The 144,179-nt window shown below is 48.2% G+C and overlaps 1 protein-coding gene and 1 pseudogene across 1 annotated transcript; one reads left to right on the plus strand and one right to left on the minus strand.

The window, feature by feature from the left end:
• Positions 1-1,519: 1,519 nt before the first annotated feature.
• Positions 1,520-54,854, plus strand: LOC147100474 (ribosomal protein S6 kinase alpha-5 pseudogene; annotated as a pseudogene).
• Positions 54,855-69,464: 14,610 nt separating this feature from the next.
• LOC147100475 (guanylin) lies at positions 69,465-76,663 on the minus strand. The gene is made up of 3 exons (XM_085966754.1): positions 76,526-76,663; positions 73,173-73,359; positions 69,465-71,385 (listed from the first exon to the last, which is right to left on the minus strand). Exons 1-3 carry the CDS (start codon positions 76,595-76,597, stop codon positions 71,321-71,323), a joined length of 324 nt encoding a protein of 107 aa, XP_085822880.1. The 5' UTR covers positions 76,598-76,663; the 3' UTR covers positions 69,465-71,320.
• Positions 76,664-144,179: the final 67,516 nt, after the last annotated feature.

Genomic DNA, 144,179 nt, shown 5'->3' on the forward strand with positions numbered 1-144,179 from the left:
CCCAGCTTCTCCAGTCTATCCACATAACTGAAGTCCCTCATCCCTGGATTCGTTGTCGTAAATCTTTTCTGCACCCTCTCTAAGGCCTTCACATCCTTCCTAAAGTGTGGTGCCCAGAATTGGACACGATACTCCAGTTGAGGCCGAACCGGTGTTTTATACAGGTTCATCGTTGAAGTGGCAACCTGAAGGGCCAGGGGTTGGCTTCAGGGGCTAATAGGATAAGCCGGGGGAGAGAGCTTAAAGGATGTCTCTCTGGGGTAGAAGACCCCTGCAATTTATAAAGAGTTAGGTATCTCCGACGGCCGGGAGGGGGCCGGGGGAGAGAGCTTAAAGTGTCATAGAGTCATAGAGTTATACAGCACAGAAGGAGGCCCTTCGGCCCATCGTATCATAGAGTTATACAGCACCGAAAGAGACCCTTCGGCCCATCATGTCCACGCCGGCCATCAAGCCCTATCTATTCTAATCCCATTTTCCAGCACTTGGTCCGTAGCCTTGTATGCTATGGCATTTCAAGTGCTCATCTAAATGCTTCTCGAATGTTGTGAGGGTTCCTGCCTCTACCACCCTTTCAAGCAGTGAGTTCCAGATTCCAACCACCCTCTGGGTGAAAAAGTTTTTCCTCAAATCCCCTCTAAACCTCCTGCCCCTTACCTTGAAACTATGCCCCCTGGTTATTGACCCCTCTACAAAGGGGAAAAGTTCCTTTCTATCTACCCTATCTATGCCCCTCATAATTTTGTACACCTTAATCAGGTCCTCCCTCGGCCTTCTCTGCTCTAAGGAAAACATCCCCAGCCTGTCCAATCTCTCTTCATAGCTGAAGTGCTCCAGTCCATGTAACATCCTGGTGAATCTCCTCTGCACCTTCTCCAATGCAATCACATCCTTCCTATAGTGTGGCAACCAGAACTGCACACAGTATTCCAGCTGTGGCCTAACTAGCATTTTGTACAGCTCCATCATAACCTCCCTGCTCTTATATTCTATGCCTCGGCTAATGAAGGCAAGTATCCCATATGCCTTTTAAACCACCTTATCTACCTGTCCTGCTGCCTTCAGGGATCTATGTACATGCACACCAAGGTCCCTCTGATCCTCTGTCCTTCCTAGGGTCCTACCATTCATTGTGTATTCCCTTGCCTTGTTAGTCCTCACAAAATGCATCACCTCAGACTTTTCAGGGTTAAATTCCACTTGCCACTGTTCTGCCCATCTGACCAACCTGTAGCCTGAGGCTTCCCTCCTCGCCATGTCTCTCTGGGGGTAGATGACCCCCCGCGATTTATAAAGAGTTCAGTAAGTAAGATGGCCGAGGGAAAGCCGGGTCCTCAGGGATCCATAACGGAGTATTTGTTAAATAAACATGACAAGGTAATAAAAAGAATGGGAAAGGAAGGCTGGGATCCTGAATGGGTTCCCGACTGGCAGAAAGACTGGTGGAGTAAGGAAAGCAAAAATAAGGAGGACAAAGCAATAGTGGTTCTTTGCCATGTCCACCTGAATAATTTGTAAGATGGGAGCCACACAGAAGAAGGAAAAAGAGGAGCTAGTGGAACAGTTAAAAAAGGTAGGTGGCAAGTGTGCTGCTGTAATGAAGATGAGGTCAGTGCAAAGTGGAAGGAATGATAGTGAGGAGGTTGATTGGGATGATTTAGAAAGAGAGGCAGCAGAATGGGAGCGAGATGATGATGTTATCCTCACGCAGGATGATAAAATGTTAGAACAACAAAATCAGATCGAGCTTCTGCAGTGTCAAGTTGCCTCATCTGCTGCGATCATGCAGCAACAGAGTGTAAACGCGGATCAGGCAGGCTCCGCACTACAGAATCTTGAGGGAGCCAGGTGTCAGATAACCACCCTAACAAAAGATCTTATTTGCAGGCTAACCAATCTGAAAACTCAGCAAACAAAAACAAAAACAAAACAGGGATTTGGAAAGCTAGGGAAAGCTGCTGATACGTCAATTTAACAAAAAAAGGAAAAAGGGGAGAAACTTAAAGTTTTACCAACATGGAAGTTATTAACATCTGTGTTGAGACAAATAAAACACAAGATTGCTGAGTGAAAGGAACCTTAAAAATGCTGGAATTTCAGTTTGTGTGAAAGTATGTGTTAAAGTGTGAATGTTTTCCTGACTATGAATGTTTAAGAAGTTACTGTAAAGTCTGTGGGTTGTGCAGTTAATTACGACACAGACTTCAGGAGTAACATACAACAGGACTTTACTATTCGAAGGTCAGGGCGAATCTGCCCTATAAATCATGCCACAGCACTTATATACCGGTGTGGTCACCGTCGGTATTACCGTATACAGAAGCCAAACAAGTAGTGCCACACCTAAAATAGTTCTCTTAAAGGTGAACGGTTACATACAATAGTCTCTTAAAGGTAGACGGTTACATACACTACAATCCTCCCTTTTTAGCTTACAACATACGTATTCCCCATTAAACATAACATATATTCAACTTCATGTAAAACAATTTACAGATATAGTCTCTGCGGAAAACAGTTCACAGGTTCAGTCTCTGTGGGAACAGTTCACAGATTCAGTCTCTGGTCTTGACTCGGTCCGAACAACATCTCTGTGGTGTAGCCGGTTCACATTGCTAGCGTGACTCATCCAATAGTCTTTCCCTTGACGTAACAGCTTGAACTTCCGTCCTGCTGAACCAGCAGTGCTGACTTTTACAAACAGCTGGACTGCCTTCGTAATTTTTCCCTACTTTCCCATTAGAAGTGATAATGATTTAGATGGTTATCATCTTCGGCTTCGTCTTTTCCTTTTTTGCTTCTTGGAGACTCTCGGGGCTCCCTTATCAGCTGCCAGCTGTAGCGCCACCATCCCCCTATGTTCTTTAGACTTTAAGTGCTTCATCCTGATTTCTGCACTTTGGGAGTTTTCATCACAAGCTGGGCAGACCAAGTCCTCGTAATATTCCGTGTCACTCAACAGGTCATGGTAATATTCGGTGTCATCCTGAGCTAGTCTAGCGAGAGGGCCTGCTACTTCTTCCTTACCCAACTGGACGTTAGCCGACTGTTGTTCCCTCTCTAGACACCTTTCCTGAAGAGACTTCTTTATGCGTTCATATTCATCCCACTCTTCCTGGGTTTCCTGCAAATCCTTCACTAATGACTTCAATACTTCCCCTTCCATCGGAGATTGATTGATCGGGCTATTCAATCCTTCTACTGGAGCATCTGTTTCAACAGTCTGTTGTTCCCATTGACGTGATTCAGCGTACTTTTGGCATCCCAGTAAAATCCGTGTTGCACCCTCAGCTATATCCGTAACTTTTGAGAGCTCCGAACTCCTTCCCTCTGAAGATTGAAGCTCGTGTTCAGATTGTTCCCATTGCAGAGTCTTGTCCCTCAACATATGAAGGAGTTGGCTGACCGTTAACTCTTCCACGGGAACACTGTGAATCAGAGTCTTCTCCATTTCATCCACCTTTTCCTCCAATGCTTTCACCTTCTTTTCCTCTTGGACTTTGGCTTTCAGCGCTCGGAGAAGTTGTGCCATGATGCTATCTAGCTCTTGTGCCATGATGCTCTCTAGCTCATGTCTTACAGTCTCTGTGTTTCTTACAGTTTCCTTTTCTTCCGCTGAAAGGATTCCCAGTTGAATCTGTTCTTCAAGTTGTTGAACCTCGGTCATTGCCGCCTCATATTTGTCTTGGGTTTCCTTCAATAATTTTCTGAGTTCTTGGACATCTTGCCTTTCATGTTCTGCCATGTCTTTCACCTCTAATTTCTCATCTATGGATGGAACTTCTACCGATGAGTCTGTCTTGGCCTTGAGCTCATCAAGAATTTCCTGCAGCCTTTGGACTTCTTGCTCATGTTCAACCTTTAGTTGCTCATATGCTTCTACTGAAACTAGCTTTTCGGAGGTTGCCGAGTTAACCCCTCCAGAATTGTAGCCTGGGCCTGTTCATACTGTTCTTTCAACTTCTCACACTCTGCTTGTAAGGAGTCATAGAGAAGAACTGGAATAAAATCCTGGCTTCCTGAAGATTCCTCTTCATTTGCTTCTTTCGCAATTTTCTGTTGGAGTTCAGCCAAGGCTGCTATGCTATCTGCCTCTCGAAGTCTCACTGCCATCAAATCTTCTTTATTCTTGCAGTCTATCTCAGCCATTTTCCCTTTACTTTCATTTAACTGAGTGAGTAGTCCCTTATTCTGGGCTGAGAGATATTGCACCTTCTTCTGTAGACCATTGCACTCCTTCTCTGCTCGACATAGCTGGTTACTGCTGATTTGGTTCTGTGTTTCAAGTTCCAACATCCTTTGCTTAGCTTCTTTCAGTTTCGCCCCTATAAGCTCCTCTTGCAACATGGCCACATTATTCTCATCAGGTAAAGAAGCGTTTCTCTTTTCTATGTCCAAGATTTTTTTCTGCATCTCTTTAAGTGCACACTGCGATTCAGCTTCTCTTACCCTTGCCTGCACTAGCTCCGTCTCCAATTGCAGAACAAAATCCTCAGTGTAGCGTGGTTTGCCTTTATGCTGTATCTCTAGATCATGCAAATATTCTAACTCCTGAACATCATAAGGGAGATGTGATCGGTAATTGGTCACGATGGCTCTATGGTCGCTCTCTGCTTGAGCTAGCTGCTTCTGTTGTCTTTCCGTTTGAGTCCGAGCTCGGTGTTCTTCCGTCATGGATATGTCCGTAACTTGAACAGGCTCAGAATTTTCTGTCAAACTAGGTTGTCGTTGTTCGGTGGAGTTCTGTTCTGAAACTTTGTTCTTCTCTGGAGCATAAGCCTTTATGCATGCCTCCGTTTTTCCAACCTTCGTCGGCAAGTCCATTTCCGCCTTGTCTTTCATATTTGGGTTGGTCTTATCGTCATCCGTTTCAGAATCTGAGCTGCTTGTCTGCACCGAGTCCTCACTCGTTATGGCTTTTAGATAGTGCCATTCCATGTCTATTTTCTTGATCCACTCCCGTCCTAGAAGTGGTGGTCCTCCCTCATGTAGTACGTATAAGTTCATTCTTGGGTGTTCTTTACCCCTATCTCTCACTTTGACTCTTATCTTTCCCATGGGGTATACTTTATGCCCCGTGTATGTCTGCAATACGAACTTGGTATCTCTTAAGGGTATATGTGAGAATAGCCGGTGGTAATCCCTTCGATTTATGACTGATAGAGCTGATCCAGTGTCCAACTCCATTTTCACTTGGATTCCAGCTATTTTTAGCATGACCCAGATAGTTAGTAGGTCAGCTTCCTTACTCACATTGTGAATTCTCAGACTACCCAGCTCCTGGCTGTTTGGGTCTGAGTCTGAATTCTGTTCATCTGAACTCTTCTCAGCCACCTTGTGTACCTTGTTGTACTTTTCCTGTGATGGCTTCCTTTGGTTGTTGGTCCTTTGGTTGTTGGTCTTCTTCCCCGACCGGCATACCTTAGCTATGTGACCCAGTTTGCCACATTTCCTACATTCCTGGTTCTTAAACCAGCATTGGTTCTGGTCGTGTGTTGTCTTCCCACAACGATAGCATTTTGTTGTTGTCGAGGTAATTTGATCCACACTTAGTGCTGCTGTCTTTAGCTGCATTTCCGCAGTTCCCTTCGCTGCGGCTTCGTGCGATGCTGCAATAAGGACAGCCCTGTCAAGTGTAAGGTCGTTCTCTTCGAGTAGTCGCTTTTGCGTTCCTTCCTTTGCCAACCCGCACACGAACTTATCTCGCAATGCCTCTGTCAGATTCCCTCCAAACTGGCAGTATTTCGCTAGTCTACGCAGTTCGACCAAGTATTCTGCGTTGCTTTCGTCTTTCCGTTGCGTTCTCGCATAGAATTTGAATCGTTCAGCCAACATCAACGGTGTAGGGTTCAAGTGGTCCTTCAGTACAGCCACAATATCATCGAAAGTCTGATCCGCCGGTTTAGCTGGTGCTAGTAGATGCTTCAAGAGCCCGTATGTCTTTGCGCCCATTGAGTTCAGCAAGGTTATAGCTTTGTCATCTTCTTCTATTTTATTGGCCTCACAATAGATCTCAATGCGTTCCACGTACGTGGCCCAGTCTTCTACCTCGGAATTAAAATCGTTGATGTTACCACGCTTAGGCATCTTCCTCTCTTTGGGAACAACACAAGTATTTCTTTAAATTATTATTTCTTTTTTTTTTCTAAGATGGCGGTTTTCCCGCGAAAATGGCGGTTTCCCGCTCTTATCTTCTCTCCCCGCCCACTTCAATGGCGGTTTCCCGCTTCTGTCTTCTTCCCCGCCTAATGGCGGCTTCCCGCGTTTCTTCCCTGGCGGGAGGGGTACACTTTCCCCACGGGCGACGGCCGCTGGCTTCCAGGTTCACAGCCTACGCATCGGCTTCAAGGCTTTCCCTTTTTTTTTTTATGGCAGGGCGACCGGCTCTGGGTACCTCGTTGCCGGCGAACAGGTTCAGCCGCTGGGCTGGCTCTCGCACAGTTCCCCTTGCTCGGCTCTGTCTCTCTCCCGCTCGCTCGGCTCTACCGGCGCTGGGTACACCCCGTTGACGGAGGACAGTTCAGCCACTGGACTGGCTCTCGCACAGTTCCCCTTGCTCGGCTCTGCCTCTCTCCCGCTCGCTCGGCTCTACCGGCGCTGGTTACACCCCGTTGACGGAGGACAGTTAAGCCGCTGGACTGGCTCTCGCGCAGTCTCTCTTGGTCGGCTCTGCCTCTCCCGCTCGCTCGGACCCCAATCGCGCCTCCCAGCCCTCTCGCAGTCCGGTGCTTCTCTCCCCGGCTGCGGCTGAGTTTCTCTCTTCCCGCGCCTACGCTCCCGGTCGCAGCGCTTCGTGGCTTCGGTCACCGCCCGGCTTTTCCCGCCGGTCGCGGCCTCTCACAACGCCATTGGACCCGGCTTTTTGTCCGGCTCCTTTTCCCCCTCGACCGTGGTCGAGTGCCCAGCCCTTATCCTCCGGCTATTCTTTTCACTTTCCCTTACTCACAGTCACCGTGGCAGAAGGGACAGTCAGTGCCTGTTGCTGATGGAAGTTTTTGTCGCTAAAGTCTTCCTCCTTTCTACTGCTGCAGCCTTGAGTTTTCTCCCAGCCGAATGACGAGGGCGGTTGCCTCTTTTCGACGCTCTTTCGTTGCTTTGAAATTATTGTTGCCGCAGGGTACGATCGGACTCGTCGCCACTGTAAAGTCTGTGGGTTGTGCAGTTAATTACGACACAGACTTCAGGAGTAACATACAACAGGACTTTACTATTCGAAGGTCAGGGCGAATCTGCCCTATAAATCATGCCACAGCATTTATATACCGGTGTGGTCACCGTCGGTATTACCGTATACAGAAGCCAAACAAGTAGTGCCACACCTAAAATAGTTCTCTTAAAGGTGAACGGTTACATACAATAGTCTCTTAAAGGTAGACGGTTACATACACTACAGTTACAGTATTTCTTTTGTCTGAAAGTCTGTTTTTAAAAAACAGAAATATGTCTGTTGTGCATGTTTTAGCTCCACCCACTTCTCTGTGTTAAAAAGCGTTTAACCCTTTTGTCTTGTCTTGGATTTTGGAAGTTTTAAGAATGTGAGAATAAGGTTGTGCCCCCAGAATTGAAAAAAAATTTGAACTACAATTTAAATTAAGCTGGTGTGGAAAAACTGAGAAAAACAAAAAGTTTGTTTAACAAAAGATGAAGTTCCAGTCTAAAATTTAACCTTGGAGCTGTGGTTGCTATGGTGACATTTTCCAAACGGTTTAACTTGATTTGTTTAAATGTGAAAAACTAATTTTTCTCCAGTTGTAACTGGATTTGTTACATATGAAGCAATTACCATCCGGAAATGCATGGTGACTTTGCATTGAACAACGGGTCTCAGGCATGTTCAGTTACTTGACAACAGCAAGACATGAAATGGTTAATGTGGCTCAGGAGAGTGAGACAACTTTGAAAGCATTGACACACACTCCATCGAGAAACTATCTAATTAATGAAATAATCAGAATAGAGTTAAACACACTGCTACCTGTTAGAGGGATTGAAATTGAAGTTTAAGTGGAGAGTTACATGGAATTTGGATCAGGACAATTGAGGGCTAAGGAGAAATCATGTTTAGTAAGAATTATCCACAAGATGAATATGAGTAAAAGCGATCTAGAGAATCTTTTAAGTCCATGATTTGTTGATTAGATGTTAAACTGTAATGTCGCTTGAAATGATTGTAAGACTGAATTTAACTTGTAACTGTAATAATTGTGATTTGTAGGTAACAGAGTGTGGGAAAAACCAGTACGAATCCAGTATGAGGTGGTTTTGGTGGTACCTCCTGTGTCACTACCACCACAACTACCATGCTTTACAGGTCTAACAGGACCTGTCCCATCACCCAACACGTTTTACTCAATATCAAAACCTATGCTCAAGTGAAACTGACAGTAAATGAGATAATGAGATATGAGCTGCACAATTATGTAGCACAATTCGGATACTACATTCTCCTATTGTCTGAGCGTTTCAGTGAGCTCGAGATGCGGCTGAACTCCTCCCTAAAGCATTTTTATGTTTTGGAGCAAGACAACTTGAGAATAGATATTGAAATTGACAGCATAGGGGACAACACACACAACCAAGTACAGTATAATGAGGAAAAGATGAGGGGGAACTGAAGGCCAGATAATGTGGTTTAAAAAAAAACAGGAAAGCAGACGTAAGGGCCTTGAGACTGGGACAGTTGAGATAACAAGAGATATCTGCCAAAGCCTACTAACTGGTAATTAACGGTTGAGTGATTATCGGTCGTAGATTGATTATGTATCAGTAAACTGCCATGACCATTGTAAATTTGAGAAACTTCGGTGCGCTGAAGGCTCTCCCCTGCATGCTTGTAATAAGTTTCTCACATATTGCAGCCTACCCGTGACTCCGAGTGGTTTCTTTCCACAACAATCATAATTTACACACTATTGTACTCTATACCTCTATTCATGAAGCCCAGGATCCCGTAAGCTTTTGTAACTGCTTTCTCAAACTGCCCTGCCACCTTCAACATAATCCCCCAGGTCTCTCTTATCATGTACCATCTTTAGGATTGTACCCTTTAGTTTATATTTCCTCTCCTCATTCTTTCGACCAGAATGTATCACTTTGCACTTTTCTGCATTGAATTTCATCTATTATGTGTCCGCCCATTCCACCAGCCTGTCTATGTCCTCTTGAAGTCTATCACTATCCTCCTCACTGTTTACTATATTTCCAAGTTTTGTTTCATCTGCAAATTTTGAAATTATGCTCTGCATTCCCATATCCAAGTCATTAATAGAGATCAAGAAAAGCAGTGGTCCTATAACCGACTCCTGGGGAACACCACTGTATACCTTCCTCAAGTCTGAAAATCAACCATTCACCACTACTCTCTGTTTCCTGTCACTTAGCCAATTTCGTATCCATGCAGCCACTGTCCCTCTTATACCATGGGCTTCAACTTTGCTGGCAAGCCTATTATGTGACACTGTGGCAAAGCCACCAAGGGACTCCTGTATGACTATATAACTGCCTTTAACAGAGTGCTACAGCACCTATGTTTGTTTACTGTTTGTAAATAACCCGTTCTCGGTAAGTTCCAGAACCAGCGCAATGACGGCATCACATTGGTCACGTGACGTCCCGAACGGCGGGAAACATGATGACGTGATGACGTCAGGCTGGGAGGTTCCCAGGTCAGACCTGGTGAAGCCAGCCTTAAGGAAAGACCTGTTGATTGTTTCTCCTGCATTCCATTGTTTGTTCTTTAGTTTACATTAAACTTTGTTTAATTATCGGACTGACTCGACCTCAGTATTTCAGCTAGGGATCTGAGGATTCCTACAACACTTTGTCGAACGCCTTTTGGAAATCCATGTACACCACGTCAACCGCATTGCCCTCATCAACCTTCTCTGTTACCTCATCAAAACATCCGATCAAGTTCTTTAAACACGATTTGCCTTTAACAAATCTATGCTGGCTTTCCTTCATTAATCCACACTTGTCCAAGTGACTGCTCATTTTGTCCCTGATTATTGTTTCTAAAACCTTCCCCACAACCAAGGTTAAACTGACTGGCCTGTAGTTGCTGGGTTTATCTTTACACCCTTTTTGAACAAGGGTGTAACATTTGCAATTCTCCAGTCTCTGGCACCACCCCCATTTCTAAGGAGGATTGAAAGATTATGGCCAGTGCCTCCACGATTTCTTCCTTCACTTCCCTCAGAACCCTAGGGTGCATCCCATCTGGTCCTGGTGACTTATCTACTTTAAGTACAGCCAGCCTTTCTAGTACCTCCTCTTTATCAATTTTTATCCCATCCAGTCTCTCCTCTACCTCCTCCTTCACTATGTCTATGGCAGCATCTTCTTCCTCGGTGAAGATAGATGCAAAGTACTCATTTAGCACCTCAGCCGTACCCTCTGCCTCCATGCATAGATCTCCTTTTTGGTCTCTAATCGGCCTCACCACTCCTCTTACTATCCGTTTACTATTTATATGCCTGTAGAAGACTTTTGGATTATCTATTATGTTAGCTGTCATTCTATTCTCATGCCCTCTCTTTGTCCCTCTTATTTTATTTTTCATTTCTCCTCTGAACTTTCTATATTTAACCTGATTCTCAGATGTATTCTTGACCTGACATCTGTCACAGGTGCTCTTTCTCTGCTTCATCTTCTTCTCTCTATCTCTTTTGTCATCCAGGGAGCTCTGACTTTATGCACATGATGAACATTCACTTGCTGCTGACATCAGTCCCCCATATGAGTGACTGCTGTATGCCTTGTGGCTGTATGAGATGTAATTCCATCACCAGGTTGTTGAGATGTCCCCCTCTCTCTGTCTCCCACCACCAGCAGCTCTGCAACTCCTGAGATGTCCAGGGCCACCTCCTCTGCTGGAGTCAACGTGGCCAATGATAGAGAGCCACCTCTGGTTTTCTCCCTCTCCCTCTTATTGTGGGCTCTCTTCTCCTGCAAGGAGGGAAAGAGAAGTTTGAGTGAGAGTGATGGAATGAGTGTAAGGAATGGATGGGTTTGGTTTTTAGAGGGTGACTATGAGGGAGTGGGGGGACAATGCCAAGTGGCCTCTTTGTGTGGTGTTATTTGCTTTGATTGCATTAGGATGCGGCTGAGTGTGAGGGGTGGTTAGTCAGATGGGGATGTGATTATGTAGATAGAGAGAGAGGGATGGCTGGACGTGCAAGGTATGTTGGTGTGAGTAAGGATGTGCAGGAGGAGGGTAGGAAAGGCAGAGTGATGGGGATGTGATGAGAGGCACAGCAGGATGAGGTTGAGTGTGGCTTTGTACTCACCATTCCTGATCTAATGAGATCATTGAAGCGCATGCGGTTCTGCACCCAGGTCCTCCTCACCACATCCTTGCTGTTTACCTCCTCTGCTATCTCAAGCCAGGCTCTTTTGGTCTCCTGAGGAGGTCTCTTGCGCCCATCAGAAGGGAAGAGGATCTCCCTGCGTGCTCTCGCTCCCTCCACAAGCATATGGAGGGAGTCTTCTGAGAACCTGGGTGCAGTCCCCTGCCTCTGTGCAGTCATGTGTGCAAGGCTGAGCAAGACCCAAATGCTCAAATGTAATGCCTGCACACTCCTAGATCAACCTTCATATGCAATGTGGCAAGGCTCCTTTAAGTATCCCGGCTGGAAATGAGTCATTCAATGAACATGTATAAACTGGTTCGGCCTCAACTGGAGTATTGTGTCTAATTCTGGGCACCGCACTTTAGGAAGGATGTGAAGGCCTTAGAGAGGGTGCAGAAAAGATTTACGAGAATGATTCCAGGGATGAGGGACTTCAGTTACGTGGATAGACTGGGGAAGCTGGGGTTGTTCTCCTTAGAACAGAGAAGATTGAGAGGAGATTTGATAGAGGTGTTCAAAATCATGAGGGGTCTGGACACAATAGATAGAGAGAAACTGTTCCCATTGGCGGAAGGTTCGAGAACCAGAGGACACAGATTCAAATTGATTGGCAGAAGAACCAAAGGCGACATGACGAAAAACTTTTTTACGCAGCGAGTGGTTAGGATCTGGAATGCACTGCCTGAAAGGGTGGTGGAGGCAGACTCAAGCACGGCTTTCAAAAGGGAATTGGATAAGTACCTGAAGGAAAGATAGAAGCATAGAAAAATAGGAGCACGAGTAGGCCATTCGGCCCTTCGAGCCTGCTCCGCCATTCATTATCATCATGGCTGATCCTCCACCTCAATACCATATTCCCGCTCTCTCCCCATACCCCTTGATGACATTTGTGTCTAGAAATCTATCTATCTCCTTCTTAAATATATTCAGTGACTTGGCCTCCACAGCCTTCTGTGGTAGAGAATTCCACAGGTCCACCACCCTCTGAATGAAGAAATTTCTCCTCATCTCAGTCCTAAATGTCCTACTCCGTATCCTGAGACTATGACCCCTTGTTCTAGACCCCCTAGCCAGGGGAAACATCCTCCTAGCTTCCAGTCTGTCTAGCCCTGTCAGAATTTTATACGTTTCAATGAGGAAAGGAATTGCAGGGCTACGGGGAAAGGGCGGGGGAGTGGGACTAGCTGAAGTGCTCTTGCAGAGAGCCGGCACGGGCTCGACGGGCCGAATAGCCTTCTTCTATGCTGTAACCATTCTATGATGTCATCAGACCCGCACCATTTAATAGGGCTGGGAAACGCGCAGGCCTGCCTCAATGTGATACAATAATTGGCTGTGTGGTTGATAATGAAGAAGAAAGCTGCAGACTGCAGCAAGATATCAATGAACTGGTCAGATGGGTGGAACAGTGGCAAATGGAATTCAATCTGGAGAAGTGTGAGGTAATGCATTTGGGGAGGGCTAACAAGGCAAGGGAATACACAAACTCCGCTAACTCACTCACCAAACTCGCAGCTTAATACTCTGTTCCGATCTGCACTCCGTGTTCCTTTCTTTTTCCATCTTTGTCAGCTTCCAGGACAGCAGGAGCTAAAAAGCTGCACAAGAGGGGACAGAGAACCAGTGGTGAGTATTTCCACAGTATTTCTACAGTCCAGTCATTAAAGTAAAAGTATGGTCCCTAGTGTATTTAATATTCTTTAATTTAATTTAAAGGGAGTAAATTAAGGGTAGGACATGGCAGGGCAGCTCGGCAGCATGGAATGCTCCTCCTGTGCTATGTTGGAAGTCAGGGACATTTTTGGTGTCCAGGGCGAACACGTGCAGGAAGTGTCTCCAGCTGCAGCTACTCGAAATCCACGTTTCGGAACTGGAGCAGTGGCTGGAGTCACTGTGGAGCATCCACGAAGCTGAGATCTTCGTAGATAGCATGTTTAACAAGGTGGTCACACTGCAGGTAAAGAGTGCACAGGCAGACAGGGAATGGATGACTACCAGACAGAGTAGAAGAACTAGGAAGGTAGTGCAGAAGTCCACTGGGTCCATCTCCCTCTCCGACAGATTTTCCATTTTGGATACTGGGGGAGATGGTTTCTCAGGGGAATGCAGCAAGAGCCAAGTCTGTGGCACTACGAGTGGCTCAGCTGCACAGGAGGGGAGGAAAAAGAGTGGGAGAGCAATAGTGATGGGGGATTCTATCGTAAGGGGAACAGATAGACGTTTCTGTGGCCGCAGACATGACTCCAGGATGGTATGTTGCCTCCCTGGTGCCAGGGTCAAAGATGTCACTGAACAGCTGCAGGGCATTCTGAAGGGGGAGGGCGAACATTCAGAGGTCGTGGTTCACATTGGTACCAACGACATAGGTAGAAAGAGGGATGGGGTCCTGCAACAAGAATTTAGGGAGCTAGGTAGCAGATTAAAAAGCAGGACCTCAAAGGTTGTAATCTCTGGATTACACCCGGTGCCACGTGCTAGTGAGTATAGGAATAGGAGGATAGAGCAGATGAATGCGTGGCTAAAGAGTTGGTGCAGGAGGGAGGGCTTTAGTTTCCTGGATCACTGGGTCTGCTTCTGGGGAAGGTGGGACCTGTACAAGTCGGACGGGTTGCACCTGAACCTGTCCTTGCGGGACAGTTTGCTAGTACTGTTGGGGGGGTTTAAACTAACTTAGCAGGGGGATGGGATATGAAGTGGAGCTATAGTAGGGGGTGATGCACAGCCAAATATAGAGGAAAAAACAAGTCAGCCTGGAAGGCAGAGCAAATATGTAAAGCACAAGGGAGTATGGCAAGGCTGGATGGCATTTATTTTAATGCAAGGAGTCTTGCGAGTAAGGCAGATGAATTGAAGGTGTTGATGAACACGTGGGAGTATAATATTGTTGCTATCACAGAGACATGATTGAGGGAGGGGCAACACTGGCAGCTCAATATTCCAGGGTATAGAATCTTCAGGCAAGACAGAGAGGGTTGTAAAAGAGGAGGGGGGTGTCACAATATTAATCAAGGGATCAATTACTGCTGTAAGGAGGGATGATATCTTAGCAGGTTCCTCTAATGAGGCCATATGGGTAGAACTTAAAAACAAAAAGGGGGCAAGCACTTTGCTGGGCGTGTACTATAGGCCCCCAAACAGTCAGGGGGAGATAGAGGAACAGATATGTAGGCAAATCTCAGAGAAGTGTAGAAATAATAGGGTAATAATAGTAGGGGATTTCAACTTCCCCAATATTAACTGGGATAGTCAGAGTGTGAAAGGCTTAGAGAGTGCGGAATTCTTAAAGTGCATCCAGTAGAGCTTTTTGAGCCAGCATGTAGAAAGTCCTACAAGAGAGGGGGCGGTACTGGACCTAATTCTAGGGAATGTAACCGGGCATGTGGTAGAAGTGTTAGTAGGAGAGCATTTTGGTGACAGTGACCATAATTCGGTGAGATTTAAGGTAGCCATGGAAAAGGACAAAGATGGACCAGAAATAAAGGTTCTAAATTGGGGGAAGGCCGATTTTAATATGATAAGGCAGGATCTAGCCAAAGTGGACTGGGATCAGCTACTTGTAGGAAAATCCACTGCAGAGCAGTGGGAGTCTTTCAGAAAGGAAATAGAGAGAGTACTACGGCAACATGTTCCTGTAAAGGTCAAGGATGGGACCAACAAGCCCAGGGAAACCTGGATGTCAAAGGATATACGAGAATGGATTTTGGCAGATACAAAGGACTAAAAACAGTGGAAGCCCTAGAGGAGTATAGAAAGTGCAGGGGGGTACTTAAAAAAGGAATTAGGAGAGAAAAGAGGGGGCATGAAATAACACTGGCGGGCCAAATAAAGGAAAATCCCAAGGTGTTTTATAAGTATATTAAGGGCAAGAGGTTAACCAGGGAAATAGTAGGGCCCATTAGGGACCAAAGTGGCAATCTGTGTGTAGAGCCAAAAGATGTAGGTGGGGTTTTAAATGAATATTTTGCATCTCTGTTCACTATGGAGAAGGACGATGTAGGCATAGAAATCAGGCAGGGGGGTTGAGATATACTTGAACAAATTAGTATCGAGAGGGAGGAGGTGCTAGCGGTTTTAGCGGGCTTAAAAGTGGATAAATCCCCAGGCCCAGACGAGATGTATCCCAGGCTGCTGTGTGAGGCAAGGGAGGAGATTGCAGGGACTCTGACACAAATTTTCAGAACCTCTCTGGCCACAGGGGAGGTGCCGGAGGACTGGAGAACAGCTATCGTAGTACCATTATTCAAGAAGGGTAGTAGGGATAAACCAGGGAATTACAGGCCAGTGAGCCTAACATCAGTGGTAGGGAAATTATTGGAAAAAATTCTGAAGGACAGAATTAATCTCCACTTGGAGAGGCAAGGATTAATCAAGGATAGTCAGCATGGCTTTGTCAGGGGAGATCATGTCTGACCAATTTGATTGAATTTTTCGAGGGGGTGACTAGGTGTGTGGCTGAGGGTAGTGCAGTTGATGTGGTCTACATGGACTTTAGTAAGGCTTTTGACAAAGTCCCGCATGGGAGACAGGTCAAGAAGGTAAGAGCCCATGGGATCCAGGGCAACTTGGCACATTGGATCCAAAATTGGCTTAGTGGCAAGAAGCAGAGGGTGATGGTCGAAGGCTGTTTTTGTGACTGGAAGCCTGTGTCCAGTGGTGTACCGCAGGGATCGGTGCTGGATCCTTTGCTCTTTGTAGTGTACATTAATGATTTAGATATGAATGTAGGAGGTATGATCAGTAAGTTCGCAGATGACACGTAAATTGGTGGAGTGGTAAATAGCGAGGAGGGAAGCCTCAGGCCACAGGACGATATGGACGGGTTGGTCAGATGGGCAGAACAGTGGCAAATGGAATTTAACCCTGAAAAGTGTGAGGTGATGCATCTTGGGAGGACTATCAAGGCAAGGGAATACACAATGAATGGTAGGACCCTAGGAAGGATAGGATCAGAGGGACTTTGGTGTGCATGTACATAAATCCCTGAAGGCAGCAGGACAGGTAGATAAGGTGGTTAAGAAGGCATATGGGATACTTGCCTTCATTAGCCGAGGCATAGAATGTAAGAGCAGGGAGGTTATGATGGAGCTGTACAAAACGCTAGTTAGGCCACAGCTGGAATATTGTGTTCAGTTCTGGTCGCCACACTATAGGAAGGATGTGATTGCTTTGGAGAGGGTGCAGAGGAGATTCACCAGGATGTTACCTGGGCTGCAGCGCTTCAGCTATGAAGAGAGACTGGACAGGCTGGGGTTGTTTTCCTTAGAGCAGAGAAGGCTGAGGGGGGACCTCATTGAGGTATACATAATTATGAGGGGCATAGATAGGGTAGATAGAAATGAACTTTTCCCCTTAGTAGAGGGGTTAATAACCAGGGGGCATAGTTTCAAGGTAAGGGGCAGGAGATTTAGAGCAGATTTGAGGAAAAACTTTTTCACCCAGAGGGTGGTTGGAATCTGGAACTCACTGCCTGAAAGGGTGGTAGAGGCAGGAACCCTCACAATATTCAAGAAGCATTTAGATGAGCACTTGAAACACCATTGCATACAAGGCTATGGACCAAGTGCTGGAAAATGGGATTAGAATAGACAGGGCTTGATGGCCGGTGCGGACACGATGGGCCGAAGGGCCTCTTTCTGTGCTGTATGACTCTATGACAATGAGAAGTGCAGAAAATCAGTGGGATCTTGGAGTGCACGTCCATAGACCCCTGAAGGTAGCAGGACAGGTAGATAAAGTTGTTAAGAAGGCATACAAGATACTTTCCTTTATTAGCCAACAAGGCATAGAATATAAGAGCAGGGGAATTATGCTTGAACTGTAGAATACTGCGTGCAGTTCTGGTCACCACATTACAGGAAGGATGTGATTTCCCTAGAGAGGGTACAGAGGAGATTTATGAGGATATTGTCTGGGCTGGGCAATTTTAGCTTTGAGGAAAGATTGGATCGGCTGGGGTTGTTTTCTTTGGAACAGAGGAGGCTGAGGGGAGACTTGATTGAGGTGTATAAAATTATGAGGGGCCTAGGTAGAGTGGATAGGAAGGACCTATTTCCCTTAGCAGAAGGGTCTATAACCAGGGGGCATAAATTTAAAGTAATTGATCGGAAGTTTAGAGGGGAGCTGAGGAGAACTTTTTTCACCCAGAGGGTGGTGGGGGTCTGGAGCTCACTGCCTGAAAGGGTGGTAGAGGCAGAAACCTTCATCACATTTAAAAAGTACTTGGATATGCACTTGAAGTAACCTACAGTGCTACGGACCCCAATAATGTACCCCAAGATTCAAATTAAACACCAACTCACAGTCATTATAGAAACATAGAAAAATAGGAGCAGGAGTCGGCCATTCAGCACTTCGAGCCTGCTCCTCCATTCAATATGATCATGGCTAATCCTTTATCTCAATACCATATTCCCTCTCTCTCCCCATACCCCTTGATGCCTTTTGTGTCTAGAAATCTATCTCCTTTTTAAATATATTCAGTGACTTGGCCTCCACAGCCTTCTGTGGCAGAGAATTGCACAGGTTCACCACCCTCTGAGTGAAGAAATTTCCTGAATGGCCTACCCTTTATCTTGAGGCTGTGGCCCCTGGTTCTAGACACCCCAGCCATGGGAAACATTCTCCCAGCATCCACCCTATCAAGCCCTGTAATAATTTTGTATGCTTCAATGAGATCCCACTCATTCTTCTGAATTCAAGAGAATACAGGCCTAGTTTACTCAATCGCTTCTCATACGACAGTCCCACCATCCCAGAAATCAATCTCATGAACCTTCATTGCACTCCCTCTATGGCAAGTATATCCTTCCTTAGGTAAGGAGACCAAAATTGTACACAGTACTTCAGGTGTGGTCTCACCAAGGCCCTATATAATTGGAGTAAGACTTCTTTACTCCTGTACTCAAATCATCTTGTAATGAAGGCCAGCGTACCATTTGCCTTCCTAATGGCTTGCTGCACCTGCACATTCACTTTCAGTGGCTCACATACAAGAGCACCCAGGTCCCTTTGAACATCTGCTTTCCCCAATCTTTCACCATTTAGGAAATACTCTGCCTTTCTGGTTTTTCTACCAAAGTGGATAACTTCACATTTATCCACATTATATTCCATTTGCCATGTTCTCGCCCACTCACTGGGCCTGTCGAGATCCCCTTAAAGCCTTTTCACATCCTCTTCGAAACTGACACTGCCACCTAGCTTTGTATCATCAGCAAATTTGGAAATGTTACATTTAGTCCCCTCATCCAAATCATTGATATAGATTGTGAATAGCTGGGGCCCAAGCATCGATCCTTGCGGTACCCCACTAGTCACAGCCTGCCATCCTGAAAAAGACCCGTTTATCCCTACTCTTTGTTTTCTGTCTGTTAACCAATTCTCAATCCATGCTAGTATATTACCCCCAATTCCATGTGCCCTAATTCTGTTCACCAACCTCTTGTGTGGGACCTTATCGAAGGCCTTCTGAAAATCCAGATACACCACATCTACCTTTGTCTACTCCACTAGTTACATCCTCAAAAAACTCCAATAGGTTTGTCAAACAGGATTTCCCTTTCATAAATCCATGTTGACTCTGCCCAATTAGAACTCTGCCCTATTAGTTTCTAAGTGCCCAGTTATTGCATCCTTTTTAATAGATTCCAGCATTTTCCCAACTACTGATGTGAGGCTAACAGGTCTGTAGTTCCCCGTTTTCTCTCTCCCTCCTTTCTTAAATAGCGGGGTTACATTTGCTTTCCTCCAATCTGCAGGAACTGTTCCAGAATCTATAAATTTTTGGAAGATGACAACCAATGCCTCCAATATTCCAATGGCCACATCCTTCAAAACCCTAGGATGTAGGTCATCCGGTCCTTGGGATTTATCAGCTTTTAGTCCCATTAATTTTGCTAGTACTGCTTTTTACTAATAATAATTTCTTTAAGTTCCTCATTCTCATCACACCCTTGGTTTTCTCATATTTCTGGGAGGGTTTTGCTTTCAGTACAAGGACACCCAGGTCCCTTTGTACATCAGCATTTCCCAATCTATCACCATTTAAATAATACTCTACCTTTCTGTTTTCCTACCGAAGTGGCTAACTTCACATTTATCCACGTTTTACTGCATCTGCCATGTATTTGCCCACTCACTCAACTTGTCTAAATCACCTTGAAGCCTCTTTGCATCCTCCTCACAACTCACAATCCCACCTAGTTTTGTGTCATCAGCAAACTTGGAAATATTACATTTTGTTCCCTCATCCAAATCATTGCTATATATTGTGAATAGCTGAGGCCCAAGCATTGATCCCTGCAGTACCCCACTAGTCACCACCTGCTACCCCGAAAAAGACCCATTTATTGCTGCTCTCTGTTTCCTGTCTGTTAACCCAATTTTCAATCCATGCCAGTATATTACCTCCAATCCCATGTGCTTTAATTTTGCACACTAACCTCTTATGTGGGGCTTTATCAAAGGCCTCCTGAAAATCCAAATACACCACATCCACTGGTTCACCCTTATCTATTCTATGAGTTACATCCTCAAAAACTCCATTAGGTTTGTCAAACATGATTTCCCTTCCATAGATCCATGTTGACTTTGTCTAATCCCATTGATATTTTGTAAGTGTCCTGTTATCACATCCTTTATGCATTTTCCCTACTACTGATGCTAGACTAACCGGTCTGTAGTTCCCAGTTTTCTCTCTCCCTCCTTTTTTAAATAGTGGGGTTACATTTGCAACCCTCCAATCTGCCGGAACTGTTCCATAATCTATAGAATTTTGGAAGATGACAACCAATGCATCCACTATTTCCATGGCTACATCTTTTAGTACTCTGGGATGCAGATTATCAAGCCCTGGGGATTTAACAGCTTTCAGTCCCATTAGTTTCTCCAGCACTATTTTTTTAATAATACTAATTTCCTTTAATTCCTCCTTCTCACTAGACCCTTGATTCTCTCGCATTTCTGGGAAGTTATTTGTGTCCTCTTCCGTGAAGACAGAACCAAAGTATTTGTTTAATTGCTCTGCTATTTGTAAGGGGTTTTCCTCCTGGGATCGCAGAGGTTTCTCTCTCTAGAGGCCTCTCTCTCCCTCTTGCACAGTAAAACCTTGAGTGGCTCGACCCACTCACCCCTTAGGTTCTAGACACTGGACTTAGATGCAGGAACTACAATGCGGAGAATACTCTTATAGACCAAGTTTAATGAAACAAAATGAAATTATTTTGCATAAGGAAAAGCAAATCAAATGCAAGCAAATAAGAGGGTACATGGGAAGGAAAAACAAATCATAACAATACAGTACTAACTAAAATAGATACAGGCATATTATACTTTAGAAAAGTCATCATGAAATGAGGAAACACACGGAACATTGAGGGACAACAACTCATGTTAATTGTACCCAAAATGATGACCCCCTTAAACCTATCTAGATCCGATTATGTAGGGCCAGAAACACGCTCACCAATCCAGCTAGGAATTGCAAGGTTTTGAAACAGGTCTGCGTTTTGATCCTTTCAGGCATCCTGTCTCCTTGTGGTCAGCGCTGCGGGCTGCGAGCTGTGACACGCCTCCTCTCCCTCGAGGTGAAGGTCACGGACAGGCTGGATCTCAGCGGGCCTGGATGTCGATGTGGGGGAAGAGACCATCTGTTTGACCACGGTTGGAAGCCTCTAGCCGGCTTTCATATAGGTTTCTTCTGTAGTTTTGTCTCATCAAAACAGCCCGGGGTTTGTCGACGAGCTCCCGATGGTTACCCCGGGGCGGGACGTCGACTTGAACCATCTTCTTGGTCTCTGGATACCTCTCTGAAGATTCCTTCTATCGTTGTAAAGAAGATTCTGTGAAGCACTCTGAAACTCTCTTTCTCTACCCCGGGCGTCTCCAATTATACTTCTCAAAAGAAGCCTTTATCTCCCGCCAAATCAAGGTTAGTCTTTGTTTAACTTTTGGCAGGCTTGGATCACAACGGGGAGTTATTATATTTTAAACTGCTTTAGGATGGCCGGTGACGGCCATCTCTGGTCTGGAATGACCTGGTAATGTTTTAATGCCTTCTTGATGTCTTAAGCGGGTCCTTGATGCTTTCCTCATGAATATGAAACTGTTCCCTTTTGTCTGGGTAAACATTTAGATGGTCTTTATCTACAGGCCGATCTTGACTGGATCTGCATCCAATCTATATGTATGTGTTTCGTTCTCTCAGAAACGACTTCCAGAACTTATTGTGGGTTGAATCCACAAAGGCTGTCTGGGGGCTGCAGGAACCATTTTAAAGTGTTCAAAAGTCAGTCACGGGGTCTGGCGGCTATTTTATATGCCCCTTTTTCTGGGCTTCTTTTAAAACAGTCTTTAAACCAAGGCCTCTTCTGCCAAAGGACCCTTATAATACATTATTAATTTTGCAAATTCTACACACTTCCTTGTTCCCCATTATAAATTCTCCCGTTTCTGACTGTAACGGATCTACATTTGTCTTCATTAATCTTTTTCTTTTTATGTACTTGTAGAAGCTTTTACAGTCCACTTTTATGTTCATTTCAAGTTTACTCTCATACTCTATTTTTCCCCTCTTAATCAATCTCTTGGTCCTTTTTTGCTGAACTTTAAACTGCTCCCAATCCTCAGGCTTGCTACTTTTTCTGCCAACTTTGTATGACTCCTCTTTGGATCTAATACTATCCTTAATTTCTTTTGTTAGCTATGGTTAGGCCGCTTTTCCTTTTGCGTTTTTGCACCAGAAAGGAATGTATTACTGTTGCAATTCATGCATTCGTTTTTAAATGTTAGCCATTGCCTATCCACCGTCATGCCTTTTAATGAAGCTCCCCAATCTATCATAGCCAACTCACTCCTCACACCATCATAGTTTCCTTTGTTTAGATTTAGGACCCTAGTTTCGGATTGGACTTCTTCACTTTCCATCTTAATGAAGAATTCTATCATGTTATGGTCACTCTTCCCTAAAGGACCCCGCACGACAAGATTATTCATTAACCCCTGCTCATTGCACAATACCCAATCTAGGATAGCCTGTTCCCTAGTTGGCTCCTCAATGTACTGGCCTAAAAAACTATCTCGTACACACTCCAGGAATTCACTTACATTTAAGAAATACTGTCGATTTCAATGTTAAATCCTCTGCAGCGTGAAAGAAGCTTCTGTGGGCGATGATTGTTATGCGGTGCCCGCAAAGCCATGTGGGTGCAGTCAATGGTGCCCTGCATCATGGGGAATCCTGCTATCCTGGCAAAGCCACATGCACACTCCTCCTGCTTCCCTCTGGTGATGGGGAAGGAAATGTAGTCCCTTCTCCTACTGTAGAGAGCCTCTGCGACATCCCGGATGCAGCGATGGATGGCGAACTGCGAGATGTTAGCTATATCTCCTGTTGCAGACTGTAAGGATCCACTGGTGAAGAAACTGAGGGCGATGGTGACCTTGACTGCCACTGAGAGAGTTGTGGTCACCCCGATCTGAGGCTGGAGGTCTGGTTGCAGGAGGTGGCAGCATTCTGTGACCACCTCCTTGGTGAAGCAGAGCCTTCTAATACACTGCTCCTGGCTTAATTGGAGGTAGGTGAAGTGCGCTCTGAATACCCTCGGAGGGAAAGGCCTTCTGTTTAGAGACCTGATGGTCCTCCGCCTCCTCCCTCTGGGCACATGTTCCAGTCTGTCTCACTGCCTCCGCTCCCTCCGCCATAGATCCTGGAGGGCGAGGTCGAATGCCAGTACAGCCCCCATTAATGTAACCAAGTGGAGCAGATTGATTTTTTTAAGAATAAATGTAGCTACTTTTTAGTTGCCACAACACGCCTGATACTAAAAAACATTGAAATTACAGAATGAGACTTGCACTATGTGAAACTGACAAGAAAGTACTGAAACTCCACTAACCTACAGCTGCGATTCATTACTACTGATCCCTTTAAATAATGTCCCTGGAGCTGGCTTCCTACTGCTTCACACCAACTCTCCCAATCACTGTTTTCTCCAGGCGCTAAGGTACGTGGCGACAATCAATTTAGCAGATCGGGCAGTCAGTGAGCGTTGCACACTCACTGATGTCACGATCCACCTGGTATTGCGGCTCCCGGCGATTACTGTTAGCGACGGCGCTGCAGGGGAGGGGGGCAGTGTTTTGGCGTGTGGATTCGCCTCACCCCAGCGATAATGCTCTAGCACCCTGTTAGCGCCATCTGCTGCCGCTAATGGGAGGTGCTAAGGTACCAAATTTCTTCCCCATAATGTCCATTTGTTGCAGTTCTTGCTTCCGGCCAGTAGATGTCCCAGTGAAGTTTACAGACCTGAGAGGGTCCACAACAGGCAATAACACTGCACATTATACTGGACGGTGGAATTGGGAAATAATAGGGATATCGATGAGCTCTAAGTGCTCTCTGTTAGACAAAACACCAATTGTAATATATATCACCACTCAGGAATCTTTATATCACTAGTAAGGTATCTCTATATCGCTAGTGAGGTATCTCTATATCGCTAGTGAGGTATCTCTATATCGCTAGTGAGGTATATCTATATCGCTAGTGAGGTATCTCTATATCGCTAGTGAGGTATCTCTATATCGCTAGTGAGGTATCTCTATATCGCTAGTGAGGTATCTCTATATCGCTAGTGAGGTATCTCTATTTTGCTAGTGAGGTATCTCTATATCGCTAATGGGGTATCTCTATTTCACAAGTGCAGTGTATGTACCTTTAAGAGCCCCTGTGTACTGTAATACCGGTAGTGACCACTCGGGTATATAAGCCTGTATAGCGTCTTGTATCTTTTAGTTCACCTCCAGACTTTGTTCAGTAAACACCTGTTAAACCAACTCCTGCATTCCGTGTCTCCATTAACACACGGATACAACAGTGGCGACGATTTGGAAACGGACTTACCTGCAATTCGGCAGCACCTCAAGGAGATCGATTCCTCAGACGAAGGTCAAAGAAAAAAAAACTGTGGTTTCACCAGCTAGCCGGGCTGGTGGCAGGTACTGCACTAATCCTTCCTGGGCGGCGGGCTGGGGCTCGATCGGGTGGCTCTGCAGCGGGGCCGAGCAGCGAGTCGGAAGGCGGAGGCAAACAGAGATGGAGGGTGGAGCACTCGGGAGACGGCCGGCACTGCAAAGCAGGTCGGCATTCGGACCAAGCAGAGGGAGGGAAAAGTCCCAGAGAGTCCGGCGGGAACGAGTCTCCAACTATTAAAAATATCTGTGTAAATAAAAAAACCGCGGAGAACAGCGTTGTCAGCAGCGGCAGTGGCGGGAAAGCGTGGGAGGTGCCATTTTTTCTCGGCAGGGAAGAAAGGAAAGCACGGGAGGCACCATTTTTGATTTTTAGGATGCCTAAGACTGGCAATATTACTGCTTTCGATAGTGATATAGAGGATTGGACCACATATGTGGAAAGAGTGGAGGTATATTGCACAGCGAATGAAGTAGAGGATGATAAAAAGGCATCGGTACTTCTAAATCTGATGGGCGCAAGGACATACGGGCTGTTACGAAACTTAATCACTCCAGCCAAACCGATGGACAAGAATTTTAAGGAGATTGTTGATACCCTACAGGAGCACTTAAACCCAACACCGCTGCTGATAGCGGAATGATTCAAATTCTTCAGGAGGAATCAGCACAAGAATGAAAGTAACGCTGATTACCTCACCGAATTAAGAAAGCTGTCAAAGCACTGCCAATTCGGGGCAGGACTGGCAGATTCACTACGAGACAAATTCGTCTGTGGTCTCCTAAGTGAAGGAACACAGAAAAGGCTACTTTCTGAGAAAGATTTGACACTGGACAAGGCTTTCAGTGTGGCTGTATCATACGAAGCAGCAGCAAGAGGAGCTGCAGAGATACAGCAAAAGCCACAGGACTTCGGCACCCATGAAATGACACGGGGTTTCGAGAGATGTTATCGCTGCGGCAGATCCACCCATGACCAGAGGGACTGCTGGTTCAAGGACAAAGCATGCAGGCAATGAGGAAAGATGGGACACATTGCACGTGTATGCCGATCTGGAAACAAAAAATCCACTGACAGAAAAAAAATCAATAAGGAAAAGTACAGAAAGGTACAAATGATGACGGATAGTAGCTCCAAAGACCAGAAGAGCGATAGCGACTCCGGAAACAAGAGACTAAGCTGTCTCAAATTACATAATGTAATTGCCAAAGAAGATTACCAGACCATTTGGATTACCCTCACGATAGCGGGGTCCCCAATTAAAATGGAGCTAGATACAGGATCAGCTCTGACTGTCATAAGTCGATGGGATTACGAGCGGCTATTTCCGCATATACCTTTGAAAGACACATCCATTATATTGAAGACATATACGGGGCAGAAAGTATACCCCAGAGGGAAAATAAAGGTGCCTGTTGTATACAACGGCAAGGAAATACAGAAGTTGTATTTATACGTTCTGCAAGATGGTGGTCCACCGTTGTTGGGACGTGAATGGATCAGGAAGATACGTTTAGACTGGCACTCCATTCAGGCACTGGCCAGTAAGAAAAAAAATGATGATGATGTCATACCTGAACGATTAAAAGACACCTTGGCTAACGCCAAAGAAGTGTTTCAACAGGAACTAGGAACCTTGAAAGGCGTCACCGCCTCATTAATTGTGGAAGATGCAGCAATTCCCAAGTTTTTTAAGGCAAGGCCGGTGCCATACGCAATTCGTCCAGCAGTCGAGGCAGAGCTGGAGAATTTGGAAAAAGCAGGCGTGTTATCCAAGGTAGATTGGAACGAATGGGCAACACCCATCATCCTGGTCATGAAGAAAACGTTGAATAATGATAAATCTGAAGAACAGAGAAAAATTCGCATCTGTGGGGACTTCAAGGTGACTGTAAACCCGGTCCTTCACACGATACAGTATCCTCTTCCAAGGATAGAAGATATTTTCGCCTCACTATCCGGAGGGAAACGTTTCACCAAAATTGACTTGGCACAGGCATATCTACAGATGGAGGTTGAGGAGGCCTCTAAAAAGTATCTCACGATAAACACACACAAAGGCCTGTACCAGTACAATCGACTGGTTTTCGGAGTAGCATCAGCTCCAACTATCTGGCAAAGAGCTATGGAGCAAGCCCTCCAAGGGAATCCGGGGACTCAATGCTACCTGGACGACATCCTTGTAACAGGAGAAAATGACAACGAGCACCTTGCCAATTTGGAGCAGGTGCTCACTAGGCTGAGAGAACGGGGCCTGCAAGCAAATCGCCCCAAGTGCGAATTTTTCCAGAAACAAATATCATATTGTGGCCATATAATTAACGAAGAAGGCTTGCATAAGTCACCTGAAAAAATTGAAGCGGTCATAAAAGCCCCAGCACCTGAAAATGTCTCACAATTAAGGTCGTTCCTGGGATTGATAAATTACTATCATAAATTTTTACCGAACTTGTCAACTGTTCTGCACCCTCTTAACGTACTGCTACAAACAGGAGTAATTTGGAAATGGAGCGAAGGCTGTAAACGTGCCTTCCATAAATGCAAAGGCTTGATCGCGTCCAAGGAAGTGTTGGCTCATTACAACCCATCACTGCCAATCAGACTGGCGTGCGATGCATCCCCTTACGGCGTAGGAGCAGTATTATCGCATAGATTCCCTGATGGCTCGGAGCGGCTGATAGCTTTTGCGTCACGCTCATTGAACTCAGCTGAGCGTAACTATGCCCAGATCGACAGGGAAGCACTCAGCCTGGTGTGGGGAGTGTAGAAATTCAACCATTACCTACACGGACAAAAATTTACCTTGTTGACTGACCATCAACCCCTCATCTCCATATTCAACCCTAAAAAGGGCGTTCCCATTATGACAGCGCAAAGGCTACAGAGGTGGTCCCTTTTCCTAGGGGCACACCAATATGACATAGAATACAAAGGATCAAAACAGCATGGGAATGCTGACGGTTTATCGCGCCTACCGATGCCAACGGTAGAAGAGGCACCTACAGTGGACCCAGTAGAGATGTTCCACTCAACCATAGTAGAATGTCTACCAGTAACAAATTCTACCATTGAAAAGGAAACGAGAAATGACCCGACTCTCTCACGAGTCTACGATTTAACGGTGAAAGGATGGCCAGCACATGGCGAACCACTGTTGCCAGCATTCTCGCAAAGAAGAGAACAGCTGTCAGTGTGCCGAGGAACCTTGATGTGTGGATCCAGAGTGGTGATTCCACCCAAACTCCAGGATAAAGTGCTAAAGGAGCTTCACGAGGGGCATCTGGGTGGAGTGAAAATGAAGAACCTAGCCAGAGCATTTGTGTGGTGGCCAGGTATCGATGGAGACATCGAAGAAATTACCAAAAGCTGTCTAGGATGCCAGAAGGTCCAAAACGCCCCACCACAAGCCCCTCTACATCCATGGGAGTGGCCCTCATCTCCATGGCAAAGGGTACATATCGACTTTGCTGGTCCATTTATGGACTCAATGTTCTTAATCGCGGTTGATGCACACTCCAAGTGGCCGGAGGTAATAAAGATGTCCTCCACCACCACGGAAAAAACCATCACACTATTAAGGACCATATTTGCCAGGAATGGGCTGCCTGAACAGATCTGTTCTGATAATGGACTGCAATTTGTGTCCGAAGAATTCAGGAAGTTCTTAAAAACCAATGGGGTTAAGCACTACACATCCGCCCCATACCATCCTGCCACCAATGGATTAGCTGAAAGGTTTGTCCAGACCTTCAAGAAGGCCATAAAGGCCATGGGTAATGAAGACATAAATCTACAACATAAGGTAGATAACTTCTTGTTTGCATACAGGAATGCAACACATGTGGTTACAAACCAAACTCCCGCCATGATGTTTTTCAATAGAAGACTAAGATGCCGGCTGGATTTGATCAAGCCAAACATCAGAAGGGACGTAGAGAACCGGCAATTTCAAGGCATGAATGAAAGGCCAACTAGAACCTTCCAGATAGGTCAACAAGTTTTGGCCTGGGACTACCGTACCGAGAAATGGCAGCCTGGAACTATTTGCACACGACTAGGACCGCTGATGTATACCGTGGACATTGGTGAAAGCAAAATAAGGCGCCATGCTGACCAGACCATAGAGTCATCCGAAAAGGGACAACCTACACCACAACTCTATACGCCTAATGATGAAGCAAAGATACCCATAGTGGAACCAGATGAACCTGACACTGGCATTCAAGCCAAATCGAGCTTGCCAAAAGAACCTACTACACCACTGAAAACTACTACACCACCGAGGCGTTATCCGGACCGAGTCAGGAAGCCTCCAGAGAGACTGACTTATAATTGATTAACTGCAGCAAATGTGTAGATTATTGTTCTTGTAAACATGTTAATTAATGATTACTTAAAATGTTATGTACTAATTATCTAAAAGGGGAGGAATTGTAGTGTATGTACATTTAAGAGCCCCTGTGTACTGTAATACCGGTAGTGACCACTCGGGTATATAAGCCTGTATAGCGTCTTGTATCTTTTAGTTCACCTCCAGACTTTGTTCAGTAAACACCTCTTAAACCAACTCCTGCATTCCGTGTCTCCATTAACACACGGATACAACAACGAGTGGGGTATCTCTATTTCGCTAGTGAGGTATCTCTCTTTCGTTAGTGCGGTATCTCTATATCGCCAGTGAGGTATCTCTATATCGCTGGTGCAGTATCTCTATATTGCTACTGAGTTATAGAAACATAGAAACATAGAAGATAGGAGCAGGAGTAGGCCATTCGGCCCCTCGAGCCTGCTCCGCCATTCAATGAGATCATAGCTGATCATCCAAATTCAGTACACTGTCCCTGCCTTCTCCGCATATCCTTTGATCCCTTTAGCCTTAAGAAATATATCCAACTCCTTCTTGAATATATTTAATGAATTGGCCTCCACTGCCTTCTGTGGTAGAGAATTCCACAGGTTCACCACTCTCTGGGTGAAGAAATTCCTCCTCATCTCTGTCCTAAATGGCTTACCCCTTATCTTTAGACTGTGACCCCTGGTTCTGGACTCCCCGGCCATTGGGAACATTCTTCCTGCATCCAGTCTGTCCAGTCCTGTTAGAATTTTATAAGTTTCAATGAGATCCCCTCTCATTCCTCTAAACTCCAGTGAGTATAAGCCCAATCGACCCAATCTCTCCTCATACGTCATTCCTGCCATCCCAGGTATCAGCCTGGTGAATCTTCGCTGCACTCCCTCCATGGCAAGAACATCCTTCCTCAGATAAGGCGACCAAAACTGCACACAATACTCAAGGTGTGGCCTCACCAAGGCCTTGTACAACTGCAGCAAGACATCCTTGTTCTTGTACTCGAACCCTCTCGCTACGAAGGCCAACTTACCATTTGCCTTCTTAACCGTCTGCTGCACCTGCATGCTTACCTTCAGCAACTGGTGCACAAGGACACCCAGGTCTCGTTGCACTTCCCCTTCTCCCAATTTGTTGCCGTTCAGATAATAATCTGCCTTCCTGTTTTTGCCACCAAAGTGGATAACCTCGCATTTATCCACATTATACTGCATCTGCCATGCTTCTGCACAATCACCCAACCTGTCCAAATCATACTGGAGTTTCTTGGCATCCTCCTCACAGCACACACGCCCACCCAGCTTTGTGTCATCTGCAAACTTGGAGATATTACATCTAGTTCCCTCATCTAGATCATTTATATATATTGTGAATAGCTGGGGTCCTAGGACCAATCCCTGCGGTACCCCACTAGTCACTGCCTGCCACTCGGAAAAAGAACCATTTATTCCAACTCTTTGCTTCCTGTCTGCCAACCACTTCTTTATCCAAGTCAGTACCTTGCCCCCAATCACATGTGCCTTAATTTTACATGCTAATCTCTTATGCGGGACCTTATCGAAAGCCTTCTGAATGTCCAAATACAGCACATCCACTGGTTCTCCCTTATCTATTTTACCAGTTACATCCTCAAAAAATTCCAGTAGATTAGTCAAGCACGATTTACCTTTTGTAAATCCATGTTGACTTTGTCCGATCCTGTCAATGTTTTCCAAGTGCTCTGCTATTACATCTTTTATAACGGATTCTAGCATTTTCCCCACTACTGATGTCAGGCTTACCGGTCTATAATTCCCTGTTTTCTCTCTACCACCTTTTTTGAATAGTGGGGTTGTGGCGGAGACCACATAGGGACAATAACACAATGTATAGCCAATGCTGTTATATATACCTAAACACAATTCACTTTGTATAGCAATGTTGTGATATGTACATGCTGGGTTGGGTTATTGGTGCAGGGTCCCTTTAAGAGCGTCGGGAACGTGATGACGTCATGACGTCGGTTGCGTGATGACATCATAGTCTCTGCACGGGGCTGAGCCTTCAGACCTCGTGGAGATTGATTAAAGTAAGACACGTTTTGTTTTTGCTGAAAGAGAAGTCTCAGCCTGTTGATTTCTGTCAACCCCAACAGGGTAACATTAGCTACCCTCCAATCTATGGGAACTGTTCCAGAGTCTCGAATTTTGGAAGATGACCAGCAATGCATCTACTATTTCTAGGGCCACTTCCTTAAGTACCCTAGGATGTAGATTATCAGGCCCTGGGGATTTATCGGCCTTCAATCCCATCAATTTCCCTAACACCATTTCCCTACAAGTACTGATTTCTTTCAGTTCCTCCCTCTCATTAGACCCTATGTTCCTCGACATCTCTGGGAGGTTATTTGTGTCCTCCTTTGTGAAGACAGAACCAAAGTATGTATTTAATTGGTATGCCATCTCCTTGTTCCCCATTTTGAATTCCGTTGATTCTGACTGCAAGGGACCTACGCTTGACTTCACCAATCTTTTTCTCTTCACATATCTATAAAAGCTTTTACAGTCAGTTGTTATGTTCCCCGCAAGCTTACTCTCATACTCTATTTCCCCCCTCTTAATTAATCCCTTTGTCCTCCTTTGCTGAATCCTAAACTGCTCGCGATTGCGATTTCTCAGGTTTACTGCTTTTTCTGGCCAATTTATATGTCTTCTCCTTGGATCTTAAGCTATCCCTAATTTCCCTTGTTAGCCACGGTTGAGTCAACTTTTTTGCTTTATTTTTATGCCAAACAGGGATGAACAAATTCTGTAGTTCCTCCATGCGATCTTTGAATGTTTGCCATTACCTATCCACTGTCAACCCTTTGAGTAACATTCCCCAATCAATCCTACCCAATTCGCACCTCATACCATCGTAGTTTCCTTTATTGAAATTCAGGACCCTAGTCTCTGAGTCAACTACTTCACTCTCCATCTTAATGAAGAATTCTATCATATTATGATCGCTCCGACCCAAGGGGCCTCGCACAACAAGATTGCTAATTAATCCTTTCTCATTACATAATACCCAGTCTAAGATGGACTGATCTCTAGTTGGTTCCTCGAAACCATCTCGTATACACTCTAGGAATTCCTCCTCCACAGTATTGTTACTAATTTGGTTAGCCCAATCTATATGTAGATTAAAGTCACCCATGATAACTGCTGTGCCCTTATTGCACGCGTCTCTAATTTCCCATTTAATGCCATCCCCAACCTCCGCATTACTGATTGGAGGTCTGTATATCACTCCCACTAATGTTTTCTGCCCCTTGGTATTTCTCAGTTCTACCCAAACAGAGTCCACATCATCAGAGCTAATATCCTTCCTTTCAATTGTGTTAATCCCCTCTTTACCCAGCAATGCTACCCCATCTGCTTTTCCTTTTTGCCTATCTTTCCTGAATATTGAATACCTCTGGATGTTGAGTTCCCAGACTTGGTCACCCTGGAGCCATGTTTCCGTAATCCCAATCATATCATATCCGTTTACCTCTATTTGTGCAGCTAATTCATTCACCTTATTACGAATGCTCCTCGCATTAAGACACAAGGCCTTCAGGCATGTTTTTTTAACACTCTTACACCTTTTAGAATTATTATTTACTGTGGCCATGTTTGATTTAAACCCTTGATTTCTCTGACTGCCACCTTTGTTTTTCTCCTTCCTGTCTTTTGCTTCTATCCTTGTTTCTCTTTCCTCTGTCTCCCTGCTCAGGTTCCCAACCCCCTGCCATTTTAGTTTAAACCCTCCCCCAGAGCACTAGCAACCACTCCCCCTAGGACATCGGTCCCAGTCCTACCCAGGTGCAAACCAACTGGACTGTACTGGTCCCACCTCCCCCAGAACCGGTTCCAATGTCCCAGGAATTTGAATCCCTCCCCCTTGCACCATTCCTCTAGCCACGTATTCATCTGAAATAGCCTTTTATTTCTACTCTGACTAGCACGTGGCACTGGTAGCAATCCTGAGATTACTACCTTTGAGGTCCTATTTTTTAATTTACCTCCTAACTCCCTATATTCAGCTTTTAGGACCTCATCCCGTTTTTTACCTATATCGTTGGTACCTATATGCACCACGACAACTGGCTGTTCACCCTCCCCTTCCAAAATGTTCTGCAGCCGTTCTGAGACATCCTTGACCCTTGCACCAGGGAGGCAACATACCATCCTGGAGTCACATTTGCAGCCGCAGAAACGCCTATCTATTCCCCTTACAATAGAATCCGCTATTACTATAGCTCTCCCAATCTCCCAATTTTTTTTCTCCCGTCCTGTGCAGCAGAACCACCCACAGTGCTAGGAAGTTGGCTGCTGCTGCCTTCCTCTGATAAGCCATCTCGCTCACCAATATCCAAAGCGGTATATCTGTTTGAGAGGGGGACAGCCACAGGGGACCCCTGCACTATCTGTCTGCGCCTACTACTCTGCCTGGTGGTCACCCATTCTCTTCCTGCCTGTGCAGCCTTTACCTGCGGTGTGACCAAATCCCTAAATGTGTTATCCACGACCTCCTCAGCATCGTGAATGCTCCAGTATGTATCCACTCGCAGCTCCAGCGCCGCAATGTGGTCTGTCAGTAGCTGTAGTTGGATACACTTCCCGCACACATGGTCGTCAGGGACACAGGAAGTGTCCCTGATTTCCCACATAGCGCAAGAGGAGCACACCACAGGGCCGAGCTCTCCTGCCATGACTTACCCTTTAATTAATTCAAATTAAATTAAATCAAATCAATCCCACCAATTACACTACAATTAAATGATATACTTAAGGGCCCAGGTTTACCAGCAGTCCCCACTACACCACAGACACCCTATAAACTATAAATCACAAAATTTAAGTTTGGAAAAAAGGAGAAAGAGAGAAATGCTCACCAACCAATCACTTACCAGCTTTCTGGTGATGTCACACTTCGATTACTTTTTACCTCTCTCTCTCCCTCCCTCTGAGCTCGGAGATTGGTAAACCGACCTGCTCCTCGCCTCTTGATATCACCGCCGCCACCTCGCTCCACTCAGGTCTGCCGCCGCTTCCGCTGATCTCTATATCGCTAGTGTGGTATCTCTATATCGCTAGTGAGGTATCTCTATATCGCTAGTGAGGTATCTCTATATCGCGATATCTCTATATCACTTGTGTGGTATCTCTATATCATTACTGAGTTATATCTATACTGTTAGTGAGGTATCTCTATATCATCAGTGAGGTATCTTTATATCGCTAGTGAGGTATCTCTATATCGCTAGTGTGGTATCTCTATATCGCTAGTGAGGTATCTCTATATCGCTAGTGATGAATCTCTATATCACTAGTGATGTATCTCTATATCGCTTAACTCTGTCTCTATCTCATGCTGTTCGTGCCTGGGAGCGTTTCATGGGACAGTGTCGAAGGAGATTAACACTGTCTCTATCTGAAGCTGGCACTGCCCTGGGAGCGTTTGATGGGACAGTGTCGAGGGAGCTTATCTCTGTCTCTAACTGAAGTTGGCCCTGCCCTGGGAGCGTTTGATGGGACAGTGTCGATGGAGCTTAACACGGTCTCTATCTCATGCTTTTCCTGCTGGCAGCGTTTCATGAGACAATATTGAGGGAGCTTAAAACTATCTCTATTTCATGCTGGCCCTGCCCTGGGAGCGTCTGATGGGACAGTGTCGAGGGAGCTTAACTCAGCCTCTGTCACATGCTGGCTCTGCCCTTGGAGCTTTTGATGGGACAGTGTCGAGGGAAAATTACACTGTCTCTATCTCATGCTGGCCCTGCCCTGGGAGCGTTTGATGAGGCAGTGTCGAGGGACCTTAACTCTGTCTCTATCTTGTGCTGATCGTGCCCTGGGAGCATTTGATGGGACAGTGTCGAGGGTGGTTAACTCTGTCACATCTGAAGCTGGCCCTGCCCTGGGAACATTTGATGGGACAGTGTCGAGTGAGCGTAACTCTGTCTCTAGCTCACGCTGTTCGTGCCTGGGAGCGTTTGATGGGAATATGTCGAGGGAGCTTAACGCTGTCTCTATCACATGCTGGCCCTGCCCTGGGAGCATTTGATGGGACAGTGTTGAGGGAGCTGAACACGGTCTCTGTCTCATGCTGGCCCTGCCCTGGGAGCGTTTGATGGGACAGTGTCGAGGGAGCTTGATGCTGTCTCTATCTCATGCTGGCCCTGCCCTGGGTGCGTTTGATGGGACAGTGTCGAGGGAGCTTAACAGTGTCTCTATCACATGCTGGCCCTGCTCTGGGAGCGTTTGATGGGACAGCGTCGAGGGAGATTAACTCTGTCTCTATCTGAAGCTGGCCCTGCCCTAGGAGCGTTTGAAGGGACAGTGTTGAGAGAGCTTAACTCTGTTTCTATTTCACGCTGTTCGTGCCTGGGAGCGTTTGATGGGATAGTGTCGAGCGAGCTTAACACTGTCTCTATCTCATGCTGGCCCTTCCCTGGGAGCTTTTGATGGGACAAAAGGGTGCTTAACTCTGTCTCTATCTCGTGGTATTCGTGCCCTGGGAGCGTTTGATGGGATTTTTTCTAGGGTGCTTAACTCTGTCACATCTGAAGCTGGCCCTGCAATGGGAGCGTTTGATGGAACAGTGGCGAGTGAGCTTATCTCTGTCTCTATCTCATGCTGGCCCTGTCCTGGGAGCGTTGGATGGGACCGTTTCGAGGGAGCATAACATTGCCTCTACCTCATGCTGGCCCTGCCCTGGGGGCTTTTCATGGGACAGTGTCAAGGGAGCTTAACTCTGTCTCTATCTCACGCTGTTGGTGCCTGGGAGCGTTTGATGGGACATTGTCGAGGGAGCTTGACTCTGTCTCTATCCCATGCTGGCTCTGCCCTGGGAGCGTTTGATGGGACAGTGTCGAGGGAGCTTAACTCTGTCTCTATCTCGTGCTGGCCCTGCCCTGGGAACAATTGATGGGACAGTGTCGAGAGAGCTTAACTCTGTCTCTTTCTCACGCTGTTCGTGCCTGGGAGCGATGGATGCGAAAATGTCAAGGGAGCTTAACACTCTCTCTATCACATACTGGTAATGTCCTGGGAGCATTTGATGGGACAGTGTTGAGGGAAATTTACACTGTCTCTATCTCACTCTGGTCCTGCCCTTCGAGCATTTGATGGGACAGTGTTGAGGGAGCTTGACGCTGTCCCTATCTCATGCTGGCCCTGCCCTGGGGGTGGTTGATGGGACAGTGTCAAGGGAGCATAACACTGTCTCTATCTCATGCTGACCCTGCACTGGGAATGTTTGATGGGACAGTGTCGAGGGAGCTTAACTCTGTCTCTATCACATGCTGGCCCTGCCCTGGGAGGAATTCACAGAATCACAGAATCTACAGTGCAGATAGAGGCCATTTCGGCCCATCGAGCCTGCACCGACACATATCCCACCCTATCCCTGTAACCCCACGAATTTAATCCCCTAACACTAAGGGTCAATTTATCATAGCCAAATCAACCTAACCTGCACATCTTTGGACTGTGGGAGGAAACCGGAGCACCCGGAGGAAACCCACGCAGACACAGGGAGAATGTGCAAACTCCACACAGACAGTCGCCCGAGGCCAGATTTGAACCCGGGTCCCTGGTGCTGTGAGGCAACAGGGCTAACCACTATGTTACAATTGATGGGTGTAGGAATTAATAGCGGGGTTGGGGTTATTGTCTCTGGCCAGTCAGAAGCCTCTGAGCTGCTCCAGGGACCCCCGTGCGGTTTCAAAGCGCTCCGCTATTCCTGGTTCTGACCACCGGACTTATTCGGTAGCGATGTAAACAGAAAAACACCGAGACTCGTGGTTGGGTGCAAAACAGACCAGCATTTATTGAAACAAAAAGAAGGAAACAAATTGAAAATGAACGATACAGCACACTTATGCTGAAATACAGCACTTCACTTAACACAGTACTCTTCTTGTCCACTAAAGCACTCGTTTACTTAATAGAACACTGTTGCTTAAATGCAGCACTTTACTTCTTAGTACAACACTGTTACTTAGATACAGCACTTTTTAAATACAGCTACTTAGTGTCCACTGAAGCACCTTTTCAGCTTAGTGCAACACCCTTTTAATAGCACTTTCAATACAGAACTATTAGTGTTCACTACAGCACTTCTCTGCTAGTACAACACTGTTACTTAAATAACACTTTTAATACAGAACTCTTAGTGTTCACTACAGCACTTCTCTGCTAGTGCAACACTGTTACTTAAATAACACTTTTAATACAGAACTCTTAGTGTTCACTACAGCACTTCTCTGCTAGTACAACACTGTTACTTACATAACACTTTTAATACAGAACTCTTAGTGTTCACTACAGCACTTCTCTGCTAGTGCAACACTGTTACTTAGATAACATTTTTAATACAGAACTCTTAGTGTTCGCTACAACACTTCACTGCTTAGTGCAACATCCCTTTAATAGCACTTTCAATACAGAACTCTTAGTGTTCACTACAGCACTTTTCTGCTAGTGCAACACTGTTACTTAAATAGGGGAGGAGCAAAATGGACACAACGAGGGAAAATTTGACTAAAATTACAGTTCTAACAAAATTCCCCTTAATTCCCACCCCTATACCTATTCTAAATTGCCTTGTAATGGGCCAGAAAAGGTATGCTCACCAATGAAAATGCCTGCTCCGTGTCCCCTGCAGTCTATGATCTTCACTGCCCCGAAGTAGAGAACACCCCAGTATTTAAAAGTAAACTGCTGGTATTCCATTCCTTTAGGCAGGCTTCTGAGCTGTTCTTCTGTAGGCAGAGCATGGAGGCGAGGCGGCAGAGAGAGAGATCACTTCCTGAGAAGTTCTCTTATACCCCATTTGGGGCCGAAACCCTCCTGCCAGAATCCAGATGCATCTGGGCTAAACAAAAGGGATCCGATGTCCCCATTAAACTGTGATGGCTTTTGGATGAATTACCCATTTATCATGATGGGTTTGTGAATGTATTCCCATTCATCATACTGGGTTTGAATAGAGCTCTCTTGGTTTGAAAAAAAGCATGTCTATTTCCTTAATTGCTTGAGAAAACAGCCTTGGAGGTTAGTGTAAACAAAAGTCATTGTCCTGTGGTCAAACTGAAACCGCAGTCTCAAGTGGTTAATCCTTTGTGTAAACATTGTAGCAGTTTCTGTAAACAAACATCGATTGTCTCTGCAGGGAGGGAAACTCCCTGAACTACCTTTGATTGGCAGTTTAGTCAGCCATCTTTGATCTTCCCTTTTTATATGCACACAGTCTGTGTCCTGCCACGAGGTCGGGCAGCCATCTTTGATTATCCCTTTTTCACAGACACAACAGGCTACCTTTTCAAGTCCTTTTTGTCTTCTGCCACGAGGTCTGATGGCCATTTTGATCCCTGGATTTTAAAGGTATATTACCCAGGTATTCTTTAATCAAAAATCAATCTTTGGAACTGTAGGAAAATTCTGAAATTATTGCAAAATCCTTACATGGGCCAGTGTCGAGGAACATTAACTCTGTCTCTATCTCTTGCTGTTGGTGCCTGGGAGCGTTTGATGGGACAGTGTCGAAGGAGCTTAACACTGTCTCTATCTCATGCTGGCCCTGCCCTGGGGGCATTTGATGGGAATGTGCTGAGGGTGCTTATCTCTGTCACATCTGAAGCTGGCCCTGCCCTGGGAGCGTCTGACAGGACAGTGTCGAGACTGCTTAACTCTGTCTCTATCTCGTGCTGGCCCTGCCCTGGGAGCGTTTGAATGGACAGTGTCGAGGGAGCTTAACTCAGTCTCTGTCACATGCTGGCTCTGCCCTTGGAGCTTTTGATGGGACAGTGTCGAGGGAAAATTACACTGTCTCTATCTCATGCTGGCCCTGCCCTGGGAGCGTTTGATGAGGCAGTGTTGAGGGACCTTAACTCTGTCTCTATCTTGTGCTGATCGTGCCCTGGGAGCATTTGATGGGACAGTGTCGAGGGTGGTTAACTCTGTCACATCTGAAGCTGGCCCTGCCCTGGGAACATTTGATGGGACAGTGTCGAGTGAGCGTAACTCTGTCTCTAGCTCACGCTGTTCGTGCCTGGGAGCATTTGATGGGACAGTGTCGAGGGAGCTTAACTCTGTCTCTATCTCATGCTGGCCCTGCCCTGGGAGCGTTTGATGGCACAGTGTCAAGGGAGCTTATCTCTGTCTCTATCTCATGCTGGCCCTGCCCTGGGAGCTGTTGATGGGACATTGTCGAGGGAGCTTGACTCTGTCTCTATCCCATGCTGGCTCTGCCCTGGGAGCGTTTGATGGGACAGTGTCGAGGGAGCTTAACTCTGTCTCTATCTCATGCTGGCCCTGCCCTGGGAACAATTGATGGGACAGTGTCGAGAGAGCTTAACTCTGTCTCTATCTCACGCTGTTCGTGCCTGGGAGCGATGGATGGGAAAATGTCAAGGGAGCTTAACACGCTCTCTATCACATACTGGTAATGTCCTGGGAGCATTTGATGGGACAGTGTTGAGGGAAATTTACACTGTCTCTATCTCATGCTGGCCCTGCCCTGGGAGCGGTTGATGGGACGGTGTCAAGGGAGCTTGACGCTGTCCCTATCTCATGTTGGCCCTGCCCTGGGAGCGGTTGATGGGACAGTGTCAAGGGAGCATAACACTGTCTCTATCTCATGCTGACCCTGCACTGGGAATGTTTGATGGGACAGCGTCGAGGGAGCTTAACTCTGTCTCTATCTAATGCTGGCTTTGCCCTGAGAGTGTTTGATGGGACAGAGTCGAGGGACCTTAACTATGTCTCTGTCATAGAGTCATAGAGTCGTAGAGTTATACAGCACAGATAGAGGCCCTTCCGCCAATCGTGTCTGCGCTGACCATCAATCCCTGTCCAGTCTAATCCCATTTTCCAGCATTTGTTCCATAGCCTTGTATGCAATGGCATTTCAAGTGCTCATCCAAATGCTTCTTGAATGTTATGAGGGTTCCTGCCTCTACCACCCTTTCAGGCAGTGAGTTCCAGATTCCAACCACCCTCTGGGTGAAAAAGTTCCTCCTCAAATCCCCTCTAAACCTCCTGCCCCTTACCTTGAATCTATGCCCCCTTGTTATTGACCCCCCTACTAAGGGGAAAAGTTCCTCTTTATCTACCCTATCTATGCCCCTCATCATTTTGTACACCTCAATCAGGTCCCCCCTCAGCCTTCTTTGCTCCAAGGAAAACAACCCCAGCCTGTTTAGTCTTTCTTCATAGCTGAGGCGCTCCATCCCAGGTAACATCCTGGTGAATCTTCTCTGCACCCTCTCCAAAGCAATCACATCCTTCCTATAGTGAGGCGACCAGAACTGCACACAGTACTCCAGCTGTGGCCTCACCAGCATTTTGTACAGCTCCATCATAACCTCCCTGCTCTTATATTCTATGCCTCGGCTAATGAAGGCCCTGCCCTGGGAGGAATTGATGGGTGTAGGAATTAATAGCGGGGTTGGGGTTATTGTCTCTGGCCAGTCAGATGCCTCTGAGCTGCTCCAGGGACCCCTGTGTGGTTTCAAAGTGCTCCCCTATTCCTGGTTCTGACCGCCGGACTTATTCGGTAGCGATGTAGACAGAAAAACACCGAGACTTGTGGTTGGGTGCAAAACAGACCAGCATTTATTGAAACAAAAAGAAGGAAACAAATTGAAAATAAATGATACAGCACACTTATGCTGAAATAAAGCACTTCACTTAACACAGTACACTTCTTGTCCACTAAAGCACTCGTTTACTTAATAGAACACAGTTCCTTAAATGCAGCACTTTACTTCTTAGTACAACACTGTTACTTAGATACAGCACTTTCTAAATACAGCTACTTAGTGTCCACTGAAGCACCTTTTCTGCTTAGTGCAACACCCTTTTAATAACACTTTTAATACAGAACTCTTAGTGTTCACTACAGCACTTCTCTGCTAGTACAACACTGTTACTTAAATAACACTTTTAATACAGAACTCTTAGTGTTCACTACAGCACTTCTCTGCTAGTGCAACACTGTTACTTAAATAACTTTTTTAATACAGAACTCTTAGTGTTCACTACAGCACTTCACTGCTTAGTGCAACACCCCTTTAATAGCACTTTCAGTACAGAACTCTTAGTATTCAGTACAGCAGTTTTCTGCTAGTGCAACACTGTTACTTAAATAGGGGAGGAGAAAAATGGACAGAACGGGGGAAAATTTGACTAAAATTACAGCTCTAACAAAATTCCCCTTAATTCCCACCCCTATACCTATTCTAAGTTGCCTTGTAATGGGCCAGAAAAGGTATGCTCACCAATGAAAACGCCTGCTCCGTGTCCCCTGCAGTCTATGATCTTCACTGCCCCGAAGTAGAGAGCACCCAAGTATTTAAAAGTAAACTGCTGGTATTCCACTCCTTTAGGCAGGCTTCTGAGCTGTTCTTCTGTTGGCAGAGAACGGAGGCGAGGCGGCAGAGAGAGAGATCACTTCCTGAGAAGCTCTCTTATACCCCATTTGGGGCCGAAACCTTCCCGCCCAAATCCAGATGCATCTGGGCTAAACAAAAGGGATCCGATGTCCCCATTAAACTGTGATGGGTTTTGGATGAATTACCCATTTATCGTGATGGGTTTGTGAATGTATTCCCATTCATCATACTGAGTTTGAATAGAGCTGTCTTGGTTTGAAAAAAAGCATGTCTATTTCCTTAATTGCTTGAGTAAACAGCCTTGGAGGTTAGTGTAAACAAAAGTAATTGTCCTGTGGTCAAACTGAAACTGCAGTCTCAAGTGGTTAATCCTTTGTGTAAATATTGTAGCAGTTTCTGTAAACAAACATCAATTGTCTCTGCAGGGAGGGAAACTCCCTGAACTGCCTTTGATTGGCAGTTTAGTCAGCCATCTTTGATCTTCCCTTTTTATATGCACACAGTCTGTGTTCTGCCACGAGGTCGGGCAACCATCTTTGAATACCCCTTTTTCACAGACACATCAGGCCTTTTTGTCTTCTGCCACGAGGTCTGACGGCCATTTTGATCCCTGGATTTTAAAGGTATATTACCCAGGTATTCTTTAATCAAAAATCAATCCTCGGAACTGTAGGAAATTTCAAAATTATTGCAAAATCCTTACAGTCCCCCATCGGATACTAAAACTTGCTTGTAGTATCCTGGCCAAAGGTAAGCAATAATTTCTGTCCCCCCACAAACAACCTTCCCTTATTCTTATCTACATCTATCTTCAATCCCCTGACACCTCCATCTCCCCTGCCCAGAGGGAATCGCAGTACCCAGTAGGCATCTATCGACAGAAAACAAGATTAATTAAATAACCAATGCCCCTGCACCACTCGTATTTACAATAATTCAAGCATGGAGGGGGTCCGACGCCCCTGCACCACTTGTAACATAATTTTAACATGATACAACATCTTTAATGGGATTGTCACCCAGCCAACATATCTGCTAAAATACACATGGAAGACAATGAGCTTCCCCCCTTTTTTTTTTATTACAATGCAATTGCCTGGCACTTTATTAAATGGCACTATTCTTCAGCCATACATGTATTTTAAATTTTCACCATCTGCAAGCACAACAATTCCTAGGCATATGCAATTTGTTCCCTTAACTCCAAACAAGCAGTAAAATAATTAACAAGACATTTTGTAAATTCTTAATCTTAAATTGAATTGCCAGTAACAGTTTAAATGTTGTGAGCATCTGTCTCCTGCAGACCCCTTCCTTCGCGGGCTGGGAGTGCTCCTTCCTCGAGCACTCATCGACACGTTGGTCCTCTGTGCCTTCCGGAACTCTGAAAAAGACAAAAAAAATCTCGCCAGGTCCCCTGGCTTGGGGGGGGGGGGGGGCGGGTATAACCAGGTCCTGTGACCTTGATTCACAATACAATTCCGGAACGGTACCATACTTAAAACTTATACACTAATAATACCACTACTGAATTGCAATACAAAAAATTAAAATTAACACGTTCTACCTTAATCCCTCTATACACATTACTTGGAAGTACGCTACTTAAACTATATACATCAGCCTAATCCCTGGTTGGGCTGCCACAGGCTTCTCCCTGTGGCATGGCTGGAATGATTCCACCTTCTAGTCCCTCGCAGCTTATGGCTGCTCGTTGGGGACTTCCGCCTTTTGGCTTCTCCCTGACTCGGGAGGCCACCCTATTCCACTGGAAAGTGGGTGACCATACTTTCCTGGGCTGGGGTACCCGAAGAGATCTCCTAGGGAGTGCCGCCGGTGGGGCTACCCTGGTGAGCAGACCCTTAGCTCGGGTCACACTCCCTGCTGGCTGGGGACCTACTCCTTCAGGTCCCTCCCTTCCCAAACCTGGGCTGAGGACAGGCAATCCCTTGCCACTGGCTGCCGGTGGCTGAGAGCCTTCCCCTTCAGGTCTAAAACCTGGTTCAGGCTCCCCCCCCGGGGTCCCACAGGAGAGGGGGAATCGCTCAGGCCAAGTGCTGGGGAGCTTCTCCTCTCATACACGCGACTGCGCCTGCGTGAGCAGTCTGTGTGTGCATACGCGCTGCAGGCTGGGGATTTCTAATCTCAGGTACAATCCCAGCTGTCTGCTTCCCTGCCCCTTGCTTAAACAAACTGCATTGTTTGATATAACTGGCTGCCTGCCAGTAATCCTGTTCAAAATCTATTTCTCTTACCAGGGCGGCCTCAAAGGTGGAGTCTGGGGCTTGGACCTGCTTTTGGTCCGGGGCCAAAACTATCCCCTGTGTGCCTTCCTTATCCTGGATTACTGCTACCGGACCTGCTCTACAGGGGTCCCAGAACTCTCCTTCCCTGTTCCCCCGTTTAAACAGCTCGCACTGGTCATGAATGGCTCCTCCCCTAACACAAGCCACAGCACCTGCCTGTGCAGCCTGTGAGCTTGTGCCCGCTGCGGGCTGGGGATTTCTGTCCTCAGGTTCACTCCCAGCTGCCTGTTTCCCTGTGGGTCCCATTAAGTTAAATGGGACCTGGTTAGACCGGGGTGAATTGGTCAGGTCTTCCGAGTGGACCACCATGCACCATCTTCACCCCCATCTCAACATAGGGCCTGCTCCCCTCAGCATTTTCGCGGGGACACAGGTCAATAGGCTGCGCTGGCTCTAGTCATTGCTGGGAGAGGGGTGGGGCAGACGGGGTCAAAGCACCGGTGGTGGCTGCTACTCTCCCCTGACCAGTCAGAAGAGACTGTGGGGACTGTAAAAATGATTTAATTGCTGCGAGAGGGAGGTCTGGCCCTGCCTTTTGGGCTGGGGCTGTGGGATCGTTTCCCTTGTCCTTCCAGGGATTTTTACAGTCTTTTCTCCAGTGACCGTCTTTCCCGTACCCGTAGCAATTTAACCTAGCCTGAGAGGGCCGGTTCCCCTCCTGGTGCCATTCTTTCTTACTCTGGCTTCCAGGTTTAACCTCATGGACTCTTCCCTTGGGTTAGGGAGCCTCGATACCCCTCATGTTCCTGAAGGCTACTGTGAGCCGGCGGATCACCGCTTCTTCGGTGGTCTGGGGGTTTTGGGGGTCAAACCAAGCCACGACCTGTGCTTGGATCTGGGGTAGGCGGTTTGTCATGAGGCACCGGAGCCAGTGAGTCAATTGGACTGGGTCCAGTGCTGCCCACCCTGGCATTCCCGGGCATGCGCTCCGGTAGACTGGCCACAGCCTGTCTGCGAATGCCTGCGGGGACTCCCCTGGGAGCTGCACCGTTCTTTCCACCCGAGCGAACGGGCTACCATCATTGAGTCCCATGGCCTCTAATACCTCATTCTTGAGACCCTCATAATCCCTCTGCCCTCTTTTGCACTCGCCAGATAGGGCCTGGAGGAGATCACCTGCCAGGGAAAACAGCAGCATTTTTGCTTGTTCTGCATCATCGCCGTCATTTACACAAGCTGCTTGCTCTATCTCCCTGAAGTGCAGAGAGGGGTCTCCCTTTTTAGTGAGCTTGGGGATGTGGCTAACCATGTCCCTGAGCTGGCCCCTGGGTCCTCGTCATCAACGGGCAGACCATACCTCCGTTGTCGGAGGGGGTACACTGGTCCTGGTCCCGGCCTATCTAGCGGGGCCTGCTGTGCTTCCTCTACCACCTCATCCTCCATCCCCCTTTGCTGCCAGAGCTCCTGAAAGCTCGGAGCTCTGGGTGGCAGTCATGGGACCTCTGATCCCCTGACTAACCTTTCCCTGGGTGTTGTCTGTGGGATGGTTTTACTTAGGTTGCCAGTAAAATCCAGCTGACCTGCCTTCGGGATGATCAGACATATCATCCCTTTTGCTCTTTTTAAAGCCATATTCAGGCTTTCTATCTCTGCTCTACAGGGGCCATGATCTGCTTCCTCAAACCTTTGCTCACAGGCCAGCTTATATGCTGCCTTTACCTCCCTAACCTTTTCCTCCTGCTCTTTTATTTCTTGCATGAGGCGAGCGTTCTCCTCCCACACCCTCATCTCATTGTTTTTGGCCTCTGCAACTAGGTACTTCAGGTACTCTGACTCGTGCCTCGTGTGGCTTTTGCCCTCACTAAACTGGACCACTAGGCGCTCTACCTTGGCCTGGTATTCTTCAACCTCCCTTTCCCTGTCCCAACTCTCTGCTCTGGCTTCCCTAAGCCTGCGGGTAACCTCCCCAAGCCTACGGGAACCTAACCACAAACAAACCAGTGGGATAAAAAGAAACCCAATAACTGCTGCTCTCTCCAGACTCAAACCACCGTCTGCTACATCGCACACCGTTGCCGACGGTCCTGCCACGGTTGCCATTTTGTAGGAATTAATAGCGGGGTTGGGGTTATTGTCTCTGGCCAGTCAGAAGCCTCTGAGCTGCTCCAGGGACCGCCGTGCGGTTTTGAAGCGCTCCCCTATTCCTGATTCCGACCGCCGGACTTATTCGGTAGCGATGTAGACAGAAAAACACCGAGACTCGTGGTTGGGTGCAAAACAGACCAGCATTTATTGAAACAAAAAGAAGGAAACAAATTGAAAATAAACGATACAGCACACTTATGCTGAAATACAGCACTTCACTTAACACAGTACACTTCTTGCCCACAAAAGCACTCGTTTACTTAATAGAACACTGTTGCTTAAATGCAGCACTTTACTTCTTAGTACAACACTGTTACTTAGATACAGCACTTTCTAAATACAGCTACTTAGTGTCCACTGAAGCACCTTTTCAGCTTAGTGCAACACTCTTTTTAATAGCACTTTCAATACAGAACTATTAGTGTTCACTACAGCACTTCTCTGCTAGTGCAACACTGTTACTTAAATAGCACTTTTAATGCAGAACTCTTAGTGTTCACTACAGCACTTCACTGCTTAGTGCAACACCCCTTTAATAGCACTTTCAATACAGAACTCTTAGGGTTCACTACAGCACTTTTCTGCTAGTGCAACACTGTTACTTAAATAGGGGAGGAGAAAAACAGACACAACGAGGAAAAATTTGACTAAAGTTACAGTTCTAACAAAATTCCCCTTAATTCCCACCCCTATTCTAAGTTGCCTTGTAATGGGCCAGAAAAGGTATGCTCACCAATGAAAACGCCTGCTCCGTGCCCCCTGTGGTCTATGATCTTCACTGCCCCGAAGTAGCGAACACCCCAGTATTTAAAAGTAAACTGCTGGTATTCCACTCCTTTAGGCAGGCTTCTGAGCTGTTCTTCTGTAGGCAGAGCAAGGAGGCGAGGCGGCAGAGAGAGAGATCACTTCCTGAGAAGCTATCTCATACCCCATTTGGGGCCGAAACCTTCCCATCCAAATCCAGATGCATCTGGGCTAAACAAAAGGGATCCGATTTCCCCATTAAACTGTGATGGGTTTTGGATGAATTACCCATTTATCGTGATGGGTTTGTGAATGTATTCCCATTCATCATACTGGGTTTGAATAGAGCTGTCTTTGTTTGAAAAAAGCATGTCTATTTCCTTAATTGCTTGAGTAAACAGCCTTGGAGGTTAGTGTAAACAAAAGTCATTGTCCTGTGGTCAAACTGAAACCGCAGTCTCAAGTGGTTAATCCTTTGTGTAAACTTTGTAGCAGTTTCTGTTTTTGATTGGCAGTTTAGTCAGCCATCTTTGATCTTCCCTTTTTATATGCACACAGTCTGAGTCCTGACACGAGGTCGGGCAGCCATCTTTGATTATCCCTTTTTCACAGACACAACAGGCTGCCTTTTCAGGTCCTTTTTGTCTTCTGCCACAAGGTCTGACGGTCATTTTGATCCCTGGATTTTAAAGGTATATTACCCAGGTATTCTTTAATCAAAAATCAATCTTCGGAACTGTAGGAAAATTCTGAAATTATTGCAAAATCCTTACATGGGCCAGTGTCGAGGAACCTTAACTCTGTCTCTGGCAGGGGGCTAGAAACCTATGTAGTGAAATAGAGGAAAGTGAAAGGCAGACAGAAATAAATGGTAAAAGGGTGAGGAACAAAAAACAAAGGGCCAAACTAATTCATAAAAAATGTGAGCATAAAAAAAGCCTGAGGGTTTTATACCTTAATGCGAGAAGCATCAGGAACAAGGTAGATGAATTAGCTGTGGAAATAGAGGTTAATAATTATGATCTAATTGGGATTACGGAAACATGGTTGCAGGGTGAGCAGGGCTGGGAGCTTAACATACAGGGGTATTCAGTATTTAGGAAGGATCGACAAAAAAGAAAGGGAGGAGGGGTAGCATTGCTAGTAAAAGAGGGGATAAATGCAATTGAAAAGAAGGATATTAACTCAGTTAATACAGAATCTATATGGGTGGAGCTAAGAAATAGCGAGGGGCGAAAAACATTAATAGGAGTGGTATATAGGCCTCCAAATAGTAAAATAGAGGTTAGGGAGGGCATCACGAGGGAAATTAGAGAAGCGTGCAATAAGAGCACAGCTGTCATCATAGGTGACTTTAACTTACATATAGATTGGACTAGCCTAATCAGTAAAAATAATGAGGAGGAGGAATTCCTTGAGTGTTTAAGGGATGGTTATCTGGATCAATATGTCGAGGAACCAACTCGGGAACAGGCTATATTGGACTGGGTACTGTGCAATGAGAAGGGACTAATCAGTAATCTTGTTGTACGGGGACCCTTGGGTCAGAGCGATCATAACATGATCGATTTCTCACTCGAAATGGAGAGCGAAGAAATTGACTCAGAGACTAAGGTCCTGAATTTAAACAAGGGGAATTATGATGCCATGAGACGGGAACTGAGTAGGTCTGATTGGACAACGTTCCTGGGAGGACTGGAGGTAGATAAACAATGGCAAACATTTAAAGATAGAATGACAAAATTGCAAAAATTGTTTATACCAATCTGGCATAAAAGGAAATCTAAAAAGGTGACTCAACCGTGGATAACAGGGGAAATTAGAGACAGCATAAAATCCAAAGATAGGGCGTATAAAATAGCCAAAAAAAGCGCCAGAGCGGAAGATTGGGAACAGTTTAAGATAGAGCAAAGGAGGGCAAAGGGCATGATCAAGAGGGGCAAAATAGCTTACGAAAACAAGCTGGCGGAAAATATAAAAACTAACTCCAAAAGCTTTTATAAATATATCAAAAGGAAAAGACTGGTGAAAACCAAAGTTGGTCCATTGCAGTCAGATACGGGGGAATATATAATGGGAAATAAGGAAATGGCAGATCAACTAAATGCATACTTTGGGTCAGTCTTTACGAAGGAAGACACAAAAAACCTCCCTGGGATATCGGGAAAAATAGGGACATTGGCAAAGGAGGAACTGACGCAAATCAATATCTCTAAGGATATGGTGTTAAGGAAGCTAAAGGGATTGAAGGTGGACAAATCCCCAGGGCCTGATAACATGCATCCTAGGGTACTGAAGGAGGTGGCCCTAGAGATAGCGGATGCACTAAGGATGATTTTTCAGAATTCATTAGACTCGGGAACAGTGCCGATGGATTGGAGGGTAGCTAACGTTACCCCACTATTCAAAAAGGGGGGTAGGGAAAAAGCAGGTAATTACAGACCTGTAAGCCTTACATCAGTTGTGGGCAAAATGCTGGAGTCCATCATTAAGGATGAAATAGCGGAGCACTTAGCAAATGGGGACAGGATAGGACAGAGTCAACATGGATTTACAAAGGGTAAATCGTGCTTGACTAATCTATTGGAATTTTTTGAGGGAGTAACTGGTAGAATAGATGGGGGAGAGCCAGTAGATGTGGTGTACCTGGACTTCCAAAAGGCCTTCGATAAGGTCCCACATAAAAGATTAGCATGGAAAATTGAGGCTCATGGGATAAAGGGGAAAGTTTTGGCGTGGATAGGGAACTGGCTGTCAGATAGAAAACAGAGAGTTGGAATAAACGGCTCATTTTCTGAATGGCAGGCAGTAACAAGTGGGGTACCACAGGGATCTGTCCTGGGCCCCCAGCTGTTCACAATTTACATTAATGACCTGGATCAGGGAGTCGGATGCAGCATTTCCAAATTTGCAGACGACACTAAACTAGGAGGGGGGGTGGGCTCAGAGGAAGAGACCAGGAAGCTCCAGAGCGATTTGGACAGACTGGGCGATTGGGCAGATAAATGGCAGATGCACTATAATGTGGACAAGTGCGAAGTTATCCACCTTGGGTGCAGGAACGGGAGGGCAAATTATTATTTAAATGGCAATAGATTGGGAGAGGGGGAAGTACAGAGAGACCTGGGTGTTCTTGTACACCAGTCACTGAAGGCGAGCATGCAGGTGCAACAGGCGGTCAAGAAGGCAAACGGTATGCTGGCCTTCATAGCAAAAGGGTTAGAATACAGGAACAGGGATACCTTGCTGCAGCTGTACAGGGCACTGGTGAGACCACACCTCGAGTACTGTGTACAGTTTTGGTCGCCTCATCTGAGGAAGGATGTTCTTGCCATGGAGGGGGTGCAGCGGCGATTCACCAGGCTGATACCAGGAATGGCGGGAATGACCTATGAGGAGAGACTATGTAGTTTAGGGATGTACACACTGGAGTTTAGAAGATTGAGAGGGGACCTCATAGAAGTGTATAAAATTCTGACAGGTCTAGACAGACTGGATGCAGAAGGAATGTTTCCCTTGGCGGGTGAGAACAGAACTAGAGGACATAATTTAAGGATAAGGGCTAAACCATTTAGGACAGAGATGAGGGGGAATTTCTTCACTCAGAGAGTGGTGAACCTGTGGAACTCATTGCCACAGAGGGCAGTGTACGCCAGCTCATTAAATATATTTAAGAGGGAATTAGATATATTTCTACGGGCAAAAGGGGTTAAGGGTTACGGAGAGAAGGCGGGGACGGGATACTGAATTAAAGGATCAGCCATGATCTCATCGAATGGCGGAGCAGGCACGAAGGGCCGAATGGCCTACTCCTGCTCCTATCTTCTATGTATCTATGTATCTCTTGCTGTTGGTGCCTGGGAGCGTTTGATGGGACAGTGTCGAAGGAGCTTAACACTGTCTCTATCTCATGCTGGCCCTGCCCTGGGGGCATTTGATGGGACTGTGCTGAGGGTGCTTATCTCTGTCACATCTGAAGCTGGCCGTGCCCTGGGAGCATTTGATGGGACAGTATCGAGTGAGCTTATCTCTGTCTCTATCTCACACTGTTCCTGCCTTTGCAGCATTTCATGAGACAATGTCGAGGGAGCTTACCACTGTCTCTTTCACATTCTGGCCCTGTCCTGAGAGCATTGGATGGGACAGTGTCGAGGGAGCTTAACTCTGTCTCTATCTCATGCTGTTGGTGCCTGGGAGCATTTGATGGGACAGTGTCAAAGGAGATTAACTCTGTTTCAATCTGAAGTTGGCCCTGCCCTGGGAGCGTTTGATGGGACGGTGTCGAGGGAGCGTTACACTGTCTCTATCTCATGCTGGCTCTGCCCTGGAAGCGTTTGATGGGACAGTGTCGAGGGTGCTTAACTCTGTCTCTATCTCATGCTGGCCCTGCCCTGGGAGCTTTTGATGGGACAGTGTCGAGGGAGCTTATCTCTGTCTCTATCTCACGCTGTTCCTGCCTGACGGCGTTTCATGAGACAATGTCGAGGGAGCTTAACACTGTCTCTACCACATTCTGACCATATCCTGGGAGCATTGGATGGGACAGTGTCGAGGGAGCTTTACACTGTCCTTATCTCATGCTGGCCCTGTCCTAGGAGCGGTTGATGGGACAGTGTTGAGGAAGCTTAACATTGCCTCTATCTCATGCTGTTGGTGCCTGGGAGCGTTTGATGGGACAGTATCGAGGGAGCTTGACGCTGTCTCTATCACATGCAGGCCCTGTCCTGAGAGCGTTGGATGGGACCGTTTCGAGGGAGCTTAACACGGTCTCTACCTCATGCTGGCCCTGCCCTGGTGGTATTTGATAGGACAGTGTCAAGGGAGCTTAACTCTGTCTCTATCTCACGCTGTTTGTGCCTGGGAGCGGTTGATGGGACATTTTCGAGAGAGATTACTTCTGTCTCCATCTCGTGCTGGCCCTGCCCTGGGAGCGTTTGATGGGACAGTGTCGAGGGAGCTTTACACTGTCTCTATCACATGCTGGCCCTGTCCTGGGAGCGTTTGATGGGACAGTGCCGAGGGAGCTTAACTCTGTCTCTATCTCACGCTGTTCCTGCCTGGCGGCGTTTCATGAGACAATGTCAAGGGAGCTTAACACTGTCTCTATCACATTCTGGCCATGTCCTGGGAGCATTGGATGGGACATTGTTGAGGGAGCTTTACACTGTCCCTATCTATTGCTGGCCCTGCCCTGGGAGCGTTTGATGGGACAGTGTCGAGGGAGCTTAACTCTGTCTCTATCTCGTGCTGGCCCTGCCCTGAGAGCGTTTGATGGGACAGTGTCGAGGGAGCTTGAAGCTGTCAATATCTCATGCTGGCCCTGCCCTAGGAGCGGTTGATGGGACAGTCTCGAGGGAGCATAACACTGTTTCTATCACATGCTGGCCCTGCCCTGGGAGCGTTGGATGGGACAGTGTCGAGGGAGCCTAACTCTGTCTCTATCTCAGGCTAGTCCTGCCCTGGGAACATTTGATGGGACAGTGTCGAGGGAGCTTAACTCTGTCTCTATCTCATGCTGGCTTTGCCCTGAGAGTGTTTGATGGGACAGAGTCGAGGGACCTTAACTCTGTCTCTGTCACATGCTGGCCCTGCCCTGGGAGGATTTGATGGGATTGTGTCGAGGCAGCTTAACTCTCTCTCTATCTCTTGCTGTTGGTGCCTGGGAGCTTTAGATGGGACAGTGTCAAAGGAGCTTAACACTGTCTCTATCTCATGCTAGCCCTGCCCTGGGAGCGTTTGATGGGACAGGGTCGAGGGTGCTTATCTCTGTCACGTCTGAAGCTGGCCCTGCCCTGGGAGCGTTTGATGGGAGTGTCGAGTGAGCTTATCTCTGTCTCTATCTCACGCTGTTCCTGCCTGGTAGCGTTTCATGAGACAATGTTGAGGGAGCTTAACACTGTCTCTATCACATTTTGGCCATGTCCTGGGAGCATTGGATGGGACAGTGTCGAGGGAGCGTTACACTGTCTCTATCTCTTGCTGGCCCTGCCCATGGAGCATTTGATGGGACAGTATCGAGGGAGCTTAACTCTGTTTCTATCTCATGCTGGCCCTGCCCTGGGAGCGTTTGATGGGAGAGTGTCGAGGGAGCTTAACTCCGCCTCTATCTCATGCTGGACCTGCCCTGGGAGCAGTTGATGGAACAGTGTTGAGGGAGCTCAACACTGTCTCTATTACATGCTGGCCCTGTCCTGAGAGCGTTGGATGGGACTGTTTCGAGGGAGCTTATCACTGTCTCTACGTCATGCTGGCCCTGCCCTAGGAGCGTTTGATGGGACAGTGTCGAGCGAGCTTAACCCTGTCTATCTCAGGTTAGTCGTGCCCTTGGGAGCATTTGATGGGACAGTGTCGAGGCAGCTTAACTCTGTCTCTAGCTCATGCTGTTGGTGCCTGGGAGCATTTGATGGGAGAGTGTCGAAGGAGATTAACTCTGTTTCTATCTGAAATTGGCCCTGACCTGGGAGCTTTTGATGGGACGGTGTCGAGGGAGCTTAACACTGTCTCTATCTCATGCTGGCCCTGCCCTGGGAGCGTTTGATGGGACATTGATCCTGAAATTCGGGTCGGGGCTTCCTGCGGGTGCAAGCCTCCGACCTGCACTTACCTAGCACGCCGGCTGTTGAGCTGTGGGCCCTCGTGGGTTTCCGATCCTGGGCCTCCTCCAACTGCCGGCGCACAGTGCTTGTGTATCCCAGGGGCGCAGTTAGTTCGAAGCGTCCCCTGGATTCACGTGGGCCATGGGGAGCCAATCGGAGCAGGGAATGCTTCATTCATAAGTTTGACAGGAAGACCTGTCAAACCTACAAATACTATAAGCCCCAAAACATCACTAAATCTTCAAATAAATTTTTTAAAAAGTCACATTTTTAAAATATACTATAAATTACATGAAATAACTGTTTTAAACAATAATTTAAATTTTTGAAAACATTTATTACACTTTTTAACGGGGCTAAAAATAAACTTACCTTTCTTTAAAGTATTTAAAAATAATAAACCTGTGGAAAAAATGTTTTAATTTTAATTAATTCACCACTTACATTGTAAAAAGCAGGCCTTGCGACTGCTTTTTACACGTCTAACTTCTGGAGACTTAGCCTCCCGGGAAAACCTGCAAAAAAAACGTAAGTTCCATGCGCACGCGCTGCCTCTCCCGCGTACGCATTCGACTTCTGAACCCTTTCTTTCAGGGGAACGGAAGTGCCGGTTTCCCACGCATGCACAGTGCATGCACGAAACTGGCACTTCCATTGGGCTTACGGGTGAGTACCCCGTGCGTACTCACCCGAATTTCTGGGCCAATATCATGGATTTGAGGTTTGCACGATTGAAACTTCTGGATAATCAGCAGAGGCTGTGCTTTCCGCTACATTCCTGAAGGATGATGGTTCTGGTGAAGCCTGCGATCTGTGGAGTTTGAGTGTCATCCCGTACACCATGTGATCAGGAAATATTCCATTCCAGTGTGAGCAAAACACATTGGCCTAGAAATTGAGTTTTGGCGCAGCCAGGGCTTTAGTGCCGGAAGTTAGTGCCGGCGCTAAGTCCCCCTGCGCGCGCCAAAAATTCAGTAGCACCGCGCCCAAACGGCTGCCGGCGCTACTGGAGGGTTTCAGCGCCTCCCAATGGGCGCTAACTGCCCCATTGCGGCGCTGTTCCGGCGCTGCGGCACCCGATGCGGTGCGGCAGGCTGGGGACGTGCAGGCCTCCTCCTCCCGTTAAGGAGGAGCTGGCTGCACCCGGCCGCGGCCCGCGCAAATCAGCTTAAAAATGAGCCCGGCACCTCGGACAAGTGCCGGGCTTGCATCTGTTCCGGTGGGGGGGGGGGGGGGGAGAAGTCCGGGGAGGGAGCTGCGGGCAGGCGGCCGGCGGGAAAGTGGCCGGCCGCCGCGGGGCCTTTAATGCGCCGGCGCAAACTGGAGTAAGGCACCTCTGACAGAACGTTGCTTGCGGCTGCCACAGGCGAGGCGGCCGCAACTCAATTTCGGAGTTCGGGCGGGTTACCATGGCAACCGGGACGCTGCGCACACCGATGACGTCATCGGTGCCGGCGCAGCGCTACCGGTGCAACGCCGATTTAGGGCCCCAGGGAATTTTTAAACTGGCCATAACTCTGGCGCTAGTCCCTCTAGCGCCTCAAAAGCGGCGCTAAGGCAACTGAATTTCTAGGCCATTGACTTGCACCAGTGCAGAAGAAATCACGAGGAAAATAAAACAAGGGGATTTCTCTTTCGAAGGGGAAGACTAGAGAAATGTATCACAAGAGGCCAAAGAATTGATACAAGGACTCCTACCGGTTGATCCAAATAAACGGATTAAAATGTCGAGCCTAGGTTTCAATGAATGGCTTCAGGACAGCAGGCAGTTATTCACCCCACATATGACTCCAGACATTCTTGGTTCTTCGGGTGTTTCTGTCCACACGTATGTCAAGGCAACCTTCCACGCCTTCAACAATTGCAAGAGGGAAGGCTTTCACCTTCAGAAGGTGGACAAGGCGCCGCTGGCAAACAGACACAAGATGAAGAAGACCAGCAGCAGCACACGGCACAGCTCCAGTGAAAGTTCCCACTCCTCCTCCTCTCAGGCCCATGACAAACGCACCGCAACCAAGAAGTTACAGCCCAACAGCCCAGCGGACAGCTAGAACCTGGACAGTATCATTCAAGTCTCCGATTAAGCTGCTACAGTCCTAATTTATTGCCAAGCACACATTGTATACAGAAAGAAATAATAAATAGCTCCGTACTCTCATTCAGTATCGATGGACTGGTTTTCTCTGTGGAATCCAACACTAGGGGCCACAAATATAAGACAGTCACTAATAAACCAATAATGAAATCACAAGCAACTTCTTTACCCAGACAGTGGTTAGAATGTGGAATTTGCTACCACAAAGAGAAGTTTGAGGCAAATAAAATAAATAAATTTAAGGGGACGCTAGATAAGTGCATGAGGGAGAAAGGAATAGGAGGATATGCTGATAGGTGAGATAAAGTAGGGTGCGAGGAGGCTCGAATGGAGCAGAAACACCGGCACGGACCAGTTAGGCTGAATGGCCTGTTTCTCTGCTGTAATTTCTATGTAATATTCTAATCTCATACTGGCCCTGCCCTGAGAGTGTTTGTTGGGACAGTGTCAAGTGAGCTTAACACTGTCTCTATCTCATGCTTGCCCTGCCTTGGGAGTGTTTGATGGGACAGTGTCTGGGAACTTAACTCTGTCTCCATCACATCCTGGCCCTGCCTTTGGACTGTTTGATGGGACAGTGTCGGTGGAGCAGAACTCTGTCTCTACCTGATGCTGGCCCTGCCCTGGGACTGTTTGACGGGACAGTGTCGGTGGAGCAGAACTCTGTCTCTTCCTGATGCTGGCCCTGCCCTGGGACTGTTTGATGGGACAGTGTCGGTGGAGCAGAACTCTGTCTCTACCTGATGCTGGCCCTGCCCTGGGACTGTTTGATGGGACAGTGTCGGTGGAGCAGAACTCTGTCTCTACCTGATGCTGGCCCTGCCCTGGGACTGTTTGATGGGACAGTGTCGGTGGAGCAGAACTCTGTCTCTACCTGATGCTGGCCCTGCCCTGGGACTGTTTGATGGGACAGTGTCGGTGGAGCAGAACTCTGTCTCTACCTTGTAAGGAAGAGAGGTGCTTTTTGACACAATTTTCAAGCTGGACATTCAACCAGCATGCTTTGGGAAACTGGGAACGGTGTTGATGGGGGAAAAGCTTGCTTTAAAATTAAAACCTGCTGAACTGTGGCAAAGCAGCGAAACCAGACGGTGCTATCAAGAGGGAACAAAGACAATGGAGACAACATGCCCGTATTTTCCAATCCCTACTGTAATGATCAGTAACATGTCATTCTAGAATGGTACACTAGGTGGAGCTGTATGGGCTACCCACAAGGCACTCGTCAAGATGGATGCCTGAACACTAGTCCACATGGCTGAATAAATGACTAGCTCAAGCTAGCTGTTCATAATGAAAATGTCTATTTATTTATGAACATAACACCTACGGGTGTGTATGAGGTGTGTACACACACATAGGAATCTCACAAATGCCGGTTTCAGGCATGCGAAGCGCATGCACCCCTGGGATATGTGGGCCCTGCGCATTTCATCATGAAGAGGCCCAGGATGGGAAATGGCCGGACCTCGGGAGCCCTCAAGTAAGGGCGTAGATTTTTTCCTGATAGGCATCCGCATGCAGGAAGTCTCCTATCGGAAATTACGGGCCATTGTGCAGCTAATGGCGACATCTGTGGAAACAATGAGGGATTAGGCCTTGACTAGAAAACACACAACTCAATGGGCCTCTTCAATAAACAATCCTTATCAGAAAGCTTGCCAGTTAGACGGTTGAGGTTTGCGTGAGCTATCCAGCCAATCAGCTGTTACTGTGGTGTTCACATGATGGAAATTTACTGAAAAGGAAGTTTAAGATCATGTGGGCTAAGTTTTAAACAAAAACCACGATATATCATTGGTTATCAGGATCTAAGGCTAACATCGATAGGTCAATGAGGCCTTGGCGATGTAACATCCTGTCCACCATTGAAAGGAAAAGATATAAAAGAAGCTGTTAAGGTAACTTTGTTACTGTAGTCAAGGGGTGAGAAGGAGAGCTGCAGTCAAGGGGTGGGAAGGAGAGCTGCAGTCAAGGGGTGGGAGGGAGAGCTGCAGTATAGGGCTGAGAAGGAGAGCTGCTGTCTAGGGGTGGGAAGAAGAGCTGCAGTCTAGGGCTGAGAAGGAGAGCTGCAGTCTAGGGCTGAGAAGGAGAGCTGCAGTCTAGGGGTGGGAAGGAGAGCTGCAGTCTAGGGCTGAGAAGGAGAGCTGCAGTCTAGGGCTGAGAAGGAGAGCTGCAGTCTAGGGGAGAGAAGGAGAGCTGCAGTCTAGGGGAGAGAAGGAGAGCTGCAGTCTAGGGCTGAGAAGGAGAGCTGCAGTCTAGGGGAGAGAAGGAGAGCTGCAGTCTAGGGCTGAGAAGGAGAGCTGCAGTCTAGGGGAGAGAAGGAGAGCTGCAGTCTAGGGGTGGGAAGAAGAGCTGCAGTCTAGGGCTGAGAAGGAGAGCTGCAGTCTAGGGCTGAGAAGGAGAGCTGCAGTCTAGGGGAGAGAAGGAGAGCTGCAGTCTAGGGGTGGGAAGGAGAGCTGCAGTCCAGGGGAGAGAAGGAGAGCTGCAGTCTAGGGGTGAGAAGGAGAGCTGCAGTCTAGGGGTGGGAAGGAGAGCTGCAGTCTAGGGGTGGGAAGGAGAGCTGCAGTATAGGGCTGAGAAGGAGAGCTGCAGTCTAGGGCTGAGAAGGAGAGCTGCAGTCTAGGGGTGGGAAGGAGAGCTGCAGTATAGGGGTGGGAAGGAGAGCTGCAGTCTAGGGGTGGGAAGGAGAACTGCTGTCTAGGGCTGAGAAGGAGAGCTGCAGTCTAGGGGTGGGAAGGAGAGCTGCAGTCTAGGGGTGGGAAGGAGAGCTGCAGTATAGGGCTGAGAAGGAGAGCTGCAGTCTAGGGCTGAGAAGGAGAGCTGCAGTATAGGGGTGGGAAGGAGAGCTGCAGTCTAGGGGTGGGAAGGAGAGCTGCTGTCTAGGGCTGAGAAGGAGAGCTGCAGTCTAGGGCTGAGAAGGAGAGCTGCAGTATAGGGGAGAGAAGGAGAGCTGCAGTATAGGGGTGGGAAGGAGAGCTGCTGTCTAGGGCTGAGAAGGAGAGCTGCAGTATAGGGGTGGGAAGGAGAGCTGCAGTCTAGGGCTGAGAAGGAGAGCTGCTGTCTAGGGGTGGGAAGGAGAGCTGCAGTCTAGGGGTGGGAAGGAGAGCTGCTGTCTAGGGGTGGGAAGGAGAGCTGCAGTCTAGGGGTGGGAAGGAGAGCTGCAGTCTAGGGCTGAGAAGGAGAGCTGCAGTCTAGGGCTGAGAAGGAGAGCTGCAGTCTAGGGGTGGGAAGGAGAGCTGCAGTATAGGGGTGAGAAGGAGAGCTGCAGTATAGGGGTGGGAAGGAGAGCTGCAGTATAGGGGTGGGAAGGAGAGCTGCAGTCTAGGGCTGAGAAGGAGAGCTGCTGTCTAGGGGTGGGAAGGAGAGCTGCAGTCTAGGGGTGGGAAGGAGAGCTGCAGTCTAGGGGTGGGAAGGAGAGCTGCAGTCTAGGGGTGAGAAGGAGAGCTGCAGTCTAGGGCTGAGAAGGAGAGCTGCAGTCTAGGGGTGAGAAGGAGAGCTGCAGTCTAGGGCTGAGAAGGAGAGCTGCAGTATAGGGCTGAGAAGGAGAGCTGCAGTCTAGGGGTGGGAAGGAGAGCTGCTGTCTAGGGGTGGGAAGGAGAGCTGCAGTCTAGGGGTGGGAAGGAGAGCTGCAGTATAGGGCTGAGAAGGAGAGCTGCTGTCTAGGGGTGGGAAGGAGAGCTGCAGTCTAGGGGTGGGAAGGAGAGCTGCTGTCTAGGGGTGGGAAGGAGAGCTGCTGTCTAGGGGTGGGAAGGAGAGCTGCAGTCTAGGGGTGGGAAGGAGAGCTGCAGTCTAGGGGTGGGAAGGAGAGCTGCTGTCTAGGGGTGGGAAGGAGAGCTGCTGTCTAGGGGTGGGAAGGAGAGCTGCAGTCTAGGGGTGGGAAGGAGAGCTGCAGTCTAGGGGTGGGAAGGAGAGCTGCTGTCTAGGGGTGGGAAGGAGAGCTGCTGTCTAGGGGTGGGAAGGAGAGCTGCAGTCTAGGGGTGGGAAGGAGAGCTGCTGTCTAGGGGTGGGAAGGAGAGCTGCAGTCTAGGGGTGGGAAGGAGAGCTGCAGTCTAGGGCTGAGAAGGAGAGCTGCAGTCTAGGGCTGAGAAGGAGAGCTGCAGTCTAGGGGTGGGAAGGAGAGCTGCTGTCTAGGGGTGGGAAGGAGAGCTGCAGTCTAGGGGTGGGAAGGAGAGCTGCTGTCAACAGGAGCTGGCCACTTCAGGGTGATTGTATGACCATTTACTTAGAACATACTTGGGCATTGTATTGCTAGAGGATCTTTATTGCTAAGGGTAGAGTAAGAAAGGCATTGTATTGCCATTGAAATCTATAAGCGTTTTTGTTTTCTTTTCTCTCTTTTCTGTTAATAAACGACCTTATTGAACTTAAGATCTTTTGGGTGATTCATTAATTATTTCCCTTTAATTTGTGGGTCAAAATGAACTACAAGCCTGAGAATAGGACAGCGCAGCTTACAGTGTCGACCTGTGGCAGGACCTGCGTAAAGGGAAAATAAGATGAAACACCGAAATCCAAAGAAGAAAGCTATGGATGAACTAGTAGCTAAGTATATAGCAGGGAAGCTACCTTTGAAAGTGTGGTAAACCACTGTTTGTTATTGTTGTTGTTGTTGTTGTTGCACACTGTTGTGCCTCTGCATGCCTCAGCTGACTCCGCCCCTGGCTCCACCCACATGCCCGGGTATAAAGGTGACTGCTCTGCAGCCCCCTGCCCTTTTGGATACCAGGCAACCACGAGAGGCATGCTCTGTTCTTTGCTAATAAAAGCCTATTAATTAACTCTCTGTCTTTTATGAGGAATTGATAGCGCATCAATTTTATTAGCAAAACAAAATGTCGGATCCAAATGCTGAACAGCAGGAGCTGCATCAACTGACGGCGCCAAACACTGAGCAGCAGGCGCTGCTGCGAGCCCTCAGACCAACATGCCTGGACCTAGACCCCCAAGAAGCGGGTTCGGCTACCAAATTTGCACAATGGCTGCGTTGCTTCGAGGCTTACCTGGAAGCCTCAACTGTGACCCTAGACGAAAACAAGCTGAAAATCCTGGCCTCAAAGGTGAGCCACCAAGTTTATACACTAATCCAGGACGCGACGACCTACGCGGCGGCTATCGATCTGCTTAAAGGGCAATACGCACGCCCGGTAAATACGGTCTATGCCAGGCACCTCTTAAGATCCCGCAGACAGCAGCCCGGGGAATCGGTGGAGGCTTTCCTACGGGCACTATGGATACTCGGCCGAGGCTGCGATTGCAAAGAAGTATCAGCCGCAGCACACACGGAGGGACTGATCCGAGATGCTTTCGTTGCGGGTCTAAGGTCCGACTACTCCCGGCAGAGACTGTTGGAGAAGGGAGAAATAGACCTGAAAAAGGCAGTGTCCCTCGCACTCTCGCTCGACGCGGCCCACAGGAATATGGACGCTTTCTCCCCTAACCGCTCCGCACCGTGGACGCCGCAACCTTGGGTCATGGGACCGCCACCTCCAACTGCTGCAGCGATGTCCAAGGCACAGAAATTTTATTTTTGTGGCCAGGCAAAACACCCCAGAGCACGCTGCCCGGCGAAAAACGCTACCTGCTCCGGCTGCGGGAAGAAAGGACACTATGTCAGCGCCTGCAAAGGTAAAACCGCTAACGCCAGCAGCACCGCGTGCGAACCGTGGGGGCAGCCATCTTGTCTGCCATCTTGGGCTCCCCCAGCCGCGTGGGGATCGGGATCATGGGCGCCGCCATTTTGTCCGCCATCTTGGACGCCTCCAACTTCAATCACGGGGGACCCGGACTCAACCACCGTCTCATCTGACGGCCACATCGACTCGCTTGACCATACGCTGGCCTCCGTGACGCTGGACCAATCTCTCCCTCATCAACTGTCCAGGTCCATGATGGACATTACGGTAAACGGCCGCGCCACTACCTGCCTTTTTGACAGCGGGAGCACGGAGAGCTTTATCCACCCAGACACGGTGCGCAGTTACTCTCTCCCAGTCCTGCCAACGCGCCATCGGATCTCTATGGCTTCCAAAGCCCAGTCAGCGGACGTCGGTGGCTACTGTGTAGTGACCCTTTCAGTACGGGGCACAGAATACAAAAATGTTAAACTTCTGGTCCTGCCCCATCTCTGCGCTGCCGTTCTACTGGGGTTGGATTTTCAGTGCCACCTTAAAAGTGTCACATTAGCGTACGACGGACCCTTCCCCCCACTCACAGTCTGCAGCCAGCAGCTTTTAAATCGCCCGCTGCGCACCATTTGCAGCCTCTCCACCCTTAAAGTCTCCGCCCCCTCCTTGTTCGCTAACCTCACCCACGACTGTAAGCCCATCGCTACCAAAAGCAGGCGTTACAGTGCCGGGGATAGGAGCTTCATTAAATCCGAGCTAGCGAGACTCCTGAAGGAAGGGATTATTGAGAGTAGCACCAGCCCATGGCGAGCACAAGTGGTGGTAGTGAAGACTGGTGGAAAACAGCGCCTAGTTATTGACTACAGCCAGACGATCAATCGCTACACCCAGTTGGATGCATACCCACTCCCCCGCATATCTGACATGGTCAATCAGATAGCACAATACCGGGTGTTCTCGACGATTGATCTGAAGTCGGCATACCACCAGCTCCCCATCAGGGCTGAGGACCGCCAGTACACGGCTTTTGAAGCTGACGGTCGTCTCTACCACTTCCTCAGAGTTCCCTTCGGCGTCACCAACGGGGTTTAAGTCTTCCAACGGGAGATGGACCGGATGGTTGACCAGAACGCGCTCCAGGCCACTTTCCCCTATCTAGACAACGTCACCATCTGCGGCCACGACCAGCAGGACCATGATGTTAACCTAGAGAAATTCCTCCGTACGGCCCAGTGGCTGAATCTAACATACAACAAGGACAAATGTATGTTTCGTACCACGCGCCTTGCCATTCTTGGCTGCATAGTGGAGAACGGAGTCATCAGCCCCGACCCCGACAGAATGCGCCCCCTTATGGAGCTCCCCCTCCCCCACTGCCAAAAAGCACTGAAGAGATGCCTAAGGTTTTTCTCGTACTATGCTCAGTGGGTGCCCAACTATGCGGACAAAGCCAGGCTCCTCATCAAGTCCACCTCCTTCCCCCTGACAGCAGAGGCCTGTGCAGCCTTCACTCTCATAAAAAGAGATATTGCGAAGGCCACAATGCACGCAGTGGATGAGTCCATCCCTTTCCAAGTGGAGAGCGACGCATCCAACTTTGCCCTAGCTGCAACCCTTAACCAGGTGGGGAGACCCGTGGCCTTTTTCTCACGGACCCTCCAGGGCCCTGAGATTCGACACTCCTCTGTCGAAAAGGAGGCCCAGGCCATTGTGGAAGCGGTGCGACATTGGAGGCATTACCTGGCCGGAAAATGATTTACCCTGCTCACTGACCAGCGTTCAGTAGCTTTTATGTTTAATAATAAGCAGAGGGGCAAAATCAAGAATGACAAGATCTTGAGGTGGAGAATCGAACTCTCCACCTACAATTACGATATCTTGTACCGGCCCGGGAAACTCAATGAGCCCCCAGATGCCCTATCACGTGGTACATGCGCCAACGCGCAGGTTGATAGACTGAAGACCCTCCACAATGACCTCTGCCACCCGGGGGTCACCAGGTTCTTCCATTTCATCAAATCCCGTAACCTGCCCTACTCCATCGAGGAGGTTAGGACCTTGACCAGGAACTGCCAAATCTGTGCCGAGTGCAAACCGCACTTTTATAGGCCAGACAGAGCGAGCCTGATCAAAGCCACGCGCCCCTTCGAGCGGCTGAGCGGCGATTTTAAAGGGCCCCTCCCCTCCTCTGACCGCAATGTGTACTTCCTCAATATAATTGACGAGTACTCCCGTTTCCCGTTTACCATCCCTTGCTCAGACATGACCAGTACCACGGTCATTAAATGTCTGAATGACCTCTTCGCCTTGTTCGGTTTCCCTAGCTATATTCATAGCGACAGGGGCTCATTCTTTATGAGCGACGAACTTCGTCAGTACCTGCTCACGAGAGGTATTGCTACAAGCAGAACCACCAGCTACAACCCCCGGGGGAACGGCCAGGTGCAAAGAGAGAATGCGATGGTCTGGAAGGCAGTCCTTTTAAACTTGAAATCTAAGGGCCTTCCGACCTCTCGCTGGCAGGAGGTCCTCCCTGCGGCGCTCCATTCCATTCGGTCACTGCTCTGTACAGCCACCAATGCCACCCCTCATGAGAGAATGTTCTCCTTCCCCAGGAAGTCCACATCGGGGATCTCGTTACCGACATGGCTGACTTCTCCAGGACCCGTCCTACTGCGGAAGCACGTGAGGTCCCATAAGACGGACCCCCTGGTCAAGAGGGTGAGCCTCCTCCACGCCAACCCTCAGCATGCTTACGTGGTGCACCCGGACGGGCGGGAGGACACAGTCTCCATACGAGACCTCGCACCTTCGGGTGCTCCCGAAACACTTCCTTCGCCACCCACCACTACCCATGCCTACCCCCAGTATGCTTACGTAGCGTACCCGGATGGGCGGGAGGACACAGTCTCCACACGAGACCTCGCACCTTCGGGTGCCCCTGAGACACCACCATCGCCACCCACCACTACTCACACCCCGACCCCTGTAGACGGCATGCCGCAGCCCCAGGACCTGCCATTGACTACACAACCTCTCAACGAGACGCCAGGTTCGGCGTTGGATGCTGCACCATCACCGCCGCTGCTACGACGATCAGGACGGCATACAAGGCCACCTGATAGACTTAATTACACGAACTTTTAGTTTACACGAACTTTTAGTACACTTCACCCCGCAGGACTCAATTTTAAACAAGGGGTGAATGTGGTAAACCACTGTTTGTTATTGTTGTTGTTGTTGTTGCACGCTGTTGTGCCTATGCATGCCTCAGCTGACTCCGCCCCTGGCTCCACCCACATGCCCGGGTATAAAGGTGACTGCTCTGCAGCCCCCTGTCCTTTTGGATACCAGGCAACCACGAGAGGCATGCTCTGTTCTTTGCTAATAAAAGCCTAACTCTCTGTCTTTTATGAGGAATTGATAGTGCATCAGAAAGAAATTTGGATTCGGGTGATCAAAGATGGGGAAGACCCCGTCCATGAAGCTGAACAGTGGACACAGGGTACCCTTTAGCCGTGCAATTTTTTTTCTTTCAGGATCTTATCCAATTCCATTTTGAAAGCCACTGTTGAATCTGCCTCCACCACTCTTTCAGGAAGTGCATTCCAGATCCTAACCACTCGCTGCGCAAAACAGTTTTTCCTCATGTCGCCTTTGGATCTTCTGCCAATCACCTTAAATCTGTGTTCTCTGGTTCTCAACTCTTCCGCCATTGGGAACAGTTTCTCATTATCTACTCTGTCTAGAACACCTCTATCAAATCTCTTCTCAATCTTCTCTGCTCTAAGGGGAACAACCCCAGCTTCTCCAGTATATCCACGTAACTGAAGTCCCTCATCCCTGGAACCATGCTTGTAAATCTTTTTGCACCCTCTCACATCCTTCCTAAAGTGCGATGCCAAGAATTGGACACAATACCCCAGTTGTGGTCGATTCAGTGTTTTATAAAGGTTCATTATAATTTCCTTGCTTTTGTACTCTCTGCCTCTGTTTATGAAGCCCAGGATCCTGTATGCTTTATTAACCGCTTTCGCAACCTGCCCTGCCACCTGCAACAATTTGTGCACATTTACCTCCAGGTCGCTCTGTTTATGCACCCCCTTTAGAATTGCACCCTTTAGTTTATATTGCCTCTCCTTGTTCTTCCGACCAAAATGTATCACTTTGCACTTTTCTGTGTTAAACATCATCTGCCACATTTTAAGTTAGGTTTATGATCATTTTGCTCTTAACTGTGAATGTGAGTTAATGGTATTTAATGTATTTAGATTAGAACTGCTCTGACGAAGGGTCATCGACCTGAAACGTTAACTCTGTTTCTCTCTCCACAGATGCTGTCTGACCTGTTGAGTATTTCCAGCATTTTCTGTTTTTAATTCACCACTACTCTCTGTTTCCTATCACTTAGCCAATTTTGTATCCATGGTGCCACTGTCCATGTTATTCCATGGGCTTGTAAGGGGTGGTGGGTTGGTTGTTTGTCAGCTTCACCTCTGACTCCTTTGAGCGGTTTGAATCGCTCCCACTCCCTTTTGTTCTAGACTTTGGACTTATTTGGGGGTTGTAATAAACTTGCAACAGACACCTGGGTTAGTCAAAAGAATTCAGATCTTTATTTTGAGACAGGAAAATATACAATACAATAAAACTTATACTTTAAAAGGGTGGGGAACACTCGGAAATAAGCGAGGGAGAATTACAATACACAAAAACCCTTACCCTCCCAACCCCACTACAGTAGCTAGGCTGGAATCCAGAGGACCAGGAAATGTTCACCAAAATGACTTTCTTGACAGATGTAGAGGTTCGCGATTTCGGGGTTCTCTTTAGTTGTGGCGGTTGGGGTCTGCCGTACCTCGGACGTGGTAGAAGACTGCACCTGCATTGGGTTTTCAGTTTGGGTTTGTTCGCAGATGCGGTTAGTTGTGCTGTTGGTCTTTGGTTAGGGCTAGTTTTAGGGTCTTTTATGTACAAATTTTACCCAGGGGTAAGTCAGACTAGCCTGTAGAGTGGAAACAAGTCTTCGGTTCGTGAGTTTTTCAGCGGTTGGTTTCTTGTTGGTCGCGGTGGCCCAATGTTACCTGGTTGGTGGTGATATTGGCTGGTGTTGGTTTCTGTAGGCCTTTGGTTGCCGCGATCTCTGTTTCTTCTTTCTTCCTTCGAGTCTCCGATGATGATCTCTCTCTTGAGCTGGTTGGCTGAACTTGAACTCGGACTGGCTGTCCATTTGAGGTGTCTCACTGTCTCGCTGTTGTCTCTTGTCTTGACTGTTGAACTGAAAAGGCAGGCCTCAATTATACTAATTTGGGGCCTGGCTTATCTAACCGCCAAATCTCGGGTTTCTTTGTTAAATTTGGTGGGCTCGTTATTTTTAATGTGTTTTAAAACTTTAACGAGCTTCGGGGATGGCCCATCCAAACTTAACGAGTTTAATGGATGGCTCATCTAAACTTAATCGGCCTTTAACTGGTTTTGGGATTGCCTTGAAACCAGTTTAAAATGCAAAAACGTTTGTCAATCTCTTTAATTGGCTTTGGACTGTGGTTTGTTTGCTGTAACCTGTAAGGCTAATGTTCCTTCCTTTGTTTTCCTGGGGACATGTCCTGTTTATTTGATACCTGGCTCTGCGAATTCTCGGCGGGAAAACAGGCTTCATTGTCCTTATGTAAAACTGGGGTGGCCCTGGACATTCCTAGACAGTTCAATATCCAAACCTCGGGGGCCCACCCCGCCTCCCCTTTGTCCCAGCCTTTTGCAAGCCTGAACATGTCTTTTTTAAACAAGCCAAATCTTCCTGGGATTTTTATTTTAAATCCCTTTGGCCCAATAACTCCTTAAAACAGTCCAAAATCTTTTCTTCTTACACTTAGGAAAACTGTGTAATTTAACTCTTTGACATTCTTCTGTTTGGCCCAACCACACTTTTATCCCTTTTACAGATTTTTTCTGTAATGTTCCAAAATCCTTTTTTTTTAAATGACTTTCCTTCTGTTTTGGGGTTGTGCAGAAATTTTTGAACCTTACAGACTTCACCTTTGTTGGCTAGCCTATTATGTGGCATTTTATCAAGCGCTTTTTGGAAGTCCATGTACACCACATGAACCACATTGCCCCATCAACCCTCTCTGTTACCTCATCAAAAAATTCAATCAAGTTAATTAAACACGATTTGCCTTTAACACATCTGTGCTGGCTTCCCTTAATTAATCCACACTTGACCAAGTGACAGTTAATTTTGTCCTGGATTATCATTTGTAAAAGCTTCCCCACTACTGAGGTTAACCTGACTGGCCTGTAGTTGCTGGGTTTATCCTTACACCCTTTTTTGAACAAGGTTGTATCATTTGCAATTTACCAGTCCTCTGGCACCAACCCCATATCCAATGAGGATTGGAAGATTATGGCGAGAACCTCCGCAATTTCCACCTTTACTTCCCTTAGCATCCTAGGATACTTCCCATCCAATCCTGGTGACTGATCTACTTTAAGTACAGCCAGCCTTTCTACTACCTCCTCTTTATCAATTTTTATTCCATCCAATATCTCAATTACCCCCTTTTTCACTATGAATTTGGCAGCATATTCTTCCTTGGTAAAGACAAATGCAAAGTACTCATTTAGTCCCTCAGCCTTGCCCTCTGTGTCCATGCGTAGGTCTCCTTTAGTACCTCAGCCTTGCCCTCTGCCTCCATGCGTAGGTCTCCTTTAGTACCTCAGCCTTGCCCTCTGCCTCCATGCGTAGGTCTCCTTTAGTACCTCAGCCTTGCCCTCTGCGTCCATGCGTAGGTCTCCTTTAGTACCTCAGCCTTGCCCTCTGCGTCCATGCGTAGGTTTCCTTTAGTACCTCAGCCTTGCCCTCTGCGTCCATGCGTAGGTCTCCTTTAGTACCTCAGCCTTGCCCTCTGCGCCCATGCGTAGGTCTCCTTTAGTACCTCAGCCTTGCCCTCTGCGTCCAAGCGTAGGTCTCCTTTAGTACCTCAGCCTTGCCCTCTGCGTCCATGCGTAGGTCTCCTTTAGTACCTCAGCCTTGCCCTCTGCGTCCATGCGTAGGTCTCCTTTAGTACCTCAGCCTTGCCCTCTGCCTCCATGCGTAGGTCTCCTTTAGTACCTCAGCCTTGCCCTCTGCGTCCATGCGTAGGTCTCCTTTAGTACCTCAGCCTTGCCCTCTGCGTCCAAGCATAGGTCTCCTTTAGTACCTCAGCCTTGCCCTCTGCCTCCATGCGTAGGTCTCCATTTTGGTCCCTAATCGGCCCCACCCCTCCTCCTACTGCCCGTTTACTAATTTTATGCCAAAACAGGACTTTTGGATTCTCTTTTATTCTCATACTCCATCTTTGCCCCTCTAATTTCCTTTTACCCTTCCACTCTGAAGTTATTTTAATTTATTTTTTATTCGTTCATGGAATATGGGCGTCACTGGCAATGCCGGCATTTATTGCCCATCCTTATTTGCCCTTGAGAAGGTAGTGATGCGCCGCCTTCTTGAACCGCTGCAGTCCATGTGGTGAAGGTGCTCCCACAGTGCTGTTAGGGAGGGAGTTCCAGGATCTTGACCCAGTGACAATGAAGGAATGGCGATATACTTCCAAGTCAGGATGGTGTGTGATTGGAGGGGAGCTTGGAGGTGATGGTGTTCCCATGTGCTTGCTGCCCTTGTCCTTCTAAGTGGTAGAGATTGTGGGTTTGGGAGGTGCTGCCGAAGAAGCCTTGGCGAGTTGCTGCAGTGCATCTTGTAGATGGCACACACTGCAGCCACGGTGCGCTGGTGGTGGAGGGAGTGGATGTTTAAGGTGTTAGATGGGGTACCAATCAAGCGGGCTACTTTGTCTTGGATGGTGTTGAGCTTCTTGAGTGCTGTTGGAGCTGCCCTCATCCAGGCAAGTGGAGAATATTCTATCACACGCCTGACTTGTGCCTTGTAGATGGTGGAAAGGCTTTGGGGAGTCAGGAGGTGAGACACATGTCACAGGATACCCAGCCTCTGGCCTGCTCTTGTTGCCACAGTATTTATGTGGCTTGTCCAGTTAAGTTTCTGATCAATGGTGATACTCAGTATATTGATGGTGGGAGATTCGGCGATGCTAATGCCGTTGAATGTCAAAGGGCGGTGGTTAGACGCTCACTTGCTGGAGAAAGTCATTGCCTGGCACTTGTGTGGCACGAATGTTAGCTGCCACTTATCAGCCCAAGCCTGAATGTCATCCAGGTCTTGCTGCATGCGGAGGAGTTGCGAATGGCACTGAACACTGTGCAGTCATCAGCGAACATCCTCACTTCTGACCTTATGATAGAGGGAAGGTCATTGATGAAGCAGCTGAAGATGCCCTGAGGAACTCCTGCAGTGATATCCTGGGGCTGTGATGATTGACCTCCAACCACCACAACCATCTTCCTTTGTGCTCGGGATGGCTCCAGCCAGTGGAGAGTTTCCCCCCCCCCTGCCCCCCCTGATTCCCATTGACTTCAGTTTTACTAGGGCTCTTTGATGCCACACTTGGTCAAATGCTGCCTTGATGTCAAGGGTAGTCACTGTCACCTCACCTCTGCAATTCAGCTGTTTTGTCCATGTTTGGACCAAGGCTGTAATGAGGTCTGGAGCTGAGTGGTCCTGGCGGAACCCAAACTGGGCATCAGTGAGCAGGTTATTGGTGAGTAAGTGCTGCTTGATAGCACTGTTGATGACACCTTCCATCACTTTGCTGATAATTGAGAGTAGACTGATGGGGTAGTAATTGGCCGGATTGGATTTGTCCTGCTTTTTGTGGACAGGACATACCTGGGCAGTTTTCCACATTGCCGGATAGATGCCAGTGTTGTAGCTGTACTGGAACAGCTTGGCTAGAGGTGCGGCTAGTTCTGGAGCACAAGTCTTCAGCAGGAATGGTGCCAGGACTGGATGATCAGAAGGTGAAGTCCATATCAAGGCTGACAAAATGTTGCTTTCAATGACTTTTATTATATGAAATGACTAACAAACATTACAAAAGCACGACTATAAACATAGATACCTTTACAGATCTCATTATCAAACCTCAAGGCACAGACCTTTCTGTGAGGGCACCACTCCCTGTGCTCAACCATGCCAGTCCAAACCTGCTTCCATCGAACTTTGCTAATGCTTCTTCTCCTTCTGATGGAGCTAGCGGGCAGCAGCAAAATCTTCAGTGTGATTCAGGGATGTGCCGGTGAAAGTGGGGAATGTAACCTTGTCGATTTGTAATCGGGAGGGAGGTCGCAGTCTCACTGGCCGACTCTCTCACAGTCACGCCCCTACTCTGCCTGGCTGGATTAAAGTCCAATATGATTACAGAAATTATATTGCAGATTGCACTCTGCAAAACAGCAAAGCGGTCAAAGTTTCAATTAATTAAAGTTTAAGCCAAGACTGATAGTAAAGTTTCACATAAAGTAGCATTTTCCGATATTCAATGCATGAATGCTGCCGAATGGATATTTTTCAGCTGGCCAGTTGGGGAGTTTAATCTGAAATGAAATTTACAATAACACTGAGAATAGACTCGGAGTGTGACCACTTTGACTTGGAGTCACTTTGGGATCTACATTTGGGCGGGGGGGGTGAATTTTAACCTAAAAAAAAACGGGTAGGTTGGGGTCATGTGGGAAGTGAAAGTGCTAAATATCTGAATCTTGACCAGAACCCCCCTCTGAATCCCCCCCCATTCTCCTCCGACCCCCGATTGTTGACGAACCCACCCCCCACACACCCCTCTCCTCCGACCGGCCCTCAGCCTCACACCATCCCTCCCTATTTCTAGGCCTAGTGCCACAGGCCTACCCACCCGCAGACAGCAACCTCTCAATCTGGCTGGCTGCGGGTAGGAAACAGAGGATCCCATGCAAATCAGGCCCTGCTGTTAAATTTGGCAGGGCCTGTGGGGAACCCATTCTACCGGGTTACACGACCGCTTCGGAGCCCCACCCCCCACCACCCCCCGGCTCCCAACCCACCTCCCCATTAAAATTCAGGCCGGTGTCTAATCCCCAGCAACCAGCAGTGTGGGGTTTGCTCGTGTATCGTGAGCCCGTGTAAACAATCCTTTAGGTCCAGGTAATGCTGCTGTTTTAATGGGGCTCACGATGGGCCAGAGCTGGTGTGTAGAGGAAAGTTGCCAACTGGACCATTGAGAGCCAACCGTCAACGGTGATGGCACAGGTTTCAGGATCAATGACAGTAAATAAAGGTATTCGCCAGCTGTCGCTCACAAGTTTCATCAAGCCCTTCACTACACAACTATAAACAAGTAGATTTTAGAAGGTGACACCAGTGAAAAGCTGATAAGAAGGATTGCGCACTGTAAGACCGAACCACATGTAGACATGTTATGCAGGCTCATTATTTCTTGATGTATTTGGGCCAACGTTCCTCAGCTTCCCTGTGCATTTGGTGCTGGATTTTTGAAAGTGCTGGGGTTAAGTGGGCAACTGGGGATAAAAAGAGGCAGCTTGTGAGATTGGCATGCAGGGAGAGATGCGATCTGAGCCAATCGTCAGTGCAGTGATGAATGGGTGTGGAGGAACATGCTGCAGTCTGGTCCAGCAAAGCTCCGTTCCTCTGTGTTGCTTCTGTTGAAGAAAGTGAACAGTGATTCCAATGGCAGAGGTCCCAACATATATTAACAGGAAGACCATTTATAGAATTAATTATTCATGGCATTGGCTCAGTCAGTCTGGGCAAAAACAAGGTGCTTTCACTCAATTCCGCAGCTTCACAATCACAGAAAGTTTTGGAATATATATGCTGTTGATGTATTGCAAGGTTCTGCCTCCCAGGTCAACAGCCACTGCAGGCAGCGTAGGCACAGATTTCACAGATGTCAGCATTCACTGATATTTCCTCTGTAAGAGAAAGAGAGAGAGAGAAATTGTCTCGCAGCTTCAGAGATTGGAGAATATCACTGGGCCACGAGCCCAAGGCAAACTGCCTCCCAGTCTCAGTCAACTGAAACATCAAGCTATGGTGAGCAAGAACAAGATTTTAACGAGTTCACAATAAGTCAGGCTTCCCCAAGTCTAGCAGCTTAGCAATAAAGGAAATGTTAATAATTGAAGTTGGATATTTTAAATGGGTTTAAATTGTAAAATAGTGAAATCTCTGAATTACTCTGCCTGCAAGCAAGGGATCAAGTCAAAGGAATCAGTCTGGACTTTCTCTATCCTTTTCATCGCTTTTACTATCTATTTTCCTTATATTTCCAGCATCCTTAGATCACTCCTCGCCCCCCAATCCTCCAAATTCTATCCCTCCAGTGTAACTTTCCGTGCCCCACTCTGTTTTCCTGATATAACTACAGTCATTGCTCCCCTGAGTGCTGCTCTCTTGATCTCTATTATATACAATCTTCCTCATCCTCACTTACTGATTCTTTCCCAAGACCTCCGAGCTGTGGGACTCCGTACCTCCTGAGCCTTCCCTTTCTCCTACAATCTATGGGATTTTAGTCACAAGCCTAGTGTCACTTAATCACCACTACTTTACTTAACTTGCCTTCTCCCTGTTCTGTTCATCCTTCGGGTGTCCTGCAATGAGGCTTTGAAGGTTGGAGGTTGTTCAACTAAAAGAAAACTGCTCTTAAATATTGGCTCCTTTGCGAAGATGGCAATGGAACTTGCTGAGACATTGGATAATAAGGAATTGGTTATGTATTTGAAAAGGAAACATTAGCAGAGCTCTGGGGAAAGAGCAGGGGAGTGGCATGAGATGGAGAGCGCTTTCAAAGAGCTAACACAGGCACCATGGGCTGAATGATTCAATGAAACAAAAGTTAAGAGATTTGCAGCTGATGCCTTGATTTGGATAAAGTATTCATTCATGTGGAGTTACAGAATCCTGGTGATGTTAACTGGCTAGGATTATGGCCTAGAAATTCAGTAAGGCGCTGCCAGCTTTGCGCCCAGTTACCGCCTAAAGAGGGCTTCTGCGCCAATACAGGAGTTTGCGCTGATATTCAGCGCAGCGGTAATGGCGGCGGTATCCGTTAGCGCTGCGCCGGCACTGATGACGTCATCAGTGTGCGCAGTGCCCCGGTTCCGCCCCGATACCGGCCCGATCCCCATATTTTGTTGCGGCCGCCTCTTCCGCAGCGGCCGCAAACAGCGACCAGAAAACGGGGCCGTACTGTAGCCTTAGTGGGGCGCTTTAAGGTGGAGGTGCGGCCGGCCGCTTTTTCGGCGGCCGCCTGCCCGCACCTCCTTCCCCGGCCTCCTCCACCCCCCCCCCCCGCGGCATTGCCGGCTGCTTTCCGCGAACCCGGCACTTCTCCGTGGTGCCGGGCTCATTTGCCAGCACTATCCAGCGGCGATCTCCCCGTTGCAGGCACCTCCACCTTAAGAGAAGGAGGAGGCCTGCAGTACCGCAGCCTGCCGCTCCGCAGTGGGTGGCGCAGCGGCGCCTAGAGCGCTGAAATTCAGTTTCAGCGCCCCAAGCGGGGGCGGGCACACCCTGGAATAGCGCCCGGTTCCGACTTGGGGCGCAAAAAGTGAATATCTGACGGTCGCAAATGGCTCCGCGCCCAGCGCTAACTTTTGGGCGCTAGCCAGCTGGCGGGGCCATAGTGAATTTCTAGGCCTATGTTATTTTTTTAAACGGAATCTCTTAGGTATCATTTAATCAACATTCCACTTACTCAGTCTGAGAAAAACCTGAGGCGAGTCACTGGAGGCGCAGACTGGTTGGAACGCTTCTGGTAGCTCAGGGTTATTGCACAGTTTAGAGATGAAAGAGTCAGTAAGCTGTGGGATGTCTACTCTCTGTTTGTCCATCAACATCCACAACTCTTTCACATCCTCCAACAAGAACTTGTATTCTCCAACCTGATGGAAACAGAGAAACACAGCAAGCGTTAGTCACAGTTAGCAACACTCCAGGAAGTGGTGCTGAAAAGTGAAAACAAAGGCTTGCCTTTCTATAGCGCCTTTCATGACCTCAGGACGTCCCAAAGCGTTTTACAGATAATAAAGTATTTTTGAAGTATAGTCACTGTTGTAATGTGGGAAATGTGGCAGCCAACTTGCACACAGAAAGCTCCCAGAAACAGCAATGAAATAAATGACCAGGTAATCTGCTTTAGGTGTTAGTTGAGGACACCAGGGAAAACTCCCTTGCTCTTCTTTGAATTATGCTGCTGGATTTTTATGTCCACCTGAAAGGGCAGACGGGGCCTTAATTTAATGGCCCAGAAATTCGGGTCGGAGGCTTCCTGCGGGTGCAAGCCTCCGACCTGCACTTACCTAGCACGCTGGCCGTTGAGCTGTGGGCCCGCGTGGGATTCCGATCCTGGGCCTGCTCCAACTGCCGGCACGCAGTGCTTGTGTATCCCAGGGGCACAGTTAGTTCGATGCGTCCCCTGGGATCACGTGGGCCATTGAGAGCCAATGGCAGCAGGGAATGCTTCATTCATAAGTTTGACAGGAAGAGCTGTCAAACTTATAAATACTATAAGCCCCAAAACATCACTAAATCTTCAAATAAATGTTTAAAAAATCACATTTTTAAAATAAACTATAAATTACATGAAATAACTATTTTAAACAATAATTTAAGTTTTTGAAAAAATTAATTACATTTTCTAACAGGGCTAAAAATAAACTTACCTTTCTTTAAAGTATTTAAAAATAATAAACCTGTGGAAAAAATGTTTTAATTTTAATTAATTCACCACTTACCTTGTAAAAAGCAGGTCTTGCGACTGCTTTTTACACGTCTAACTTCTGGAGACTTACCCTCCCGGGAAAACCTGCAAGAAAAACGTAAGTTCGATACGCACGCACAGCCTCTCCTGCGCACGCGTTCGACTTCTGAACCCCTTCTTTCAGGGGAACGGAAGTGCCGGTTTCCCGCGCATGTGCAGTGCATGCACGAAACCGGCACTTCCTTTGGGCTTACAGGTGAGTACCCAGCGCGTACTCACCCGTGGAGACCCGAATTTCTGGGCCAATGTCTCATCTGAGAGATGGCAACTCCGACAGTGCAGCGCTCCCTCAGTACTGCACTGGAGTGTCAGCCGAGACTATGTGCTCGAGTCTCTGGAGCGGGACTTGAACCCACGACCTTCTGCTACCACTGAGTCACAGCTATCCTTTGGCAGCTGAACTGGGTTAAACCGTGGAAAGTATTTGAAAGAGCAAGTTACCGGCTCTCACAAACAACAGCCAGTCACTCCTGGATGGTAGAAAAGGTTAAAAAAGTTTGTTTTAATTGAGTTAATGCCTTTGTTTAAAATAACAGGGAGAGGAAGAGCGTACAACTGCGTTAAACGTTCAGCCGCTAATATCTGCAAGCCTGATCTCCAGCTTCTATAACAATAGTTGCCCAATTGGCAAATGCCTTTTCATGTTTCTGTTCATGGTATTGTGAAGGAACGCCTGTATTCAAATTCACATCAAAGGAACAGCCAACGCTGTGAAGAGGAGCTCTGGCCCAGGCCACGGACTCACTGAAGAAACAGTTAGACGTGGCAATGGTAGGGCTGGTATACTGGAAAGGTGAAATCAAATATGGCGATGGACCTCCTCCATCCAAACCTATCTTGAGCAATTACGGGGCGCAAAGGTGTTGATTCCATGTTGGGTGAAGCCAGATATGAAGACCTTTCACCCAGGTGATGTACCCGTGATCTCCCTGGTACTCACTGCCCGTAGGCTGCTGGAACGACATGGAATTCACGGTTCTCTATTACACTCCTTGTAAAGGTGGACAAAGTCCAAGCTCTTTTCAGGGAAGATGATTGTGTCCCTCAGAGAGGGCCTTTCACACCATCAGTTCGCGCTGGGTTTGAGCCCAGCTCTCATCTTAGGTGGTATTGCAAACCGGGCCAATACAAATCGGCCGCTCAGGGACTGCTGGTTAGGATACCATCTCTACCTGATTTTCAGTCCATCATTAATTTAACGGGGCCGTGGGTTTTCACCCAGCGCTAAGTTCGAGCGTCATTCCTCACAATGAGCACCCATCGGAAAACCAGCCCAGGTGTTTATGGGAATGTTATGGTAACCAATTAAAATACTGAAAACATCATTTCAACATTCTAATTTATACCGACTTAAACAGAAGACTCAATGGCACTCGGATAATTCATTCCATATTCACCAGCTTGCCATCAAGTATTCTCCAGAGACTAGAAACTGATCCCAGCGCTGTTATCATACAAACTCGGAATGCACTCATACTAGAAGCTTCTCTCGACTATTTTAACAAAGGTGATAACTCGCTCGCTTTAAATGGCTCCGTTAAAATGGTGAAGAGTGGTATTTGATAAGCGTGCATTCAGAAAAGAAATAACCTTAGAACATCCTCGGGGCATCCTGAAGCACTTCACCACCAATCAGTTACTTTTTAAGTGCTGTTTCTGCGTAAGCAAATCAGGCAAATGTTTTGCCTGCATACAGCAAATGAGATGGAGAAGTGGTGAACCTCTATTTGGTGGTGTTAGTTGATGGAAGAATGCTGGCCAGCAGACTTGGAAAACATCCCTCTACTCTAACAATAGTGCCATGGGATCTTTTACATCCACCTGAGAGAGCAGACGGGGCCTCGGTTTAATGTACCATTCGAAAGATGGCACCTCCAACAGTGCAGCACTCCCTCTGTACTTCCTGGTTTTTGTACTCTCTGCCTCTGTTTATAAAGCCCAGGATCCCATGTGCTTTATTAACTGCTTTGTTAACCTGTCCTGCCACCTTCAAAGGTTTGTGCACCAGTACCCCCAGGTCTCTGTTCTTGCACCCCGTTTATAAAATTGTATAAATTAGTGTGCATTGTCTCTCCTCATTCTTCCTAACACCTCACACTTCTCTGCATTGAATTTCATCTGCCACTTGTCCACCCATTCCACCAGCCTGTCTATGTCCTCTTGAAGTCTATTACGATCTTCCTCACTGTTTACTACAATTCCAAGTTTCGTGTCATCTGCAAATTTCAAAATTGTGCCCTGTGTCCCCCAATCAATTGGAAAATGTGTAAGAACTTATTTAATCTTACCTGAACTACAACGTTTGCTGTAAGACTCGACAAGCAACTGGTGAGCAAAACGATGGCAAAAAGGGTTTTCATGTTGACTTGAGATCTGAAGTTTAGCTGGGCGTTCTCTCAACAAGTTGATTCAGAGCTCTGTGCAATCTTTCAGCTTTTAAAGCCGTGGTTTGTGGCAATTAAGTCATCTGACGTAACTCTAATAGTGTAAACACCGTATATCACAGTACAATAAAACTGTCATTGTACAATGACAAACACATATAAAATGTGATTGCACCTGGAGAAGCTGTATACTTTTAGTGGCATTAATGGGTAACAAAGTTTTACTACTTAGTCCCAAAAAAGGAACCACATACACAGAAGAAGAACAATCCCTGTACACGTGCCTCATTCAATATGTGGACTGCAGGTGAAACGAGATTGTTCTTGCAATAGTCGCTATATCGTCACAAGTACCCAGGAATGCCAACATCAAGCTTCTTGTCTTTATTTATAATTTGACCTATTTTGCTTGTTTTTTTTGCAAGGTTTGTTGACTTAAGGGATGCCCGTGTCGAGGGTTAGAACATTGTTGCATTTTTGGGCAGAATCAGATAGTCCCTGATAGCTTCTATTCTGCTCTGGGAGCCGATATTGCTGCCCTCTGTCCCAGGACACCAGACAGGTAGAGCACAACGACAGCATGCTCTGCCAGTTCAGGCTACAAAGCACCCGAATCTGATGGGCCTTGGCCTGCTTCTATCCTGGATAACCTTGCCCCTGGCAGATCCTTGTGCTAGGAACCCCAGTGGCAGAAACAAGAGCTCAGCTGCAGGACTGCTCACTGGTGACTGGCAAAACAACCAGAGGCAACATGAGGGAAAAGATTTTTACACAGCGAGTGGTTAGGATTTGGAATGCACTGCCTGATAGGATGGTGGATACAGATTCAATAGTAGCCTTCAAAAGGCATTTGGATAAATACTTGAAGGAGAAAAAATTGCAGGGATATGAGGAAAGAGGGGGTAGTGGGACTAACTGGATTGCTCTTCAAAGGAGCTGGCGCAGACTCGATGGACCGAATGGCCTCCTTCTGTGCTGTACTATGAGTCTCTGCCCGTTATCAGCTCGCTCTTCCAACAAGCTACTGCACAAAAATTGTTCATGCTGAAGGGTGGAGGAAAAAGTCTAACTAACTGTGTGCCACGAGATGCCCCACTCCAGCAAGATCCCGCCCATGAATGTTGGGTGTAATTTCCCAGCACTTACCCTGTGTTAGCAAGGGAACAGTTTTATGGACAGTTGTGTAATTTACCAATGTAACAAGCGTTCAACGCAAAGTTCACACCTGGAATAGGCTTGACCCAACTCCCCACTACAGTAATTGCGTTTGATGATGCAGCACCCCAGGGCAGCACGGTGGCATAGTGGTTAGCACTGTTGCCTCACAGCGCCAGGGACCCGGGTTCGAATCCGGCCTCGGGCGACTGTCTGTGTGGAGTTTGCACATTCTCCCCGTGTTTGCGTGGGTTTACTCCGGGTGCTCCGGTTTCCTCCCACAGTCCAAAGATGTGCGGGTTAGGTTGATTGGCTATGATAAATTGACCCTTAGTGTTAGGGGGATTAAATACGTGGGGTTACGGGGATAGGGTGGGATATGTGTTGGTGTAGGGGTTACGGGGATCGGGTGGGATATGTGTCGGTGCAGGCTCGATGGGCCGAAATGGCCTCTATCTGCACTGTGTGGTTTCTGTGATTTCTGTGATTTCTGAGGTTAGGCTCCACAGGTATAAGGGGCGCTGCCCGCAGAGCGTGCACAATGCAAGTTTGGGTGTGCACTGCCTGTTATGTTCTGACGACGAATGGTCGGAAAATCATGGGCATTGCGCCCAAATTCCAACATTCACTCTCGCTGTCACAAGTGTGACATCAAAACATTTCCCCAGTAATGTTGATTGACCAATCGGTTTGGTAGAGTGGGCAAAGGAGAAGACTTCTCTCCGAAAGCTTGGCCTGCTTCCTCTGTAGCTGTGTGCATTATCCTTCCTCATCTTCCTTGATCTCACCGCAGTTTCCTCCAGTCTGAAATGTCCCCCTTGCACCTTTAGGTCCTCTGCCTTTAGCCTTTTGGGAATCCTCAATTCCCTTTGCCCCACCATTGGTATCTCAGTCTTCAGTTGTTTTGGCCCACACTCTGGACCTGCCTCCCTAAACCTCTCCACTTGTCGACATGACTTTTAAAACCTTCTCAAAACCCATCTTTTCAAGCAGACATTCAGTCACAACCCATCCTCATTCCTCTGTGGCTTTATGTCTATTTCCATGTATCAAATGTCTTGAAATGTTTTGTATATTAAAGGTGCTGCATAAAAGCAAGTTGCCATTCAGTAAGACTGACTTTTCCCCAGTGAGGAATCAGGAATGGAACACTGTGAGTCCCAAACTGACTAACATGAAACTCAATACCGTGATTACACCTAAAGGAGGTACCCAGAGCTTGCTCTACTGTTGCAACAGGGCCAGAGCTTTTACCAGTACCCGCATAATCACCATACAGGGCCCCAACAATGCAGTAACAGCACCAGTGGAAATACATCCAGAGCCAAGTCCACAGCACCATGGAAGGCTCAGGGGGGGAGAGGAGAGGGAGAGCAATAGTGATAGGGGATTCAATAGTTAGGGAAGAAGACAGGCGTTTCTGCAGCCGCAGACGTGACTGCAGGATGGTATGTTGCCTCCCTGGTTCCAGGGTCAAGGATGTCACTGAACGGCTGCAGGGCATTCTGAGGGGGGAGGGTGAACAGCCAGAGGTCATGGTCCATATACCAATGACATAGGTAGGAAGAGGGATGAGGTCCTGCAGGCAGTGGCGGCGGCAGTGCGGACCTGGGAGGAGCGGCGAGGCGGCGGCGGCGATAAAGGGAGAGCCCAAGGTGCAGGTAGGCCCCAAAGCAGCAGCAGCGGCGGCAGTGCGGACCTGGGAGGAGCGGCAGCGGTGATAAAAGGCGAGCCCGAGGAGCAGGTAGGCCACAGCAGCAGCAGCGGCGGCAGTGCGGACCTGGGAGGAGCGGCGGCGGTGATAAAAGGCGAGCCCGAGGAGCAGGTGGGTTTACCAATCTCAGAGCTCCGAGAGCGGGAGAGAGAAGTAAAAAGTAATCAAAGTGTGACATCACCAGAAAGCAGGTAAGTGATTGGTTGGTGAGTATTTCTCATGTTCTCGTTTTTTCCAAACTTAACTTTTGTGGTTTATAGTTTCTAGGGTCTCTGTGTGTTAAACAAGGGCCCTTGAGTATATCATTTAATTGTAGTGTAATTGGTGGGATTGATTTGATTTAATTTAATTTGAATTAATTAAAGGGTAAGTCATGGCAGGACAGCTCGGTGCCGTGGTATGCTCCTCCTGCAGTATGTGGGAAATCAGGGACACTTCCTGTGTCCCTGAGGACCATGTGTGCGGGAAGTGTATCCAGCTGCAGCTACTGACAGACCGCATTGCGGTGCTGGAGCTGCGAATGGATGCATACTGGAGCGTTCATGATGCTGAGGACATCATGGATAGCATGTTTAGGGAGTTGGTCACTGTTAGATCCGTGATTCTGAGAGTATGATGTTTTCAAATAACTACACAGATGCTGTAACTTAACAATCAACAGGTGTTTACTGGAGTAGGGTAGTCTCAAAACTGGGGGTACAGAGGCATGCTCAAGGCTTATATACAGGTGTGGTCACTGCCGGTACTACAGTATACAGGAGCTGTAAAAGTAGTTCTCTCTTAAAATACATACACTACAATTCCTCCCCTTTTAGATTAGCAGTACCCATAATGTTCAGATAACAATTAACACTTTAACATGCACATTAAACAAAAATAGTCCATTTATAGATTCAGTCTTTGGGGCGGCTTCCTGATCCTTTCTGGGTAGCGCCTTTCCTGAGGTTCTTGTTCTTGGTGCGGAGGCGATTCTGGCCCCTTTTCGTCGGTTAGTTCATCAGTTTCCACTGCTACTGGTTCTGAAGTAGATGCTACCGGTATGTCGGGTTCATCCCCAGGTACTCGAGACATGGGGTTGACTCGTTCCTGTGACGCTAAGATCTGTTCGACGTGGCGTCTCACAATGTTCTCCCCGACATCCACTGTGTACATTAATGTCTTGTGCATATCGTTCCGGGTTGCCATTTCTCTGTTCGGTAGTCACGGGCCAAGACTGGTTGTCCTACATTGAAGCTCCTTGTCGGCTTCTCAATGATGTGCTGGAATTGTTTATCCTCAACATTTCTTCGCACATTTGGTCTGAGCAAATCCAGACGAGATCTCAACCTTCGGTTAAAGAACATCATGGCCGAGGTCTGGTTGGTAACTGCATGTGTCGCATTTCTGTAGGCTAATAGGAAATTGTCCACCTTATGCTGTAGTGGAATTTCATCGTCGCACATGGCCTTTATCGCCTTTTTAAAGGTTTGTACGAACCTCTCAGCCAATCCATTTGTGGCTGGATGATACGGGGCGGATGTGTAATGCCTTACCCCATTCCTTCTCATAAATTTCCGAAACTCTTCGGACACAAACTGTGGTCCATTATCAGAGCAAATCTGCTCTGGCAAGCTGTTCCTGGCAAATATGGTCCGTAGGACTGCAATCGTTTCCTCTGTAGTGGTTGAGGACATTTTTATCACCTCAGGCCATTTCGAGTGAGCATCCACTGCTATTAAGAACATTGAGTCCATGAATGGACCAGCAAAATCAATATGCACCCATTGCCATGGAGAGGAGGGCCACTCCCATGGGTGTAGAGGGGCATGTGGTGGTGCATTTTGGACCTTCTGGCATCCTGAGCAGCTCTTGGTTAGGTCCTCGATTTGTTGATCGATCCCCGGCCACCACACATAAGCCCTAGCAAGGCTTTTCATTTTCACCACTCCCAGATGACCTTCATGAAGCTCATTTAGCACTCTCTCCCTTAACTTGGGTGGAATCACCACTCGGGATCCACACATCACTGTCCCCTGGCATACTGACAGCTGTTCTCTTCTGGATGAGAATGCTGGCAACAGTGAGTCGCCATGTGTTGGCCATCCCCTCACCATCAAATCATATACCCGAGACAGTGTCGGATCATTGCGGGTCTCCTTCTCTATATCCGTGTTAGTTACTGGCAATCGTTCAATTATTGACGAATAAAATATCTCGATAGGGTCCACTGCTGGTGCTTCCTCCACAGTAGGCAGTGGCAAGCGTGATAGCCCATCAGTGTTTCCACGCTGTTTCGTGCCTTTATATTCTATTTCATATTGGTTTGCCCCTAGAAAAAGGGACCATATTTGTAACCGTTTTGCAGTCATCACCGGAACGCCCTTCTTTGGATTAAAGATGGAGACAAGTGGTTGGTGGTCAGTCAGCAAGGTGAACTTCTGCCCATGCAGATAGTGGTTGAATTTTTTTACTCCCCATACTAGGCTGAGGGCCTTCCTGTCAATCTGGGCGTAGTTGCGCTCGGCTGAGGTTAGTGACCGAGACGCAAAGGCTACTGGCCTCTCCAACCCGTCTGGGAATTTGTGCGACAGCACCGCTCCAATACCGTAGGGTGATGCATCACATGCCAAACGAATTGGTAGTGCTGGGTTGAAATGGGCCAACACCTCTTTTAATGTGATCAATTCTTTGCACTTCTGGAAAGCTCGTTTACGTTCGTCATTCCACTTCCATGGTACCCCTGTTTGCAGTAGGGTGTTCAGTGGGTGTAATACCGTAGACAAATTTGGCAAGAACTTATGGTAGTAGTTTACCAGCCCGAGGAACGACCTCAGTAGTGACACATTTTCATGTGTCACAAGCTGGAGCCTTGACTACTGCCTCAATCTTTTCAGGGGACGTTTGTAACCCCTCTTCATCGATAACGTGGCCACAATACGAGATCTACTTCTGGAAAAACTCGCACTTGTGGCGATTAGCTCATAGCCCATATTCCTTTAATCTAGTGAGCACCTTCTCCAGGTTGGCGAGGTGATCACTGTCATTTTCGCCCGTGACCAGGATGTCGTCCAAATAACACTGGGTCCCTGGAATCCCTTGCAGGACTTGATCCATCGCCCTTTGCCAAATAGCCGGAGCTGATGCTACCCCGAACACCAGCCGGTTGTATTGGTAGAGACCTTCATGAGTGTTGATTGTGAGGTATTGTTTCGAGGCTTCTTCTACCTCCATTTGCAAGTACGCCTGGGCTAGATCAATTTTGGTGAAGCGTTTACCTCCATTTTGGTTAGCTTATGTAGTTTCAGACAACCCAGCTCCTTGCTTCCGGAGTCTGTATCACTTTTCTGTTCGTCTGAACTACTGTCCATCACCTTATGTACCTTTTTGTACTTCTCCTGTGGAGATTTCTTGCTGTTGGTTTTCTTCCCTGACCTGCAGACTCTTGCTATGTGTCCTGCTTTTCCACACTGTCTGCACACTTGATCCTTGAACCAACAATCTTTCTGGTCGTGTGTTGTTCTGCCGCAGCGATAACACTTCCCTGTTCCATATGACATTTCATTGGTGCCATATTCTTGTGGTCTCCGTTGTATCTCTGCAGCACCCCTTGCGGCTGCTTCGTGTAATACTGCCATGCTGAAAGCCTTGTCCAGCGTAAGATCCTTTTCTGATAGAAGCCGTTTTTGGGTTCCTTCACTTAACGTATCTGCTAGTCCCACTCCAAGCTGGCAGTGTTTCGATAGCTTGCACAGTTCCGTTAAGTACTCAGCATTACTTTCGTCTTTATGCTGGTTCCTTTTGTGGAACTTAAATCTTTCTGCTATCAGCAGCGGTGTGGGGTTTAAGTGGCCCTGTAGGATTTCTACTATGCTTTCAAAATTCTTATTCACGGGCTTCTCTGGGGTTTTAGGTTTCGCAGTAAAGTAAGCCATACGTTTTTGCACCCAAGGAATTTAACAAAACCAGTGCTTCCCTAGCATCTGGCACTTCATTCGCCCTGCAGTACACCTCAATACGTTTCACATATGTTGCCCAATCTTCGACTTCATTGTCGAACGTAGAGATACTGCCACTCTTCGGCATCCCTGGGTGTGATTTAACTGTCAACAATGGCGTCTCCCGCGCTCTCCCTTCTTCTCCGCTCGTCCTTCTTCTCCGCTGCGGCTTCTAAAAATGGCGTCTCCCGCGCTCTTCCTTCTTCTCCGCGGCTCAATGGCGTCTCCCGCGCTCTCCCTTCTTCTCCCCGCGGACACTGTTCAGCCCTTGAGCCCTGGCTGTGCTCTGCGCGTTTTTTTTGTGCGCCTTCCCCGTTTCCGCCGCTCGGTCCTGAACCCGGCTGCTGCTTTACCCTCTCTCTCTCCGTTTTGTTTTTCCTCGACGCCGCTCGGTTTTCAAACCCCGGCTGCGCCCTGTGCACTTCACCCTCTCTCTTACCTCATCGATGCTGCTCGGTTTTTTCTCTGCCGTCGGTCAGCTCCAGCCGCCGCTGTCCGGGAAGGGTCTGCGCTGTGCCTGTTGTCAGTCTGTTGCTGGATCGTCGTGGCTGGGGAACCAAGCCCGGCTCTCAACAGCCTCCCCTGCAATGTTCACTCTCTGCCGGACGACTGGGCGGTTGCTCGTGGTCGACGCCTGTGCTTCTGGCCTTGACTTTCTTCCACCGCCCTCCCGGAGCGAATCCTTGAAGGGAAATGCAGAGTTGCAGCTAGATTCGAATCAACACTCGTCGCCACTGTTAGATCCGTGATTCTGAGAGTATGATGTTTTCAAATAACTACACGGATGCTGTAACTTAACAATCAACAGGTGTTTACTGGAGTAGGGTAGTCTCAAGACTGGGGGTACAGAGGCATGCTCAAGGCTTATATACAGGTGTGGTCACTGCCGGTACTACAGTATACAGGAGCTGTAAAAGTAGTTCTCTCTTAAAGGTACATACACTACACTCACACCGCAGGTAAAGGTTGCACAGGCAGGAAGAGAATGGGTGACCACCAGGCAAAGTAGTAGGCACAGGCAGGTAGTGCAGGGGTCCCCTGTGACCATCCCCCTCTCAAACAGATATACCACTTTGGATATTGGTGAGGGAGATGGCTTATCAGAGGAAGGCAGCAGCAGCCAACTTCCTGGCATCATGGGTGCTTCTGCTGCACAGGACGGGAGGAAAAAGAGTGGGAGAGCTATAGTGATAGGGGATTCTATTGTAAGGGGAATAGATAGGCGTTTCTGCGGCCACAAACGAGACTCCAGGATGGTATGTTGCCTCCCTGGTGCAAGGGTCAAGGATGTCTCGGAGCAGCTACAGAGCATTTTGGAAGGGGAGGATAACAGCCAGTTATCGTGGTGCATATAGATACCAACGATATAGGTAAAAACCCGGATGAGGTCCTAAAAGCTGAATATAGGGAGTTAGGAGGTAAATTAAAAAATAGGATCTCAAAGGTAGTAATCTCAGGATTGCTACCAGTGCCATGTGCTAGTCAGAGTAGAAATAGAAGGATATTTCAGATGAATATGTGGCTAGAGGAATGGTGCAATGGGGAGGGATTCAAATTCCTGGGACATTGGAACCAGTTCTGGGGAAGGTGGGACAAGTACAGACTGGTCGGTTTGCACCTGGGCAGGACTGGGACTGATGTTTGCTAGTGCTGTGAGGGAGGGTTTAAACTAAAATGGCAGGGGGTTGGGAACCTGTGCAGGGAGACAGAGGAAAGGGAAACAAGGATTGAAGCAAAAGACAGGAAGGAGAAAAGCAAAAGTGGCAGTCAGAGCAATCATGGGTTTAAATCAAACATGGCCACAGTAAATAATAATTCTAAAAGGTCTAAGAGTGTTAAAAAAACAAGCCTGAAGGCTTTGTGTCATAATGCGAGGTGGATGAATTAGGGGCACAAATAGATGTTAACGGATATGATATGATTGGGATTATGGAAATATGGCTCCAGGGTGACCAGGGCTGGGAACTCAACATCCAGGGGTATTCAATATTCAGGAAAGACAGGCAAAAAGGAAAAGGAGGTGGGGTAGCATTGCTGGTTAAAGAGGAGATTAACACAACTGTAAGGAAGGATATTAGCTCTGATGATGTAGAATCTGTATGGGTAGAGCTGAGAAATACCAAGGGACAGAAAACGTTAGTGGGAGTTGTATACAGACCCCCAAACAGTAATGCGGAGGTTGGGGATGGCATAAAATGGGAAATTAGAGATGCGTGCAATAAGGGCACAGCAGTTATCATGGGTGACTTTAATCTACATATAGATTGGGCTAACCAAATTAGTAACAATACTTTGGAGGAGGAATTCCTGGAATGTATACAGGATGGTTTCCTGGACCCATATGTTGAGGAACCAACTAGAGATCAGGCCATCTTAGACTGGGTATTATGTAATGAGAAAGGAATAATTAGCAATCATGTTGTGCTAGGCCCCTTGGGACAGAGCTATCATAATATGATAAAATTCTTCATTAAGATGGAGAGTGAAGTAGTTGACTCAGAGACTAGGGTCCTGAATTTAAATAAAGGAAACTATGATGGTATGAGGCATGAGTTGGGTAGGATTGATTGGGGAATGTTACTCAAAGGGTTGACGGTGGATAGGCAATGGCAAACATTTAAAGATCACATGGATTAACTACGGAATTTGTTCATCCCTGCTTGGCATAAAAATAAAACAAAAAAGGTGAATCAACCGTGGCTAACAAGGAAAATTAGGGTTAGCATAAGATCCAAGGAGAGGACATATAAATTGTCCAGGAAAAGCAGCAAACCTGAGGATTGGGAGCAGTTTAGAATTCAGCAAAGGAGGACAAAGGGATTAATTAAGAGGGGGAAAATAGAGTATCAGAGTAAGCTTGCAGGGAACATAAAAACTGACTGTAACAGCTTCTATAGATATGTGAAGAGAAAAAGATTGGTGAAGTCAAGCATAGGTCCCTTGCAGTCAGAATCAGGGGAATTTATAATGGGGAACAAAGAAATGGCTGACCAATTAAATATATACTTTGGTTCTGTCTTCACAAAGGATGACACAAATAACCTCCCAGAGATGTCGGGGAACATAGGGTCTAATGAGAGGGAGGAACTGAAAGAAATCAGTGTTTGTAGGGAAATGGTGTTAGGGAAATTGATGGGATTGAAGGTCGATAAATCCACAGGGCCTGATAATCTACATCCTAGGGTACTTAAGGAAGTGGCCCTAGAAATAGTAGCTGGTCATCTTCCAAAATTCGATAGACTCTGGAACTGTACCCATGGATTGGAGGTTGGCTAATGTTACCCCACTATTCAAAAAAGGTGGAAGAGAGAAAACGGGGAATTATACACCGGTAAGCCTGACATCGGTAGTGGGGAAAATGCTAGAGTCCATTATAAAAGATGTAATAGCAGAGCACTTGGAAAACAGTGACAGGATCGGACAAAGTCAACATGGATTTACAAAAGGTAAATCATGCTTGACTAATCTACTGGAATTTTTTGAGGATGTAACTGGTAAAGTAGATAAGGGAGAACCAGTGGATGTGGCGTATTTGGACTTTCAGAAGGCTTTCGATAAGGTCCCGCATAAGAGATTAGCGTGCAAAGTTAAGGCACATGGGATTGGGGGCAAGGTGCTGACTTGGATAGAGAACTGGTTGGCAGACAGGAAGCAAACAGTTGGAATAAACGAGTCTTTTTCCGAGTGGCAGGCAGTGACTAGTGGGGTACCGCAGGGATCGGTCCTAGGACCCCAGCTATTCACAATATATATTAATGATCTAGACGAGGGAACTAAATGTAATATCTCCAAGTTTGCAGACGACACAAAGTTGGGTGGGCGTGTGTGCTGTGAGGAGGATGCTGAGAAACTCCAGTATAATTTGGACAGGTTGGGTGATTGGGCAGATGCATGGCAGATGCCGTATAATGTGAATAAATGCGAGGTTATCCACTTTGGTGGCAAAAACAGGAAGGCAGATTATTATCTGAACAGCAATAGATTGGGAGAAGGGGAAGTGCAACGAGACCTGGGTGTCCTTATGCACCAGTCGCTGAAGGTAAGCGTGCAGGTGCAGCAGGCGGTTAAGAAGGCAAATGGTATGTTGGCCTTCGTAGCGAGAGGGTTCGAGTACAGGAACAAGGATGTCTTGCTGCAGTTGTACAGGGCCTTGGTGAGACCACATCTTGAGTATTGTGTGCAGTTTTGGTCGCCTTATCTGAGGAAGGATGTTCTTGCCATGGAGGGAGTGCAGTCTGATACCTGGGATGGCAGGAATGACATATGAAGAGCGATTGGGTCGTTTGGGCTTATACTCGCTGGAGTTTAGAAGAATGAGAGAGGATCTAATTGAAACTTATAAAATTCTAACAGGACTAGACAGACTAAATGCAGGAAGGATGTTCCCGATGGCCGGGGAGTCCAGAACCAGGGGTCACAGTCTAAGGATAAGAGGTAAGCCATTTAGGACAGAGATGAGGAGGAACTTCTTCACCCAGAGAGTGGTGAACCTATGAAATTCTCTACCACAGAAGGCAGTTGAGGTCAATTCATTAAATCTATTCAAGAAAGAGTTAGATATATTTCTTAAGGCTAAAGGGATCAAGAGATATGGGGAGAAGGCAGGGACAGGGTATTGAATTTGGATGATCAGCCATGATCTCATTGAATGGGGGGGCAGGCTCGAGGGGCCGAATGGCCTACTCCTGCTCCTATCTTCTATGTTTAGGGAGCTAGGAAAGAGTTTAAAAAGCAGGACCTCAAAGGTAGTAATCTCCAGATTACTACTAGGTGCCACGTGCTAGTGATTACAGAAATAGGAAGATAGAGCAGATGAATGAGTGGCTGGAGAGATAGTGTAGGAGGGAGGGCTTTAGATTCTGGAGGAATTGGAGCTATTTCTGGGGGAGGTGGGACCTCTACAAGCCAGACGGGTTGCACCTCAATGGGACCGGGACCAATATCCTCGCGGGAGGGTTTGCTAGTGCTGTTGGGGAGGGTTTAAACTAGCTTGGCAGGTGGATGGGAAACTAAGTATAGAGTCAATAGGGAGGGAAGAAAAACTGGAATTGGAAAACAAAAACATAGAAAGTAAATTGGAAGGACAGAGGAATAAAGGGCTCGATAGTAATCAACTAGTAGGTTTGCCTGCACGAAATGGTCTATACTTCAGTGCAAGGAGTATAGCGAACAAAGCAGATGAGCTAAGGGCACAGGTAGATACTTGGGACTATGATATTCTAGCTATTACAGAGACGTGGCTGAAAGAGGGGCAGGTATGGCAGCTCAACATTCCTGATTACAGGATTTTCAGACGGGATAGAGAGGGAGGTAAAAAGGGAGGGGGGTCACGGTATTGATTAAAGAAACTATTACAGCTGTGAGGAGGGATGATATGTTGGAGGGATCATCAAATGAGGCCATATGGGTCGAATTGAAAAACAAAAAAGGGGCAATCACACTGCTGGGAGTGTACTACAGACCCCCAAACAGTGAGAGGGAGATAGAAGAACAAATATGTAGACAAATTTCTGAGAAGTGCAAAAACTGTAGGGCAGTAATAGTAGGGGATTTCAACTACCCCAATATTAACTGGTATAAAATTAGTGTGAAGGGTATAGAGGGTGCGGAATTCCTAAAATACATCCAGGAGAACGTTTTTAGCCAGTAGGTAGCAAGCCCAATAAGGGAGGGGGTGGTTCTGGACTTAGTTTTAGGGAATGAAGCTGGGCAGGTAGAAGGCGCATCAGTGGGGGAGCATTTTGGTGCTAGTGACCTGTTAGATTTAAGGTAGCTATGGAAAAGGACAAGGGTAGACCAGGAATAAAAATTCTAAATTGGGGAAAAGCAAATTTTGCTAAGCTCAGAGGGGATTTAGCCATAGTGGACTGGAAACAGTTACTTGAAAAAGTTATTTTTTATTCACACCTTTGGTTTGTGACTTTTTCTTTTTTTTCTTCTCTCTCCCACATGGCAGCTGTCTCTCACTCTGCCAGCGCATTTCACACTTCATCTAGAGCCAGTTTGTCTCTTTACCTGTCCTAACACTATCTTGTCTCACCTTGAATATCTCTTAGGGCTAGATTTTCAGTTGCTTGCGCCAGCAGTTAGCGCCTTAAGAGAAGTGATTTTCGGGCGCTATGCGTGTAGCGCCCGGGCGCAGCGCAGTTTGCGCCCCGCCCCAAATTAAGTTGCCCGTTAGTGCCGGTGCAAAGTTTAGTGGCCACCCGGATGCGCGCGCAGAAAATGACGTCACATCCTCGTGCAACGCCCTTTGGCCACCCCGAATCCAAACTTCAGTCGGACCGCCCCATTGTGCGGCTGGCGTCCAGAGCGTTTGTAAAATGGAACGCAACACACCCTGGGGAGCGCAAATTAAAGGGCACTCCTCCTGCACTATAGACGGCAGTCTGCATGTGTTGAGTGGAAGGATCCAGTGTGTTGTTGTGAACGGTGTATCCTCCTCCTCCTCCTCCTCCTCCTCCTCCTCCTCCTCCTCCTCCTCCTCCTCCTCCTCCTCCTCCTCCTCCTCCTCCTCCTCCTCCTCCCCAGACTCTGCCTTTGAAAAAAACACATGCACCCTTCCCCTTTAAGAGCTCACTGGCACCAGAGTGTCTGCCGTGCGCTGCGCCCGAGCTCGGGTGTTGCGCTCTGCACCGTCAGCTTAGCACCTAAAGATAGTAGTGGAACGCCTCTTTTAGCGCTCCACCAACCTCTTAGGGCGAAGCCACTGAATTTCCGGCAACAGGGCGCTACTTTGGGGCGGGCGCTAACTTCGGGCGGGCGCTAAGGTTAGCGCCCCAAAACTGTCTATACTGAAAATCTAGCCCTTAATGTCTCTTCTGTCATCCCCTCCCCCATTTCCCAGCTCCCAAACTACCTTTTGTTTCATTTCCTGCCTTTTCTCTCAGTTCTGCAGAAGGGTTTCGACCCGAAACATTGACTCTGTTTCTCTCTCCATGGATGTTGCCTGGCCTGCTGAGTTTTTCCAGCGTTTTCTGTTGTTATTTCGGATTTCCAGCATCCGCAGTATTTTGTTATCATTACTTGAAGGTAAATCAGTGTCAGAGCAGTGGGAGGATATCAAGGAGGAGATCCGGAGGGTTCAGACTAAATATGTGCCCTTAAAGAAAAAAGGTGGGACTAACAAATCTAGAGGCCCCTGGATGTCATGGGGAATACAGGGTAGGATAAAGTAAAAAGGGAGGCGTATGACATACCGAGGGCTAAATAGAATCTTTAGAGGAGTACAGAAAGTGCAGGGGTGCAATTAAAAAGGATATTAGGAAAGCAAAGAGAGAGCATGAAAAATTCTTGGCAAGTAAAATCAAGGAAAACACAAAGATGTTTTATAAATATATTAAGAGTAAGAGGATAACTAAAGAAAGGGTAGGGCCTATTAGAGATCATGAGGGTAATCTGTGTGTGGAGGCGGGAGACGTCGGTAGGGTTTTTAATGAATACTTTGCGTCTGTTTTCACAAAGGAGAGGGGCGAAGCAGACATTGCTATCAGGGAGGAGTGTGAAATATTAGATGAAATAAACATAGTGAGAGAGGAAGTATTAAGGGGTTTAGCAACTTTAAAAGTGGATAAATCCCCAGGCCTGGAAGAAATGTATCCCAGGCTGTTAAGTGAAGCAAAAGAGGAAATAGCAGAGGCCCGGACCATCATTTTTCAATCCTCTCTGGCTTCAGGTGTGGTGCCGATGGACTGGAGGACTGCTAATTTAAAAATTGTTTAAAAAGGGAGAAAAGGATAGACCGAATAATTACAGGCCAGTCAGCCTAACCTCGGTGGTGGGAAAATTATTGGAAAGAATTCTGAAGGACAGGATAAATCTTCATTTAGAAAGACACGGATTAATCAAGGATAGTCAGCACGGATTTGTTAAGGGAAGGTCGTGTCTGACAAACTTGATTGAATTTTTTGAGGAGGTAACAAGGAGGGTAGATGAGGGTAGTGCATTTGATGTAGTTTATATGGTTCCACGTGGCAGACTGGTCACGAAATTAAAAGCCCATGGGATCCAGGGCAAAGTGTCAAGTTGGCTTCAAAACTGGCTCGGAGACAGGAAGCAAAGGTTGATGGGTGTTTTTGTGACTAGAAGGCTGTCTCCAGTGGGGTTCCGCAGGGCACAGTACTAGGGCTAAAGATTAACATTACTACAAAATGAAGTGAAATCAATAGTAGTATAACGTTAGTAAACTTCAGGACAGTCTGATTAACCCTTTCTTTACACGGAGTACACAGGGGAGGCTGCACTTCACACCTCACCCAACATCACTAAAACAGATTATCTGGTCATTATCACATTGCTGTTTGTGGGAGCTTGCTGTGCACATTTCCTACATTACAACAGTGACTACACTTCAAAAGTATTTCATTGGCTGCCCTGAGGTCATCAGAGGCGATATATAAATGCAAGATCTTCCACTCTATTAATGCTGTGTTAATGATATGTTTGCAAGTGAAGAAAAGGGCCTGGCACCTCCCAGATCAGCTATGGTTAGGAATACCCACCATTGCCTTATAGTAAGTGGCTGGGCACAGTATGCACTACCACAAAATGCTTCCCACCCCTCACACTATCTTACAGTTGTTTGAATGTTTACCACACATGTTCATTCTGTAGCAGGCAAAATGTGCAACAGCAATTTATAGAAAGAATGAGCATTTAGAAAGCACCTTTCACAACCACAGGACATCCCAAATTCACACCCAATGAAGAACTTTTTTGAAGTGTAATCACTGTAATAAAGTAGGGAAACACAACAGGCAATTTGCACACAGCAAGATCCCACAAACAGCAGTGAGATTGACAACCAGGCCATCTGTTTTAGGAGTTGGTTGAGGGATAAATATTGGCCAGGACACCGGGGAGAACTCCCCTGCTCTTCTTCAAATAGTGTCATGGGAGAGGGCAGTCTCAGTTTAACGTCTCATCCAAAAGCCGGTACCTCTAATCAGCCTAGATTCTGTGCTCAGTCTCCGGAGTGGGACTTGAACCCACAACCTTCTGACTCAGAGGCCAGAGTGAGCCAACACTGAGCTGATGTTGACGACAAATGGGTTCACCCCAAAAGTTCTTCTGTCTGAATCTTGCTGCATGTCCATTCAATCAGACCCATGGTGAGCACATGTGTCTCACTATGTGTGCTGCTGACATTGTGAACCGCTCAACTCTGCTCCTCCACATTGCAGAGCTGCGCGGAACAAAACATAAAGAGCTGTCAGTGGCAAACTGGGGGGCTGTTTGACAGAGTGCCATTGCCATGTGGCTGGCTTGCAAGAGCACTTGAGACTTTTTAAAAATAAAGGTTCTGATGAAACGTTTGCATGGGGATAGCCCGGCCTGCCTCCTTCAGATCATGTGGATTACTGAAGCAAGCACCTTCTCTTCATCCTTGACCCAGAATCGGTGCTGAGAACTTGGTGAAAATGGAACAATGTTGGTATTCCTGAAGGTTAATTATACGGTGGTCTCTGCCGATCCTGTGTGACTGTCTCTCTACAGGTCCAGTATGCTGGCGTACTTTTAACTGCCAACCTCACGCCTCCTTTACATGGTGAGGTTCCCTTCGATGGCAAGAACAGTATCAGTAAAATCCTTGCAGCAATCCTGGGACAGGGTTCTGAATCGCAGCTTCTGAAGCCAACTGCTGGCTAATATAAAGAGTGCGGACCGTCGCATGCAAAAGCACGGCTGCCCACTGTGGCCATATCCCCCTCCCGTGAGGACCATGCCGCTCCCACTCAACAGGGACAAGCGCACTACTTCAGTAACATAAAGGCTCATCAGAAAAGCACGGTGGATCTTTCCGTTCAGTGCAAGTGTTTGTCTGCTGGGCGATGTCTTGTGACATGTGCTGACTGCAAAGACTGTGTATTTCTTTGCATGCTGTTTAATACAAGACCTTGCTGCCTTTGCTGTTGGAACCACTTGTTTGTTGAAATTAGGCACTGCAAGTAGTGACATTTATAATCTGCAATAATCCCAGAATTTGCACCCTAAGCCCATCAAAAGTGTCCTGTTCTTGAGTCAACCTGAGTTGAGAGATTGCATCGCTGTGCAACTCTCACCCCCTCCCTTCCGACTAATCTCCTCATACTTTGTAATCGATGTTATCATGACTTGGGGCAATTAAAAGTAGTTACTTTAACCTGGTGTTAATAATTAGCATCATTTAATGCAATATGCAGCTATGAAACGCAGTGCCAAGATTCCAACTGAAACCTATAGGTTTCACACCCACGTGTTAACACGTTGCAACCTTGAACCACAGGTAACATTGATGAAAGGGGAGCGGACGGCTCCGTTTTGTGCCAGTCTCGAGTGCGCAATGCCGATAGAGCACACGGGTTAACATTCACTCGGTGAGAGTTTGGCACAGCTCACCTCACCATTGCTTATTTCGTACAAGCTTCAGTTTCTCTTACGCAATGTCTGTGCTAAACATCAGTAGCAGGTCCAGATCCAGTCTAACAACCTAATTACAGTTGCAGTGTTATACCTCGTTCAGGTTTCAGCAGCAGCCCCGTGTCTAACAGTGCCAACACATATAACCTCACCATACCACAGCATACAAAGATCTACTTTGCCTTGGCTCAGTGTGGCAGCACTCTTGTCTCACTGAGTTAGAAGGTTGTGGGTTCAAGTCCCACTCCAGAGATTTGAGCACATAATCTAGGCTGACAGTCCAGTGTAGTGCTGAGGGAATGCTGCATTGTCGGAGGTGCCATCTTTCGGATGAAACATTAATCCGAGGCCCTGTCTGCTCTCTCGGGTGAACGTGAACAGGGGATTTCTCTTAAATGGATGATATGGTTATTTATTTAATTGCTGTTTGTGGGAGCTTGCTGTGCACATGCCGTGTTTCCTACATTACAACAGCAACTACCCTTCAAAAGTGCTTCATTGGCTATAAAGCGCTTTGGGACGTGAAAGGTGCTATATAAATGCAAATCTTTCTTTTTTACTACCCATCCTTAAGTTGCTCCTAAACAACTTTGGCCAAATTGTAAATGCTAAGTGTGTTGTTGGCCACTGAGACATATGCAGACCAAAAACATCCAAGGTGTGATCCCTGGCCCATGCTGATCTAAAGTGAGTAGGCGGTAGGGTACTCGAATTGACTTCAGTGTCCCCACTAGAAAAGGAGAAAAAGGCAGGGTTCCTGCTCCTGCTCGCGACCCAGTGACTCCTGTGTGAAAGTGCGTGTGTGTGTGGATGTCAGGTTTGAACAGATAAAGGCATTGCTATCACACCTCCTTGAGTAGCCTCTTTGTAACCTGTGGCACTCACTGACCAGATTCACACATTAGGGCTCAAATCTAACAACTCATCCAAAGGTCACTAAGGCCGGGAATTTCCTTCGAGTGCCAGAGACATCACCGTAACCTTTCCAGAAATGTGGTGGAAACCCCGCTTACACCCGTAAATGGTGATTCCACTGCACTTCCGGCATGGTTCCGGTTGTAGAGAGGGAACGGTTCCAAAGAAATTTCCAGCTTAGGCTTCACACAGGGCAAGAATTTCAGTTCCAGGAATCTGACAATCAACATTTCTTGCCCAATAGACAAACAATATACAATTTAAATTATCATATCATTCTTCTTCTTCTTAGGCAGTCCCTCGGAACCGAGGATGACTTGCTTCCACATTAAAAATGAGTTCTCAGGTGACTGATGAGTCCAATGCAGGACCTACAGTCTCTGTCACAGGTGGGGCAGATGGTGGTTGAAGGGGCGGGTGGGTGGGGTGCTTGGGTTGACGTGTGCTCCTTCTGCTGTTTGCGCTTGGCTTCCACTTGCTCCCGACGAAGAGACTCGAGGTGTTCGGCGCCTTCCCGGATGCTTCACTTTGTACGGTCTTGGGCCAGGGATTCCCAGGTGTCAGTGGGGCTGTTGCACCTTTTCAAGGAGGCTTTCAGGGTATCCTTGAAGCATTTCCTCTGCCCACCTGGGGTTCTCTTGCTGTGTCGGAGCGCCGAGTAGAGCACTTGTTTTGGGAGTCTCGTATCGGGCATGCAGACGATGTGACCCGTCCATCGGAGCTGATTGAGCGTGGTCAAGGCTTCGATGCTGGGAATGTTGACCTGAGCGAGAACACTGATGTTGGTGCGCCTATCCTGCCAATGGATTGGCAGGATCTTGCGGAGGCAGCGTTCGTGGTACCTCTCCAGTGCTTTGAGGTGCCTGCTGTACATGGTCCATGTCCATGTCTCTAAAGCATACAGGAGGGCGGGTATCACTACAGCAAGGTGCTGGGCTTGAGGTCCTGGTCTTCAAACATTCCCTTCCTCAGGCGACCGAAGGCTGCACTGGCACACTGAAGGTGGCGTTGGACTTCGTCATCGACGTCTGCCCTTGTTGACAGTAGGCTCCCGAGATATGGAAAGTGGTTCACATTGTCCAAGGCCTCGTCATGGATTTTGATAATTGGGGAGCAGTACTGTGTGGCTGGGGCAGGTTGGTAGAGGACCTTTGTCTTACGGATGTTTAGTGTAAGACCCATGCTCTCATGCTCTTCGGTGAAGGTGTTGACGATGGTTTGGAGTTTGACCTCAGTGTGTGTGAAGACGCAAGCATCGTCTGCAGACTGTAATTCGATGACGGGGATGGGACGACCTTGAATCTGAACTGGAGGCGACGGAGGTTGAACAGTTTCCCGTTTGTTCTGTAGATTATCTCCACTCCAGCGGGGAGCTTACTGAGGGTGAGATAGAGCATTGCAGCCAGGAAAATCGAGAAGAGCGTTGGTGCGATGACATAGAAACAGACATAGAAGATAAGTGCAGGAGTAGGCCATTCGGCCCCTCGAGCCTGCTCCACCATTCAATGAGATCATGGCTGATCGTCCAAATTCAGTACCCTGTCCCTGCCTTCTCCCCTTATCCCTTGATCCCTTTAGCCTTAAGAAATATATCTAACTCCTTCTTGAATATATTTAATGAATTGGCCTCCACTGCCTTCTGTGGCAGAGAATTCCACAGGTTCACCACCCTCTGGGTGAAGAAATTTCTCCTCATCTCTGTCCTAAATGGCTTACCCCTTATCCTTAGACTGTGACCCCTGGTTCTGGACTCCCCGGCCATCAGGAACATTCTTCCTGCATCTAGTCTGTCTAGTCCTGTTAGAATTTTATAAATTTCAATGAGATCCCCTCTCATTCTTCTAAACTCCAGCGAGTATAAGCCCAATCAACCCAATCTCTCCTCATACGTCATTCCTGCCATCCCAGGTATCAGTCTGGTGAATCTTCGCTGCACTCCCTCCATGGCAAGAACATCCTTCCTCAGATAAGGCGACCAATACTGCACACAATACTCAAGGTGTGGTCTCACCAACGCCCTGTACAACTGCAGCAAGACATCCTTGTTCCTGTACTCGAACCTTCTTGCTATGAAGGCCAACATACCATTTGCCTTCTTAACCGCCTGCTGCACCTGCATGCTTACCTTCAGCAACTGGTGCACAAGGACACCCAGGTCTTGTTGCACTTCCCCTTCTCCCAATCTATTGTCATTCAGATAATAATCTGCCTTCCTGTTTTTGCCACCAAAGTGGATAACCTCGCATTTGTCCACATTATACTGCATCTGCCATGCTTCTGCCCAACCACCCAACCTGTCCAAATCATACTGGAGTTCTCAGCATCCTCCTCACAGCACACACGCCCACCCAGCTTTGTGTCATCTGCAAACTTGGAAATATTACATCTAGTTCCCTCGTCTAGATCATTTATATATATTGTATGTATGTATGACACAGCCTTGCTTGACCCCAATCCGTATGTGAATTGGATCTGTGGTGGATCTGTTGGTCAGGATCATAGCTTGCATGTCATCGTGAAGCAGGCGGAGGATGGTGACAAACATTTGAGGGCAGCCGAATTTGAGGAGGACACTTCATAATCCCTCATGGTTGACGGTGTCGAAGGCCTTTGTGAGGTCAAAGAAGGGCATGTACAGCAGTTGGTGCTGTTCCCTTCATTTTTCTTGTAGTTGACGCGCGGTGAAGTTCATGTCTATTGTGCCCCTTAGTGGGCGGAATCCGCATTGCGACTCTGGGAGGAGCTCTTCAGCCACTGGGAGAAGGCGATTGAGGAGGATTCTTGTGATGGCTTTCCCTGTGGCAGACAGCAGGGAAACTCCTCTGTAATTACCGCAATCGGACTTACCACCTTTCTTGAAGATGGTCATGATTAGGGCATCTCTCAGATCCCCCGGCATGCTCTCGTCCTTCCAAATAAGAGAAATGAGTTCATGTATTCACGCCAATAGTGCTTTTCCGCCATGTTTTAGCGCCTCGGCGGGGATTCGATCTGCTCCTGAGGCCTTGTTGTTCTTCAGTTGTTGGATGGCCTTTTCAACCTCATGCCGGGCTGGGGTTGTGCTGAGGTGAGTTTCGGCTAAGAAGATCTTCGAAGTGCTCCCTCCAATGGGCACTGACTGTCTCTCTGTCATTGATGAGTACCTCTCCGTTCTTGGCCCGCAGTAGGGTAAGACCTTGGGTGCTTGGGCCGTAGGTGGTCTTGACTGCGCTAAAGAATCCACGCACGTCACGGTTGTTGGCTAGCTGCTGGATCTCCTGCGCTTTCTCCACCCACCATCTGTTCTTTAGGTCGCGAGTTTTTTGTTGGACCTTGGCCTTCAGGCGTCTGTAGAGCTGCTTTCTTGCTCTTGAGTTCTGTTGCTGTTTCCAGATCAGGAATGCCTTGTGCTTGCGGCTTATCAGCTCCTGGATCTCCTGGTCGTTCTCGTCGAACCAGTCTTGGTGTTTCCTGGTCAAGTGACCGAGTGTTTCTTCAAAGGTGCTGATTATGGAGGCCTTGAGTGCAGACCAGGCGCTATGCACACTCTGTGTCTCTGAATCACTGGGAGTCGTCAGGTTGGTTGTGAAGCGCAGGCTGAATAGGGTTTTCTTAGGGTCTTTGAGTGCTCCAGCGTTGATTTTCCTGTGGCATTGCTTCTGTTGCCGCCGCTGTTTTGGGGTTACGTTGACGGAGATGACAGAACGGATCAGGCAGTGGTCTGTCCAGCAGTCACAGAATCACAGAAACCCCACAGTGCAGATAGAGGCCATTTCGGCCCATCAAGCCTGCACCGACACATATCCCACCCGATCCCCGTAACCCCAACACATATCCCACCCTATCCCTGTAACCCCACCTATTACTAAGTGTCAATTTATCATAGCCAATCAACCTAACCCGCACATCTTTGGACTGTGGGAGGAAACCGGAGCACCCGGAGAAAACCCACGCAAACACGGGGAGAATGTGCAAACTCCACACAGACAGTCGCCCGAGGCCGGATTCGAACCTGGGTCTCTGGCGCTGTGAGGCAACAGTGCTAACCACTATGCCACCGTGCTCCTGTCATGGCGCGGGTGATGCGGACGTCCTTGCGGTCCCTCACTCGGACATGACGTAGTCCAGCCGGTGCCAGTGCTTGGAGTGAAGGTGCTGCCATGAAGCCTTGTACTTGTCTCTCTGACGGAACAAGGTGTTGGTTATGACAAGGCCATGTTGTAAGCATTTTGTCAGGAGGACGGTACCATTGGAGTTGGCTTTCCCTACCCCCTCCCTGCCAATCACAGCTCCCCAGAGGTCTGTGTTCTTTCCAACTCTGGCGTTAAAGTCACCAAGGAGAATCAGCTTGTCGCCCGTTGGGACTCGGGACAGGGGATTGTTCGAGGCTGGAGTAGAATTCCTCTTTGGTCTCGTCTGTGGCTTCCAGTGTTGGGGCGTACGCACTGATGACGGTAGCGCACTGGTTCCGGGCTAGGCTGAGCCGTAGAGTCATGAGGCGTTTGTTTATTCCACAAGGGGAGTCTCTGAGATGTTCAACTAGCTCATTTTTTATGGCGAAGCCGACCCCATGGAGGCGGCGTTCTTCTTCAGGTTTGCCTTTCCAGAAGAAGGTGTAACCACCGCCTTGCTCCTTAAGTTGGCCTTTCCCAGCCCGTCAGGTCTCGCTTAGGGCAGCGATGTCTATGTCGAAACGTCTGAGCTCCCGGGCAATGATAGCAGTACGGCGTTCCAGCCTGTCGCTGTTGGGATTCTTCATGAGGGTCCTAACGTTCCAGGTCCCAAACTTCATTTTAAAGGGTGGAAGATGCCTGTGCGTGAATTCTTTTAACGTGGGATGGCCGTTGCACACCAGCTACCACACGGGCTTGACAGAGCAAGGTCTTGGTCCAATGGCAAGGGGATCCAAGACGATTGGAGCCAAGGCTCTGCTACATCGGCCTAGCACACACACACAAACATACTCCTACTGTCTGCCTCCCTCCTTCCCACAGGTCCTCTCTGCCTGGGTTTCATAGGCTGCAGTGTGGTTCTCCCAACGCTGCTGCTGGTCCATGCTGGGCCACTCCTGGGCCTCGACCTCGCTCCTGGGTCCTGACCTCGCTCCTGGGCCTCGACCTCGCTCCTGGGTCCTGACCTCGCTCCTGGGCCTCGACCTCGCTCCTGGGTCCTGACCTCGCTCCTGGGCCTCGACCTTGCTCCTGGGCCCTGTCCTCACTCCTGGGTCCCGACCTCCTCATAGTGTGTCTCCTTCTAGTGAGTGTGTCCCGCGGTGTGTCTCCTTCCAGTGAGTGTGTCCCACGGTGTCTCCTTCTAGTCACCTGTTATCATTACCTAGCTGCACTGCTAGAGAGAGGGAAAGAAGATAATAATAAGAATAAAGAGACAGATGTTAAGCTCTGGTGGGAAAAGTAGGAAAAGTGATGGAAAGCTAGGTCGAAAAGCTGGGCTTTAAGAAGGTTTTCAAAGGTGGAACAAGAACTGGAGAGGTGGAGGGGCTGATGGAGAGTGTTCCAGAAAGTAAGTCCTTGGTGGGTCAAGGCTCTGCCACCAATGGTGTGGCAAATGGAGGTGGGGACATGTAGAGAAGACCAGGGCCAGAGCAATGCAGGGTCCAGGAGAGACAATAAATGCAAGATAGGATATGAGTGGCTGAGTTTTGAGTAAGTTGGAATTTAAGATGTTTATATCTCACAGTCTTCAGGACAATCATCTTAGAGGGCAAGGACAAGCCATGGCTACTTTTCTTCATAAACACTTTATTAAGTGTCAGCCGTGGCTCAGTGGGCAGCACCCTCACCGCTGAGTTAGATGGTTGTGGGTTCATAGTCCCACTCCAAAGACTTGCGCACAAAAATCTAGGCTGACACTCCAGGACAGTACTGAGGGAGTGCTGCACTGTCGGAGGTGCCGTTAAACCGAGGCCCTGTCTGCTCTCTCAGGTGGATGTAAAAGGTCCCATGGCACTATTTTGAAGAGCAGGGGAGTTCTCCCCGGTGTCCTGGCCAATATTTAGCCCTCAACCAACATCACTAAAAAAAACAGATGATCTGGTCATTCTCACATTGCTGTTTGTGGGAGCTTGCTGTGCGCAAATTGGCTGCTGCATGTCCTACATTATAACAGTGACAACACTTCAAAAGTACTTCATTGGCTATAAATCACTTTGGGACATCCTGAGAAATGCAAGTCTTTCTTTCCCCACCCTCTTATCTCCACTTCCAATGCCAAGAGGTGGTTCATCGTGGAGAGAAGCAGCAAGGGTTTCCCTTGCTCTGCAGAATGATTAACCGGAGGACAGTGAGACACAGTAGTGATTATCAACAATAACAGCAATTTGCATTGATATAGCACCTTTAACGTAGTAAAAATGTCCCAGAAGTGTTATCAGACAAAATTGACTACAAGCCACTTAAAGAGCTATTAGGACTGGACCAAAAGCTTGGTCAAAGTGGGAGGTTTTAAAGATCAACTTGACAGAGGAGAGGTGGAGAGGTTAAGGGAGGGAATTCCAGAGTTTAGCTCCTAGGCAGCTGAAAGCACGGCTGCAAATAGTGGAGTGATTAAAATCAGGGATGCGCAAGAGGCCAGAATTGGAGGAGTGCAGAGTTCTCGTAGGGTTATTGTGGTGTATGTGCCTTTAAGAGCCCCTGTGTACTGTAATGCCGGTAGTGGCCACTCGGGCTATATAAGCCTGTATAGTGTCTTGTATCTTTTAGTTCACCTCCAGACTTTGTCCAGTAAACACCTGTTAAACCAACTCCTGCATTCCATGTCTCCAGTAACACATGGATACAACAGTGGCGACGAATTGGAAACGGACTTACCTGCAATTCGGCAGCACCTCAAGGAAATCGATTCCTCAGACGAAGGTCGAAGAAAAAAAAAAGAAAAAACTGTGGTTTCACCAGCTAGCCGGGCTGGTGGCAGGTACTGCAATAATCCTTCCTGGGCGGCGAGCTGGGGCTCGATCGGCTGGCTCTGCAGCGGGGGCGAGCAGCGAAGGCGGGGGCAAACAGAGACGAAGGGTGGAGCACTCGGGAGATGGCCAGCTCTGCAAAGCAGGTCGACGTTCGGACCAAGCAGAGGGAGGGAAAAGTCCCAGAGAGTCCGGCGGGAACGAGTCTCCGACTATTAAAAATATCTGTATAAATAAAAACCACGGAGAACAGCATTGTCAGCAGCGACAGCGGCGGGAAAGCGCGGGAGGCGCCAGTTTTTTTCTCGGCCGGGAAGAAAGGAAAGCACGGGAGGCGCCATTTTTTTTTCAGGATGCCTAAGACTGGCAATATTACTGCTTTCGATAGTGATGTAGAGGATTGGACCACATATGTGGAAAGAGTGGAGGTATATTGCACAGCGAATGAAATAGAGGATGATAAAAAGGCATCGATACTTCTAAATCTAATGGCCGCAAAGACATACGGGCTGTTGCGAAACTTAATCACTCCAGCCAAACCGATGGACAAGAATTTTAAGGAGATTGTTGATACCCTACAGGAGCACTTAAACCCAACACCGCTGCTGATAGCGGAACGATTCAAATTCTTCAGGAGGAATCAGCACAAGAATGAAAGTAACGCTGATTACCTCACCGAATTAAGGAAGCTGTCAAAGCACTGCCAATTCGGAGCAGGACTGGCAGATTCTCTTCGAGACAAATTCGTCTGTGGTCTCCTAAGTGAAGGAACAAAGAAAAGACTACTTTCTGAGAAAGATTTAACACTGGACAAGGCTTTCAGTGTGGCTGTATCATATGAAGCAGCAGCAAGAGGAGCTGCAGAGATACAGCAAAAGCCACAGGACTTTGGCACCCATGAAATGACACAGGGTTTCGAGAGATGTTATCGCTGCGGCAGACCCACCCATGACCTGAGGGACTGCTGGTTCAAGGACAAAGCATGCAGGCAATGCAGAAAGATGGGACACATTGCACGTGTATGCCGATCTGGAAACAAAAAATCCACTGGCAGAAAAAAAACAATAAGGAAAAGTACAGAAAGGTACAAATGATGACGGACAGTAGCTCCGAAGACCAGAAGAGTGATAGCGACTCCGGAAACAAGAGACTAAGCTGTCTCAAATTACATAATGTAATTGCCAAAGAAGATTACCAGACCATTTGGGTTACCCTCACGATAGCGGGGTCCCCAGTTAAAATGGAGCTAGATACAGGATCAGCTCTGACCGTCATAAGTCGACGGGATTACGAGCGGCTATTTCCGCATATACCTTTGAAAGACACATCCATTATCTTGAAAATATATACGGGGCAGAAAGTATACCCCAGAGGGAAAATGAGGGTGCCTGTTGTATACAACGGCAAGGAAATACAGAAGTTGTATTTATACATTCTGCAAGATGGTGGTCCACCGCTGTTGGGACGTGAATGGATCAGGAAGATACGTTTAGACTGGCACTCCATTCAGGCTTCAGGCACTGACGGTGACCAGTAAGAAAAAAATGATGATGACGTCATACCTGAACGATTAAAAGACATCTTGGCCAACGCCAAAGAAGTGTTCCAACAGGAACTAGGAACCTTGAAAGGCATCACCGCCTCAATAAAAGTGGAAGATGCGGCAATTCCCAAGTTTTTTAAGGCAAGGCCGGTGCCATACGCAATTCGTCCAGCAGTCGAAGCAGAGCTGGAGAATTTGGAAAAGACAGGCGTGTTATCCAAGATAGAGTGGAGCGAGTGGGCAACACCCATCGTCCCGGTCATGAAGAAAACGTTGAATAATGATAAATCTGAAGAACAGAGAAAAATTCGCATCTGTGGGGACTTCAAGGTGACTGTAAACCCGGTACTTCACATGGTACAGTATCCTCTTCCAAGGATAGAAGATATTTTCGCCTCACTATCTGGAGGGAAACGTTTCACCAAAATTGACTTGGCGCAGGCATATCTACAGATGGAGGTTGAGGAGGCCTCTAAAAAGTATCTCACGATAAACACACACAAAGGCCTGTACCAGTACAATTGACTGGTTTACGGAGTAGCATCAGCTCCAGCTATCAGGCAAAGAGCTATGGAGCAAGTCCTGCAAGGGATTCCGGGGACTCAATGCTACCTAGACGACATCCTTGTAACAGGAGAAAACGACAACGAGCACCTTGCCAATTTGGAGCAGGTGCTCATGAGGCTGAGAGAACGGGGCCTACGAGCAAATCGCCCCAAGTGCGAATTTTTCCAGAAACAAATATCATATTGTGGCCACATAATTAACGAAGAAGGGTTGCATAAGCCACCTGAAAAAATTGAAGCGGTCATAAAAGCCCCAGCACCTGAAAATGTCTCACAATTAAGGTCGTTCCTGGGATTGATAAATTACTATCATAAATTTTTACCGAACTTGTCAACTGTTCTGCACCCCCTTAACGAACTGCTACAAACGGGAGTAATTTGGAAATGGAGCGAAGACTGTAAACGTGCCTTCCATAAATGTAAAGGCTTGATCACGTCCAAGGAAGTTTTGGCTCATTACAACCCATCACTGCCAATCAGACTGGCGTGCGATGCATCCCCTTACGGCGTAGGAGCAGTATTATCGCATAGATTCCCTGATGGCTCGGAGCGGCCGATAGCTTTTGCGTCACGCTCATTGAACTCAGCTGAGCGTAACTATGCCCAGATCGACAGGGAAGCACTCAGCCTGGTATGGGGAGTGAAGAAATTCAACCATTACCTACACGGACAAAAATTTACCTTGTTGACTGACCATCAACCCCTCGTCTCCATATTCAACCCTAAAAAGGGCGTTCCCATTATGACAGCGCAAAGGCTACAGAGGTGGTCCCTTTTCCTAGGGGCACACCAATATGACATAGAATACAAGGATCAAAACAGCATGGAAATGCTGACGGTTTATCGCGTCTACCGTTGCCAATGGTAGAAGAGGCACCTACAGTGGACCCAGTGGAAATGTTCCACTCAACCATAGTGGAATGTCTACCAGTAACAAATTCTACCATTGAAAAGGAAACGAGAAATGACCCGACTCTCTCACGAGTCTACATTGAGCATCTACAGATGGCAATACCTTGGAGTTAAAATCTGACAACTTACTTCCAGGCATGGAGGGGGTCCTTATACCCCTACATCACCTAGTGCATACACACTACCCTTTTAATAACAACACATCTAATTCAAATGCAATAAGAAAAATAAAATACACACATGAAAAATCAAAAATGCACATGAATACACATCAAAAACAATACAGAGGAGGGAGGGAAAACTTTAATTTTATACACAGCAGCAACAATCTAAACGGGTGTCTCTTCTTCTACCCGCACATAATGCTCCCTCCATTCCCCTCTATTCTCATACTTATGCGAATGTTTGACCTTTTTACAGTGTACAAACAGTAAATAAACTACAATGACGACCTGGCACACTACAAGAATGTGGGAGGCTATCCTAATCCAAGAAGGGACTTCTTTATTAGTGAACAGGTTCCACCATGGTGGGGTCACTATGTCCAATATGTCTGCCCCTTTTGTCTAAAGTTTTCTGCTCCAGTGTGTAGAAGTGTTTCTGTGAAACAACAATGGCTTTTAACATCTTGGTGAGGTGTTCAGGGAGAGGGGGAATGATATATCCAAAATGTGCAACGAATCGCTACAGATCGGTGAAATTCTCTTTAACAGTGATGTGAACAGTGGAAGGTTCAGGAATGGGGACAATTCGCTCTTGGGCCACTTGAACTTCTGTGCTGGGCTTGAAACAGAAGCTGCTGTCACGAACAGGACACCAACCATGCTGTCCATGTTGGTAGTGGGGCGCTGCAGTGGTGACACAGTATGTCCCACCTCCTATATATGCCACCTGCGGGGGCACATGGCCTTGTGCCATTGCCTCCATGGTGCAATTTATAGGCTTTGCACCAGCAGTTCTGAACCCACACTGTGGTTTTCAATGGGCATTCAAGTGCTGGGGACACAGGATGATGTGTGCTCCCCAGCTCCGGCACCCCGAGAGGTCAGTACCCATCATTGCATGCTCCCATCGAATGACGTAAGGTGGGACCCCTGTGTAGCGAATGTGCACACCCCCCTGAATGACTCCAATGTTCTCCACCCTGTATACCGGGGCGGGTTTAGCTGTCTTTCCCATCACCGGCATTCTTACCACTATACCCATAATGGTGTGATTAGACCGTCCACAGTCCACTGGGACTGGGTAGGCCTCTGAAGCTAGTCTGAGCTGGCACGGACTCAATGCATTCTCAAAAGGGTGGAGGGCTGCGAGGTGCTTGTTGCTGATCCAGGAGGGGACTAAACCTTGTTTCAAATCCTCCAGGTTACCGCGGCCCTTGCCCAGTAACCACGCCCCATATAGCACACAAGCTTCGTTCTGCGCAGCCTGATCGGACGCATTCCGATCCTTCCTGATGAGAGCATTTACCGTTCTGGCATGTTTCTCCAGCTCAGCTATTATCTCTTTTAAGTGTAGTGTCATGGCCTGGTCCTCATGTAACTCAGAACCCACTACCTTATTCTCGTCAATCAGTATCTTTCTCAACTGTGTTTTCAAACCATTGATCTGGGTTTGCAGTTCCACATCATCCAGTGTGTTGATGACGGAAGTTCCTGTATTAAAAGCTGTGAAAATATCATTTACTGCACCCCTTCTTTGCCTCCCTATCCTGTCCAAGACCTCATGTGGTCTGGTGTACAATTCGGCTCTATCGACATCGGCAAAGTCGAATTCGTAAAACTGTTTAAACATGTTTGTTAACAGGACCTGGTATAATTGTTCCATTTCCTTGGGGCACCACTCTGGCAATCGTACCTCGGTGAGGTTTAAAATCACCAAAGCCACCGCATAGTGGACCCCTTGGTACAGTACCTGACCTGTGGGTACCAATACCAATCCGTTTCCGGGTCCCTTTGTTGTGGTGGGGCACCCTTCCTTGAGGGCTTTAGCAACCGGAATTGTGGGAAGGGGCTTGCGGGGTCGGGCGATGAGCTCAGTGGCGTTTACTGGGATCTGAGAGTATGGGACTCCGCACGCCCGTGTGCTGACGTCCCACCTCATTCCTTGTCCAGCATCCTGCCACTGTCTTTGGAAAAAGATGGAGACGCCTGTGGGGCAAGCGCGTTCTGAACCCCACATACAGATGTAGATCCCCTCATCTGGTTCCCACCATTTGTCCCAACAGATACTCAACCCCCCATGAATTCCTGTAATCGTCCGATGGGTGTTGTTACCCAGTCTCTCCCACTCCACAGTGGAGTTCTTCATGGTGCTGCTCAACTTGTGCATGTCCCAGACAGTTCAGACAAATTTTCTTTCCCACAGTGACGCTGATCCTGGGTGCAATGATCCGCACCCTGGGGCATATCAGAGACGTTTCTCTGTATGCGAACCCCGTCTGGCTGGAGTATTCAGTAGAGTTCGACCCCAACCAGCCTGGCCATCTTCCTTCATGGAAGTAGGCAGCAGTCTCTTCAGCGTCCCGTGGGCCGGTTCCATCAGTCACGATGGGGCCTCTGTTGCCAGAGCACCCGTAAATGGTGGAGTCCTTAGTGCGGCCCCGATAGGCCCAGCTCCATCCGATCAGCATGAACGTGACGAGGATCCCTCTCATCTTTCTCCTGGTTCCTGCAACAAATCACACAATATAGCCAGGCTCCCGAGAGATTCTGGCTTAGGTGACGGCATGATCGGGTCTTTCAACCTCGATCCAAACTACACACATACTGGGCAGATTTCAAAACTCCTTAAACTCTAATCCCCTTAATATTTACACACCTTAAACTTAAACTTAATTTATGTATAGCGCCGCCCGTCCCCGGGCGGCTTGCCTAATCCCTGATTGGACTGCAGCTCACCGCTCCCTGTGGCAGGGCTGCAGTGACCTGTGGCTTGGGTTTCCCGCAGCCTTTTGCTGTTAATCGGGGACTGCGTTTTGTCAAGGATTTCTCAGGTCGGCGTTTACTGGGAGCGGGGGACTCGGGCCAAGGTTTTACTGGCTGAGGCGTTCGAGTCGACCTGCGAAAAGGTACTTTGGGCATGGCTCCCTTAGCGAGTGAACCTTCGGGTGGGACTTTAGCTCTCACAGCCCGTGGCTCTTCCACAACTGTGGGCTTCGGCTCCCTCCCCTCAGGCTCCACCCCTTTGGGATTTGGGTCTGTGGCAGGCGACTCCTCCTCACCTGTTCCTACAGGTGGAGGATCTCCGCCCCCAATTTCTACCTCCCCCACGCTCGAGTCGAGGGCAGGACCTCCATCCTCCGACTCCACCTCCTCCAGAATCGTGTCGAGGGCGGGACCTTGTTGTTCGGGCCCCTCCTCGTCTGAGTCCCAGGCCATAGGGGAAGCCTCCCCCCAGGTGGGCGGGACAGCTTCTCCTTCCAAGCAGGCTACAACGCCAGCTTGTGTGGTCTGTGGCTCATCGCACGTCTCAGGCTGAGGATCTTTACCCTCAGACCTGGCTTCGGTTGCTGATACTCTTGCACCCGGTTTAAACAGTTTGCACTGATTGATGTGAAACCATTTACAAGCCCTTAGCTGACCCTGTGGTGTGGTCTCACCAACGCCAGCCCTCGCTGTTAACCTAGCGTTCTCCTCCCTTAAAGCCTGCTCAACTAACTTAGCCTCCGCAACCTGACACTGCAGGTATTCCTCCATTTTACAGGAGGTCTCTTCCTGTGCATGTCTTTCTAGAGGACACAGGTCGACAGGCTGCACTGGCTCTAGTCAATTGGGCACAGCGGTCGGGGTTTCGGGAACGACAAGACCGGTGGTGGCGGCTATCTTCCCCTGCGCGATCATCAGAGACCGCATTGTCTCTATGATTGACTCAATCGCAGCGGGATCCATAACTGCACCAGCTCCTTGTGTTGGGGCAGGAGCTATGGCTTGGGTTTGGGCTAGTGCTGGGGCGGCGGTCTGGGCTTGGGCTTGGGCTGCGGGAAATCTCCCTTTATTATCCTTCCATGGATTTCTACAGTCCTTGCGCCAATGTCCAACCTTCCCACACCCGTAGCAATTGAGCTTGGCTTGGACAGGGCGATTCCCCTCCTGACGCCACTCCTTCTTGCTTGGGGCTGCGGGTTTTGCCTCATGCACCTTTCCCTTCTGGGGAGGTGTTTCCTGACCCCTACAATTCTTGTACGCAACATTTAGCTGACCGAGTACCGTCACCTCTGTAACACCGGGACCTTGGGGATCAAAACATGACCTGGCTAGGGCCCGTATCTCTGGCAAGCTGTTGGTAACCAAGCAATGGAGCCAATGAACCCGCTGTTCGTCGCTCATTGCAGCCCGTTCAGGCATACCCGGACAGCTGCGTCGATACACTGGCCACAGCCTTTCTGCGAAAACCCGTGGGGGTTCTCCAGATAGCTGCACGGTCCCTTCTACACGGTCGAACGGACTACCGTCGTCCACTCCCATCACTTCTAAAACTTCCTCCCTGAGATCCGCATACCCTTTCCGTCCCCTCTTACTATCCTCTGAGAGGCACTGAAGGATTGTGCAGTCCAGGGAGAAAAGCAACAGTTTCAACTGTTCCTGATCATCAGAGTCATTAATGGCTGCTGTTTCCTCTATCTCCCTGAAATGAATCGAGGGATCTCCCTTTACTGTGAGTCGTGTGAGGTGGCTCACCATGGACCTTAATTGCGGGGCAGCATAGGGCACCACGAGTTGGTTCTGGTGGGGTCCGACATCGCCATTGGCGGCGTTGGGACCGAACCTCTGGTGCCGAGCGGGACACATTGGTGCCGGTCCCGGCTTTGCTACCAGTGGCTGTTCTTTCTCACATTCCACCTCGGCTACCTCCTCTTTTACCACCCCCTGTTTTTGCGGCCAAGTCTCACTATAGCTCGGCGGTGCTGAGGGCTCGGTGGCTGGTACCACAACTACTTCAGCTGGAATCAGCTGTTTTGATTCCTTTAAAAACTCCATGTGACTGGCTTTCGGGCTGACGAGACACACCATGCCTTTTGCCTTAACCAGGGCCGTTCTTAGATCCTCTATGGTCTTTTGGCAGGGGCCATGGTCTGTGCTCTCAAACCCGTGCTCGAGGGCTAGCTTGTAAGTTGCCTTAACCTCCACTACTCTCTCCTCCTGCGCTCTTAGCTGTTGTGTGAGGCGGGCGTTTTTCTCCCGTATTCTCATTTCATTGATCTTTGCCTCAGTAACCTGGTACTCCAGGTACTCTATCCTAGCCTGATGTTGGTTGGCTACCACTTGGCGTTCCTGATTTAGCGCTTGAAGCGCTGTGATGAGTTTTTCCCCACCCATGGCCTTTTCCTCTATCTCTGCTGCCTGGGTTGTGATCCTGGCTGCCTGTGCTGCAACGACCCGGTCCAAGATCTGGACCTGCTTCTTGTAACACATCAGCCACATTGCCTTTTCCACTGACTTCCTATGCTCTTTGCTCTCTGTCCACCTGATGGCTGCGTCCACCGGATGCCCATCCAGTAAGAGATTGGAAATCCACTGTTTAGTGAGATATACCTTGCCAAAGACATAATCTGCTATCCTCTCATCCATTGCATTTCGACCATTCAAACTCAGATCTACTACATTGCAATCCTGCTGCCAGAGTCCTGCCGCGGTCGCCATTTTCTGCAAGGGGTTTTTGATCGCAGAGGTTTCTCTCTCTAGAGGCCTCTCTCTTGCACAGTAAAACCTTGAGTGGTTCGACCCACTCGCCCCTTAGATTCTGTACTCTGGACTTTGAGGCAGGAACTACAATGTAGAAAAAACTCTTGCAGACCAAGTTTGATGAAACGAAATGGAATTTTATTGCATATGGAAGAATAAATCAAATGCAAACAGATAAGAGAGTACATGGGAGGGAAAAACACAAACAAATCATAATGACACAATACTAACTAAGGCAAATACAGGCATCTTAAACTCTACAAAAATCATCCTGAAATAAGGAAAGACACGGAATATCGAGGGACAACAACTCATGTTAATTATACCCTTAAATCCACCCCCTTAAAACTATCTAGATCTGATTGTGAAGGGCCAGAAACATGCTCACCAATCCAGCTAGGAAGTGCAAGGTTTTGAACCAGTCTGCATTTGATCCTTTCAGGCGTTCTTTCTCCACGTGGATCATGGAGCCCCAGCGAGCTGCGCCACACCTCTCTCCTGAGGTGGGGGTCGGGGGCGGCTGGACGCCGGCTGCTTCTGGTTGTCAGCGGTGTCGGGGATCATCGGCTCGACCCCGGTCAGAGGAGCCTTGGGTTGGCTCCCATCGTTTCTTCAGTTTGTTTTTGTCTCTTCTCCCGAGTTGGGAGAAGGCCTCTCATCTTCGTCGATGATCTCCCGATGTGTGACCCCGGGGTGGGACGCCGGCTCGAGCGGTCTTCTTGATGGCAGCTTTGTCTTCTTCTTCTTCCTCCGATGGTGGAGAGGAGTTCGCTGATCTTCTCCCAAACCAGCTCCTCTTTACCCAGCTCAAAAGCTGGACCGGCTGCGAACGCTCCAGGGCTGAGCTCGAAAAGCTGAGGCTCACCCCACCGCTCCGAAGAAGCTCCGACTCCACTCCAACTCAACTCAACAACCGCCAAATTCAACTCTCCAACTTTCACTTCGAACTCCTCCAATTATACTTTTCTTTCAGAAGCTTCCACTTCCCGCCCAAAATTAGGTTAGTCTTTGTTTAACTTTTGGCGGGCTGGGAGCACAGCGGGGTAGTTATTACATTTTAAAATATTTTAGATGGCCGGTAAAGGCCCATCTCTGGTCTGGAATGACCTTCATTGTTTTTAATGTCCTGCTGATCTCGTTATCTAGTCTTTGGTGTCGTTCTCATGAGTATGAAATTGTCCCCTTTTGTCTGGGTCAACATTTAGATGGCCTCTGTCTCCGGGCCGATCTTGACTGGATCTGCATCTAATCCATATGTATATGTGGGGGTCTGGTTTCGTTCTCTCAGAAGCGGCTTCCAAACTTACTGTGGGTTAAATCCACAAAGCTGTCTGAGGATTCACAGGAACCATTTTAAAATGTCCCAATAAGCCGGTCATGTGGTATGGCGGCCATTTTGTATGCCCTTTTTTTTCTGGGCTTCTTTTACAACAGTCTTTAAAAATCATGGCCTCTTCTGTCATTTGACCCTTTATAATATAATGTTCAATTTTGTGAATCCTACAACAGGTGTGGGAAGGACGGACACTGGAGGAAGGAGTGCAAAAACGTTTGGAAAGATAACAAGGGAAAGAATTCCACAGCCCCAGCCCAAAAGGCGGAGGCAGGAATCCCTCCCGCTGCGGTCGAGTCATTTTTGAACACCATGAGGTCCTTATTGACTGGCGAAGGGCTCTGACCCCGTCAGCCCCATCCAACCCACAGCCCTGACTAGAGCCAGCGCAGCCTGTTTACCTGTGTACCCTTCGGTACAATGAATGGAAAAGACCCCTCGTGGAGATAGAGGTAGAAAAAGTGAAGGGGACCTATCTGTTGGACACGGGGGCATCATGCACCGTGGTCCATTCAGCTAACCCCACCACCTCACCTCTATCTAACAGGGTCCCATACAGCCTGTCGGGATTCATAGGCAAAGAACAGGCCGGCTCATTTTCCATCCCGCTCGCCATTCGTTTAGGACCTCTCCGCTCTAAGTGGACCTGTGTCCTGATGAAATGGGAAGTGGAGGGTGGAAGAGGGGTCCTGGGAGCCGACTTTATTGTAGGCCATGGGATCCTAGTCGATTTAAGAAATCATTGCCTATGGGGGGCAAGTACAGGAAAGGACGGCGAGGTAGTAGTAATCCCCGGGAAAGAAGGGAAGGGGACCCTGTGCACCTTGAAGCCCAAAGAGGGTTATAACCTCGAGCTCATGGTCAGTAACACCCCAAAAGGGTTCCAGACATTTGCGCAAGCCCACCTAGCTACATTTGTGACACACAAACACGACTGTGGGAGGGTCAACGGGTTTGAGGTCAGCGTAGACGGGGACCCCATGGCCCAACCACAGACACAGTATAACTTCCCCAGGGAAGCGGAGCCAGACATGGAAGCAGCCATGTCCTCCTTAGTACAGCAGGGGGTTCTAAGACCGATAGCCACCCACGTAAACTCTCCACTGTGGCCGGTTAGAAAGCCAGACAATTCCTGGAGGGCCACGGTGGACTATCGAGTGCTCAACAGTAACATCCCAGCCTGTGCACCCACGGTAGCAGCAGTTGCCGACCTGATAGGAAGTATCCCAGCATCCGCGACCACTTTCACGGGTGCTGGATATTTCCAACGGGTTTTGGTCCATCCCTTTAAGGAGGGAGGATCAGTACAAGTTTGCCTTTACGTTTAAAGGGCAACAGTACACGTGGAACTGTTTGCCTCAGGGCTTCCACAACAGCCCCAGCATTTTCCATCAGTGCATGGCAAACAGTTTAAAGGATTTCAGCCAGCCCAGGCAGTTGGTACAATATGTGGATGACCTGCTCCTGTTCACCGATTCGAGAGAGGAGCATCGCCCACTATTGGCCGAACTGCTGGAGCTGCTCCAGCAAAAGGGTTTTAAAGTAAACCCAAAGAAAGCGCAGATCGGCCAGCAGGAGGTGAAATTCCTAGGCCTGACCGTACGCGCTGGAGCAAGGGCCATAGATAAGGCTAGGAGAGAAGCGGTACAAGAGTTACCAGTCCCCAACACAGTCAGGGGTGTGAGGTCGTTTCTAGGGCTAACCGGGTACTGCAGAGATTTCATTGAAGACTATGCCGCCACAGCAGCCCCTCTGCTCCGACTCCTACACAAGGGAGTGGAGTGGGCTTGGGATGAGGGTTGCCAGGCAGCAGTTGTCAGGCTCAAGAAGGACTTGCAGACTGCACCAGCTCTAGGGGCCATAGATGGGGGGAAAGAGTTTTTCCTGGAGGCAGCAGCCAGCGGGGACAGCCGGAGTGCTGTGCTGCTCCAAGAGCGGCACGGCAGGCTGAGGCCGGTGGTCTACTCCTCCAGGATACTCACGGATGTGGGGAGGAGCTACTCCAACTGTGAGAGGCACCTCTTAGCCACACATTGGGCTGTGAAAAGATCGCTGATCTTCACAGGCACCTCTCCCATCACCCTCCTCACCCATCACACACCCACCCAGATGCTCCTGGATGGGAGGATCAAGGATGGGACAGTGAGCAGTGCCTGCATTGCCCGCTGGACCTTGCCCCTCTCACAGATGGACCTAAAGGTGAAGGGTCTCTGCGAGCCAAAGCTCGCAGCCAACCTGGTATATCCTGGAACAGCCCACTGGTGTTCCATTGAAGGGGTTTGGGAAGTGGACATAGGTTTACGGGCCAGGATACATCCCACAGGCCGCGAGATCTATGTGGACGGCTCCAGCACGGTATCTGCTGGTGAGCAACTCACGGGGTGTGGAGTTTATGACCCAGTGGCAAACATTGCCCTGGCAATTAAGCTCCCCAGTGTAATGATATCAGCAAATAGAGATGGTATTTGCCTGTTTGATTATGATGCCTTAGCAGCATGTTTGCATGTATTGATTGCTTGTGCCTGACCAGCAGAGGGCATGTGACCGAGACAAGCAAGGCAGTTTGGTTTGGTTTCGGTTTCATTCTAGATGCATCACGAGAATGGTGTCTCCTGAAATGCTGTATAAAGAGTTGAACAGACTTTAGATTAAAAGACATTCTCTTTCATAAATGTCTCGTCATTGAACCCACAAAGAAATCAATACACCCAGCACCATGAGCGCCCAGCAGGCTGAACTGTCTGCGGTAGTCTACGTCGTTACACACCCCGAAATCTTCCCCACCCCATACACGATTTGCTCGGACAGCATGTTTACGTGCAATTCGTGTACGGAGCACCTGGCCATCTGGTCCCGCCGCGGGTACACCTCCGCTGACGGGAGACCCCTCACAGTGAAACTCCTGCTGGAAAAGATCCTGGCAGCAGTGGGGGAGGAAGGGGAGGTCTTCATTCACAAGGTGAAGGCCCATTCCTCCACAGAACCCTGCAGCCAAGGCAACTAGCAGGCTGACATGCTTGCCAAGGAGGGTGCCCACACAGGCACTTTCTGGGACCCATATGGGTCCAGACCCATGGCAGCAGTCAGAGGTAGGGACGGGACCCAAGGGAGTGCAGGGGTAGCGTTAGCCCCGGACCTTAAGACGGTCCAAGTCCAAGACCCCATCCTCAAGGCAGTCCTCAGTGCAGTGACTGAGGGAAAAAGGGTAGAGGGCCCTTACGGCACAGCAACCCTCTCCATGAAAGAGGGCATGCTGTTCCGGGGGGAACAGTGGGTTGTGCCGCAGCAACACCGGAGGGAATTCCTTCAACTGGCCCATGAGGGTCCAGGAGCGGGGCATCCCGGGCCTGAGACCACCTGGCAACGGGTGGAACAGGCGGGATGGTGGCCAGGACTCAGGGAAGATGTCCACGAGTTCTGTGCCGGCTGTCTGGTGTGTGCTGCTAACAACCCTGACCCCACAAAAGGAAAGTACCTATGGGACACATCAGGAGGGTAGAGGGACCATGGCAGTCAATACAGGTCGACTACATCGGGCCCCTGCCCACCGCCCAGGGAGGCTATAAGTACTGCCTAGTCCTGCTAGATATGTTCACGAAATGGGTAGACGCCTTCCCCTGCAGAACAGCCACAGCTCTGGTTACAGCCAGGATCCTGGTCCAGGAGGTGTTCTCGCGGTGGGGGCTACCACAGTGTGTGGAGTCCGACCAAGGGAGTCACTTTACCGGGCAGGTAATGCAGAATACCCTTATGCTGCTAGGCATCGAGGGGAAGTGGCACGTGGCCCACAACCCACAATCATCAGGGATTGTGGAGTGGATGAATAGGACCCTAAAGGAAAGGTTGAGGAAGGAGACGGTGGACTCGCCCCGTAAATGGGCCGAGGTCCTACCGTTAGTTCTGATGGGGATCCGGGCCAGCCAGTCAAAAAGCACGGGGTACTCCCCATACGAGCTGATGACTGGCAGGGTTCTGCGGACCCCCACCCATGTACTAGCCCTGGTGCTCACAGAAAGTCAGCTCAGAGAGGTAAACCGGGACAGGTTCGCCCGAAACCTCTTTGAGCACCTTAAACAGGTCCACGAGCAGGCGGCTGGGAACATGGGAAAGCAGCATCGGAGTAACCGATTGCTGTTAGAACCCCGAAAGCACCACGAGTGGGAGGTAGGGGATCAGGTCATGGTGAGGAACTATGCCCAAGTAGGGAGTCTGGAACCATTATACATGGGGCCCTTCAGCATTGTAGACAAGGCCAGCCCCATGGTATACGCCGTTAAGATGCCTCGGTGCACCAAATGGTTCCATATTAATCAGTGTAAACTGTTTAAACCCGAAAAGAGAAAACAGCCAGTTGGGGTAGGGTCTGAGGATAGAAATCCTCAGCCTGCAGTGGGAGCAAGTTCACAGACTGCACAGGCAGGCGCTGTGGCTTGTTTAAGGGGAGGGGCCATCCCGCCCACCGATTGGGACACTCCCCCACTTTTCTGGGCTCCAGATGAGGAGGGACCCAAGGGCAAAGACCCCGCCCCTAACCCAGGTTTAGAGGAGGAGGGACCTGAGGTCGAAGACCCCGCCCCTGACCCAGGTTTGGGACCTGAGGGCGAGGAACCCCAGCCAGTGGCAGTGGTAAGCCCACAGACCTCACCGGAGGGGGCAACGGTTCGGGTTAAAGGCTCACCAGCCAAGAAAACCCCACCCGCCAAAGTCCTCAGAAGGTCCCCACGGACGCCTTAGCCAAGGAAACCGTGGTCACCAGCTCCCCATTTTAAAGGAACAGCCTCCCGAGTTAGGGGGAAGTCCAAGGACAGAGGTCCCCAGCCGGCAGCCACAGGCTGCGAGGGACCAGAAGTACAGGACAGTGCGGCCATGCCAAAGGGAGCGGTGTGCCGCAGCCCGAACAGAGATTAGCCTGGCTGCCTGGAGACGGGCGGCGGATGTACATCGATTTACGTAAGTTTATATTGTTAAGTTTAGGTGTTCAGTGTAAATTTAAATAAGGTGATGGGTAGTTTAATACAGTAATAGTATTTTAAGAATGTTTATATTGAGTCGAGGTCGCGAGACTCGACTATGCTTCACCCAAGCCAGAGAATCTCCTCGGGACCTGGCTATATGCTCTTGTGTCTCTTTGCAGGAAAGGATTTTCAGAATGAAGGGGGGCGTACTCCTACTTGCCTTGATAGGGATGAGCGTTGGAAAGCGAGGTGACGTGGAGGACTCCCACATCTACGGGTGCTCGGGAGAGAGAGCACCTATAGTTACCGACGGAAGTGGCAAACAGGATGCGGAGGAGCTCGCCGTTTACTTCCACGAGGGAAGGTGGCCAGGGTGGCTGGGGTCCAATTAGACTCAGTACTCCAGCCAGACCGGGTTCATGTACGGGGAGGCCAGGGTACAGGTCATTGCCACAAGGGTCAGCGTCACCGTAGGGAAACGTGTATGTTTAACATGCAAGAGAAGGATTCCTCTGGATAGGTGGTGGTGGCTCAGGAAACTGAGCAAAAATATGGGAAACCCCACAGTCAGGTGGGAACGATTGGGGAACAATACCCCTCGGATGATTACAGGGACCCACGGGGGATTGAGTGTGTGCTGGGACAAGTGGTGGGAATTGGATCAGGGGATTTATGCCTGTATGTGGGGGTCAGAGAAGGCCTGCCCCTCAGGCATATCCATCATTTTCCACCGGCAATGGCAAGATGCCGGGGAGGGGATGGAGTGGGATTCCAGCCTGAAGGCGTGTGCAGTCCCATACTCCCCGATCCCAGTGAATGCCACTGAACTTGTGACCCGCCCCTGAAAGCCCCTGTCCACGACCCAGGCAGCAAGAACACACAGGGAGGGGTGCCCCACCACCACCAAGGGACCAGGGAATGGGCTGGTACTGGTGCCTACGGATCAGGTGCTATACCAGGGGGTACACGCGGTAGCCTCCGTGATTTTAAACCTCACCGAGGTACACTTACCGGAGTGGTGTCCCAAAGAGACAGAGCAGCTATACCAGGCCCTGTTAAAGGACATGTTTAGAAAGTTTTACGAGTTCGATTTCACTAATGTAGACAAAACCGAACTGTACACCACACACCGCAAGCACTTTGGTAATACAGGGAGACAAAGAAGGGGAGCATGGAATGATGTTTTTACTGCATTCAACACAGGGTCCTCTGTCATCAACAGTCCGGATGATATAGAGCTGCAGACCCAGGTAAACGGTTTAAAAACACAGTTAAGGAAGATATTAATGGACGAGAATAAGGTAGTGGGCTCGGAGTCGCATAAGGACCAGGCCATGACAGTCCATTTGAAATAAATTATAGCGGAGCTGGAGAAGCACGCAAAGACTGTAAATGCCCTCATAAGAGAGGACAGAAATGCTTCTGACCAGGCTGCGCAGAACGAGGTGTGCGTGCTGTACGGGGCATGGTTGCTGGGCGAGGGCTGCAGTAATCTGGAGGATTTAAAACAGGGTTTAGTCCCCTCCTGGATCAGCAACAAACACCTCACAGCCCTCCATCCATTTGAGAATGCTAAGCCTGTGCCAACTCCGGCTAGCCTCCGAAGCCTACCCAGTCCCAGTGGATTGTGGACAGTCCAACCACACAATCATGGGAATTGTAGTAAGGATGCCGGTCATGGGTAGGACAGCCCGACCCGCCCCGGTATACAGGGTAGAGAACATTGGAGTCATTCAAGGGGGTGCACACATTCGTTTCACAGCGGTCCCACCTTACGTCATAAAGTGGGAGCACGCTATGACAGGTACTGACCTCTCAGGGTGCTGGAGCCAGGGAGTACACATAATACTGTGTCCCCAGCACTTGAACGCCTATTCAAAACCACAGTGTGGGTTTAAAGCTGTTGGCGCAAAACCTATAAATTGTACCATGGAGGCAATGGCACAAGGCCATGTTCCCCCACAGGTAGCATATATAGGGGGTGGGACATATTGTGTCACCACAGGGGCACCCCACTACCAGCATGGACAGCATAGCTGGTGCCCGGTTAGTGACAGCAGTTTCTGCTTTAAACCCGAGGCAGAAGTTCAAGTGGCCCAGGAATGAATTGTCCCCATTCCTGAACCATCCACTGTTCACCTCACTGTAAAGGAGAATTATACCAACCTGCAAAAGTATGTAGCGCATTTCGGCTATGAAATCCCCCCTCTCCCAGAACACCTTACCAAGATACTCAAAGCCGTAATAGTCTCGCAGAAATCATTTCTACATGTTAGAGGAGAGAATGGTAGAGATAGGGGCTAAAATATTGGACATTGTGATCCCACCCTGGTGGGACATTTTCAATAATATAGAGGTCCCTTTGTGGATTAGGTTGGCTTCCCACATCCTCGTGGTGTGCCAGCTGGGGATAGTATTGTACCTAGTATGCACTCAGTGCAAGGGAAAAGGTCAGATACTAGAATTCTGAAACCAAAGGACCTGGAAGGAACATTATGTTAAGGTGGAGGGAGATACACCTGTTTGAGTTTTTTTTGTATTTCTAATTAAAGATTGTTGTGTTTTTGTGTTTTGTTGTTTTTAATAAAGATTTGCGACGTGTTGTTTTAATAAAGATGTATGCGTACCAAGTGGTGCAGGGGTGTTGGACCACCTCCATGCTTGGATGTGTGTAAACAACTGTAATTATTCTATGTATGCTTATGTACATTACATTTTACCGAATCGGAAATGCATGTGTCGTGGGTATCTTAGATAGGTAATTACAGGGGAAGATAGACTATGGAGGGTCGGAAATTTAGCTCACCTTATCAGGATGATACTTAAAGCGAGTTTAGTATCAACAGGGGGGAGTGTAGGGTTCTCAAACCTCCCGCATTCCCCAAAGTTATGGATAAAGGGACCCTGTATGGACAAGTTATTAAAAACAGGGTACCCAAAATGGCTTCTGTAACCTCATGACCAAAACCGGCAGGATTTTAAAAGCAAGGCCCTGCAAACAGGCAGGCCCTGAAATGAAACTTAAAATGCAGGAATCTGGGAAGAGACTTTGTGGAGCCAGACAGCTAAAGCAAACACAGAATACGCATTCATTCACCTTGAAACAGATCAAGTTAGAATGGGCCTAAATCGAGGCCATTAGGTTTCTGCATATTTAATTGGTAACAGCTCACAGTAGCCATCAAGTCAGGATGGGGACAATTAAGTTTTATAAATGACAAGCAACCAGGACATCGAGGCCATTAGACACGGAGACAACCACTCCAGAATTCGTTAAAGTAAATGGCTGTAATCATTTTAAACGAGCCAGCCAAAAGTTAGACAAAGGACTGACCTGATTTGGCGCGCAGATAAGGAATGAAGAACGGGTATAATTGTAGGCCCATCAGTGGCGATCGCTCTCTTATCTCCTGCTTGTGGCCTTGGCCTGCTGCCTCTCGTTCTCGTGCCTTGGCCTCATGGCAGGCTATCTTCTCGCTCCCCACGCCTCTCAACACCAAGGACGCCCATTACACCGAGGGACAAACGCGGGAGGAGAACGGACCCGATTCGAAAGCACACAGGACACACAGGCCACAAATGGGCAGACGAGATGAGACGAGACGAGACGAAGAATACGGTAAACCAATAAGAGCAGAGAAGGGCAGCGGAAAGACGCGTTGGGGGACAAACACCTAGTTATAAGCTGGCATTTGAAGAATAAGTTGGCGTTACATGTATGGACAGTAAAACCCCAGAATCATAACCCAGTCTGAGAATAAACTGGCGTTCGAAGGATGGGTAGCAAAATCAATGGACAAAAATAGCCCAGTTTAAGAATAAACTGGCATTCGAAGCTTGGATAGCATAATCATTAGATGGTAAAGACCACCAACTGACCCCCAACCACAGCAATACCGTCGACAACCGCCCGAGGAAGAAGAAGAAGAAGACCCATCATGACTCGATGACGACGTTAGCTGAGGAAAAGGAGGGTGCTTCGCATAAACAACTTCAGCGCCGCGCCCTGTGATCACGTGGCGACGGGATACCCCAAAGGACAGAAAGAGTGGACCTCAAAAACAACCCAGTTAAAGCAACAGGTTTCGGATTGGTGTCATGAATTCCTGGCCCCTCATAGCTTAATCTAGTTAGGTATAGGGGGTGGAATAAGGACAAGGCGATTTTTAATGTATTTGTTTCCCTCGATGTGCTGTGTGTTCCCCATTCCCATATAAGTATAATTGCTTATGCCTGTATCCATATCAGTAATTCTCATAAGATTGTGTTTTATTCTGCTTTTAATAAAATTCTGGTTTTCTTGCACCAAACCACTTGTCTACTCGATCTTCTGTATCGTCGCCTGTACCTAAGTCCGGTGTCCAGAACCCAGGGGTGTGGGAGCAATTCGAACCGCTCAAAGGGACAGTCAGAGGTGAAGCTGACTGGGCGCATGCCACCCCCTACAAGGCCAACATACCATTTGCCTTCTTAACCGCCTGCTGCACCTGCATGCTTACCTTCAGCGACTGGTGCACAAGGATGCCCAGGCCTCGTTGCACTTCCCCTTCTCCCAATCTATTGCCATCCAGATAATAATCTGCGTTCTTGTTTTTGACACCAAAGTGGATAACCTCGCATTTATCCACGTTATATTGCATCTGCCATGCCCAATCACCCAACCTGTCCAAATCATTCTGGAGTTTCTCGGCATCCTCCTCACAGCACACACGCCCACCCAGCTTTGTGTCGTCTGCAAACTTGGAGATATTACATCTAGCTCCCTCGACCAGATCATTAATATATATTGTGAATAGCTGGGGTCCAAGGACCAATCCCTGTGGTACCCCACTAGTCACTGCCTGCCACTCGGAAAAAGAGCCGTTTATTCCAACTCATTGCTTTCTGTCTGCCAACCAGTTCTCTATCCAAGTCAATACCTTACCCCCAATCCCATGTGCCTTAATTTTACACGCTAATCTCTTATGCGGGACCTTATCGAAAGCCTTTTGAAAGTCCAAATACACCACATCCACTGGTTCTCCCTTATCTATTTTACCAGTTACATCCTCAAAAAATTCCAGTAGATTAGTCAAGCACGATTTACCTTTTGTAAATCCATGTTGACTTTGTCCGGATAGGGTCACTGTTTTCCAAGTGCTCTGCTATTACATCTTTTATAATGGACTCTCGCATTTTCCCCACTACCGATGTCAGGCTTACCAGTCGGTGATTCCCCGTTTTCTCTCTACCACCTTTTTTGAACAGTGGGGTAAAATTAGCTACCCGCCAATCCATGGGTACTGTTCCAGAGTCTATCGAATTTTGGAAGATGACCAGCAATGCATTTACTATTTCTAGGGCCACTTCCTTAAGTACCCTAGGATGTAGATTATCAGGCCCTGGGGGTTGATCGGCCTTCAATCCCGTCAATTTCTCTAACACCATTTCCCTACAAATACTGATTTCTATCAGTTCCTCCCTCTCATTAGACCCTATGTTTCCCGACATCTCTGGGAGGTTATTTGTGTCCTCCTTTGTGAAGACAGAACCAGAGTATGTATTTAATTGGTCTGCCATTTCTTTGTTCCCCATTATAAATTCCCCTGATTGTGACTGCAAGGGACCTACGCTTGACTTCACCAATCTTTTTCTTTTCACATATCTATAAAAGCTTTTACAGTCAGTTTTTATGTTCCCTGAAAGCTTACTCTCATACTCTATTTTCCCCCTCTTAATTAATCCCTTTGTCCTCCTTTGTTGAATCCTAAACTGCTCCCAATCCTCAGGTTTACTGCTTTTTCTGGCCAATTTATATGTCCTCTCCTTGGATCTTATGCTATCTCTAATTTCCCTTGTTAGCCACGGTTGAGTCACCTTTTTTGTTTTATTTTTATGCCAAACTGGGATGAACAAATTCTGTAGTTCATCCATGCGATCTTTGAATGTTTGCCATTGCCTATCCACCGTCAACCCTTCAAGTGACATTCCCCAATCAATCCTACCCAACTCGTGCCTCATACCATCATAGTTTCCTTTATTTAAATTCAGGAAAAAGAGGTGAGGGAGGGGATCCAAGTAGGACTGGAACAAAGAATGTTCCACATATCCCATGAAAAGGCAGGCATAGCTAGGACCCATGCGGGTACCCATAGCAACACCTTTAATTTGGAGGAAATGAGTGGAGTCAAAGGAGAATTTGTTCAACGTGAGAACAATTTCAGGCAGGCAGAGGAGGGTGGTGGTGGATGGGGACTGGTTGGGCCTCTGTTCAAGGAAGAAGCAGAGCACCCTCAGGCCATCCTGGGCGGGATGGAGGTGTAGAGGGATTGTATGTCTGAAATGAAGAATAGATTGCCTTTCAAAAGCTAGGCTTTATTAACCTTAAAAAACCAGCAGTACATCTTAAGCTCCCAGTCTCAACCAAACTGTGGAGAACTGAATTTAAGATGGCCACCACAGGTCACATGACATCAACTAACCAACAGGTTTACAGCATATATCTCAAGGCAGGAAAATAGGCAACCAATTACAATGCTTCTTATAAAACAAGAATAATCACCACATTCACCCCTCCTTTTAAAATATACTTCAACCTAAGTAGTCTTTACAGTTTACAATTAGTTATTTATGACTAGAACAATACATGTATAATGACTTCAACAATTTAAAAAATTTTACTATCAAATTATTTTAAAAGTCCATTTTTAATCGGTCGACCGGATATCTTGTTCGTGTCGACTTTCTTAGCCTTGGTGGAGTTCCTTGCCCTCCCACACCAGGAGACACAAAAATATCTTCTGCAGGGAGGCTATCAATATCCCGATTATCAACGGTTTCCGGATTGAAAGTCCCATTAGAAGGTAGACTGGGAGGGTCATGAACATCCATCGGGGGCAGACTAAGAGAATTGTAAGAGTCTGCAATAGGATTGGAAATATTCGTAGTATCTGTGATGACATCAACACTATCTGAATCATGGCTATTGTTAATATCCTCAGAAGAGGGCTGGCCACCACAAGGAGCTAGGTCTTTAACTGAAACCGTACTTTCTTTCCCATCTTGGAATCGAATGTGAGCATATTGGGAATTTGCCTCCAATAGCTCCATCTCCTCCACTAAAGGATCATACTTTGACAGTCTAACATGGCGTCGGAGCAGCACAGGTCCCTGCATAGTAAGCCATGAAGGTACCGAATATCCCGTAGTGGATCTCTGCGGATAGTTGAAGAGCCTTTCATGGGGGGTCACATTAGTAGCCGTTGAAAGCAATGATCTAATGGAATGCAAGGCATCAGGCAATACCATTTCCCACTGTGTATTCTCAAGGTTCCGAGATGTCAAAGCCAACATAACTGCCTTCCAGATCACCCCATTGTATTGTTCGCACTGTCCATTACCCTGGGGATTATACGGGGTAGTTCTACTAGTAGAAATTCCCCGACTCTGGAGGTATTCCTTCAACTGGGAAGACATAAAAGAATTTCCCTGATCCGAATGGATATACGCAGGCATCCCAAAGATGACAAAAAGTTGAGTCAGACATTTAATAACTGTAGCAGCTGATACACCTGCACAAGGAAAAGCAAAAGGGAACCTTGAAAACTCATCCACAACAGTAAATATATATTGATTCTGAGTCATTGAAGGAAGGGGCCCCTTAAAATCAATGCTCAGGTGTTCAAAGGGAAAAGTAGCCTTTATAAGATGAGCTCGTTGAAGCTTAGAGAAATTCGGTTTACACCGGGCACAGACAGAGCATGACGAAGTCATCCGCTTGACGTCTTCAACTGAAAAGGGCAAATTCTTACTGCGTACGAAGTGTATCATCCTCGTAACACCAGGATGGCACAAAGCATTATGAAGATTAATAAATTCTTTATCCTGACTGCTATACCTTCTTGACTTGGTAGCAATTGGCTTACAGTTCGGCATCAAATTAGAAAAAGGTGATAATGGAGAAATGGATAAAGAAGTTAATCCACAAATAGACAAAGGTGGCTTAGTTCCTCCGAAAGAAAGACTGAGAGACTCATGTAATTGAAGCACATCATGACCAATCAAAATATCCGCACAGAGATTAGGCAGAACAAATAGGCGTATATCAGTATACGTATTACCTAGGAGAATTAATTTCACAAGGCAGCAACCAGCTACTTGTGAGGTGAGAGTCGTCTGAGCCATACACACCTGATAGGAAACAGGCGAAATTTTCAAACGCTTCTCCCTCACAAACTGAAGACTTATAAAGCTCTCAGTACTGCCCGTATCTATAAGGGCCTTCACTTCTAACCCATTAACTTGGGCCATAACTATAGCTTTGTTTAGGCCATGGGAAAAGGTGGCAGAAACTGATGCAATAAACGCCCTATCTAAAGGCTGAATGGTCGCAGAAGAGGCAACCGATTTACAAACACGTGCGTAATGACCTCCCTTGCCGCATTTACTACACACAGCCTCCCGAGCAGGGCACTTCAGACGGGGGTGCCGGGCGTTCCCGCAGAAATAACACTTCTGAATCCTAGAGGCAACAGCTGCCAAAGTAAAAACTGTTTCGGAATCTGGTAAACCACTCCTATTAAGTCCACATAATTCCCTTTCATCCGGAACTGCTGAAACCACGGTCGCAGGCCGATCAAAAGGAGCATAAGAATCCGAACTTCTCTGAGCCAAATCCAATGTAGAGGCTTGCTCAAAAGCACTCTTAAGATCCAAGGTCTTATTTTCTAATAACCGCTGACGAATTGATCTAGACAGTAATCCATTAATAAATGCATCCCGTACTGACTCTTCCCTATGTTCTTCTGCAGACACAGCCCTATAATTACAGTCAGCACCAAGGTGCCGGAGTGCCTGTAAATAAGCATCCAAGGATTCTCCCGCCTGCTGCCTACGGGCAGATAAAAGGTGACGTGCAAATACCTCATTTTTGGGTTTAACAAAAAAAATTTCAACGTAGCAATAGCCAATTCATAAGTTTCACAGTCCAAAATATACTTGTACACATCCGGAGCAATGTAGTTGATTAGTATATCCAACTTTAGAGATTGCTGATCCAACACACCCAAAAAGTTTTTAAATGTACGATACCAATGTTTCCATTGATCATCCACTCCTGCAGAATTAGGGTCAGCATTAAATCGTTCCGGTCGAAGATATCGTTCCATTATAGCAAAAGGTTAATAAATTGAAATGAAGAATAGATTGCCTTTCAAAAGCTAGGCTTTATTAACCTTAAAAAACCAGCAGTACATCTTAAGCTCCCAATCTCAACCAAACTGTGGAGAACTGAATTTAAGATGGCCACCACAGGTCACATGACATCAACTAACCAATAGGTTTACAGCATATATCTCAAGGCAGGAAAACAGGCAACCAATTACAATGCTTCTTATAAAACAAGAATAATCACCACAATGTCCATGGTGAAAAGGAGACGGTTGGGGCCAGGAAACTGGAAACTGTTAAAGTGGTGGAGGGCGTCAGAAGAGTCGCGGATGTAGGTGGGAAGAGACTGGACAAGGGGAGAAAAGTTAGAGTCGAGATAGGAAGAGATAAGTTCCGTGGGGCAAGAACAGGCTGAAACGATGGGTCTACCAGGGCAGTCCTGTTTGTGGATCTTGGGAAGGAGGTAGAAGCGGGATGTGCGGGGTTGGGGAACTATGAGGTTGGTGGCCACGGGGGGAAGATCTCCAGAGGAGATGAGGTCAGTGACAGTCTTGGAAACGGTGGTTTGATGTTCGGTAGTGGGGTCATGGTTCAGGCGGAGGTAGGAGGAGGTGTCGGAGAGTTGGCGTTCAGCTTCCGTTAGGTACAGGTCGGTTCACCAAACAACAGCACCACCCTTGTCAGCAGGTTTAATGACAATATCGGGGTTGGATCTGAGAGAATGGATTGCTGCAAGTTCAGAGGGAGGTAGGTTGGAGGGAGTGAGTGAGGGGAGCAGAGAAATGGAGACGGCCGATGTCATGGCGGCAGTTAGCAATGAAAAGATCTAGAGAGGGTAAGAGGCCAGGGGGAGGGGTCCAGGTAGAACGAGAATTCTGAAAGTGGGAGAAAGGGTCAGCCATGCGGGGGGAAGACTCCTGACCAGAGAAGTGGGCACGGAGACGAAGGTGGTGGAAAAAGAGCTCAACATCGTGCCGAGCTCGAAATTCATTGAGGTGGGGACGTAAGGGGATGAAGCTCAGGCCTTTGCTGAGGACTGATCGTTCGGGGTCAGAGAGGGGAAGGTCAGAGGGGATAGTGAAAACGCAGCAGAGGAAAGTGAAGGGGTAGAAGGTTCCAGAGGGGCTTTGGTGTTCAAGAGTTGATGAAGCTTGCGATCCTTGACATCGGAAAGGAAGAAAAAAAGTTTTTTGTTAAAGCGTCGGATGAGTCAAAGGACGAAATGGAACTGTGGACCCGGACACCTTTGAGATAGAGTGCGTCAGTGCTGCTGAAGAGAGAGGTCAAGAGTGTTCATGTGGCGCCGCATGGCATTGAGCGTGGATCTCACGATGCGGCGAGAGCAGTAGTTCGAGGAACGATGAATATCTTGGAGATATTTGTAATCCTGGGTGGATCCGAAACACGAAGGGTGGAAGTTTAGTTGGAATCCACGTGGAATAAGTCGGAACCGGAGACAGTTGCTGAGGAAAATTATGTGCTGTGAAACCGAGTCTTGGCAGATACCTGATCAAACACGAGAAGGGAAACTGAAAGCAATGAAGATGAACAAGGTAGAAGAGCCCTCAAGCTTGCAATTAGATCATGGCCTGATCTGTCTCTAACTCCATATACCTGCCTTAGCTCCGTATCTGGAACAGTACCCATGGATTGGCGGGTAGCTAATGTTACCCCACTGTTCAAAGAGGGTGCTAGAGAGAAAACGGGGAATTACAGACCGGTAAGCCTGACATCGGTAGTGGGGAAAATGCTAGAGTCCATTATAAAGGATGTAATAGCAGAGCACTTGAAAAAAAGTGACCGGCTCGGACAAAGTCAACATGGCTTTACAAAAGGTAAATCGTGCTTGACTAATCTACTGGAATTTTTTGAGGATGTAACTGGTAAAATAGATAAGGGAGAACCAGTGGATGTGGTGTATTTGGATTTCAAAAGGCTTTCGATAAGGTCCCACATAAGAGATTAGTGTGTAAAATTAAGGCACATGGGATTGGGGGTAAGGTATTGACAGAAAGCAAAGAGTTGGAATAAACGGCTCTTTTTCCGAGTGGCAGGCAGTGACTAGTGGGGTACCGCAGGGACCGGTCCTTGGACCCCAGCTATTCACAATATATATTAATGATCTGGACGAGGGAACTAGATGTAATATCTCCAAGTTTGCAGACGACACAAAGTTGGGTGGGCGTGTGTGCTGTGAAGAGGATGCCGAGAAACTCCAGTATGATTTGGACAGGTTGGGTAATTGGGCAGAAGCATGGCAGGTGCAATATACCGTGGATAAATGCGAGGTTATCCACTTTGGTGTCAAAAACAGGAAGGCAGATTATTTTCTAAATGGCAATAGATTGGGAGAAGGGGAAGTGCAACGAGACCTGGGTGTCCTTGTGCACCAGCCACTGAAAGTAAGCATGCAGGTGCAACAGGCAGTTAAGAAGGCAAATGGTATGTTGGCCTTTGTAGAGAAAGGTTTTGAGTACAGGAACAAGGATGTCTTGCTGCAGTTGTACAGGGCCTTGGTGAGGCCACACCTTGAGTATTGTGTGCAGTTTTGGTCGCCTTATCTGAGGAAGGATGTTCTTGCCATGGAAGGAGTGCAGCGAAGATTCACCGGGCTTGTAAAGTCCGCGCCTCAATAATACACGGACTTCGGGAGAACAGTTTAACAAGTACTTTACTGAACAGGAGGCAGCTTGAAACTGAAACTACAGAAGCCTGCTAGGGCCTTTTATACAGGGGTGGTCACTGCTGGTACTGCAGCCTAAGACCAGTTATTCCCTTAAAGGTACATACACAACAATTCCTCCCCTTTTAGATAAACAGTACATAACATTCATTTAACAACTAAATAATAACTGATGCGCTATCAATTACTCAAAAGACTGAGGTTAAGCGAGTAACTAACAGGCTTTTATTAACAAGAGAATGAAGGTGTGCCTCGAGTGGTCGACCAGTCCAGAATACAGAGGGACTGTGGAGCAGTCACCTTTATACCTGGACTCGTGGGAGGAGTCAGCCGAGGCATGTACAGACATGTACACAGTGGAATACAAACACCCACACAGGCAGGTATAACAGTGGTTTACCACATTCACCCCTTGTTTAAAAATGAGTCCGGCGGGGTGAAGTGTATTAAAAGTTTGTGTATTGGAGTCTCTCCGGAGGTCTTGTCTGCCGCTGTGATCGACGTGGCGACGGCAGGTGTAGTGAAGCTTCTGGCGTTGAGTCCCGCGTAGGCTGGTGCACTGATGTGTAGTCCTCGTGGGTGTCGAGTGGGTCGCGGGGCCCAGGCGTGCCGTCTGCTGGGGTTGGATATTGGATCGTGGCGGGGGGTGGTGGTGGGTAGTGGGTTACTGGGGCCCCCGAGGGTGCGAGGTCTCGTATGGAGACTGTGTCCTCCCGCCCGTCCGGGTACGCAATGTAAGCATACTGGGGGTTGGCGTGGAGGAGGTCGACCCTCTCGACCAGGGGGTCCATTTTATGGGTCCTCACGTGTCTTCTCAGTAGGACCGGCCCTGGGGACGTCAGCCATGGCGGTAGCGATGTCCCCGATGTGGACTTCCTTGGGAAGACAAACATTTTCTCATGAGGGGTGGCGTTAGTGGCAGTGCAATAGAGTGGAGCGCATCGGGGAGCACATCCTGCCAGCGGGAGGTCGGAAGGCCCCTAGACTTTAAGGCTAGCAGGGCGGCCTTCCAAACTGTCACATTCTCTCTTTCCACCTGTCCGTTCCCCCGGGGGTTGTAACTGGTGGTCCTGCTTGTGGCAATACCCCTAGCGAGCAGGTACTGGCAGAGTTCGTCGCTCATAAACGATGAGCCCCGGTCGCTATGGATATAGCTGGGGAAACCGAACAGGGTGAAGAGGTTGTTCAGACATTTAATGACCGTGGCACTGGTCATGTCCGGGCAGGGGATGGCGAACGGGAAACGGGAGTACTCATCAATAATGTTGAGGAAGTACATATTGCGGTCGGAGGAGGGGAGAGGCCCTTTAAAATCAACGCTCAGGCGCTCGAAGGGGCGAGTGGCTTTTATCAGGTGAGCCCTGTCTGGTCTATAAAAGTGCGGTTTGCACTCAGTGCAGACTTGGCAGTTCCTGGTCATGGTCCTGACCTCCTCAATGGAGTAAAGCATGTTGCGGGCCTTGATGAAGTGGAAGAACCTGGTGACCCCCAGGTGGCAGAGGTCATTGTGGAGGGCCCGTAGTCTATCGATCTGCACGCTGGCGCAGGTGCCACGCGATAGAGCATCCGGGGGTTCATTGAGCTTCCCGGGCCGATACAAGATCTCGTAGGTGGAAAGTTCAATTCTCCACCTCAAGATCTTGTCGTTTTTGATTTTGCCCCTCTGCTTGTTGTTAAACATAAAAGCAACTGAACGCTGGTCAGTGAGCAGGGTAAATCGTTTTCCGGCCAGGTAGTGCCTCCAATGACGCACAGCCTCCACAATAGCCTGGGCCTCCTTCTCAACAGCGGAGTGTCTGGTCTCCGGGCCCTGGAGGGTTCGTGAAAAGAAGGCCACGGGTCTCCCCGCCTGATTAAGGGTAGCGGCCAGGGCAAAGTCGGACGCATCGCTTTCCACCTGGAAGGGGATGGATTCGTCCACTGCGTGCATGGTGGCTTTGGCAATGTCTTCCTTGATACGGTGGAAGGCTAAGCGGGCCTCTGCCGTCAAGGGAAAAGAGGTGGACTTGATCAGCGGGCGGGCCTTGTCCGCATAGTAGGGGACCCACTGGGCGTAATAGGAGAAAAACCCTAGGCACCTCTTCAGGGCCTTGAGGCAGTGGGGCAGTGGGAGTTCCATAAGGGGATGCATCCGGTCGGGGTCGGGACTGATGACTCCATGTTCCACAACACAGCCAAGGATGGCGAGGCGGGTTGTGCGGAATATGCACTTCTCCTTGTTATACGTCAGGTCCAGGAGTTGGGCGGTGCAGAGGAATTTTTCGAGGTTTGCGTCATGGTCCTGCAAGTCATGGCCGCAGATGGTCACATTGTCCAGATATGGGAAAGTGGCCTGCAACGCATTTTGATCGACCATCCGGTCCATCTCCCTTTGGAAGACGGAGACCCCATTGGTGACGCCAAAGGGAACCCTAAGGAAGTGATAGAGGCGGCCGTTTGCCTCAAAGGCAGTATACTGGCGGTCCTCAGGGCGGATAGGGAGCTGGTGGTACGCTGATTTCAGGTCAATGGTCGAGAAGACGCGGTACTGCGCGATCTGGTTGACCATATCAGCTATGCGGGGGAGTGGGTAAGCATCCAGCAGGATGTAGCAATTTATTGTCTGGCTGTAGTCGATGACCAGGCGCTGCTTCTCGCCGGTTTTAACGACCACAACCTGGGCTCGCCAGGGGTTGGTGCTGCCCTCAATAATCCCCTCCTTCAGGAGCCGCTCCACTTCGGTTTTAATGAAAACCCTGACCCCGGCACTGTATCGCCTGCTCTTTGTGGCGATGGGCTTACAGTCGGGGGTGAGGTTAGCAAACAGTGGGGGGGGGGGGTGACCCTGAGTGTGGAGAGGTTGCACCTGGTGCGCGGCGGGCAATTTGGAAGCTGCTGGCTGCGGACTGTGAGTGGGGGCAGGGGTCCACCGTACGCCATCGTAACACTTTTAAGGTGGCACTGAAAATCTAACCCCAGTAGAACGGAAGCGCAGAGGTGGGGCAGGGCCAGAAGTTTAAAATTATCGTACACAGTCCCGTCTACTAAGAGTGTCACCACGCAGTAGCCGCCAATGTCCGCCGACTGGGACTCAGAGGCCATAGAAATCCGCTGGTGCGCAGGCAGGACTGGGAGAGAGCAACGCCGCACCGTGTCGGGGTGGATGAAGCTCTCCGTGCTCCCAGGGTCAAAAAGGCAGGTTGTTTCGTGACCATTTACCTTAATGTCCATTGTGGACCGGGCCAGTTGGTGCGGTCTCGCTTGGTCCAGCGTAACGGAGGCCAGCGTAGGGGTCGGTGTGTCGCTGCGGGTGTCAGATGAGGCGTTGTTGGGGGCCTGCTGCGTCCCGGCTGGCGTCCAAGATGGCGGCGTCCATGATCCCCATGTGGCTGGAGGCGTCCAAAATGGCTGCTGTTCCGGTGGTTCGCACATGGCTGGGGAGGCCCAAGATGGCGGCCCGCACGGCCCACACGCGGCGCTGCTGGGGTTCGGGGTGGCTTTGGCCCTGCAGACGCTGGCGTAGTGTCCCTTCTTCCCGCAGCCCGAGCAGATCGCATTTTTCGCCGGGCAGCGCGCTCTGGGGTGTTTGGCCTGGCCACAGAAGTAGCATTTCTGGCCCTGGGACACTGCTGCGGTAGTTGGGCCATTGCTGGGATGTGGCTGGGGTGGCACGGCGCTATGAGACGGTCCTACCATGTCCCAGGCTGTCGTTCCCCGTGGCATCCACGGTGCAGAGGAGTAAGCATCCATGCCCCGGTAGGCTGCATCCAATGATAGTGCGAGTTCAGAGGCCTTGTTGAGGTCGAGGTCACTCTGCTCCAACAGTCGCTGTCGGGTGTAATTGGACCTGTGGCCCGCTACAAAAGCATCCCGGATAAGTTCCTCTGTGTACACGGCGGCCTTTACATCTTTACAACCACAGGCCCGGCCAAGCACAGACAGTGCCTGAAGGTATTCCTCGGTCGATTCCCCAGGTTGTTGTTTACGACTCCCCAGGAGGTGCCTGGTGTACACCTTGTTCACTGGGCGCGTGTACTGGTCCTTGAGGAGCTTGAGAGCAGCCGTGTACAAGGTCACGTCCTGGATGACCGAGTACGCTCGGTGGTTCACTTTGGAGGTCAGGACATCCAGTTTGTCCTCATCCGATTTGACCGTTGCAGCGGAGGCGATCAGGAACCTTTCAAAGCACCTAAGCCAGTGAGCAAACTTGGTGGATGCGTCCGCCTCCCGATGGTCTAAGTCCAGGGATGCTGGTGTGAGGATCTTCTCCATTATAAAAAAACCTTGTTAATAAAATTGATGCGCTATCAATTACTCAAAAGACTGAGGTTAAGCGAGTAACTAACAGGCTTTTATTAACAAGAGAATGAAGGTGTGCCTCGAGTGGTCGACCAGTCCAGAATACAGAGGGACTGTGGAGCAGTCACCTTTATACCTGGACTCGTGGGAGGAGTCAGCCGAGGCATGTACAGACATGTACACAGTGGAATACAAACACCCACACAGGCAGGTGTAACAGTGGTTTACCACAATAACTAATTACAATTACAATTACAATTTTCTCAGTAATATATACATCAACTGAAATAGTCATTTATAAGTTCAGTCTTTGAGGAGGCTTCCTGATCCGGACTGGATAGCGCCTTTCTCGAGTATCCTGTTCTGGCGGTGGAGTCAATTCTGGCTCATTGTCATTGGTTGGTTCGTCAGCTTCCAATACCCCTGCTTCTGAGGTAGACGCAATCTGTACTTCGGGCTCATTACCAGGTGCACATGCTTGTGGTACAGGTTTGGCTTGTTCCTGTGACTCTAGAATCTGGTCAGCATGGCATCTCACGATGCTCTCTCCAACGTCCACTGTGTACATTAGTGGTCCCTGCTGTGTGCATATCGTGCCTGGCTGCCATTTTTCTGTTCGGTAGTCGCGGGCCAAGACTGGTTGCCCTATCTTGAAGCTCCTGGTTGGCTTCTCAGTTATGTGCTGGAACTGCTTATCCTCAACATCTCGTCTTATGTTTGGTTTGAGCAAATCCAAGCGACATCTTAGTCTCCGGTTGAAAAACAGTTACGGCTGGAGTTTGGTTTGTTACTGCATGTGTCACATTCCGGTAAGCAAACAGGAAGTTATCCACCTTGTGCTGCAGTGGTATGTCATCATTATACATTGCCTTTATGGCCTTTTTAAAGGTCTGAACAAACCTCTCAGCCAATCCATTTGTGGCTGGATGATATGGGGCAGATGTGTAATGTTTCACCCCATTATTCTTCAGGAACCTCCGGAAATCCTCAGACACAAACTGTGGGCCATTGTCGGAACAGATCTGTTCTGGCAACCCATTCCTGGCGAAGATGGTCCTTAGGACTGCAATAGTTTTCTCCGTGGTGGTGGAGGACATTTTAATGACCTCTGGCCATTTCAAATGGGCGTCCACTGCGATTAGAAACATTGAGTCCATAAATGGACCAGTGAAATCAATGTGTACCCGTTGCCATGGAGATGAGGGCCACTCCCATGGATGTAGCGGGGCCTGTGGCGGAGCGTTTTGGACCTTCTGGCATCCTGTGCATCTCTTGGTCATATCCTCGATTTCTTTATCAATTCCCGGCCACCACACAAACGTCCTGGCTAGGCTCTTCATTTTTACCCCTCCCAGATGACCCTCGTGAAGCTCATTGAGTACTCTATCTCTCAACTTGGGTGGAATTACCACTCGGGATCCACACATCAAGGTTCCCTGGCACACGGACAGCTGTTCCCCCCCTGGCGAGAATGCTGGAAACAGTGAGTCGCCATGTGCTGGCCATCCCTTCACTGTCAAATCATAGACCCGAGAGAGTGTCGGGTCATTTCGGGTTTCCTACTCAATACTTGCGTTTGCAACAGGCAAACATTCGACTATGGTCGCATGGAATATCTCCACAGGGTCCACTGCAGGTGCTTCTTCCGCCGCAGGCAACGGTAGGCGTGACAGCCCATTAGCGTTTCCATGTTGTTTCGTACCTTTGTACTCTATGTCATACTGATGTGCCCCTAGAAAAAGTGACCATCTTTGCAGCCGTTGCGCCGTCATCACCAGAACGCCCTTCTTTGGGTTAAAAATTGAGACCAGGGGTTGATGATCAGTCAATAGGGTGAATTTCTGCCCGTGCAGATAGTGATTGAACTTCTTCACCCCCCACACCAGGCTGAGGGCCTCCCTGTCAATCTGGGAGTAGTTACGCTCGGCTGAGGTTAGCGAGCGCGATGCAAAGGCTATTGGCCTCTCTGAACCGTCACGGAATTTGTGTGACAGCACCGCTCCAATGCCGTAAGGTGATGCATCACATGCCAACCGAATCGGTAGTGTTGGGTTGTAGTGGGCCAATACTTCTTTTGAAGTGATTTTGCATTTACATTCCTGAAAGGCACGCTTACACTCATCACTCCATTTCCATGTTACACCAGTTTGAAGGAGGGTGTTCAGTGGGTGCAGAATTGTAGATAAATTTGGCAAGAACTTATGGTAGTAGTTCACCAACCCGAGGAACGACCTCAGTTGCGACACATTTTCCGGTGCTGGAGCCTTGACTACAGCCTCAATCTTGTCCGGCGACTTATGCAACCCTTCCTCATCAATCATGTGGCCACAATACGAGATTTGTCTCCTGAAGAACTCGCATTTGGGATGGTTGGCTCGTAGCCCATATTCCTGCAATCTCGTGAGCACCTGTTCCAGGTTGGCAAGGTGTTCATTGTCATTTTCGCCCGTAATCAGGATGTCATCTAAATAACACTGGGTCCCCGGGATCCCTTGCAGGACTTGTTCCATTGCCCTCTGCCACATAGCCGGGGCCGATGCTACCCCGAATACCAGTCGATTTTACTGGTAAAGGCCTTTGTGAGTGTTTATCGTGAGGTATTTCCTAGATGCTTCCGCCACCTCCATTTGTAGATACACTTGAGCCAGGTCAATCTTTGTAAAACGTTTCCCTCCAGATAGTGAGGCGAAAATATCTTTTATCCGCGGAAGCAGATACTGTACTGTGTGCAGGACTGGGTTCACAGTCACCTTGAAGTCCCCACAGATGCGAACCTTCCTTGGCTCCCCAGGCGTGCTGCTCAATGCTATCTTCATTACAGGAACGATGGGTGTGGCCCACTCGCTCCAGTCCACCTTAGACAGCACCCCCGAACGCTCCAGACTCTCCAGTTCAGCTTCCACAGCTGGGCGTATCGCGTATGGCACCGGTCTGGCCTTGAAAAATTTTGGGGTCGCGTTATCCTCAATCTTTATGGTTGCCTTTACTCCTTTTAGAATCCCAAGTCCTTGTTGGAACACCTCTTCCGCGTCAGATAGAATTTGTGACAGACGTCCAGGTGCGACGTCATCATCTTTTTTGTCAGTCACAGTTAGTGCCAGAATGGAATGCCAATCCAATTGTAGCTTTCGGATCCATTCATGTCCCAATTATGGTGGTCCTCCATCTCGTAGTATATGCATGTATAGTTTCTGTGTTACCTTTCCCTTATATTCAACTGGCACCCTTATTTTTCCTCTGGGGTAGACCTTTTGCCCTGTGTATGTCTTCAATACAATGGACGTGTCCTTTAAGGGTATGTGTGAGAATAGCCGCTCATAGTCTCGTCGATTCATGACAGTTAGGGCTGATCCTGTGTCCAATTCCATCTTCACTGGGGACCCTGCTATCATGAGGGTGACCCAAATGGTTCAGTGATCTTCTTTTGCGATCACATTGTGTAACTTTAAACAACTTAGTCGCCTGCTCCCGGAGTCCTTATCACTCTCCTGATCTTCTGAACGACTATCTGTCAGTTTCTTTACTTTCCTGTACTGTTCCTTAGTAGTTCTTGTCGTGTTGGTCTTCTTTCCCGACCTGCAGACTCTTGCTATATGTCCCATTTTCCCGCATTGCCTGCATATTTTGTCTTTAAACCAGCAGTCCTTCTGCTCATGGGTTGTTCTGCCGCAGCGATAGCACTTTTCGGCTCCATACGCCATTTCGTTAATGCTGTATTCTTGTGGTTTCTGTTGTATTTCCGCAGCTCCCCGTGCTGCTGCTTCGTAGGATACTGCCACGCTGAAAGCCTGTTCTAGCGTCAGGTCCTTTTTTGAAAGTAGTCGTTTCTGGGTTCCTTCACTCTGGAGCCCGCAGACAAACTTATCCCGTAAGGCGTCTGCCAGTCCTGCTCCGAACTGGCAGTGCTTCGATAACTTGCGTAGTTCCGTAAGATAGTCAGCATTGCTCTCATCTTTGTGCTGGTTTCTTTTATGGAACTTGAATCTTTCTGCTATCAGCAGTGGTGTAGGGCTTAGGTATTCCTGTAAGATATGAACAATCTCCTCAAAACTTTTCTCCATTGGTTTAGCTGGGGTAATTAAATTCCACAATAGGCCGTACATACTCGCACCCATCAGATTTAATAACACCGACGCCCTCTTTCCATCAGCCACCTCATTTGCCTTGCAGTACACTTCAATTCTTTCCACATACGTGGTCCAGTCTTCTACCTCGTTGTCGAAAGCAGTGATACTGCCACTTTTCGGCATCTTGGGCGATTTAAAATGGCGCCTCCCGTGCTTTTGCTTCTTCCCCAATGGAATAAAATGGCGCCTCCCGCGCTTTTGCTTCTTCCCCAACGGGATAAAATGGCGCCTCCCGCGCTTTTGCTTCTTCCCCTTACTGCCACGCTGCTCCTAGCATTCTACGGGGTAATGGCGGCGACCCGCAGCTGCGGCGCGTCTCGCTTTCCTTCCCCCCCGTTTAGTTTCTCTCTGCTGTCCTGCTTTCGAGCACCGACCGCGCTCCACCCTCTCTCTCTTGTTTTCTTTTCCCGGCGACGCTGCACGGCCCGATTTGTAGAGCCGCTCAATCGAGCTTGAGCCCGCCGCAGTCCGGAAGGGTCAGCGCGCTACCTGCTACCAGCAAGATTCACTGGAACCACAGTCCCTCCCGCAATTCTCCGAACACCGATGGATTCTTTGGGCGGTTGCCCTCGGTCGACGCCCGTTGCTCAGACTACGACCTTCCAGGACCTTCCTTTCAGGCGAGATCCCCGTGAGATGATGCCACACTGCAGGTGAGTTCGAACTTACTCGTCGCCACTGTAAAGTCCGCGCCTCAATAATACACGGACTTCGGGAGAACAGTTTAACAGGTACTTTACTGAACAGGAGGCAGCTTGAAGCTGAAACTACAGAAGCCTGCTAGGGCCTTTTATACAGGGGTGGTCACTGCCGGTACTGCAGTCTAAGACCAGTTATTCCCTTAAAGGTACATACACAACAGGGCTGATACCTGGGATGGCAGGAATGATGTATGAGGAGAGATTGGGTCGATTGGGCTTGTACTCGCTGGAGCTGAGAAGAATGAGAGGGGATCTCATCGAAACTTATAAAATTTTAACAGGACTAGACAGACTAGATGCTGGAAGGATGTTCCTGATGGTCGTGGAGTCCAGATCCAGGGGTCACAGTCTAAGGATAACACGTAAGCCATTTTGGACAGAGATGAGGAGGAATTTCTTCACCAAGAGAGTGGTGAACCTGTGGAATTCTCTGCCACAGAGGGCGGTGGAGGCCAATTCATTAAATATATTCAAGAAGGAGTTGGATATATTTCTTAAGGCTAAAGGGATCAAGGGATATGGAGAGAAGGCAGGCACAGGGTACTGAATTTGGATGATCAGCTATGATCGCATTGAATGGCGGAGCAGGCTCGAGGGGCCGAATGGCCTACTCCTATCTTCTATGTTTCTATGTTTCTATGTATCCCTTGCTACCCTTACCTAACAAAAATCTATCCTTCTCAGTCTTGAAAGCTCCAATTGATCCCCTTTGGAGAGTTCCAGATTTTCACTACCCTTTGTGTGAAAAGTGCTTTCTGATGTTCTGCTAAATGGTCTGGCCCTAACTTTAAGATTATGCTCATTCGTTCTTGATTCCCCCACCACAGGAAATAGTTTCTTAGCCTTTGAACATTTTAAACACCTCAATCAGATCATCCCTCAATCTTTTATACTCAGGGGAGCTTCAATGAGCCAAGTTCATGCAACTTCATCATATTTCCTGATTACATTTTGATAAAGGAAACAATCATGTCACGGCCTTGTATAAATTGTGCAATAGTAACCTTTCGGAATGAGATTGCCAATCTAGTGCCATTGTCGCTCAAACTAGTTTTGTGTAACTGTGGCCAATATTTCACACTGGATCTAGAGTAGGCAGGGGAGAGGAGACATCCACTTTATCTGTCATTGAGATCAGACACTCAGCCTCGGCAAATGTCAGGCTTTAGCCTCAAAGGTTCATATGCTTCTGGAATGGTGATCAACCTGGTGGCAGACGGACTGTTACATCTGCAAACCCTTCTCTCACGTTGTATTGCGAAGTCTCTTCAATGTCTGCCAAACCTGATGGCTGACTGTAATCTGTTGCTATGGTCTGAAGCATAGTGGTAATGTCACTGGACTAGTAATCCAGAGGCCTGGACTAATAATCCAGGAGACGCGAGTTCAAATCCCACCACGGCAGCTGGGGAATTTAAATTCAGCTAATTAAATAAATCTGGAATAAAAAGCTAGTATCAGTAATAGTAACCATGAAACTACCGGATTGTTGTAAAAACCCATCTGGTTCACTAATGTCCTTTAGGGAAGGAAATCTGCCACCCTTACCCGGTCTGGCCTATATGTGACTCCAGAGCCACAGCAACATGGTTGACTCTTAACTGCCCTCTGAAATGACCGAGCGAAAACAAAACGGCTATGAAAACAATCACTGTGGGAGTACCTTCACCACACGGACTGCAGCGGTTCAAGGTGGCAGCTCACCACCACCTTCTCAAGGGCATTTAGGGATGGGCAATAAATGCTGGCCTTGCCAGCGATGCCTACATCCCATGAACGAATGCTCTGGTCCAGCATTGTCCAATACTTCATCCATTAACCACATGTGGTTAACTGATTAGTAAATAAAAACTGAATAATAGACTCTGTCATAGGGCATGTGATCTCAAAACTCATATTTGCAAGACATGTGTGTTAGATCCGTGGTTCAGTGGATAAATAATTACACGGATGCTGTACATAAACAAATAACAGGTCTTTACTGGAGGAGGGTAATTTCTGGACTGGGGTACAGAGGCATGCGCACAGCTTATATACCGGTGTGGTTACTGCCGGTGCTACAGTATACAGGAGCTGTAAAAAGTAGTTCTGACTTAAAGCACATACACTACAATTCCTCCCTTTTTAGATTAATAATACCCCCTTAATATTCAAATAACAATTACATTTTTACATGTACATTCAATAACAAAAGTCCATTTATAGATTCAGTCTTTGGGGCGGCTTCCTGACCCTTTCGGGATAGCACCTTTCCGGAGGTTCTTGTTCTTGGCGCAGCGGCGATTCTGACCCCTTTTCATCGGGTAGTTCATCGGGTTCCACTGCTACTGGGTCTGAAGTAGATGCTACCGGTATGTCGGGTTCATCCCCAGGTACTCGAGACATGGGGTTGACGCCTTCCTGTGACGCTAAGATCTGATCGACGTGGCGTCTCACAATGTTCTCCCCGACATCCACTGTGTACATTAATGGCCCCTGCCTTGTACATATCGTTCCGGGTTGCCACTTCTCTGTTCGATAGTCACGGGCCAAGACTGGTTGCCCTACATTGAAGCTCCTTGTCGGCTTCTCGTTGATGTGCTGGAATTGTTTGTCCTCAACATTTCTTCGCACATTTGGTCTGAGCAAGTCCAGACGAGATCTCAACCTTCGGTTAAAGAACATCATGGCCGGGGTCTGGTTGGTAACTGCATGTGTCGCATTTCTGTAGGCTAATAAGAAATTGTCCATCTTATGCTTTAGTGGAATTTCCTCGTCGCACATGGCCTTTATCGCCTTCTTAAAGGTTTGTACGAACCTCTCAGCCAATCCATTGGTGGCTGGATGATACGGGGCGGATGTGTAATGCCTTACCCCATTCCTTTTCATGAATTTTTGGAACTCGTCGGACACAAACTGTGGTCCATTATCAGAGCAGATCTGCTCTGGCAAACCGTTTCTGGCAAATATGGTCCATAGGACTGCAATCGTTTTCTCTGTAGTGGTTGAAGACATCTTTATCACCTCAGGCCACTTTGAATGAGCATCCACTGCTATTAAGAACATTGAGTCCATGAATGGACCAGCGAAATCAATGTGCACCCGTTGCCATGGAGAGGAGGGCCACTCCCATGGGTGTAGAGGGGCATGTGGTGGTGCATTTTGGACCTTCTGGCATCCTAAGCAGCTCTTAGTTAGGTCTTCGATTTGTTGATCGATTCCCAGCCACCACACATAAGCCCTAGCAAGGCTTTTCATTTTCACTCCCCGCAGATGACCTTCATGTATCTCCTTTAGCACTCTCTCCCTTAACTTGGGTGGAATCACCACTCTGGATCCACACATCACTGTCCCCTGGCATACTGACAGCTGTTCTCTTCTGGATGAGAATGCTGGCAACAGTGAGTCGCCATGTGTTGGCCATCCCCTCACCGTCAATTCATATACCTGTGACAGCGTCGGATCATTGCGGGTCTCCTTCTCTATATCCGCATTTGTTACTGGCAATCGTTCAATTATCGACGAATAAAATATCTCGATAGGGTCCACTGCTGGTGCTTCCTCCACCGTAGGCAGTGGCAGGCGCGATAGCCCATCAGCGTTCCCATGCTGTTTCGTGCCTTTATATTCTATTTCATATTGATTCGCCCCTAGAAACAGGGACCATCTTTGTAACTGCTGTGCAGTCATTACTGGCACGCCCTTCTTAGGATTAAAGATGGAGACAAGTGGTTGGTGGTCAGTCAGCAAGGTGAACTTCTGCCCATGCAGATAATGGTTGAATTTTTTTACTCCCCATACTAGGCTGAGGGCCTCCCTGTCAATCTGGGCGTAGTTGCGCTCGGCTGAGGTTAGTGACCGAGACGCAAAGGCTACTGGCCTCTCCAACCTGTCTGGGAATTTGTGCGACAGCACCGCTGCAATGCCGTAGGGTGATGCATCACATGCCAAACGAATTGGTAGTGCTGGGTTGAAATGGGTCAACACCTCTTTTGATGTGATCAATTCTTTACACATCTGGAAAGCTCGTCTACGTTCGTCATCCCACTTCCATGGTGCCCCTGTTTGCAGTAGGGTGTTCAGCGGGTGTAATACCGTAGACAAATTTGGTAAGAACTTGTGGTAATAGTTTACCAGCCCGAGGAACGACCTCAGTTGTGACACATTTTCCGGTGCTGGAGCCTTGACTACTGCCTCAATCTTGTCAGGGGACTTGTGTAACCCCTCTACATCGATGACGTGGCCGCAATACGAGATCTGTTTCTGGAAAAACTCGCACTTGTGGCGATTAGCTCATAGCCCATATTCCTTTAATCTGGCGAGCACCTTCTCCAAGTTAGCGAGGTGATCACCGTCATTTTCGCCCGTGACCAAGATGTCGTCCAAATAACACTGGGTCCCTGGAATCCCTTGCAGGACCTGATCCATCGCCCTTTGCCAGATAGCCGGAGCCGAGGCTACTCCAAACACCAGCCGGTTGTATTGATAGAGACCTTTATGGGTGTTGATCGTAAGGTAATGTTTCGAAGCTTCTTCTACCTCCATTTGTAAGTACGCCTGGGCTAGATCAATTTTGGTGAAGCGTTTACCACCAGATAGCGAGGCGAAAATATCCTCAATTCGTGGAAGCGGATATTGCACCGTGTGAAGGACTGGGTTCACTGTCACCTTAAAATCCCCACAGATGCGGACCTTCTTTGGTTCCCCAGACGTATTACTCAACGACCTCTTCATTACAGGAACGATGGGTGTAGCCCACTCGCTCCAGTCCACTTTTGACAGTACTCCTGAACGTTCCAACCCTTCCAGCTCTGCTTCAACCGCTGGTCTGATCGCATAAGGCACTGGTCTGGCCTTCAGAAACTTTGGGCTTGCATTATCCTCTATTTTAATTGTTGCTGTTATTCCTTTTAGTGTTCCTAGTCCCTCCTGGAACACTTCTTTTGTGTCAGTTAGCATTTTTGACAGTCGTCCAGGTGTGACGTCATCATCCTTTTTAGCCTCCACCTTCAGTGCCTGTATGGAATGCCAATCTAAATGTATCTTCTGGATCCATTCACGTCCTAGCAGTGGTGGTCCTCCATTTGGCAATACATATATATCCATTTTAGGTATTTCCTGACCTTTATATGTCACTTTCACCCTTATTTTTCCTTTGGGGTAGACTTTTTGCCCCGTATACATCTTCAAGACAATCTCTGTAGCTTTCAAGGGTATGTGTGAAAATAGCCGCTTGTAGTCTCTTTGATTTATGACTGTTAGAGCTGACCCTGTGTCCAATTCCATTTCCACTTGGACTCCGTCTATCTTGAGTGTAACCCAGATAGTCTGGTGATCCTCCATTTCGGTTACATTATGTAGTTTCAGACAACCCAGCTCCTTGCTTCCGGAGTCTGTGTCACTTTTCTGTTCGTCTGAACCTCTGTCCATCACCTGGTGTACCTTTTTGTACTTCTCCTGTGGAGGTTTCTTACTGTTGGTTTTCTTCCCAGACCTGCAGACTCTTGCTATGTGTCCTGTTTTCCCACACTCTCTGAATACTTGGTCCTTGAACCAACAATCTTTCTGGTCATGTGTTGTTCTGCCGCATCGATAGCACTTCCCTGTTCCATAGGTCATTTCGTTGGTGCCATATTCTTGCAGTCTCCATTGTATCTCTGCAGCGCCCCTTGTGGCTGCTTCGTGTGATACTGCCATATTGAAAGCGTAAGGTCCTTTTCTGATAGAAGCCGTTTCTGGGTTCCTTCACTTTGTAGCCCGCACACAAACTTGTCCCTTAATGTGTCTGCTAGCCCCGCTCCAAACTGGCAGTATTTCGATAGCTTGCGCAGTTCCGTTAGGTACTCAGCATTGCTTTCATCTTTGTGTTGGTTCCTTTTATGGAACTTAAATCGTTCTGGTGTCAGCAGCGGTGTGGGGTTTAAGTGGTCCTGTAGGATTTCTACTATGCTTTCAAAATTCTTGTTTACCGGCTTCTCTGGGGTTATTAGATTTCGCAGTAACCCATAAGTTTTTGCACCCATGGAATTTAACAGAACCGGTGCTTTATTAGCATCTGGCACTTCATTCGCCCTGCAGTACACCTCAATACGTTCCACATATGTCGCCCAATCTTCGACTTCATTGTCGAACGTAGAGATACTGCCACTCTTCGGCATCCTTGGTTGTGCGTTAACTATCCCCAATGGCGCCTCCCGCGCTTCCCCTTCTTCTCCGCTGGCATAAAATGGCGTCTCCGTGCTTTCCTTCCTTCCCGCGCTCGCCCGTCTTCTCCGCTGTGGCTTCGCAAAATGGCATCTCCCGTGCTCTTCCTTCTTCTCCACGGCTCAATGGCGCCTCCCGCGCTCTCCCTGCTTCTCCGCAGCTCAATGGCGCCTCCCGCGCTCTCCCTGCTTCTCCGCGGCTCAATGGCATCTCCCCTTGCTTTGCCCCGTGGACCCTGATCAGCCCGTGATCCCTGGCTGTGCTCTGCGCATTCTTCTCTTGATATTTGTCGACGCTGCTCAGTCTAGAACCCGGCTGTTTCTTACCCTCTCTCTCTCCGGTTTGCAGTATTTTTCCTCGACGCCGCTCGGTGATCAACCCCCAGCTATGCC

Source organism: Somniosus microcephalus, chromosome 25 (assembly GCF_052327205.1).
Source record: "Somniosus microcephalus isolate GS21.2 chromosome 25, FLI_Smic_1.0, whole genome shotgun sequence".
NCBI lineage: Eukaryota > Metazoa > Chordata > Chondrichthyes > Squaliformes > Somniosidae > Somniosus > Somniosus microcephalus.

What these genes read in the sequence shown, in the direction of transcription:
- LOC147100475 (XM_085966754.1), bottom strand. Translation starts at nt 76,597, where the DNA reads ATGAAAACCCTTTTTGCCATCGTTTTGCTCACCAGTTGCTTGTCGAGT. An exon ending in CAGCAAACGTTGTAGTTCAG is followed by an intron (nt 73,360 to 76,525) that starts GTAAGATTAAAT and finishes TGTTTCCATCAG; the next exon opens with GTTGGAGAATACAAGTTCTT. An exon ending in TCAGGTTTTTCTCAGACTGA is followed by an intron (nt 71,386 to 73,172) that starts GTAAGTGGAATG and finishes TTTCTCTTACAG; the next exon opens with AGGAAATATCAGTGAATGCT.